At 54.5% G+C, this 131,663-nt stretch overlaps 13 protein-coding genes and 1 long non-coding RNA gene across 63 annotated transcripts in view; 5 read left to right on the top strand and 9 right to left on the bottom strand.

Moving 5' to 3' along the window:
* SLC9A5 (solute carrier family 9 member A5) overlaps positions 1–22,127 on the bottom strand; it is a 30,547-nt gene extending 8,420 nt beyond the window's left edge. For 2 of the 5 annotated variants that reach the window (XR_011537965.1, XR_011537966.1), the window contains exons 1-12: positions 10,301–10,607; positions 7,269–7,571; positions 5,589–5,752; positions 5,340–5,418; positions 4,857–5,034; positions 4,052–4,272; positions 3,627–3,829; positions 3,312–3,401; positions 3,144–3,214; positions 2,290–2,419; positions 1,715–1,803; positions 1,427–1,553 (exon numbers count right to left, since the gene is read on the bottom strand). Coding sequence is in view for 3 of the 5 variants with exons in the window: in XM_008509294.2 (XP_008507516.2) it covers positions 1,427–1,553; positions 1,715–1,803; positions 2,290–2,419; positions 3,144–3,214; positions 3,312–3,401; positions 3,627–3,829; positions 4,052–4,272; positions 4,857–5,034; positions 5,340–5,418; positions 5,589–5,752; positions 7,269–7,571; positions 10,301–10,493 (1,848 nt within the window). In the remaining 2 variants the exon portion in view is untranslated. Of the gene's footprint in view, positions 1–1,426; positions 1,554–1,714; positions 1,804–2,289; positions 2,420–3,143; positions 3,215–3,311; positions 3,402–3,626; positions 3,830–4,051; positions 4,273–4,856; positions 5,035–5,339; positions 5,419–5,588; positions 5,753–7,268; positions 7,572–10,300; positions 11,015–21,894 lie in introns of those variants that run through there. The other 3 variants (XM_070612113.1, XM_008509294.2, XM_070612114.1) reach the window with 3 other exon arrangements.
* Positions 11,979–28,177, top strand: FHOD1 (formin homology 2 domain containing 1). Of its 5 annotated transcripts, XM_070612104.1 has the most exons (25): positions 12,073–12,359; positions 15,244–15,346; positions 20,164–20,270; positions 20,646–20,710; positions 21,050–21,117; positions 21,190–21,295; positions 21,372–21,466; positions 21,734–21,845; positions 21,932–22,026; positions 22,130–22,273; positions 22,385–22,530; positions 22,609–22,827; positions 22,949–22,972; positions 23,354–23,407; positions 24,256–24,371; positions 24,459–25,063; positions 25,377–25,532; positions 25,762–25,944; positions 26,032–26,151; positions 26,229–26,390; positions 26,800–26,990; positions 27,085–27,277; positions 27,359–27,521; positions 27,593–27,793; positions 27,866–28,177. In XM_070612104.1, the coding sequence occupies exons 3-25, from the start codon at positions 20,242–20,244 to the stop codon at positions 27,946–27,948; spliced, it is 3,330 nt and encodes a 1,109-aa protein (XP_070468205.1). In that variant the 5' UTR covers positions 12,073–12,359; positions 15,244–15,346; positions 20,164–20,241; the 3' UTR covers positions 27,949–28,177. The 5 variants fall into 5 exon arrangements, 3 of the variants coding, with proteins under 3 accessions (XP_070468203.1, XP_070468204.1, XP_070468205.1); XR_011537961.1 differs by lacking the exon at positions 15,244–15,346 and having other exon boundaries at positions 11,979–12,359; positions 27,363–27,521; XM_070612102.1 differs by lacking the exon at positions 15,244–15,346 and having other exon boundaries at positions 11,979–12,359.
* Positions 28,178–28,291: 114 nt separating this feature from the next.
* On the bottom strand, positions 28,292–30,490 carry TMEM208 (transmembrane protein 208). Its single transcript, XM_070612179.1, has 6 exons — positions 30,355–30,490; positions 29,652–29,747; positions 29,141–29,200; positions 28,923–29,059; positions 28,674–28,758; positions 28,292–28,574 (listed from the first exon to the last, which is right to left on the bottom strand). The coding sequence occupies exons 1-6, from the start codon at positions 30,358–30,360 to the stop codon at positions 28,437–28,439; spliced, it is 522 nt and encodes a 173-aa protein (XP_070468280.1). The 5' UTR covers positions 30,361–30,490; the 3' UTR covers positions 28,292–28,436.
* An 18,537-nt stretch (positions 30,491–49,027) lies between these two features.
* ELMO3 (engulfment and cell motility 3) lies at positions 49,028–53,689 on the bottom strand. 3 transcript variants are annotated; one of them, XM_008509244.2, is made up of 20 exons: positions 53,362–53,689; positions 53,172–53,212; positions 53,008–53,080; positions 52,762–52,812; positions 52,364–52,533; positions 52,179–52,278; positions 51,924–52,075; positions 51,764–51,842; positions 51,588–51,638; positions 51,377–51,499; positions 51,150–51,281; positions 50,945–51,046; positions 50,734–50,842; positions 50,489–50,625; positions 50,226–50,389; positions 50,007–50,119; positions 49,816–49,920; positions 49,629–49,711; positions 49,456–49,542; positions 49,028–49,368 (listed from the first exon to the last, which is right to left on the bottom strand). In XM_008509244.2, the coding sequence occupies exons 1-20, from the start codon at positions 53,437–53,439 to the stop codon at positions 49,156–49,158; spliced, it is 2,163 nt and encodes a 720-aa protein (XP_008507466.1). In that variant the 5' UTR covers positions 53,440–53,689; the 3' UTR covers positions 49,028–49,155. The 3 variants fall into 3 exon arrangements, with proteins under 3 accessions (XP_008507466.1, XP_070468230.1, XP_008507467.1); XM_070612129.1 differs by having other exon boundaries at positions 53,503–53,647; XM_008509245.2 differs by lacking the exon at positions 49,816–49,920 and having other exon boundaries at positions 53,362–53,666.
* Positions 53,690–53,849: 160 nt separating this feature from the next.
* Positions 53,850–63,187, bottom strand: E2F4 (E2F transcription factor 4). Its single transcript, XM_008509233.2, has 11 exons — positions 62,936–63,187; positions 60,226–60,532; positions 59,681–59,790; positions 59,377–59,538; positions 59,011–59,054; positions 58,224–58,285; positions 57,713–58,010; positions 57,032–57,220; positions 55,140–55,187; positions 54,872–54,916; positions 53,850–54,772 (listed from the first exon to the last, which is right to left on the bottom strand). Exons 2-11 carry the CDS (start codon positions 60,457–60,459, stop codon positions 54,657–54,659), a joined length of 1,308 nt encoding a protein of 435 aa, XP_008507455.2. The 5' UTR covers positions 60,460–60,532; positions 62,936–63,187; the 3' UTR covers positions 53,850–54,656.
* On the top strand, positions 62,426–67,780 carry EXOC3L1 (exocyst complex component 3 like 1). 9 transcript variants are annotated; one of them, XM_070612118.1, is made up of 14 exons: positions 62,426–62,650; positions 62,941–63,000; positions 63,224–63,384; positions 63,466–63,685; positions 64,236–64,848; positions 64,928–65,045; positions 65,181–65,306; positions 65,406–65,506; positions 65,717–65,827; positions 66,573–66,702; positions 66,820–66,942; positions 67,026–67,181; positions 67,273–67,397; positions 67,495–67,780. In XM_070612118.1, the coding sequence occupies exons 2-14, from the start codon at positions 62,955–62,957 to the stop codon at positions 67,682–67,684; spliced, it is 2,220 nt and encodes a 739-aa protein (XP_070468219.1). In that variant the 5' UTR covers positions 62,426–62,650; positions 62,941–62,954; the 3' UTR covers positions 67,685–67,780. The 9 variants fall into 9 exon arrangements, with proteins under 9 accessions (XP_070468219.1, XP_070468223.1, XP_070468218.1 ...); XM_070612122.1 differs by having other exon boundaries at positions 62,432–62,650; positions 63,181–63,384; XM_070612117.1 differs by having other exon boundaries at positions 62,441–62,650; positions 63,209–63,384.
* On the bottom strand, positions 66,253–68,308 carry LOC139082206 (uncharacterized). Its single transcript, XR_011537979.1, has 3 exons — positions 67,850–68,308; positions 67,072–67,371; positions 66,253–66,961 (listed from the first exon to the last, which is right to left on the bottom strand). It is a non-coding gene; the product is annotated as an uncharacterized lncRNA (long non-coding RNA).
* On the top strand, positions 67,748–75,627 carry MATCAP1 (microtubule associated tyrosine carboxypeptidase 1). 19 transcript variants are annotated; one of them, XM_070612155.1, is made up of 8 exons: positions 67,848–68,259; positions 69,845–70,028; positions 70,691–71,316; positions 71,399–71,542; positions 71,816–71,948; positions 72,857–73,162; positions 73,263–73,360; positions 74,322–75,627. In XM_070612155.1, the coding sequence occupies exons 3-8, from the start codon at positions 70,747–70,749 to the stop codon at positions 74,484–74,486; spliced, it is 1,416 nt and encodes a 471-aa protein (XP_070468256.1). In that variant the 5' UTR covers positions 67,848–68,259; positions 69,845–70,028; positions 70,691–70,746; the 3' UTR covers positions 74,487–75,627. The 19 variants fall into 19 exon arrangements, 11 of the variants coding, with proteins under 11 accessions (XP_070468258.1, XP_070468256.1, XP_070468265.1 ...); XM_070612158.1 differs by having other exon boundaries at positions 68,082–68,259; positions 69,849–70,042; XM_070612152.1 differs by having other exon boundaries at positions 68,091–68,259; positions 69,845–70,042.
* Positions 75,628–76,004: 377 nt separating this feature from the next.
* On the bottom strand, positions 76,005–80,202 carry NOL3 (nucleolar protein 3). Its single transcript, XM_070612178.1, has 5 exons — positions 79,889–80,202; positions 79,397–79,558; positions 76,697–76,999; positions 76,253–76,558; positions 76,005–76,153 (listed from the first exon to the last, which is right to left on the bottom strand). The coding sequence occupies exons 3-5, from the start codon at positions 76,989–76,991 to the stop codon at positions 76,146–76,148; spliced, it is 609 nt and encodes a 202-aa protein (XP_070468279.1). The 5' UTR covers positions 76,992–76,999; positions 79,397–79,558; positions 79,889–80,202; the 3' UTR covers positions 76,005–76,145.
* HSF4 (heat shock transcription factor 4) lies at positions 80,144–85,289 on the bottom strand. 4 transcript variants are annotated; one of them, XM_008509203.2, is made up of 13 exons: positions 84,792–85,289; positions 84,086–84,194; positions 83,869–83,996; positions 83,645–83,769; positions 83,304–83,379; positions 83,094–83,158; positions 82,472–82,574; positions 82,086–82,227; positions 81,736–81,859; positions 81,135–81,240; positions 80,975–81,040; positions 80,748–80,817; positions 80,144–80,458 (listed from the first exon to the last, which is right to left on the bottom strand). In XM_008509203.2, the coding sequence occupies exons 1-13, from the start codon at positions 84,912–84,914 to the stop codon at positions 80,307–80,309; spliced, it is 1,389 nt and encodes a 462-aa protein (XP_008507425.2). In that variant the 5' UTR covers positions 84,915–85,289; the 3' UTR covers positions 80,144–80,306. The 4 variants fall into 4 exon arrangements, with proteins under 4 accessions (XP_008507425.2, XP_008507420.1, XP_070468248.1 ...); XM_008509198.2 differs by having other exon boundaries at positions 81,736–81,963; positions 82,086–82,213; XM_070612147.1 differs by having other exon boundaries at positions 84,669–85,031.
* Positions 85,290–85,523: 234 nt separating this feature from the next.
* Positions 85,524–89,699, bottom strand: FBXL8 (F-box and leucine rich repeat protein 8). Of its 2 annotated transcripts, none has more exons than XM_008509211.2 (3): positions 89,536–89,699; positions 87,745–87,943; positions 85,524–86,854 (listed from the first exon to the last, which is right to left on the bottom strand). In XM_008509211.2, exons 2-3 carry the CDS (start codon positions 87,894–87,896, stop codon positions 85,882–85,884), a joined length of 1,125 nt encoding a protein of 374 aa, XP_008507433.2. In that variant the 5' UTR covers positions 87,897–87,943; positions 89,536–89,699; the 3' UTR covers positions 85,524–85,881. The 2 variants fall into 2 exon arrangements, with proteins under 2 accessions (XP_008507433.2, XP_070468267.1); XM_070612166.1 differs by having other exon boundaries at positions 85,524–87,177; positions 89,536–89,632.
* On the top strand, positions 89,623–95,362 carry TRADD (TNFRSF1A associated via death domain). Of its 6 annotated transcripts, none has more exons than XM_070612172.1 (6): positions 89,623–89,755; positions 92,753–92,953; positions 93,269–93,294; positions 93,820–94,097; positions 94,180–94,378; positions 94,546–95,362. In XM_070612172.1, exons 4-6 carry the CDS (start codon positions 93,849–93,851, stop codon positions 94,854–94,856), a joined length of 759 nt encoding a protein of 252 aa, XP_070468273.1. In that variant the 5' UTR covers positions 89,623–89,755; positions 92,753–92,953; positions 93,269–93,294; positions 93,820–93,848; the 3' UTR covers positions 94,857–95,362. The 6 variants fall into 6 exon arrangements, with proteins under 6 accessions (XP_070468273.1, XP_070468271.1, XP_070468272.1 ...); XM_070612171.1 differs by having other exon boundaries at positions 89,625–89,755; positions 92,795–92,953; XM_070612173.1 differs by having other exon boundaries at positions 89,687–89,755; positions 92,788–92,953.
* Positions 95,363–97,337: 1,975 nt separating this feature from the next.
* On the top strand, positions 97,338–101,047 carry B3GNT9 (UDP-GlcNAc:betaGal beta-1,3-N-acetylglucosaminyltransferase 9). Of its 2 annotated transcripts, none has more exons than XM_008509181.2 (2): positions 97,338–97,975; positions 98,292–101,047. In XM_008509181.2, exon 2 carries the CDS (start codon positions 98,318–98,320, stop codon positions 99,524–99,526), a length of 1,209 nt encoding a protein of 402 aa, XP_008507403.1. In that variant the 5' UTR covers positions 97,338–97,975; positions 98,292–98,317; the 3' UTR covers positions 99,527–101,047. The 2 variants fall into 2 exon arrangements, with proteins under 2 accessions (XP_008507403.1, XP_070468266.1); XM_070612165.1 differs by having other exon boundaries at positions 97,559–97,979.
* PHAF1 (phagophore assembly factor 1) lies at positions 100,632–129,121 on the bottom strand. 4 transcript variants are annotated; one of them, XM_070612151.1, is made up of 17 exons: positions 128,408–129,121; positions 128,178–128,298; positions 121,610–121,692; positions 117,455–117,538; positions 113,656–113,699; positions 111,976–112,055; positions 111,590–111,684; positions 110,389–110,486; positions 110,185–110,297; positions 106,740–106,873; positions 106,282–106,365; positions 104,721–104,803; positions 104,237–104,280; positions 103,672–103,715; positions 103,462–103,520; positions 102,780–102,852; positions 100,632–102,118 (listed from the first exon to the last, which is right to left on the bottom strand). In XM_070612151.1, the coding sequence occupies exons 2-17, from the start codon at positions 128,239–128,241 to the stop codon at positions 102,032–102,034; spliced, it is 1,269 nt and encodes a 422-aa protein (XP_070468252.1). In that variant the 5' UTR covers positions 128,242–128,298; positions 128,408–129,121; the 3' UTR covers positions 100,632–102,031. The 4 variants fall into 4 exon arrangements, with proteins under 4 accessions (XP_070468252.1, XP_070468251.1, XP_070468250.1 ...); XM_070612150.1 differs by having other exon boundaries at positions 128,413–129,030; XM_070612149.1 differs by having other exon boundaries at positions 128,418–129,020.
* Between the last annotated feature and the right edge of the window lie 2,542 nt (positions 129,122–131,663).

Raw genomic sequence — 131,663 nt, 5'->3', positions numbered from 1 at the left:
GTGGACTTTATTTGGATCTTAATTTAAACAAACCATCTGGAAAAAGATATTTATGAACATTGGATATTTGATGTAGAAGGAATTATTGTTATTTGTTGTGATAATGGTAATATATATTTGTTTTTTAAGAGTTCTTACCACATAGAGATACATACTGAAATATTTAGAGATGATATGATATGATATCTGGAGTTTGCTTTAAAATTAAAGTGTGGATGGGTATAGTGGGGGTACAGAATATAACAAGATTAACCATGCATTGATAATTATTGGAGCTGGGTGATGGATAAATGAGAGTTATTTTATTCTCTAGTTTTGTGAATGAGTGAAAATTTTCCTTAAGAAAAAAGTAAACAAAACAAAATGAGAAACCCACAGGTTGGATGAGACAGGGTTTAACAGCCATTAACTGAGGGAGACATGGGGGTTTGCCTGATTGTAAGGACAATATGGGGCCTCAGGGTGGTGAGGACCAAAGCTGGAGGGATTCTGGGCTGTGGGAAGAGAATGGCAAGTTCTAGAACTACAAAGGTGAGAGAGCCCCTCTGCCCTGCCCTGGCCTACCACAACTAGAGTAGCACCTTCCATTCTAGGCCTCATTTCTTATGACCCAGAGAAGACACACCAGGGAGAGGAAATGCTGGCCTGAGGGCAGGGAGGCCTGTATGAAAGGGAGCTGTCTTGAAACCCTTGAAGACTTATTCTGCAGAGCTGCAGAGAGTCAAATCAGGACCGGTGGGAGCAAGTTAAAGGAAACCAATTCTGTCTCAACAGTATAAACAGCCTTGACTGTTAAAACTGCCAGGAATAGTAATTCCTGGCTTCCCGTTTCAGAAAGATTCAAAGTAATGGCTTGCTGCCCCCTTGTGGGGTTGCAACAGATTCCTTCCTGGATGGGCTGGGCCTCGCCAGCCCCAAAGCTTGGTGACCTGCATTGGACTAACTCACATTACCTAAAACAGATGTCTGCTTTCTCCACCCTAAGCTGGTCCACAGGCATCCTCAGAAGCACTCCTGCTTCTGTCTGTGACCCCATCAAGCCCTCTGGACTCTGTCTGCTCTTCTCCCCTTCACGGCCAATCGCCCAGTCTATGTGCTCCTCTCCCTTCCCACCACCCAGCTCTAAACCACAGTGCTTCACTCTGTCTTCCCAAGTGGCTCTCCTAGCCTCTCAACTAACCTCTCCAATTTGATCTGCACTCTGCTACCAGAAAAGACATCTTTAAACAGTGCTTGCAGCAGGCCAACCCTTTCTCAAAAAAAAAAAAGCTAAACGTTATTACTGACAAGATAAAGCCCACACTCTTTAACTAGGCATGTATTGCTTTCCACAAGCTGGTGCCAACTGCACCTTGAACTGTGATCATGGCCTCCCCAGACCACCCCACACTCCCCCTTGGAACTCCTATGTTCTGCTTGCTCTCACCCTGCGGCGTGGCTTGTAGAGGCCTCCACAGAGCAGATGGTGCATCACAGCATCCTCACGGTCCCGGCCACTGCGTACTGTGTCAATCACCTGCAGATCCAGACACGCTCCACTGCCACTCTCCCTCCTGCAGGATGCAAGAAACATGTATACTGGGGAGGGGCCAGGAGGCACAGGCCAGGGGAAGGGCAGAAGCAAAGGTGCTCACAAATCCTCCCCAGAAGGGATAGAAAGAGAGGGCCCAACAGAGAGGAGCTTCAGGAAGGGGAAGGGGGCTGAAGGACTTACAGCAGGTTAGTGACAGAGGTCTCTGCCATAGAATTGCGGCTGGGCATAGAGGGCAGAGTGAGCCCTGTAGAGGACAAGACGTGGCCCCCCTGCAGGAGCCAAGACAGAGGTCAGACAGCAATCAGATAGACGGCAGCCCGGATAGTCAGAGGGTAATAAAAAGATTAACAATAGTTAACACTTATTTTGCTCTTTTCATGTTCCGGGTACTATACCAGGCACTTTACATACTGAATCCACAAAACTGTGACATATGTATTCCTATTCCTGCTTTCTTACAGTTGAGGAAACCGAGGCTCAGAGAGGATAAGTGGCTTAACCAAGGTCACAAGCCTATACATGATAAGAATTAAACCACATCTGTTGACTCCAGAGTCCAGCTGTCTCCCCACCTTTCTGTCCTGCCTACCAGACTCTGAATGTCGGCCTCAGGCCAGGCTGGTTCCTGCAGCTGTCACTTCACAAGACCATGGAGTCTGCTGGGAATTCTCAAATCCCTGCTCAGGGCCTGCCTGCTTGTTGCCCCTTCATGCCCTGCTGGCCACCTGCCCACCCACCACTGGCTGCTGACCCACCTGGTCCACAAAGCTGATGGCATCCCGGATGTTGAGTCTGTAGTACACATCCCAGATCTGGTCCCGGATGCGGTAGGCTGACCGCCGCATCAGCAGCTGACTCAGGTACTTCTTGTCAAACTGCTCCCACCTACAGAGGATGCCAGGCCCGGCCCTGAGTGCCATCTCCAAGGCTCAGCTGGCTGGCCCTTCCTCAGACAGGGCAGGGGCACCACCAACACTAGCCTGGCTCTCTTGGTATAGGCCTCAGCCCGGGAGAACTTGAAGCTAGTCCCTGCCCTTATGGAATTTACAGTGTTATGAGAAAGCCTGACATTAACTGAAGTTATTAAAAATAACTGTAAAATTGCAACCATGACAAGAACTACAATGGATAATTATGGAGTATGATAGGGATTTGTCCTAGTCAGGGAGATGAGGGAAGTCCTCCCTAAAAACTTGATGCCAATGGCGAGATCTGAAGGATGAACAGAGGTTAAGTAGGTGAGAGGGAGGTGAGGGAGTGTTCTAGTAGAGAGAACAACAAAGGTCCCAGTGGCCCAGGCAGGAGGGAGCATGGTGGGTCCTGAGGTTCTAAACCAGGGTCCATGTAATTAACAGGGAGACAGTCAAAGACAGAGCAGAGCACAATGAGGCTGGAGTCTGGCAGGTACCAGATCATGCAGGGCTGGGCAGGCCTCACTGGGGAGCCTTGTCTTATCCTGAGAGTACTGGGATGCCACTGAAGGGCTTCAGGCAGAGGTCGCCCAGCCTGAGTCTGGCTGTGTCCCTTCTCAGAAGTGTGGTACATCCCCCATGCTGCCCTGGCTGGTGGGGCTGCTGCTGCTGAAGGAGCCTCGGGGCAGCTCCCTCACCTGTCCCTCCAGTAGTGATAGCCATGGTGCCCCACAACGTCCTCCACTGCAGCCAGAATGTGGTCAAAAGTCTAGAAGGGGGGTGGGTAGGGGGACTGGATCAGGACTCTGCTCAAAATAGGAGAAGGGAGAGAGGGACTGGTGGAGGGATGGGGTTCTGGTACCCACGTGCTCATGTAGCTCCTGGTTCAGGGTGGGTTTGTGATGCTCACTCCTCTTCACCTTCAGCCACTTGACCAGTGGCTTGATGGTCAGACCCTATGGACAGGCAGCAGGTGAGCCCTGCCCTATCCAGTTCCCTGCTGCCTTTATCTCTCCATAATTAGGCCTCAGCTTCTGTACCCCCACCTCACTACACTCAAGGTCTGGGAAGTCAGGCCCATGTGTCCCCCAAGAGGAAGAGGAGTCCCTGTCCCATAGGCTCCAAGCTTCTCCCAGGGCCTGCTGGACCCTCTCCCCACCCAGCCTTGTGAGCATTCCCACCTGCACAATGACTGTGAAGAAGACCACCACAATAGTGGTGGCCACAAAGTAGTCCTTGGCAGGGACCTTGGTCCTGTCCAGTAGGATGACGAGAGCGAAGGCCACAGCCCCCCGCAGACCCCCATAGGACATCACCACCTGGTCAATCTTGTCCAGAGGGACCAGCCGGAACTGATTCAGCACCCACGTCTGCAGGACTACGCCTACAGCAGGAGGGAGGCCAGAAGGAGCAGGGCGTTGGGAGTAGAGGGCACTGGGAGTGGATGGCACCAGATATCTGGGCTAAGGTCTGACAGGGTCTGGGATGGGTGAGCAACAACGGGAGGCTTAGGGATTGACAAGGTTGTGGACTCAGGTTGGGGGATGAGTTGACAGGGGGAGGAGGGCAGGAAAGAGAGTGGGAAAGCAGAGGGTGCCAGCGATACCGAGGGCTCGGAAGAACAGGATGAAGAAGAGGGTGCCCAGCACCAGCCCAGAATCCCAGGCCCACTTAGAAGAGTCCACGGCTGAGATGCCAAGCAGCATGAAGATGACAGTCTCAGCGCAGCTGGCTAGAGTCTTCATTGTGTATTTGACAGCTGTGCGTGACTTATGGGAGATGTTGGCCTCCACATACTTCTTACAGCCAAGGCCACACATAGTCACCCTGGGAGAGAAATGGAGAGACAGGGCAAGTGAGGAGGGGTGGCAGGAGGCACAGCCTCTGGCATTTAAGCATGCTGCAGGAGAGGATGTTGCCCATCACAGGATGTCAGACTCTTAGAGCTGAAGCCCAGGGAGGCATGGAGACTGTCCAAGGATAGGTAGTGGTGGTCCTGGGATAAAGGTCCAAATCTCCAGGCTTCCCACTCATTGCCTCTTGGAAGGGAAGGTGGGAGAAACATGCTCTGACTAGCATACTCTCTGAGGCACCTTTTGGAGTGCTGTGGCCACCACAGCCAGTGGCACCAGGCCTTGAAATCTACTTCCAGCTCAGCCCATACCCCAGAGAACACTTCAGGCAGAGGAAGATTGGGTTCTGGGGTACCCAGGACAGTTCTAGAGGCAGATCCTAGGACACTACCATGTTCCATGAGATTTAATGTCTCCCCATGGAGTTTGAGGCTCCCACTACCACAAGGGTTCAGGGAAACCTATGGATTCCTCAGGGTCCTGCTTCTGTCCATGCGAGGAGCAACCATCTCCAGTACCCCCTCCCAGCTGCCTGCCTGCAAGGGCCCCAGGACTCACGCAAGAATGGCAGAGAGCGAGGCCATTTCAGCAGTGAGGTAGGCTGCGTAGGCGAGGAGGAAGACCAGCAGTGGCTCGATGATGCGGACCCGCTTGGTGAAGCGTGTGGTCAGGGCCAGGAGGAAGGCAAAGACTAAGCCCACGGCTGCCCCGCCCAGACTGACCACAAACAGGGAGGCTGGGGGAGGAGTTGGTTGTCAGCATAACCCCTGGCCCGGACCATACCCAGGCTGACAAGACTGCTTCCTGGCAGGGAGTGGAGGATAATGCCCACCACACTCCCCGGGGGTCAGGATGCCAGAGCCAGGACCCCAGGAAAGCCCCTCCTTCTCAGGTTCTCAGGGCCCCATTTCTCCATAGAGGAAGAAAGGGAATGAGGCAACCCAAACAGCCTCCTCTGTCCTGATGCAGTGGTGGGGCAGGGACTCAGCAACCTAGGGAAGGGAGACCTCCAGTGCCAGCCAAGAGCGGGGAAATACTGACCGACTCCCTTCAGGTAGTCAGTGGCCTGTACTTTGGCAGAGCCCATCTCCACAAAGGAGTTGCAGACCTTGTACAGCACCTGAGGGAGAAGAGGAGAGTCAGGAGTGGGGGGGACGGCAGCAACGGGGACTGCTGGGTGAAAGCTGAGACCATATTTCTTCCCCAGGGGACCTGGGGAAGGGTCTGAGCCTGCTGGTCAGACCATGGCAGCCTGGGGTCAGGGAGTGGCAGGCAGCTGAGCACTCTCACCACGGTGACTGCATCATTGAGCAGGGACTCGCCAAAGACGATGATAAAGAGAGTCTCGTTGACATGCACCTCCTCAAAGACAGCCAACACAGCCACAGGGTCCACTGCTGAGATGAGGCTCCCAAACAGCAGGAAGTCCAGCAAGCCAGCCTGCACTCTAGTGGCTTTCAAGGGAGAGATGGGGACAGTAATTGGTGAGGCTCCTACAGCGTTCCCTGCGACAAGCCCAGACTCCACCCCAACTGTTAAAACAAGGATGCCCAGAGAGGACTTGGGATGGTGAAGAGAGAGTAGGCCTGAAGGTCAGGAGACTTGAGCCCAAGGCCTGGCTTTGCTGTTTTCCAGCTCTATGATGTTGGTGCTATCATTGTCACATGACTCCTCTTAAGCCATGCTTCCTCATCTGTCTATCTCACAAGATGGCTGCAAAAATCAACCCAGGAGATGGTTAAGAGAGTTCTATGTAACCTAGAAAGCTAAGGTGGCACTGACAATAAAAACTACAGCAACACTAGCAATAATCACCAGGAGGTGGAAACTGGCTGCTGACTGGCTTTATTAGGGAGAAGAACAAAAGAGAGCACTTTCTCCCACACTCCTGGTTCTCAGCTTAAGGGATATGACACTCACAATTCTCAGCAGGAGGGGGAAGGGCTATCCATCTATGAGGGCTGAATATAGTATGAAAAGCACCCACCACAGGTAGGACTTGAACATATCATAAAATCTGTGTGAGCCTCAGTTTCCTCGTGTATACACTGGGAGTAATAATAGTATCTACCACAAAAAAATTCTTTATTTAGCCAGTGCTCAATACAAGGTAAGTATCCAATAGATATTACCTATTATTAGGATTACTATTATTATTATGATCTGATGTCCTCCCTTGCCTTCCTGCCCCAAAGAGTTCACTAACCCATTAGGAAAACCAGGTTGGAGTCCCCAAACCTCCCCTTGCACCTTGGAAGAAGTATGGATTAGCAACATTCAGGGTTGAATGGATTTTGGAGGCAGGAAGTGAGGAAGAAGGGAGCAGGACAAGGCAGCCTGAAGGTAAAGAGCCTCAGTAAAATGGATCTCTCTTGCTAATCTTGCACCTGATATCAAACGAGTTTAAGGGCCTCTATTTCTCATTAAATAGGACAAATTACACCCCGACAGGGATGCTATGAAGAGTCAATGGGATAAGTAAAGAGAGAACACTTAGTGTAGTGTCTTGCATTCTGTGGATGTATAATATGTATTTATTAAAAATAATAACAAAAACAGAAAACCACTCTGATGTGCCCTGGGCAAAGCCAGGATAGCAGGCCCTCACAGGAATGGTGAGCTGTTCCTCAGGGAAGCAGGGCTGGCAAGTGGCAGTGTGGTAACAGAGGGCAGAAGGCAGCAGAGTAGTAATGCAGGCTTCCCAGTCACGGCAGCCCACACACAGCTGGGAGCCAGGCCCCTGCTCAGCTGTCATGCTGCAGAAGCCCAAACTCAACTGGCAGAGACATAAATGAAGGCTGAAAGCCCATCTGGAGCATTGCCTTGCACTCGAGGTGGGAGAGACCTAAAACAGAGCTCTCAGGGCATGGTTTTTGCCAATATGGGATCTCCAGAGCTGGAGGAGAAGGGAGTTGGGTGATGAGTCTGGCAAAGCCTCCCTCTGCCAGCCCAGATCTTAGGGTCACTCACCCACAAGTCCAGCCTGCTGCAGGCCCCAGAGGGCAGCGCCTGTTGTGAAGGCATTCCAGAGTGTGCCCACCACGGCATAGGTGAGGATGGCACCCAAGTTGTCAAAGAACAGCCGGCTAGGCATGAAATAGCCAGAGTCCAGCACAATAGGAGGCAGCAGGAAGAGGAAGAAGGTGCCTGGCTCTAGCTGGTACTCAGCTTTCTTGGCCACAGCCAAGACAATGCCCCCAAGCACGAGGCCCAGCAAAATCAGCAGGCAGCTCTCAGGGACCAGAGATGTCACCTTCCGAGACAAGTGAAACACTACAATGCAAGAAGACAGCAGGAAGTATCAGTTTATGGGGCGCGCGCACACACACACACACACACACACACACACAGTGGCCTACAACTTCCCAATCTTATCAGGTTATTCAAGGTCAGGACCCCTGACCCGCAGGACTGCAGCCAAAGTTGTTTCTTGGTGCCCGTCATGGTAACCTAGGCCTTTGCTTGCTTTTTCCATTTCCAGAAATGCCCCTCCTCTCTACCCTCATCCTCAGGGGGCCTCACCTTTCTCTGATCTCCCTTATCCATAGCCATTATTTGAACCTTAGCAAATGCTACTCAGCATATATGTATGCATAACATAGCTATAAAAATCAGGACCTCTGGAGTCAGGCTGCTTGGGTTCAAAGCCTAGCTCCTCTACTTACTAGTTATGTGACCTTGGAGGAAATTTCACCCCTCCAACTGTGAGTTTTCTCATCAGCAAAATGGGACTAAAAATAGTAATGATCTCATAGGATTGCTGTAAGGTTTAAATAAAACAACCTACTCAGAAGCTCTTAGCCCAGTACTTTATAGTAAGCACTCAATAAATGTAACCAATTATTATATTATTGTGTCCTGCCTCCCTAACCAGACCTATTGCAAACCATTCCTCCTAGGAGCACTGTAGACCTCCTAAACCATATGCTTTTCGTTCTATAGGATTACTAAGGATTCGACAGTTTAAAAAGCAATGGGTTTAGCAGTCAGAAGATCTCCAGTTCTTCTTCTGGCTCCATCACTTTCTAACTGTGTGATTTCAGGCAAATTATTTAATTTACCTGAACTTCAATTTCTTCTCCTGTAATATGGGGAAAATACCCATCACACAGGGTGAGGAGAAAATGATACAGTGTGAATGTGCCTAGCAGGATGTCAGACATTTGGTAGCTTCTCAAGAAATGCTAGTTAAATATGACTCTGGAGGAAAATAATAACAGATCTGTCCACAGGAAATGAGGAGGAGGTATGAAATGGGTTCCTAGCACTACTGCCACTCCTACCTTTGTCTCCTAAAGTAAACTCTTTTGGCTTTCCCTTGGGCCCTGAGACCATGAGTAAACACCTACCCCCATACAGTCCCTGGGGTGGGTAGTGGGAGAGGCTTCCATGTTAGTCTATGTAAGACCCAATGCCAAGACAGTGCCCTTTGGAAGTGGTACTTGAAGGCCCTAGGACAGTGCCTGGCACATAGTGGGACCTACGTAAATATTTGTTGAATAAAAGGGGGGAAAATCTCCTAGCAATGAAGCTAGGGGAAGGTATCCCTGAATGTTCCACCTATCTTTCCCCTCCTCTCTGAGGATTATTTTTTTGGCTGGTAAGAAGCAAGTTCTCTTCTCTTACCTCCAGAGGAGGTGTCATCCAAGCTAGGAAAAGCACTATGATTTATGGGGGAAACCACAGTCATTGAAGGAACCCTCATGCAATTCACAGACTTCTCAACAAACCCAATTCTTGGCTCCCAAATCTGAGGCTCCTCCTATCTTATGCTCATTGTTGCCAGCCCCTAAGGTAAGTTCAGTCATAGATCTCCCACACTTATCCCTACCTTTGGTCGCCCGTTCCACTCCTTCAGGGACTCTATTCCATCCTCATCTCCAGAGCATGCATCAACCCCAGCAGTGCAACCCCAACCCATCACAAAGCCTGTTCTCTGACAGAACTAGGCTCCCTGAAGGCATTTCAAGCCCCATTTTGCATTATTAATGGGCTGCCACAGCAGAGCAGAATGGATACTTCTTCTGTTCCTGCCCAGCTCCCGTCCCCCACAAGCAGTGTCCCTGGGGGAGGAGTGGGGCAAATTCTAGGCTGTGTGGTTCCTACATGAAGACTTTATTGGTGAGACTAGAGTACAGGCTGTGCCAGCATAGATGGGGAGTGAGTAGCAACGCTCAGCTATAATTAGTCACCCCCACAACAGAGCCTGCACAACAGAGAGAGGGAGGAGGGTCTCGGGTGGGAGGAGGGGCCACTGGCTGCTCAGAAGTAGGGAGGAAGGGGCAGAAGCAAGGCAAGCAGCTCTGTTCAAGGAAAGGAGTCTGAAGCACAACCTTCAATGTTGTGCATACGGAAGAAGGTCGGACTATGAAAGCATCTAGCACAGGCAGCACATAGTGAGGCTCCAACAAATGAAAGTTTCTTATTCCCTCAAGTGGGAAGGATGGAGACTTGAATTGGGGGGCGGAGGGTTCCACAGCTAGGCACAAGAGGGGGGCATCTTTAGGGGAGCACAGGGGGGCTAGAGGAAAAGTGGCAGTTTACTATCCTAGGAGAATGGACACTTGGACGTGGTCTCCAAGGAAGGCTGCTTTCTCAGGACCAGGATGCCTGAGTTTGCCGGAGAACACTAGCCCCTCAATGTCCCACATGTCCTCACTCCTGACAGAGGTTTCCAGGAGGCTGGGGATTGATGGAGTACAGGCCAGACCAAAGGGTTTACTGCAAGGGGAAGCGGGGATCAGAGAAGGCAAAAGTCTAGGTATAGGGCCGGAAAGAGCTGGGGCAGCCCTTTGAGAAGGCAAATGCCCAGAGCTCCCACGCGAGAATGGGAAGAGGGAGATCCACAAGAGGCGGCGCAGGAACTGTGTGAGAGCCCGGATTTGTGGAATTGCAACCTAAGTTAGGGCACTGTGCGAGAAGCCGGCCCAGATCTGGGGACTCGGGGCTGGGGGCGGGTCCGCTGCCGGCTGCCGGCCTGGCGCACGCACACACGCACTCACCGATTTTGGCCAGGCTGGCCACCAGGATCCACAGGGCTACCAGGTAGGGTGCCTCCACCTCGTGCCACTGCCAGCGGAAGAGCGTCAACCCTGGGGGAGGCTCGCCCGGCGACCCCGGCTCCTGGGTGGGCTCTTCGGTTGCTCCCGCCCCCGCCAGAGGCAGCCCCAGCAGCGGCAGTGCGGCGCGCAGCATCCTGCCGCCTGCCTAGCCGCCCTCCCGGCACCGCACAGCCGCCGGCCCCGCGTCGCCGCCGCCGCCGCCTACTGGTCGCCCCCGCGTCACAGGCACGTGGGGCCTGTTCCCCCCAATCCCGGCTCCGATACCCCCAAGCCGGGTCCGGACTCCGAGACCCTGCCCCAGGCGTCCGTACTCTGGACCCCTACTCCTCCCCTCTAAACCAGTCTCAGCACTGGAAATTCCCCAGTGCAGCCCTCCCTCAAGTCCCGCAACCTACTCCCTCGAGTCCGCTCCCCCAAACCTTCCCCAAACCTCCCCCGACCCGGATTCAGAGCTGTAAGCGGCCACAGCCCTCCAGGGGCACCCCCGCATCCCACTCGCCGGAGGCGGCAGCCCGCTGCGGGAGGGGCAGGGGTCTCCCGGGGAGCGGTGTCCAGGCGGGAGGGGCGCGTCTCCTCCAACGCAGGTGCCGCCCGGCGGCAAGCAGCAGACCCCTGATACTGAGGCCTCGGGCTCCGGCGCTGCCACGTGCAGACAGCAGGGGGCAGTGCGCCGCCGCCTTCCGCGCCGCCCTCCGGAGCCTAGGACCCCCTTCGGGCCCCCGCCCAGACCAGAGCTGCGCACGCGCACTGGGCGCTCCCAGAAAGCCGTGATGGTCTACGCAGTCCCCAATGTCCCCAGAAACTCCAAGGCCCAGACTGGGCGCAGCTCATTCCAGGCTGAGAAGGAGGCTTGTTCCTCTTTCTCTCCCAAACCGAGGGGCACCCAGCTTCTCTTTCCCTTACACTACGGGGAAGTCTTCTCACCTTTTCCATGAAATTTAAGGGAACTATCTTCTTTCCCTAAACTATGGAAAACCCAGCCTATCGATTCCCTTCAAACTAAGAGGGATCCACCCAACTTTTCCCCAAACTCTAAGGGGCATTCGGCTTGTCTTGCCCCAAACTGAGGAGGACCGTCTCCACTTTTCATTCAAGCTGACCCCATTTCTTCCCCAAGACTGAGGGAAACATGTTCTACTCCCCCTCAAACTGAGTCATCTCATCCTTTTCCCAGAACTGAGGGGCACCCGCCCCTCTTCTTCCCCCAGCTAAAAGGGAATGATTCCACCTCTCCCTTCAAACTGAGTGTAATCTATTTTCACTTCTAAATTGAAAGGAGCCCATCTCTCTGCTTTCCCCAAAAGAGGGAAACCCATCCACTTCATCCCTCGAACTGAAGGAATCAGGGCCGTCCAGCCACTAAACTGAGGGAGACCTGGCTGGCCACTATCTGAAGAAACTTCCACCCCACCTGCCGTAACAATCCCTCCAAGAGAGCGCAACCTCATTGCCCCCAAACCCAAAGACAGCCTCCCAGCCCTCTGCGCGCTCTCGTAAGCTGGGCGCGAGCTCGGGTTTTCCCGCCGGCCTACCCAGTGAAGTAACGGGATCACGATCGCGCCCTCCGAGTGGCTGGCGGCAGGCCCCGCCTCCGGCAGCGGTTGCCCGCCCTCCCCGCGCGTTCTGGGACTATCCTTGGCTCCACCCTCTTCCTCGGCCCCACCTCCTTCTGGCTCCGCCCCTCCTAGGCGGCGTCCGGTCCGGCCCGGCCCAGACTACAGAGTGAGTTAGTTGAGTAGACGCGGCGGTGGGGCCGGGACCCGCCCGGAGGCGCGCAGTGCAAGCCAGTGGCAGAGCCATGGCGGGAGGGGAAGACCGGGGGGACGGGGAACCGGAATCTGTGGTGACCGTGCGGGTGCAGTACCTGGAGGACACCGATCCCTTCTCATGTGCCAACTTGCCGGAGCCGCGCCGGGCCCCCACCTGCTGCCTCGACGCGGCGCTGCCCCTGGGTGCGCAGATACCCACGCTGCACCGCCTGCTGGGGGCGCCGCTCAAGGTGAGGGGGGCCGGAGAAAGGTTGGGGGCGATCGAAGGTTCAGGATCGGCGATTAAAGCCTCTGGGAGGTGCCCCTCGGGGAGAGGCTGGAGCGGGTGTGTTCCTGCGGGAACGTCTTCGGTTGAGGCCACAAGGTTCATGCTGCCTCGCTGGCGGGGGCTGCCTCTTAAGTTGAGGGGAAGCTGAAGAAGGGAGATGGGAGCTTCTGGTCTGCGCCACCCGGGCCGCCCCTCCAAGTGAGGCCCACCTAGGGAGATGCTCGGGGTCCACTCGCTGCCTGTCTTCTACGTAACTGCTCCCGAGAGGGTGACTGTAGATATTTGGGTGGTAGCGGACCCAGGAGGCGGAGTTGGGGAGGGGCCAGCTTCCACCTGCTTCAGGTGAGATGGGGGCGGGACCACGAGGAGGGGCAGACCCGGGGCGGGTCACTAGAGGTAGCAAAGGCTTCGAGCGGGGTCTGGAGGCTGGATTGGGTCCTGTGGGATAGAGTGTTGCCCTAGCAGGTGAGGGCCCGGCTTGGGAGTGCCGGTGGAGAAGAGACTTCACGGGGTGAGCGGAGTCCCCAGGAAGCGGCCCGGCCCGGGACACGCCGAGCGCGGGAGGCTGCGCTGGTGGAATAGCCCTTTGAGTCACCGCTCCCACCGTCCCGTACACTCGCAGACGCTGGCCCACGGCTGGAAGGGAGGGGGCGGGCCGGGCTAATTTTAAACCGCCGGCCTGCCCTAGTTTGCCTGCGCCCCGGAGCTGACTCGTGCACAGTGCCGGGGGAGGCCTTTTTCCAGATGGCCGGCCCTACCTCCCCTCCCGCTCGCGGCGCTCAGCCCCCCGCAGGCAGCCCTTTCCGGCACACTGAGTTTCCGGGCCAGGACTGTGGGAGAAGCGCTACCATCCCTGGGGGTTCCCCTCCAGTCCGTTCGCTCCGAGTGGCGAGGAAGAGAGAGAGTTTGTGGTGGTGCGCTCCCCTGCTCCTAGCCTTAGCTGGGCGCCGAGTTGCGTAAACTTGCCCCCCGGGCCCGGGGTCTCTCCTGGAATGTGCCCTGGGCGCCGGGCCCCCAGCCTGCATTCCTAGCTCTGCGGACCAGCCCCGCCTCCGAGCGCGGGCGGGAGAGGTGGTAAGACTATTATCCTCAGGAGTGGCGCGTGTCTCGGCAGAGCCCGGACTTCAAGGCCACGGCTTGAAGGTTGCAGCACACTGCCCACTCCAAACTTTTGATGCACCCTCCCCCACCACCCCGCCCTGTTCAAAGAGGCAAACTAAAGTGGGCCTGGAAGAAGTATGTCCGGCCCAAGACCACCTCCCATTCAGGATGGGCACTGGGGAGAAAGGGGTGCTGAACTGGGGCCAGGATACTGCCTCCAGGCTCCTGGAACTCCTGCTGCTGAAATAAGCCTGGAGCACTACAGAGAACACAGTATTCCTCCATCCTCCACTCTAAGACAGGACTTAGCCCTGACACCCCTCTCCCCAATTAGGGGTAGCTTTGGGAAGTCAGTTACAGGAAAGAGGCTCAGAAGCACCCCTTACTTCTCCCCTTCATTTAGGGACCCATCTCTCTCCCCACCAGGTGTTCTGCCCTCTGTTGTTTACTCCCTGAGGACACTACTGAGCTTGGATAGAGAATGTGTTAAGTCCCCCACAACTCGGTTCTTCCCGGTCTCCCCACTTTCAGGATATCCCACTTGGTGTACCTGAGGACTGCCATATCCCCCACAGGCAGGATATGGGGGCAGGCACACTGGGTTACCACGGTGCTTGGAGCCAGGACTCCCTGGGGCTGGCAGCTGTGCCAGGAATGGTCAGATGCACTGTGATGTGCTCGTCCCAAATATAAACTGTGACCACAGCCCCAGAATAGAACATTGGAGGAAGAAAGGCTGAGAATAGGGTAGGGGCAGGGACATCAGAGAGCTGAGGGAGGGGGAGCAGGGCCCCTCCTTGCAGGAAATGTCAACAGCTCGTTCCTCCCCTAGGCCTATAAGTGTGTGCCCCATGGGTACAGATATGACTCAGGCCTGCCTCAGTAGCCCTCTAGAGGGAAGAGGTGGCCCAGAAACCCAGCAGTCCCTGTCCCAGGCTGTAGAGCAGAAAGAAGAGGAAGGGGTTCTCTCCTCATTGCTTCTTCCTCTGTACAGTTGTCCAGCAGGGGAACAGGACACAGCCAAATGATGTCTCCCTTCCCACTCTGGGCACTGATCTCCATCATCCCTGCAGACCCTGCCTCCTCCTGGAATATACAGAGACCCAGCCTACCTTCTCTCTGGAGCTCCACCCCACACACCCCATTGGGCTGGGCCTAGCCTATAGAGTTCCCCAGGGGGCTTCCTTTTTAAAGGATTCAGAGCTTTCAGGTCTGAGTAGGCCTTGCTCATTTCCTCCCAGTCTAGGAGGAAGCTCCTGGCCACAGCCTCTGACTCATCTCCTGGCCCTTGGGTGGGGGAGGGTCCTGGCAGTGCCTCGGGCCATGCTTGGTGTCCCCAGGCGAAATCAGGAGTATCTCTCTTTCTCTGTGCAAGAGCCTCTCCCAGCCCAGGAAAGAACCTGGCCCACTGGCCTTACGTCTTATCTCTTTACCCAGAGCTGCCCAGTCCAGCCCTCCCTGCTACCCTTTGCCCTTCTGCGTGGTGCCTTAGGAGCTCCTCCCAGAAACCCTCAGGCCCTGCCACATCTGGGATAGCACTGACTTCTCCCTGGACTCTGGGCAGGGGGACCTGGGTGCTGCTCTGACCCTGATACACAGGCCAGAGGAATGCCCTACTCCTGGCAGCAAGATTAACCCTAGAAATTACCAGCAACTTTGATTCCCCAGCTGTGGCTAAAGATCAGAGTAGGACAGGGATGGCACTGTCCCTAAGTGTTTCCTGACCTTGCCCCTTCCTACTCCAGCCTCAGTTTCCCCCTCAGAAGCAGTTAAGGCAAGGGGGCTAAAGTGTGAACCTGAACTGCTGGGACAAGGACCAACTGGAGGGGTCCCAGAGGATGCTTAAGGGTAAGATGGGGTGCTCTAATGATGAACTGAGCCCTGATATGGAGGTTTCTTTGGGAAACTATAGAAGATGGGGATGTGGGCATGAGTCATGGCCTCTTCCCAGCTTTCCCTGGGGTCGGCATGTCCAATTTGCTGATCATTCTGGGCTAGAGAGCCTGGACCGCAGCCTGATGAGGGACCCCAGGACCTAGGTCCTGGCAGAAGTAGGCACTGTTACACCAGCATGTATGGTGTATATGTGTGTGTGTGTGTGTGTGTGTGTGTGTGTGTTTGTGTGTATTTATTTGTGCTCCCTTGCTGCAACTGGGAGGACCAGTTTGGGGTATTTGCAGAGTCCAGAGAACTGAGGGGTGATCTCCAGCCCTTGGCAAGCCTTCAGGCCCCAGACCTCGCTCCTCTTCCCCTCCACGGTTCCCTGGAGCACTTCCAAATTCCATCCACCCAACATCTAGGTCAGTTAGCCCTGGTTCCATTCCTAGAATGGGGCAAATTCACTGAATTTCTGAGCCATGTTTTCCTCATCTGTAAGATTATCGGGAGAATTCAACAAAATAGGCAACTCAGTGGCCTAGAGGAGGCATAACAAATGTGAGTTTCCCTGTTCAGGGCCCATCCATGTCATCTAATCCAGGAAGTCATGGTCTAGTTGGAGACCCAAGATAACAAGAAAGGAGGATCATCAGAGCACAGGGTCTTGTGTTTCTGGGAAAGGAGAAGAAAAAGGCAGTTAACAAATTATTTCCTAAAACAAGAGTCTTTCAGTGTAAAATTCTGCCGTCTTCTCCATCTTCCTTGGGCATGGCCCTGGCATATTCATTCTCACCTGATTACACTGTTATCAAAAGTATCCAGGAGTATACACCATGGACCCCTGAGCTTGGCCTCCATATAAAACCATATGTAACCAGTTGGTTCAGGCTTCCAGAAAAGCCTAAGCCCAGAGAATCAAGAGAAAAGTGGGCTGGAGGCTGAAGTGAGGGGCTGAGCCTGGGAAGAATGGGGGAGGGACTCCACCACAAGAGAGACAGCAGAGAAGTGCAGAAGACAAGAGCCAGGAGGGAATCAAGCATGTGGATCCATACTATATGCTGACCTGAAGCACTGTCAGCAGGGACCAGGGTTTGGGCTTACTCTGGCCTGGCCCAGCCCCAGGGTGTGAGAAACAAGGCCCAGAGGTTTGGCTCTCAGAATGGTGACCCCAGGAAGGGGCCAGGGGTGTGAGGGACAAGCATCACCCAGCTGGCAGGAAGTCTCCACTGTTTGCTGCATGCCTGACCCTAGCTCACCACGGCCCATCTCCAGCCAGGACAAACAGCTTGGGGTGGGGGTCATTGTCCTAGAAGCTTTGGTCTGGCTGTTATCTCTGGACCTCCTCCCCAGAAATGAGGCCCTGGCAGGATTAGACAGGTGAAGTGGCTAGGGAGGCCATGGATACCACCACAGAGGGAAAGGGATTAAACCTGGTCATCCGAGGAGGGTGGGGGTGGTGGAGCACTTAGTCTGCAGGACTCTGCCCCAAATGGATGCAGGCTTCCCAGGTATCCTGGAAGGAGAGGGCATTCTCTGCTCACTTGGGATTAGAGCATGCAAGTATGCTTGCAGGAAGGGAAGAGAGTGTGCTGGGCCTGAGCCTTCTGAGTATGCTTCTTGGGCCTGTGCATGGTCAGTGAGCATATGTATACCTTACCATATACCTGGCTGTGTGAGCAATTACCAGGTGTAATCTGATCACCTCTCCAGTGTTTACCTTTACAGTACTCCACCCCTCCCCTTTCTTAGCACCCATGGCAGGTGTGCTTCTACATTTATGTGTGGCCTTTTTCTGAGTCAAGCCTGCCTGCCCCCTTTGCCCCCTCATTGGGCTGGAAGGCAGGGAAGGCAGAGGCAGCGTCTCAGCACCTGAAACCAGCCTGGTTCGTGAATGTCTGAATGAATGAGCTAGTCTATATGTGTGTGATTTGGGGGATCCCTGAGGGGGTTTGTGGCTCTGGGGCAGATATGGTTCTGTAGGGTCCCAGAATCCTCCAGTCCAAGGTGGAAGGAAATCAGCTGTGCCTGGTTGGGGGAGGGGGGGGTAGGCTGCTGAGTCACCTTGTGGGAAGAGCGGTCAGGAGGAATGTGGGGTTGCCCTCAGTTGAGCTGACCCTGGATGAAGTACCCCAGCCCTGGGGCCTTGCTGCCCCATCTCAAGCCTGTTCCCAGTAGACCCTGGAGAAGATGATTCTGCTCCCAGGGAGGGAAGAGAGGCCAGGCCCGCCCATGGCCTGGGGAGGGCAAGCAGCCAGGCAGGAAGTGGGACAGAGAACAGGCTGGAGTGTTTGTCCTATGTCCCATGTCCCAGGCGGGGGTGGGGTGGGGTGGGGGGGCATCACCCGAGGGCCTCACAGGCCAAACTGCCAGGAAGGAGCTGGGTCAGGCTCTCAGGAATGAGCAGAGGCGCTAAGCAGAGGCAGGGGTAGGGGCTGCTGCTGGACTCCCTTCCCCCCAGGGGACCAAGGGCAGCTGGAAGCCCTTGGGCTGAGTCCAGAGCAGGGCAGGGCTGACGAAACAGGAGGACAAATGTTGGGGTTGACTTTCCCAGTAAGATGAAGACCAGAGACACCCTGCCTCTCCAGAGGTGGGCTCTCCCTGGGCCATGACACCTCAAAGGTGGGGGGCCACTCAAGTCAAAGGGACTTTGCCAAGTCCTGCACACTGGTGCTGTGCTATGGGGGAGGTGTCTGTGAGAGGCACAGTGCTGCCTCAGACTCTCCAGAGTCACCTCACCAGGCCTCTCTACAGGCACTTCTCAAGGGGCCAAGTGTCATGCCAGGTGGTGGTAGAGGGGAGCCAGCTCAGGGGGAGGGAGACATGGGAAGCAGACACATGGATGGAACGTGTGCCTTCTTGTTGCAAGGCAGGTTTCGGGGACTCACTGTAGACTGACTGAGTCAGACTCTAAAATTTGGTCTTCAATAGACCCCTTGGAGACCTCTGAGGTCCAGCTAGGACCATGGTAACTGTGACCCACTTGGGGGCAAGGCAAAGACCCTGAGGCCTGGAGTGACTGAGAGCCTATGGATTAGTCCCAACTCCTCACTGTCTTATTCAGGGAGACACACACACACACACAGCCCCCTCTCAGCTGGGTTTGCACCTGTCAGCATTCTTAACACTTTCTCCCTGGGCTTGAATGTTTTGTGGCTGCAGCTTATCACCCCGAAGGGTTGTGAACTTCCTCGAAGGTAGGAACTTCCTCCTATCTTCTCTCCATTCCCCTCCCTCATTCATGTTTGTTAGCTCAACAAACATTCAGTGAGCACTTACTGTGTGCCACGTGCTGTGCTAGGCTCTGCAGATATAGCATGGGGCAGGACAGACATGGTGCCTGAACCCAGAGAACACGTGGCTAGTGAGGAAGGGGATGTGTGTCTAGGATATAATAATGCTGTGTGGAAGGCCTCAGAGGGGGTATACACACAGGGTGGAGTGGGTTATATAGCATTGGCTAGAGAAGTTCAGGTATCTGGTATTTTCACCGTAAGTATTTTTGCCGCAAACATTTTTTCCCCGTAACTAATTGGCCGTAAGGCAATTTTACTGTAGAAGATGAAATAACAAAAAATAAAATAAGAGGAACATAAAAAAGGACATAATGAAACATGTAGTACATACCTGGACTACATTTAAATGTTCCATCATATGCCTAGTCCTTATATTTCACCAAATCATCTAAGCCAGATTCTGTGCCAATTACCAAAATTCTGTCCCCATCACATTCTCCGCTATCAAATAGCAAAAAATGGGGGCCGCGTCCGTGACCGAGTGGTTAAGTTTGTGCGCTCCACTTCAGTGGCCCAGGGTTTTGCCAGTTCGAATCCTGGGCACAGACATGGCCCCACTCATCAAGCCATGCTGAGGCGGCATCCCACATGCCACAAGTAGAAGGACCCACGACTACAAATACACAACTATGTACCGGGGGCTTTGGAGAGAAAAAGGAAAAATAAAATCTTTAAAAAAATAACAAAAAATTTTCACCGTTTTCAAGAAACTTATCAGGAATCATATAACCATTTCTTTTGTGGGAGGCGGGGACAGAAGGAGGAGCCTGATTCTTCTTTTGCCTCCAACTTCTAATATTGAGTAATAAATTTGGTAACAACAGCATTAGGGAACAAGCTGTTGTATCTAAATTAGCTAAAGAATTGATAATTAATGCTCTTGAAGGCTGTTGTGAATGACTAGCCACCTCTTTTATATTTGCCATAGCTTGGTAACTTTTGCTTTTGATGGGTGGGAGGGGATGACTGCTTACCAAAGGATTTGCACACTGATGTGTTATCATTTTCTAGTATAGTATGCAATCTGGCTTTCCACTCTCTTATTTCACACTTTCAGTAAGTTTTGTTACCCTATTTTCTAGTCAAAACCAAACTGTCAACCAGTTATTTTATCTTATATGGCAAAATTGCCTTACGTCCAGTTAGTTATGTGGCAAATGTGTTTGCAGCAAAAATGCAAAGATGTCTACGGCAAAGATGCTTAGGGTAAAAGTACCTAGAACCCTAATCTGAAACCTAAAGAATGGGCGGGTGTTAGCCAGGAGAAGACATAGCACATACAAAGGGGCAGAAAGCCTGGCATCTGCGATATATGGGCTTTGCATATAGTAGGCACATGACATCCGACTGCTGAAGGAATGCATGGCTGCAGTGCAGACCCTTGTAGTGTGCCTCTGGGCCAGCGCGCTGAGTGGGAGGTAGGAGCTCACAGGTCTCCATACATATCCCTGCCACCTCTTTCCCAGCCCTGACAGCTGTTCCCTTTGCCCTCAGCTAGAGGACTGTGCCCTGCAAGTGTCTCCCTCTGGATACTACCTGGACCCTGAGCTGTCCCTGGAAGAGCAGCGGGAGATGCTGGAGGGCTTCTATGAAGAGATCAGGTCAGAGCTGATGGGGCCAGGAAGGCAAGGCTGGCCCCCATCATTTCCCCCACCAGGGGCTGGTTCAAGTGTCAGCAGCCAAGACACCTGATCTCTAGCCTGGGCTATGGGTCACCTCCCAGGAACTGTGCCAGGGGAATGGCACAGTGTTACCTGCTGCCCCAGATAGGAGTAAGGGGCTCTTCCACATACCTGAGATACCTGTGGTTGTACAAACCCGCCTGTCTGGCTAACCCTTGGGCCCTTGGAGGAGCAGTTGAGGAGGAAGGAGCTGGGCCAGAGTTGCCATGTGGAGAGGTCTTTGGCTGCCTTGGCCTAGGGGGAGGGACCCTGAGGGATGGGCTGGGAGCTGCTGACTGGACTGCTTGATTCTAGCAAAGGGCGGAAGCCTACGCTGATCCTGCGGACCCAGCTCTCCGTGAGGGTTAATGCCATCTTGGGTAAGTGTGTGAGGGCATCAGTGTCCAGCAACACCCCCCCCACACACACACAGCCCAGCTGGCTCAGTTTCTTTCAGGCCTGTGCTGGACAGTGGACAAGGCAGATCAGAGACAAGATTTGTGGCCCCTCCCCATTCCTATCCTGACCTCTCCTTCCAGGGCCAGGGTTAATGCCACAGCTAGACTGTGGTGGGGGCTGCCCAGAATCAGGGAAATGGAGGAGGGGATGAGGGCTTCAAGAGTACTAGAATATTCTTTGGCAGGGGGTTGTGGTTGTGTCCCAGTAGAAGAGGGTGTCTGTGTCCTCTTGAGGTTTCCATGCCCACCTACCCCTTGCAGAAAAGTTGTATGGCTCCAGTGGCCCTGAGCTCCGCCGCTCCCTCTTCTCACTAAAGCAGATCTTCCAGGTGAGGCCCAGAGGTGGGCTGGGTGTGGGTATCCAGCTGGAGCCCCCCTAAACTCCTACATGGTGTCCCCAGGAGGACAAGGACCTGGTGCCTGAATTCGTGCATTCGGAGGGGCTGAGTTGCCTGATCCGTGTGGGTGCTGCTGCCGACCACAACTACCAGAGCTACATCCTCCGAGGTTAGCCCCACTCCTCCCCGATGGCCCCTGCCCTCGTCAACCCCTTACTGACCTCTTCTTGTTTATGTGTCCCCAGCACTAGGCCAGCTGATGCTTTTTGTGGATGGGATGCTAGGGGTGGTAGCCCACAGTGAGACCGTGCAGTGGCTGTACACACTGTGTGCCAGCCTGGTAAGTGGCCCTCCATGAAGCCATACATCCTTTCCCACTGCCTCTCACTGGGCCTCAGTTTCCTCTTCTGCAAAGTGGGCTGGAATGGAGTGAGTCTGAGGCCCCTCTAAGCCTAGAAGGCACTTCAACACCTGGGCCTGGAGCCAGAGTCTTTCTGCTTAGACTCTCCTGTCTGGGTCCAGCCCCAGAAGCCCTTCCCCCTCCCCACCAGGAGCTGGCACAAGTCTGGCCCAAGCCCCACTCATATGTGTTGACCCCTCCCCCCAGTCCCGCTTGGTAGTGAAGACAGCCCTGAAGCTGCTCCTGGTATTTGTGGAATACTCTGAGAACAACGCACCGCTGTTCATCTGTGCAGTCAACTCTGTGGCCAGCGCTACCGGTCAGAGACTGTCCCTCCTTCCCCCACCACTCAGAGCCCTCTCTCCTACCTGTCCCCCTATGACTGCTCCCTTTTCTGTGTGGCAGGTGCTCTTCCATGGGCCAATCTTGTGTCTATCCTGGAGGAGAAGAATGGTGCTGACCCCGAGTTGCTGGTGTACACAGTCACACTCATCAACAAGGTGTGTGTCGGGGGGAGAACCAAGCGCCAATTCTGGGCCTCTAGGGCTCTTGACTTCTGGTCCCCATCAGCCTTAACCTTGCCCTCCCCTCTCCACCTTCCAGACACTGGCAGCGCTCCCAGATCAGGACTCCTTCTATGACGTGACGGATGCACTGGAGCAGCAGGGCATGGAGGCACTGGTCCAGCGCCTCTTGGGCACTGCGGGCACTGATGTCGACCTGCGTGCCCAGCTTGTGCTCTACGAGGTGGGCTGGGCTGCCAGGACTCGACTGGGGGATAGAGAGGGCGCAGTTCCCCAGCATTCCATCCCACCTACGTGGGCCTCAGCCACTCACATCTGGGCGCACTTCTGCTAGAGCGCCCTGCGGTTGGAGGATGGAGACATCGAGGAAGCCGCCCCAGGTGGGCGGCGGGAGCGCCGAAAGCCGTCTTCAGAGGAGGGCAAGAGGAGCCGCCGATCTCTAGAAGGCGGGGGCTGCCCTGTGCGCGCCCCTGAGCCTGGGTAAGAACGCGCCTCGGCAGATGGGGAGGGGTGGATTGGCCGGCCCGTAGCCTATCTCCTGACAGGCCCCGACTCCAGCCCCTCAGGCCTCGCCTCGCCGACAGGCCCCGCCTCCAGCCCCACAAGCCCCGCCTCGCCGCTAGCCCCCACCTCCTCCTCCACCGGCCCTGCTCCACCGACAGGCCCCACCTCCAGCCCGGTGGGCCCTGCCTCTGGCCTCCGTACCTCGGTGAGCCTCTTTCCTACCATCTCCGTGGCGCCCTCCTCCGACAGCTCCTGCGAGAGGAGCATCTACAAGTAAGTAGAGAGACAGAGGCCGTCCTCGGAGTCCTCCCTCCAACTGTCCCTCTGCTTTGCGCCCCTCCACAGGCCCTCCGCCTCCTCTGCCCAAACGCGTGCTTTCTCTCTTTCTTTCCAGACTTCACCAAACTGCTCCTGTTTGGTAAGTGACTGCTGAGGGGTGGGGTTCAGCTCTGACTGGACCTCCTCCTCCTGCGGTTTCTCTTTATCTCTTTCTGGCATTCCCCCATCTTTGCCACTTGTCGTCTGTCTCCCTACCCCCATCTGTCTTTGTGTTTCTCTGTTACTGACTCTCTTGTTCTGCTCTGTCCTTGTCTCATACAGCACCCTTCCTGCTTCATGTGTCTCTCCCCTCCACTTCCAGTTTCCTCATGTCATGCCTCCCCCACCCCCCTTCTCTTCCCACTGTGGTGAGAAGGAACCTCTGGTATCACTGCCCTGCTCTGTGTGGGTGTGAACAACTGGGCTTTGGGGCGGAGCAGGCACCACAATTACCATTTCTTCCTCTCATCCCCCCACCCAGGGCCCCTGAGAGCCCACCTGTCCCCCAGTCCCCTACTGGGCAGGCCAGGCTGGAGTAAGTACAGAAGCCAGCCTGCCAGGCCTGCCATGTGCTCAGGGCTTCAGCATTGCTTCCCCCAGCAGGGGTTCCACGTGCCTGATGCAGCCAGAGCTGGGGAACCCTCAGGCCCCTTCTCTCCCAGACTTGTGCCTCCTCAGTTACCCAAGTACTGAGTTCACTGGGGTATTAGTAGTCCTTGTGCTCCAATAGTGACACTTTAACAGCTTCAACCAGAGATGAGGACATGGACTCCCAACCATTCTCCATGTCCTCAGCCCAGGAATAGGGCAAGGAGGGGATCTAGGGTGCTGTGTGGTGTGGAGGTAGAGGAGCAACCTAGGGCTAAGGGAAGGCCAGGGAGTGAGGGCCAACAGAGGCTGGAGGGGCCACAAAAGAGACAGTGGATCACATTCATGACTTCAGCATAAACTGAGTGCCTGTTGTTTACCAGGCCCTTTCTGGCCATAGGCCATAGCTCTCAGAAGCTGCCAGACGTGCTAAGGGATGGAGAGCCTGGTGTGCCCATTGGGACAGCTATCCCCTTCCCCTGCTTTAAGGGCCTTTTTCTAGAATAAGCATAGTGAGCAAGAACAGCAGCAAAGTTGCAAGTTAGGTATTAAGTAGAACTTCTCCCTGTGTGTTGACCTGGGAGTGCTGGGTTGGAAGTGACCCTCCCCAGCTGTGGAGGACTGAACAGGAGCTGCCTTGGGGAGCAGGTCCTGGGTTGCTGAGCGCATGGACTGTTCCCTGTGTGTCTGTGTGTGCCTGCAATTAGGGGCAGTGCCCAGGGGCCCAGCAAGGCATGTGCACCACCCTGGGCTGGGGTATGTCAGACATCCTTACTGACAGGTGCCTCCCCCCAGAGCCCGGTTCCTGGAGAATGTGGCAGCGGCGGAAACAGAGAAGCAGGCTGCGCTGGCCCAGGGCCGGGCAGAGACGCTGGCTGGGGCCATGCCTGATGAGGTGGATAGGCACCCAGGTGAGTAGGTGGGTGGGCAGAATCCACACGTGTTGCCCTGTTGCCCCACAGAGGGCATGATGCTGACAGCTGCTTCCTTTCTTCTAGATACCCGGAAACTATGGGACTCCCCAGAACCAGCCCCTGCACCCAGAACACCCCAGAGCCCTACCCCCCGAGTCCTACTCCGGGCCCAGCAGAGTCTTGAGCCCGAGCCCGAGGAGACACTGGCCTCACCAAGCCCCAAGGTTGAGCCCATCCGGGAATTCCCTATCCGTATACCCAAGCTCTGCATTGGGGACCTGGACTTCTCAGATCTGGGGGAGGATGAAGACCAGGACATGCTGAACACAGAGTCTGTGGAGGCTGGGAAAGGGGTCCTGCCCCCACCACCCCCAGTGCCTCTGCTCTCTGGAGGCCCCCCGCCTCCTCCACCCCCACCTCCCCTACTCATCAAAAGCCCATTCCCACCACCTCCACCCCTGGCTGCCCCTCCTCCTCCTTCAGTACCTGATGGCCTAGCCCTCCCCACAAAGAGGAAGACAGTAAAACTTTTCTGGCGGGAGCTAAAGCTGGCTGGGGGCCATGGAGGCTCTCAGAGCCACTTTGGTCCTTGTCCCACCCTGTGGGCCTCACTGGAGCCTGTCTCAGTGGACACAGCCCGGCTGGAACACCTGTTCGAGTCCCGTGCCAAGGACGTGCTGCCTTCCAAGGTAAACACACCCTCATCTAGAGAAGGGAGGGAATCAGCTCAAGGGTCTGAACTCCTGGGGCTGCCACTCGTTTCCCACACAGGGAAACCGAAGCAAAGAAAGGAATAGGGGCTTGTCTGAGGTCTCTCAACAAGGGATCAGCAGAGCCCTAACTAGAATCTAAGCTCATCCCAAGGTCTTACACATCCCTGATCCCCAGTTGTGAGGTGACCCCACCATTTGGCCATTTGGGGGGGCTTGGACTGTCCTCTTAAATTATTGCCCCAGCTAATACCTTTCCCAATCTTGCATTGCCCTTCCCCCAACCTCAAAGAAAGCTGGTGAGGGCCGCCGGACAATGACCACAGTGCTGGATCCCAAGCGCAGCAACGCCATCAACATTGGCCTAACCACACTGCCACCTGTGCACGTCATCAAGGCGGCCCTGCTCAATTTTGATGAGTTTGCTGTCAGCAAGGAAGGCATCGAGGTGGGGATACCCAGCTAGGGGTGTGAGAGGGAGGTGGGAGCTCCAGCACTCTCCTTTGGTCAGTGGGCATTTCCTGTCCCTCCAGTAGTGGGCATGGGCTTGGCATTTTTTCAGAACAGTCCCCAGACTCTGAGGATCCCCAAGATGACCTAGGGAGGAGTCAAAATCAATGCCTGAGGCCTCAGGCCAGCACTGAGGGACCTTTGTGGGGTGGTGGTTGTATCCTTAGAAGCTACTGACCATGATGCCCACGGATGAGGAGCGGCAGAAGATCGAGGAGGCCCATCTGGCCAATCCTGACATACCCCTGGGCCCAGCCGAGAATTTCCTGATGATTCTTGCCTCCATTGGGGCCCTGGCTGCTCGGCTACAACTCTGGGCCTTCAAGCTGGACTATGACAGCATGGAGCGGGTACCTGGGTCATGGAGTGGGACAGGCAGTGGGGGCAGGTGAGAATGATGACAATGTAGTCTGAGAGTGCCTGGTCTCCCATACCAGGAAATTGCAGAACCACTATTTGATCTGAAAGTGGGTATGGAACAGCTGGTGCAAAATGCCACCTTCCGCTGCATCCTGGCCACCCTGCTGGCTGTGGGCAACTTCCTCAATGGCTCCCAGGTGAGTGACAGCACATGAGAGCTGGGGGCCAGGGCTCTTGAGGTAGCCAGGCCTAGGCTCAGACAGGGTCCTTTCAGAGCAGCGGCTTTGAACTGAGCTACCTGGAGAAGGTGTCAGAGGTGAAGGACACAGTGCGCCGGCAGTCACTGCTGCACCATCTCTGCTCCTTGGTGCTCCAGACCCGGCCTGATTCCTCCGACCTCTACTCAGAAATCCCTGCCCTGACCCGTTGTGCCAAGGTTAGCACCAGACCTGACTAAGACTGGCCACGGTACGAGGGAGGTGGCTTGCTGGGGCTGGCTTCTTCCCCTTCTCCCTATTTGGGCGGCTGTGCAGGGCTTCCTTGGCTACAGGTCTTTGTGTGGGCTGTGTCCTCTGCCAGAAACACTCCTTTGTCTATTGGCCTGGCTATACCTACTCAGTCTTTGTCTCAATTTACCTACCACTTGCCCCAAGAAACCTCTGTTCCCCATTGCATCAAATGGATTTGTCTGTCTCTTGCGTTAGACTGTGAGCTTTTGGAGGATAGGGGCCAAATCTTGGCTATCTGTGTCTCTAGGGCCCAGGCTGACCAGCCTGGCACAGAGGCAGCCTTAGGCAGTGTCTTTCTACAGGGGGGGATAGCATGTGTACCCAATGCTTTACCAGGTTGACTTTGAGCAGCTGACTGAGAACCTGGGGCAGCTAGAGCGCCGGAGCCGGGCAGCTGAGGAGAGTCTGCGGAGCTTGGCCAAGCACGAGCTGGCCCCAGCCCTGCGTGCCCGCCTCACCCACTTCCTGGCCCAGTGTGCCCGCCGTGTTGCCATGCTGCGGGTAGTGCACCGCCGTGTCTGCAACAGGTGGGGACATGGGCCAGAGAGAGGCAGGAACACCACCACCATCCCTCAAACCCCAAGCAGGACTCACCATCCCTCCCCACTCCAACTTGCCTAGGTTCCGTGCCTTCCTGCTGTACCTGGGGTACACTGCACAGGCAGCTCGCGAAGTGCGCATCATGCAGTTCTGCCATACGCTGCGGGAGTTCGCACTGGAGTATCGGACTTGCCGGGAACGGGTGCTGCAGCAGCAGCAGAAGCGGGCCACATACCGTGAGCGCAACAAGACCCGGGGACGCATGATCACCGAGGTCAGTGCCCCTTCCAGGTCTTGACTGCTACCCCCATGGTTTCCTCCCCCTACTTCCAGCTCACCATTTTCTCCTCCCCAGACAGAGAAGTTTTCTGGTGTGGCTGGGGAAGCCCCCAGCAACCCATCTGTCCCAGTGGCTGTGGGCAGCGGGCCAGGCCGGGGTGATGCTGACAGTCATGCCAGCATGAAGATTCTGCTCACCAGCAAGCCTGAGGACACCACACATGGTCGCCGCAGCAGAGGTGGGATCTGTGGCCACTGGGGGCAATGGGCTCTTAGGCCACCTCTGACTTCCCTATCTGGCCTCCCTCAGGCATGGTCCAGAACAGCTCCCCAGTCGTGCCCACAGCAGTGGGGCCCTCCACTGTACCCCCAGAAGAATCCCCAGGCTCCAGTTTACCCAGTGACACTTCAGATGAGATCATGGACCTGCTAGTGCAGTCAGTGACCAAGAGCAGTCCTCGCGCCTTAGCTGCTCGAGAACGCAAGCGTTCCCGTGGCAACCGCAAGTCTTGTGAGTACTCCTCACCCGCCTGCTGCTGCCTTAACCCCATCAACCCCCTCCAACCTTGCTCTCTCCTTGCAGTGAGGCGGACATTGAAGAGCGGGCTCGGAGAGGACCTGGTGCAGGCACTGGGACTGAGCAAGGGTTCTGACCTGGAGGTGTGAAGGCGCTGCCTCCAGGACATCTATCTGGGCCCCGGTCTGCAGTGCAAGAGACTGTAGAGTGAGGAGGGACCAGAGCAGAAGTGTGGGCCTCTTCTCAACTCCAGGGCCACTCTGTGCCCAGGGGTCAGTGCCTGGAGCAGTATTAGCTGTGTGTGCTTGTGTGTGTGTGTATGCATGTATGAGCTCCCTGAATGCATGGAGCATAATAAAATTTTCCTAGCTAATCCAAGAGCTGTTTTCTTCTTTCAAGGTACCCACTATGCTGAGTCTATAGCATGAGGGAAATACCCAAGAACTAGCTCTTCCTGCCTCGTACCTCATCATCACCCACACAGCCATTAGCCACATTCTAAGCCATTTATTCAACAATTCTATACCCCAGACTGCTTTTGGCCCCTGGACTAGGCCCTCATTGCTCCTGGCATGGAGGCCATGCAGCCTGACAGAGCCACCCAGGGCCCAGCCACCAGTGGCCACAATGTTAGTGGCTATAACCGCTTCATCTGCCGCCGCTCCTGTCGGCGCTGCCGTTTATCATTGTGCTCTGGTGCTGGGGTGCCACTGTCTGCCGTGAACCACGGGCCCAGCACATTCACCCACAGGAGGTAAAGGGCCCGGCCTGGAGCCTAGGAAAGAAAGGGTAATTTGAAGCTAGGTGCGGGAAGTTAAAGAAGAGAAGGGTTAGATGCCCCAGCCCCTTTTTGGGAGCCCCACAACCCACGCACCAGAAGCCAGAAGGACCAGACATAGAGGGAGAAGCAGCTGAGCACCTGCACGATGGCTGTCAGTAGGATGACATCCTTAAGGTGCCTGTGGATAGAAGGGAAGCTGCAAGGGGCGAAGAGTAGATGGGCCCCAGTTCAGCTCTCATCCACTCTCTTCAAGTTGCAGGCAGCTGTGGGTCTTGGGCTATTTGGGCCCTAGCACCCCAGCCCTGGGGCCGCTCACCTGAGCTGGCAGCGGGGGACACTCACTCTGCCATGCCCTGCTCCATGTTGAGATCCATTCCACCATCCATCAGGGCCCCATCCTCAGAGAAGGCCGCCCGTGCCATCGAGCTCATAGAATGGTAGCTGGCCCCATATACTGCCAGACTAAAGCCCAGGGCCATCTGCAAAATAAGAATGGGGGTATTAAAGGCCAGCCACTGATCCCATGTGCTCGTCCACTTCCCAGGACGGGGGACACTTACCCAGGCCCAAAATGAGGCAGATGAGTAGAAGAAGACCAAGGTCACAAGACAGTAAATGGCCTGCAAGAAGACAAAGGATCAGGCTGGGATCAAAAGCTATCCCTAAACCATGAGCCTCCCTTGACTCTGACCAAGAGTTAGGCCAGGCTAACTGGGGACAGCTTGTTTCTTATACGGTTAGGGGAAGAAAGGGTCTGTTCTCCAAGTCCTGAGTACCCAGACTCCCCTCTGACACACCAGCCCGGGAAAGAAGCCCTGGTGTATTTGGGAAGGGAAACGCTTTCAAGCCTACCTGGGACTCACACCCTCATTTCTTTTTTGTTTTTATTTTCTTTAGTTTTTACTACTCAGCACTTTCTCTCTGTGCCAGGATCCTTTCTCATTTCTTCTTAATTGGAGTTTTCTTCTGGAGTCTTGGTTGTCACATACACCCTCCCCACCACCACCATCAAACAGAGCTGAGGACCGTGGGACCTTGGGTGGGCATAGAAGTAAGGAGACAGGCACTTACATTGGCCCCTAATATGATCCGCAAATAGAACTTCAGGGTCTCTCTGTTCTCTTCAAATATCTGCTTCTTTCCTCTCGTGCCCACTTTGCCCTTGGGCTGCAAAGGGATGGTGAGATGCTGTCAGAGCCCCGCTCAGCCAGGGTCCTACTCATCCTCCCCACCAGTCTGGTTAGCTACCGAGTTCCATCTGCACCTCTGCCAGGTGCCCAAACCTAGCACAATCCTTGGGAAGTCCACCCCTCCTCCAGTACATTCTGCTTATGGCCGACACTATCTTTCCAGCACCCCTAACTCATGATCGCCTCTTGTTCGCCCTGGAACAATCCAACACCAGGCTGATATCTCCTAGCTCCCCTGGTAAGGTCAGGCTTTGGGGGGACTCCTGAGTGGCGATGAATGACGCCCGTCTCCGGCCTCTGCTGGAGTAGCCCAAATCTAGGCTGACGCCCTCCCACCTCAGGTCTCTCAGATCTCTGGCCAGCTTTGTTACTGTCTAGTACTGACGCCCACCCCGCTCTGGCACCAGTTCTGGTACGGTCCTGCGCCGCTCCACTCCCCTCCGCCTCGCTCTAGCAGGGTCTGGCCACTGGATAGCGCTCCCCTCCGGCTGACCCGCTTCCCTTGATGTCCTTCCTCTGTTTTCAGTCTCCCGGCACCGAGAGCGCTTTGCCGATGAGGACCCCGCCCTACCCGCCCTCCTTACCGCCATGGTGCAACACAAATACCCAGCCGGGAAAAAAAGATAGAGCGACCGAAACCGCAGTCAGCGGGTACCACATCGACAGCCCCCAGGCACTTCCGGTGCAAACCCAAAACGTCACACATGGGACGGAAGTGGGAGGTCCACTTCCTTCCCCAAGCCCCGCCCTTAGGAGTTGGTGGGACTACACTTCCCAGAAAGCTTTGCGCGGGGGCGGAGGCGGCAGGGATGCGATGGCGGAGTCGCTGCCCCTGGAGGTGAGAGGATGCAGCCCCTCAGGCCTACCTCAGGACAGGCCCCGCCCTCGGGGTCCCGGGCTGTGGGGAGGGATTGTTAGACAGTTCGCCCGTCCCCGCCACTCTGGCGGAAACGATTCGCCCGGGAGATCCCAAGACCTGCAAGTTATGGGTAACGGCCCCGCCTTTGGGCCACTTCGTCCCCTTAGCTTGAGGGACCATCCTCTCCTTCCCCATCGGCCCCCGGAGATGATTGCTCTGTCACCTCAGAGAGGACAGGCCCTCTGCCTAACTCCTTCTCTTGAGATGGCCGCCCCTCCCCCTCATTTCTGGAAGATGTCCGTTCCATCCCATGGTCCCCGAAGGGTAATCCGTCTTATCCCCATTGGTCCCTTAGGATGGTCGCTCCATCCCCAGGAGATGGCTGCCCCCTTCCCCTGGCGGTGGGAGACAGAATGCCCTCTCCCCAGCAACTCCGTGCCTGGTCTTTGAGTTCGTTCACGGAGTACAGGCCTGCTCCCTACTTCTTCGTCCCCTGAAATGGCCACCCCTACCTGCTTCATCCCATGGGATGTTTGCTCTTTCTTCTTAACCTGGAGCAAGACCACTCTGCTGTCACTGGTGAGAGAGAAATAACAGGTTTTGTCCCCAGTGGCCTCTTAGGATGGCCTCTCTCTCTCTTTCGCCCTCAGAATTGGCAGCCCCCTCCTGCTGCGAACGGGAGATAGGCCACTCTTTCCCCATAGACCCTGAAATGGTGCAAGAATAGGACTGCTCCCACCCTATTGAGCCTCCTGTAATGACATCTTTTTTCCCCTTGACCTCAGAGAGGATATTCTTTCCATCCCCATAGACCGCAGGGATGACAGTCATATCTCTAGTAGCCCCTTGGGATGGGGTTCATGGGATGGCCTGAGAAGGGCCACCCCCCTTCTCAGCTCAAAGAATCGTGCTCCCTCCCATCAGTGAGGACAGGTTTATTACCCTCCCTTTGCTCCTTGGGTTGGCTGCTCTGTCCCAGAAGACAGGATGAGCACTATCTTAACTTGGCTCAAACAGGGTTTCCTGTTTCCCCCTGGGGATGGGAGCTTGGTCAGTCCCAGTCTTCATCAGCGTTCTCTCCTTGGCCCAGAAGGCTGTTCTCCCTAGTCATTCTCCTCTCAATAATGATCTGCTTTAACTCCCCACCCCTTCCCTGAACAAACCTTTGGTGAAAATAGAGGTAGAGAACCATCTATCCTTAATTCAATCCAGTAAGTATTGGCTGAGCACCTTGTGTGTGCTAGGGATCAGAGAAGGGAAGAAGTCAGAATGGGCTGATGAGGTCAAGCTTAAGGGTGATATTCCAGGGAAGAGGCCCACATAGGCAAAAGGAAATAGACATACTGTGTTTGTAGGACAGTGGGAAGATTGGATTGGGGAATTTCTGGGATCAGGAGTCCAGTCAGGCATGGAGGCTAGCAGTGCTGACCCAAGAATGGAGATTTTGTCCTGAGGATAATGGGGAACCTTGTAGGTTTTCATCAGGGGTGTGCTAAGACTGAAAGCTGTTTGTTTAGGGAAATTAACTTTGTGACAGTAGTGCAGAATGACTGGCAAGGATGAGCCTGGAGGCAGGGAGGTCAGGTGGGAGATTGTGGAAGGAATCCAGGTCTGGGGTGATGAAGATCTTCGCTACTAAGGTGGTAAAGTTTCAAAGGTAGAAATACTAGTAACAACAATGCAGCAACCACTTATGGAATGTCGATTAGGTGTTAATCCCATCATAGCTATTAAATATATATATGTACACATAAATAATATATATGTATATATAATTGAATCCCTATAAGACTATGATGTAGATTTTTAATATCTGCATTTTACAGATATGGAAACTGAGGCTCAGAGAGGTCTAGTACCTTGCTTGAGGTCACACAGTTAGGAAGTAGTGGAGCTGGAATTTGAAAGTTTCTAAATTAAGCTGGCCTAAAGCCTATGCTTTACACCTGTATCTGAGAGCAAGCGACAAGAGCAGGAAGAGTGCAAAGTATTATGATCTTCAGGTGGTATACACTGTTAGCATGGAAGCTCCGGTGCTGGAAAGTTAGGAGGAGGAGCTGCTTTGGACTGAGGACAGAATGTGAATTTTGGTTGAGATTAAGGTGATAGTAAAACATTTGGATGAAGGATCCTGTGGACAGTTGGCAATACTGGACTAGCACTTGGATGATAGGACAATGTGAGGATATTGAATTGTTGGTTATTCCTGTAGAGGTAAGTGTTGAAGCCATGCAAATGAATTTATTACCCTAGGAAGTAAACAGATCAAAAGACCCAGGTCAGAGCCCTGGGAGCCAGAGAAGAATCCAGAAACAGCAGTTGGAGTGCTGAGTGGAGCCCTAGAAAATAGAGTGTAACAGGAGTCAAGGAGGGAAGATTCCAGAAAAAAAGAATAGTTAATATAGGGGCCTGCCCCATGGCCAAGTGTTACATTCCTGTGCTCTGCTTCAAAGCCTGGGGTTCGCAGGTTCAGATCCTGGGCGTGGACCTATACACTGCTCGTCAAGCAATGCTGTGGTGGTATCCCACATAGAGGAACTAGAATGACCTACAATTAGGATATACAACTATGTCCTGGGGCTTTAGGGAGAAAAAAAAAAAGAGGAAGATTGGCAACAGAGGTTAGTTAGCTCAGTGCCAATCTTCCTCACCAAAAAGCATTAAAAAAAAAAGAATAGTTAATATAGGATCACTCCTGGCCTCATAGGCAACAACCTTTCCAGACCCCTATAGGGCCTCCAATCTCACCACTCCAGCCTCACAAAACTTAGGTAGAGTGAGGGCCTGAGCCTCCCAGGCTGGATCTTGCTGAGCCAGCTGAGAAGGCGAGTTGGCAGTGGAGAAGATAGGAAAAGAGTGGGATCCCAGAGCCCGAACTGTGAGGGCAGGAGGAAGGGATGTGGCTTCCTGAAGATCACGGGAGGAGCACCTGACTTGCTGTGTTCTAGAACCTATGCAAGACACTATACTATGTTATTTAATTCTCACAATAACACATTTAAATCTCACTACAATTGCCATTTTACGGATAAGGAAAACAAAGCTCAGAGAGGTCAGTTAATAGAGTAAGGATTTGAACTAAGTTTATCTGGTCCCAGTGCCCAGCGTCTTTTTGCCAAGCAGCAGGAAGTTTGATTTTTTTTTTTAAAGATTTTATTTTTCCTTTTTCCCCAAAAGCCCCCCGGTACATAGTTGTGTATTTTTATTTGTGGGTCCTTCTAGTTCTGGCATGTGGGATGCTGCCTCAGCATGGCCTGATGAGCAGTGCCATGTCTACGCCCAGGATTCGAACCGGCAAAACCCTGGGCTGCTGAAGCAGAGCGCGCAAACTTAACCACTCGGCCAGGGGGCCGGCCCCAGAAGTTTGATTTTTATCACTCAGTACAAACCTGGATCCAGATAGGGCTCAGGAAGGGTTTGTTCACAGTAAAGATACCTGGAGGCTGGAGAGAGGAAGTGAAAACTCTGTAAAACTTAGGACCTAAGATGAACTAGAAGCCAGGGCTCTAGTCCCCTTGGACTACTGTAACATCAGCTGGAGTAGTTTCCAAAGGCCTCGCAACTCTTTTTTTTTTTGAGGAAGATTATCCCTGAGCTAACGTCTGCTGCCAATCCTCCTCTTTTTGCTGAGGAAGACTGGCCCTAAGCTAACATCCATTCCCATCTTCCTCTACTTTATATGTGGGATGCCTACCACAGCATGGCTTGCCAAACCGTGACATGTCCACACCCGGGATCTGAACTGGCGAACCCCAGGCCGCTGAAGTGGAACATGGGCACTTAACTGCTGCACGACCGGGCCGGCCCCATGGGCCTCCCAACTCTTAACAGCCCCCAGTGCCCTGTCTTTTTCCCTCAGATACTCACATATATTCTGAGCTTCCTGCCTCTGTCAGATTAGAAAAGAGGCCTCCCTCATGGGTCGGGCTTGGTACTGTGCAGCCCAGAATGCCCTTCAGGAGGTAAGGTGCCCCTCCTCAGCTGGCCCATTTTCAGTTGTCTCTCACTTCATCCTGCTCATGGCTCTGCTTCTACATCATCCATCTGTTCGTGCATGCATACATATTCATACAGTGCTGGGACTATACAGATGACTAAGACATGGTCCCCTCCCCCGAGGAGCTCATAGTCCAGTGAAGGGGAAAGACAAGTATGTGAGTGATCATGATATTGTGTGCTCAGTGCTGCAACAGTGGAATGAGGTGCAACTGGAACATGAAGAAGGACATCCAGAGGAGACGGGCAGCATCAGGGAAGGCTTCCTGAAGGAATAGGATAAGGATGAAGGTTGGTCTTCCAGGGCTGGTAACAGCACAGATGAAGGCACCAAGGTGTGAAATAGTTCTGGAAACCACCACAGAAGTTCCATATGACTGGAACTTAGATGCGTGTGGGAGAAGTGCTGGAAGATGAGGCTAGAAAGGGGTCAGACTGCAAGCTGGCAGGTGTGCCAGGCAATGTTAGTGGGGCTTCCTCTTGATTTCCCTCATGGAGCCTGTAAAAGAATGTTAAGTCAGGGGAGTGACACAGTGTGATTTGTGTCTTAGAACTGCAGTGCAGAGTGGACTGGAGAGGGCAAGTCAGAGTGTAGGGAGACAGCCCGGCTAGGAGGTGAATGCAGACGTCTGTGCTAGTTTGCAAAGCAAGCAATGATAACTCTTTGTTTAATTTTGATTTCTTTGTTATACTGGGGTTGAACAGTTTTTCTCATTAGCTGACCGTTTATATTTGCCTCTTTTGTTTATTCATGTTCTTTATCCATTTAACTACTGGGGTCTTAGTGTTTTTCTTACCCATTTGTATGAACTTTTTCTACATTAAAGAGATTAATCCTTTATGTATTTATTGAATATATTCCTAGTATGTTTGCCTTTTAATTTGACTTATAAATATGTGTTTATCTATGAGATATGGAAGTTAAATGTCTATGTTGTTGATTCTGAACATGCTTTTCTTATTTCCTCCATTGTTTTTTAAACTTAGAGATCTCTTGTCTTTTCAGAGATTTGATAAATATACACAGATTTTTCTTCCTTTTTTTTTTAAATGGACTGTATTTTCTAGAGCACTTTTAGGTTCACAGAAAAAGTCTTCTATTTTCTGGTTTGAATCTTTGTTTTAATTTTTTTTATTGGTGAAATTTATTTTATGCTATGAGGTAAGAAGCTAAACTGATTAGTTTTCAAATAGCCCAAATACCATTTTCACAGACTCTTCCCTTCCCCGCTGGGTCAGAATCCTCTGCTGCAGCACATTAAATGTGTGTGTATATAAGTAGGGTCTATTGTCAAGTTATCTATCCAGTGTCATTGAGCTTGGTGTCTAAAGGAATTTGGTTTGGATTTGCTGAAAATTTGAAGTGTGAGACATCGAGATGGTGAGGTCTAGTTGGTAATGGGATTTCTGAGTGAGGAATTCAAGAGAAAGGTCTGGGTAATAAATACAGATTTGGTGTCATTAAAGAATGAGTAGAAGTTGAAGCCATGGATAAGTAACTTCCCCCCACGAGAGCATGAAGAGCCATAGGAACAGCAGGCCACAGGAATGCCCCAGGGGAGGACACCAGTCCAAGGGCATGGAAAGGAGGAGGTGCCGACAGAGGAGGCTGAGGAGATCCCAGAGAGAGGAGGGCCGGAAGTCAAAGGTGGAGAGCATTTCAAATGTTGAGTGGGTGACTAACAGTGTCAAATCCCACAAAGAGTCCAGAAAATAAAGAAAAGATAGAGTCCATGACATTTGACGTCCAGGGAGGTCACCAATGGCTTCAGCAACATTTGGCATCTGGGGAGAAAAGCCAGGTGGGTTGAGGACTGAATGAGAGAAGAAAGGAAATGTAGAGAGTGACCTCACTCGCAAGAAATTTCCCCACGAAAGGAAGGAAATAAATGGGACTGTAATGAGAGGTTGGGGTGGGCTCAACAAAAGGATTATAACTGGGAGAAATCTCAAATATGTTTATATGCTGAAGGGAGTCACTAGAGGAGGGGTGAATGTAGGGAGGAGAGAGGTCAGGAATGGTGATGCCACCTGAGGTGGTGGCAGAGACAGGCTTCAGCGTACAAGGCTTGGTCTTGGACAGGATGGAGAGGACGTCACCTCTCCTCCTCAGGAGGTGGGGGGTGGCAATGTGGAGCCATTTGCTGAGGAAGTTCCTCAGAGGCTCGTAGCCTCTTTGCTACATGAATTTGGAGGCCAAGTTGTCTTAGGGGCAACTTGAAAAAGAGGTAAAGGCCGGGGCCTCAGCAGAGAGGTTTGGAATATGCACAGGACAGAAGGAAGACAAAATTACCAGAGACACGTGGAGAGGCCTTACTCACTCAGATTTTGGTGCTGCCTGTCTGTGCCTACGCTGTGCTGGGACCTGGGGCTGCAGGGCTGGGGAAGACACAGCACTCGGGAGCTGGCAGTGAGAGGGAGACAGCATGAGCCAAAAGGAGGCGATCTTGAGAGTCTTGTGAGGCCCACTGAGGATGCAGAGAAAAGATTCAGAAAAGAAGACTTCACGGAGAAGAGGATGCTTGGGCTGAGTCTTGAGGAAGGAACAAATATTTGCTAAATAGACAAATGGGAGCAGGTAAGGGGTGAGACAACTCCCCCTGCCCCAACAGAAAAAGCAGCTGAGCAGAGGCATGGCAGCGTGAGACAATGGTCAGAAGTTGGCATTCCCAGAGCTGGGGGTGGGGAGGAAGGAGGAAAGGGCATGGCAAACTGGGGCTGGTGGGCAGGGGTCTGACAGAGAAGGGCTTGGAAGCTCAGCCTGCATCCTGTGGAGTGGAGAACAACCAAAGGGTCTGAAGAACACTGTCAATTTGCCTTTTGTGAGGATCACCCTGGTGACAATACCAAGGATAGACTGGAGGCCAGGACCCTGATAAGGAGGGAGCTGCTGTAATGTATTTCTGACAGAATATGGGACGTAAACTAAGGCAGAAACAGTGAGGTAACAGCAGAGGGACAGACTACAGTAGATCAAAGGGATCAATGGAAGGGACTCTGGTCATTGTGGATGTGGGGAGTGCGGGAGGACTCTAGGATGACTCCCAGATTTCCAACTTGTGTGAATTGGTAGAGGGCATTGAGAATTTAAGAGAAGGGGCAGAGTTGGGGGATACGACAGTGAATTCAGATTTGGGCATGTTGCATCTGTGTGTCTGAGAAAGATCCATCAGGTAACTAGCTCCCAGGGTCTGCCATTCTGGAAAAAGATGTGAACCACAAATAAAGTAGTTCATAACCGCAAATGGGATGAAGTGCAGTCTGCCAGGTTGCACATGGAGGGCATGGAGGGGAACAAAGAGTGTGTGTGTGTGTGTGTGTGGAGTGGAACAAATCATGGAGAACCCACTCGTCTCTGCACTGAGTCTCTCTCTTCTTTGGTGACCCCAAAAGAGGTGGGTGGGGGCAGGCTAGAAGGTAAGAGGGGAGCCAGGACAGCAGAGTCGCAGGACCCCTGGTGGGAGAAAGCATTGGGCAGACTGGCCATCCACAGCAGGCGGCATGACAGGGAGGACACTTGTGGGAGGTCTGCAGAGAAGCCCCCAGATGTTAATGACCTTGCTGGAGGGGAGCTGTGTCCGGGAATGAGTGATTCTTTGGGGGCAGTGGTGGAGGGGAAATGGGTGAGGCAAGGGGTAAATAGGTGGCCACAGTGGGTGTGGGTGTACCATGTGCTTCCAAGAAGCGTGACTGTAGCAGGAAAGGGAGGAAGAGGAGAGGGGAGAAGAGGGGGTGCAGGAGCAAGGGAGGCTTTTTGTTGCTTTAGACTGTGAGGTGCTTGTGGACTCTGAGGAAGGAGCAATGGGAACGCCAAGACTTCAGGGTTCCCAGGGGAGAAGGTAGGGGACAAGCTTAGTAGGCCAGAAGGGAGTTGCCTGGAACCAAAGAGCAGGTGAGGGAAGGAGGTTAGGACAGGCCCTGCCAGGAGTCGACTGGTGGATGTGGACAGGGCAAAGGGAGGGCCTTCCCACCCCATGGCTTTGGTTTCTTTTCTTTTTTTAATTTAATTAATTTATTTATTTATTTATTTTGAGGAATATTAGCCCTGAGCTAACTGCTGCCAATCCTCCTCTTTTTGCTGAGGAAGACTGGCCCTGAGCTAACATCCGTGCCCATCTTCCTCTCCTTTATTCTTGGGATGCCTACCACAGCATGGCGTGCCAAGCTGTGCCGTGTCCGCACCCAGGATCTGAACTGGCAAACCCCAGGCCGCTGAAGCGAAACGTGCACATTTAACCCCTGCGCCACCGGGCTCACCCCTTAACGTTATTTTTGAGGAAGATTAGCCCTGAGCTAACATCTGCTGCCAATCCTTCTCTTTTTGCTGAGGAAGACTGGCCCTGAGCTAACATCTGTGCCCATCTTCCTCTAGTTTATATGTGAGACGCCTGCCACAGCATGGCTTGACAAGAGGTGCCATGTCCACACCAGGGATCCGAACTGGCGAACCCCGGGACGCCAAGCAGAATGTGCGAACTTACCCGCCGCACCACCAGACTGGCCCCTGCTTTGGTTTCTTGTTGAAACAGAACAGGTCATCTCTGAGAAGGCTGGAGGGAGCGGAGGATACTGTAGTAGTGTCAGGGCTTGGGGAGAAATCTTGGGGAGGATCAGAAGAGAGCCCAGAGGTGGGGAGGAGGTGGGAGTGGGGGAAGCCAGTGCTGATGGCATGGGCAAGAGGGGAGACCATGGCTTCTTCAGGCAGAATTCTGTATCCCCAGCATGCACCCAGAGGAGGCATCATCCCTGACCAGGCAGAGGGCAAGACAAATGGGCACAGCAGCATGAAGGGGCCAAGGCCACCAGGACCCTGAGGAGAGTAATCAGGGGAGAGGCCTCTTGGAGTCTGGCAAAGAAAGAGAGGGCAGAAGAAGCAAAGTGGGCAGTCAGGCCCTGGGGTAGAGGTGAGATTGGAATAGAAATAAGGGAGTGAGGAGAAGGAGGCCAGGGTCAGAGTTTGGGACTGTGGAGTCCACCATTTTAGAGCTGGAGCTGCTCCAGCTAACCGTGAGCTCCAGATAGAACGTTGACAAAGACTGGTTTTTTGTGCCTCTGCAAAACTCAGCCTTCCCCCACCTTTCTGGGCTGTGAGCCCTGGGAGACCATGACACAGGTTCCTGGGCATCTAGGGCCCTGCTGACATCCTACCACCACCCCAACCCAGGGAGCAATGTGCAGAACCCTATTGTCAGGAAGCATCTCCCAGGGCCCAGGTGTGGGTAGCTTGCTAAGGAGGTAGTGCCCCCAGCTAGTAGGTGCAGTGGAAGATTCTGGCTCACCAAGGCCAAGCTGAGGCCTATCCCTCATCAGGCCAGGCTAGGATGCGTGACTTGGTGACTTTTTTCCCCCATGACCTGCCCCCGTTTAATCCCAATTTTTCTCAAATAAGGTAGACAAAGGCAGCACCCCATTCACACACCCAGGCCTCGTCCATTATGGGGGGAGCCTTGGCTGCCGGCTGCTGTGTTGGTCACTGTGAAGAACAAAGGATGGCTCAGATGCTGGCTTCTTCTGCCTGAGGTGTTTATAAAGGCCCGGAGGCCCGCCTGTGGCACAGCGGTTAAGTTCGCATGTTCTGCTTCGGCGGTGCAGGGTTTGCCAGTTCAGGTCCCAGGGGCAGACCTACGCACCGCTTATCAAGCCATGCTGTGGCACGTGTCCCACATATAAGTAGAGGAAGATGGGCACACAGGTTAGTTCAGGGCCAGTCTTCCTCAGCAAAAAGAGGATGATTGGTGGCAGATGTTAGCTCAGGGCTAATCTTCCTCAAAAGAAAAAGAAAAGGTCCAGAGGAGCCTCTGGAAACGACCCCTGAAGTCTAACTCCTCTCTAGAGACCAAAGGCCCGGGTTGCCAGGGCATACATTTTCTCAGACGTCTCCTGGAGAGCAAGCGTGTTAGCTTTGGATTCCTGTACCAGCAGACAGGAGGGCCATTGCTCTGTCAGATGGCCTTCCAAGTCTGCACACAGGCCTACAGTCTCAGTTTGGGGCTTCACTAGGTACAAGGACACCCTGGCCTCTCACAGTCAAGGGACATGTGTCACTTTTAGCAGGTTTAGGGCATTTCCCAAATGATTTTGTATTTATTCTTCAGATGCCAGCGCTGGGAAAGGAGGAGACTGGGGGCTGGTTAGGCCCTGTGTATGGGGTGGCTGGCGCAGCAACGGGTACCCTTGAAGCATCCGGAAGCATCTTCCTGGGGCCTGGGAAGGAGAACTTTACTACACTGGGGCCAAAGATCAGAACCCAGGAGCCTGCTTCTGCCTGCTGCTCTGCCCCCTACGGGTGATAAATATCCCTTAAAGGCTGTTCCTGGGCTTCTGCCCTTTGAGTCCAGGGTAGACCACCTGGGTGAAAGCTTAGAGGCTGCCCCCTCCCCACCGAGAAAAATCATGGGGAGCAGGGAGGCAGTCTCAAATCTCAACACACACACACACCAATAGCTGGAAGTCCTTTAGGCTGGCCCCTGCCCCTTTATCTGATGGCTTTTGCTGCCACCAGCCAGCCCTGGACTTGGACCCTGGGCTGACTGTGAGTGCCCTCCCTGGGCTGTTTGTCTACCTTGTTCATAGAGAGGCACTGGGAGAGAGGAGAACATTCCTGGCTGCTGAGGCTCTGGAAGGAAGGGAAAGAAAGGAGACGAAAGGCTGCTTGAGCTAGGGCCCTCGGGGGTGGCATGTGACTGGTGGGGGCCGGTGCTGCCTTGGCAACCAGCACCGCTCTGCACTCCCCCAGTCATAGTTTACCTCTTCATCATCACATGGCCTCATCTGTCATGCAGGGCTTTAAACAGCTGGAGGCCTGCTTTACCTTTCCTCCCTGATCTTTTCATCACCCTCCCCATCCTCAGACACCAGGATCTTCCCCAGCTCTCCTTAAATCTGAGAGAGGGACCCAGGCCGTTGGGAGTCCCCACTACCCCCCTGTTTCCCAGTGTCCACGAGGGAAGCTGTGGGGAGTACTCCTCTCATCCACATTCTGTTCCGGGAATGGGGTCTGGAAAGGGAGCCTGGTTTGACCTCTGATTCCTGTGGAAGTGGCCAGCAGCTGGTCCCCATCTCTTAGCACATGTTCCTTCCCAGGATGACAGCCAAGGTGGCTGCTTCTCTCTGTGGCAGAAGCATGAGTTCCATGTGTCTCCCTGGGATAAGTATCTTGCAGGAGTGCGTATTATGTGTCATTTCTACCTTCCTGATTCCGTTTTGATGATGTTCTGTGGGGTACAAGCAGGGAACACCAGCTTTTTCTTGCAGTTACTGACAGGACAGGTTATCAGAGAGCTTGCTTTCCTGCATCAGGATCATGTTGATACATTAAAACAAGAGCCTTCTTTGAGTACCACTTACCTGCAAGCTGGGTATCCGTCAGGAATAGAGAAACGGGGCTAGGATTTTAGAAGCCAAGTCCCTTCCCCCTCCTCCCCCAGATCTATTCCACACAGACCTGTACCAACTTCCCTTTGGCTCCCTCTGGCACAAAATCAGGGGAGGTTCTATGAAAACTGGGGTTCCCCAAACTCCTACACAAGCCAGCTTATTCTCACAATGACTTAGCCTTGAGCTCACCTCCAAGCCCCGCCTCACTGCAACCATGTGCTCCCCTATTCCTGTACAGCAGGGCCAGCTCACCTTCTCGGCGCCTCTGAGACCCATTCTCTTAGCTCCCACCCACAGAAATGGGAGGCTTCTCCTTCCTTACCTAGATGGGTAGATGGACTCTCCAGAGATGAGCTGCCGGGATCACAAGCACATCTTGAACTCTGGAGCCTGCAGGGCCCACATGTGTTAGGGCGTACACACATGCACGCACACACACACGTGCATGCAGGCATTTTCATTTACACACACAACCCAATTTTGTAAACATTCATGTGGCTGAGACGACACAGGCCACCAGGGGATCTAGGCCTCACTGCCTGCCCCAAACCACTGGCACCTGGGCCACAGAGGGTTGTGGTAAGGGACACCTGCCTAGCTTCTTCCTGCCTTCAGCTATTCTGAGGGCTATTTATATGCTCTCGAGAAAGTGGGGGAGGCTGGTTGTTTAGCTGATGCCAAGCTCTGAGTCCCTGGAGTCGGAGCTGAGTCCTTGGGTCTCAGAGCCACCTTCTGAAAGTCCCAAAGGTTGGAGTCCAGCATACTTTGTCCTCCTGCCACCAGGGTCTTTGCTGGGTCTCCTCCAGGCTACCTCCCAGCCCTCCTGTGCCCAGCATGTCAACTCCCCACTCTGTCCCCCCGCTGTAGGCACCAGTCCCATCCATCACTAACCTACCCCTCATAGTCATCCCATTTGAGCCCCAGTGTGACTTGTCCTCCCAGCTCCCACTTCCCACCAGTACCCCCTCAACCACACACGACCCTACACACCACAGTGGGTCTCCATTGTGAAAGGGCCCTTCCCTGACATGCCAGTGACTTGCCTTCAGACTGGGATGGCTTGCCAGCTTCATACCAGGTGCTGCAGGCTGTTGCCTACACCTGGGCCCACGCCTGCAGAGCTTTGTGCCTCAGTGAGGGCAGCCCCCTGGAGGCATTCTTCATGACCCTGATACCTGGCTGCCTGTCCCTGCGTATCCTCAACCTGAGTGGCCTCTTCACATCAGGCATGCTGCTGGCTCAGCCCGAGATGGCACAGGAGGTCCAGCAGACGTGGTGCTGCCTCTGTGAGCTCAACCTGGCTGGCCTGTGGGACCAGGCCGACCTCAGCTTCAGTTGGCTCAGCAGCTGTGCCCCCAGCCTGGAGCGCCTCTCCTTGGCCTACTACTTGGCGTCACCTACGAGCTGGGCCCAGCCTGGGGCTCTGTCTGCCCCCAGGACTCCTCCCCCTCCCAACTCCTTCCGCTACCTGCTGTGATCCGTGAAGGAGTACTCACACTGGCTTTCCACTGGAGGCCCTGCAGCCCCTGGGCCAGGTGGCCGGGCTGCAGATGCAGGAGCTGAGCCTGCGCAGCTGCTGGGACTTCTCCACAGAGGCCGTGGCCCTTTGCCACCAGCAACCAGGCCTTACCTCCCTGGACTTTAGCAGCTGCTCAGAACTGGCTGATGGGGCACTCTTGGCTGGGAGCTTCGGCCTGCGGCACCTGCAGCAAGGGAGCCCAAGGAAGCTGCAGTGGCTGACGGATGCGGGATGCACAGCCCTGGGGGGCTTGTGGGAGCCACAGAGCCTCGACATGGTGAGCAGGCGGGAGGGAGCCGCAGAGCCTGGACATGGTGAGCAGGTGGGAATTGGCCCAGGCCCTGTGCTCGGGGTGCGGAGCTCCACCCCTCAGCCTGGCCTACTGCTCCTCACTCAAGGTGAGCCTACCATCCCCTTCCTTCCTCACCAGGGCTGGGGGCTGGGGGAACTGGGCGTGTGGCACCAGGGAGGAACTGCCTGGTGTGTGTGTCCAGGGAATAGTAGTTAGAACTCAACTTGGGACACAGTCTGGAAGGGGAAAGGAGCCTAGACAGACAGTGCTGCTGTCTCACTGGGGGCCCAAGTACTGGGAGGTCCAGGTCCAAGAGACCAGCGTAGCCCAGCCCATGAGGTGGCACACGCCTCACATGCCAAGTGCTCAGTGACCACTGCAGTCTGGGGAGGGGCCCTGAGGGCAGGTGTTCTGGTGAACAGGGTGACAGAACCAAGCCCTACAGGAAAGGGGCACTGAGGCTACACAGAAGAAGGTGCTTAGGCAGGGCCTGTGGGACATAATGGGATGTGGGAGCAGCAGGGTCATTTCTTGGCTGAAGCCAGTTCCTTCAAGAGGGATCAGCCTGTCCGTCTGGACGGGGTCCCTGTCTTGGCAATGTCAGTCTCTCCCTCTGTAGTGGATTATTCCCTGAACCTATCAGTATGACCAGGGCATTCCCAACCTGAAAAGACCATCTCTCAACCTCTTCCCCACAAGCACCTCTCTTCCCCTGCCCCTCCATCTTCCCTTTACCACTGTGTGTCTCTTAGCTATTCTCTCTGGAGCATTCTTGTGTCTCCGCATCTTTCTACAAATGAGCTTTCTCTGCTCTGCCCTTAGTTCCTGCTCCCCTCACCCCAACTGTTCCTGGCAGCCCTATGCCCATGGCGACCGCACAGTTCTGCTTCAGATTCTAGAGGGAGCATATCTGATTGGCTCAGCTAGTGTCAGATGTCCACTGCTGTTCCAATAAGCTGTGATCAGGGGGTTGCATCAGCCCATCCCTTCAGGAGAGGCTGGGAGCATAGGCAGGGCATACACCTTAGAAATTTCCACCTGCATCCTTCCAGCCCCAGCCTATCTAGGCCTTTGTCTTCCAGCAAACTCCTGGTGTCCCAGCCCCATGGCCCACCCTCTGCATGCTGACCTTTCACCAGCACAGGGACCATGCTGCTTCCCTCCATGGACCCTCTGGTAGCTCCCTATTGCTTGTGGGGCTAGAACCTTAGGCAGAACCTTCCTAGTGACCTCTGCTAATCCTGGTGACCCGAGCACAAGCCACCTCTCCACTACTCTCTCTCTTCTCCACTTCCCTCCTAGGATGCCTCAGTGCTCTCCCTGATCCCAGCAGTGGGCCCAAGCCTCAGGGTGCTAGACTTATCCTCCTGTGTTGTCCTCACCAATCAGACCCTGCAGGCCATCCGTGCCTACCTCCCCTACCTCTCAGTCCTGCGCCTGGCCTGGTGCAAGGAGCTCTGTGACTAAGGGCTTTGGGGGCTGGAGGAACCAAGTGAGTAGCCTGGGGTCCCAAGTGACAGACCCTCAAGGTCATAGAGGGTGGGGTGGTCCCTGGGCTCAGTTGCCCTGCCCTTTCAAGTCTCTCTCTAGGAGCGTTTGAGGGCCAAACTCAGGAGAAACCTAAGTAAGGGCTTCTTCCTGAGTCATACTGAGAGCTGGTGCATCAGGCCTTGGGCCCCAAGGACCCTTCTCCCCAACCACAGGGCCCCTTCATGCTGCAGGCCCTGCAGGAGTTGGACCTCATAGTCTGCAGCAAGCTGACTGATGCCACTTTGGCCAAGGTGTGGGGCGAGGGGTGTGGATAGCCTGAGGGGCTGGGTCTGGAGCCAGGGGCCCCGGGCTGACCCACTTTTTGGTTGGAAAAAGTTCCTTTCTTATTGGCTTCTGCTCCCTATGGCCATTCCTCTGGCTAGGGGTGGGGGAACCTGGAAGGGCTCCAGACCCTGGGCTCCAATGCCATACTATACTTCCCACCCCCCACCCATCCTTGCAGGGGCTCTACTTCCCCCAGCTGAGGCAACTGTCACTGAGCTTGTTGCCAGCACTCACAGACAAGGGGTTGGTGGCTGTGGCAGGGGCCACCCCAGCCTGGAGTGCTTGGTGCTGAGTCACTGCAGCCTCGTCAGTGACAAGGGCTGGGCCCAGGCAGCCAGCTTCTGGCTGAGGCTGCAGCACCTCAGCCTCTCCAGCTGCACATAGCTCGTGGAGCAGTGCGTGTGTCGGATGATGCCACAGTGCAGGGTCAGGCTAGGGCCTCATGCCAGGTTAGGCACTTATTCAGTGGCCTCCCTGCAGAACACTGGATACCATTAGGCAGGCATTGCAAGCAGCTCCAGATGTTAGATGTGACCGTGTGTCCTGGTATCAGCATGGCTGCCATCAGGTGCTTCCAAACCCAAGTGCCCCAGGTGACCTGCTCCAATCCTGCTTCTTGGGAGGGAGTGATCTAATCCTAACCCTCTGAGGCCAGGTCAGTAACCAGCCCTAGGGCGCAGTCTCCATCTCCAGAGTCCCCAGCCCTGGCCTCTTGACCTGGAGTTTGACTCAGTGCCTCCTGCTGCCCTCTGCTACATACCCCAGAGCCCCTTCCCCAAGCTATAAACCCCTTTTCTAGGATGGGGGTGGGGGTGGGGGCAGGAACTAATCCAGGGCAGTCCAGGGGGCTTTCTGCCCCAGTCTGCTCCACAGCCCAGCAGGAGCTTCTTTCTAGCTACAGGTTGCTGCCACAGGCCCCTGGAAATGCCAGGTCCTGCTCTCCTGGCCAGGCCTGGGTGAGGAGGCCAGGCCCACAGGTGGGCTTGGTATGGTGCTGGTGGGGAGCAGACCTTGTGCCTCTTGCCCTGCCCACTTCTCACACCTAAGGCCCATGCCTCACCTTACAGGAGCTCTACGAGCCCTGTGCCAGCAGTGAGCTTTAGCAGCTAAGCCACAGTCTTGTAAACCCAAGCCAAATTAAAAATTCCAGCTTTTACCTCCTTGCCTGAAGTTCTCAGACTAAAGGACCCCTCCCCTCCCCACCTTAGCTGAAGCAGCCCAGCCCAGAGACACTGTGGAGGAAACACCAGAGGGAAACACTTCTTCCTCACACCTGGTCCAAAGCCACACAGACACTCCAGCAGGTCCCAGCTTCTTCCCTACATGGTGGGAGGCCTCTCCCCAGCACGAGCTCAAGGGCATGTCCTGCAGCAAAGGCACATCTGTGTGCACTTGTCCCAGCCAGACCCCAGGAGCATGCTGATTAAGGATCCCTGAGTCAATGAGGCTGTCTTCAGGAAAAAAGGACAACAAAAAAAGAAGATAGCATCTCTGGGTAGGAAGGGTCATTAGAGGTCACTCGTCCAACCTAAACAGTGCAGGTGACTTCTCAACAGCAGCTCTGAGAAACACTCTGTTCATCTGGCTCTCCATATATCCATCTCTCTGTTCTTCAGTTCTAGGAGTAGCTAGAGGGGCTGCCTGAGTGCCCACAGTCACTGTGCTTTATGTGGGGATTCAGAGGTGACAGAGCCCTTCCAGCCCCCAGGCCAGATGGGGAGGCAAATTAACTAACAGGCAGAGACAGTCCAGTGTGCAGGGTGTACACAAATAGAGAAACAAGCACCTGGGACCAGGAGCCCAGCAGAGCAATGAACTTAGCCTGGGAGGTCAAGGACCAAGGCCATGAAAAATGAGCAGAAGAGAGGAAAGAGGGCAGTCAGACAGAAGGGACTGGGGAGATGCACATGGGCAGGCCAGAGCTGGCGCTGAAGGGGGAGGGGGAGGGTCCAGGCCCTGACAGGGTGTAGAGAGTATGCCAGCTTAGACCAAGCACTGAGAACCCTGCAAGCCACAGACACTCTGTTGGAAAGGCTAAAACCACAACTTGTCTGCAACCTACCTCAACTCTGCTCAATCATGGTACCATGACCATTATCCCATGGACAAGAGAGAGACATTGAAGAATACAGGATGGGGGTGGTGTGTGTGTGAGTGTGTAATCAGAGCAGCTTCACATTTGAGAAAGTAGTTGGGGTAGCTAGTATTGAGAAGATTGGAGGGGCAAGAGAGGAGGCAGGAAGTCAAGAGGTTCTTGTCAAGATGATGATGGCCTGGGCAAGAGACTGGAGGCATTGAGAAGAAAGAATTGACAGTATCAGGAGACTTAACTGCATCTGGCATCCCCACTCCCCATTTTCACCTTGAACTCAATAGCACACTATTCCAAGTATGGTAGGAAGTCTCTGAATGCAGGAAGTCGGCATGTTGGGCCCTAGATGCCCAAGTCAGAAGCATAGCTGGGGAGAGGGGATGCAAGTGTTCCCCAGCACATTCTCCAAAGGAGGTGCCATTTCATCACTTTTCAAGGTAATATGTTGATGGTTAACACTGTTAAAAAAGATATTTGAGGAGGCATTGGGAAGGAGAGGGAGTGAAAGGCATGGAGAAGGAGGTCAGAGGGTAGTGGCAGCCTTTAGCCTACCCTGTGGGTCCTGTGGGCTGGTGTGCTCCTCTTTGCCTCAGAGACTTGGGGTCCTGGACCAGAACCTCTGAGCCTCTGAGCCTGACCTCCAGCAGGGCCCAACACTCCTAGTGGCTTCTGCCCCCAGGGGCTCTGGCCTGTGTGTGGCCCCCACCCCACCCTTGCTCCTGCATTGGTTTTTAATCAGAATGCAGGGCTTCTGGCACTGAATTCCCTCTAGTTAGAATCAGCCCACATCCACCCACCAGCCTAGGGACATCTTTTGGAATTGTGAGTTTGCCCTTCAGCACAAAGCAGGCCCAACTGCATATCTCTCCCTTCAAGCCTCTCACCAGAGGGCCTCTAAATCCCACAGAGATCACAGGGCAGGGCCAAGCAGGGTTGAGGACTGAGCTCAGACTGTCAGGAACTTTCTGGAAAATGACTCCCAGATTAGGCCCCTGTTAATGCTGCCCAGGAAGGCGTCCACTTTGAGCAGTGCCTCCTGCCCTGCTAGTTCTCCCTCAACTGACTGGCAGCCCCCAGTCCTCAAGCCATCCCTCTCTGCAGGCCCAGCACTGAGGGAGGCTGAGGATTCATCTTGGGAAGGGCAACGGGGCCAGCCTACCACCACCTCCTTCAGAATACCAGCCCCTCAATTGTAGCTGCCCAGGTTTGTAGGCCCAAACTGTGGCTCTGGCCTGATGCCCCATCTCATTTGCCAGCTAAATTTGAAGGCAGGCTTGGCCCACAAGATTCAGAACTGACTCAACACATGCCAAAGAGCCAAGCAGACTTTATTTCTGCTGAAGCCTCTGCTGATCAGGATGTCTGAGCTTCTCCACCCTCCACCCTCTGTGGCCACTGGAGTGACAGCAGCTGTGGTCCTTGGCCAACCTCACTGTCAAGGTTCAGCGATGCTGCAGTCATAGCAGAAGTTGAAGTTGGTGGGGGGTGGGGGGATGGGGGGTGGCTTCTCAGGGATGGGCACGTTCTCCAGCTCCAACAACCGCAGCTTGGTCTCCATGGTCAGCAGCTGCTCCAGGTCCTGCCGTGTCTGCTCACTGCCCATGGGACTGCCCAGCAGGGCACTCAGCCCATCTGTCCACAGGTGGAACTGGAGACAGGGCCAGCTCCATGAGGACCTGCCCGTCTCTTCCCCTGCCCAGTTGCCCAAATTGGCTCAGCCTGCCTAGACACTCACCTCCCGTTTGGAGGGGGCAATGAAGTTGAGGTACGCCTCCTCCTCCTCGCGGTCATAGCTGACTGAGAAAGCTAACTCATAGAGGTCCTGGGGAAGCAAGGGAGCCAGGAGCACTGAGCAGGCAGCAGGGCAGGGGCAGGCAGGAAGGAGCCCCTAGCCCCCACCACACTCACCTTGTTCTGCTTCCCGGAGCCCTTCTCCCGGACGTGGGGGCAGTCCTTGCCTGTCAGTAGTGCCCTGATGTCGGCCACAGGGACTGCAGGAAGAAGGTTGGGCTAACCACTGGAGCCTGAGGAGGTCCAGGGGCATGGGGCGGTCTGGGGAGAGCAGGTGTCTGACCCCTGCCCCTGCCCTCCTTACGCTGCTCAGGCAGGCTCTCAGGGGGAGGTGGGCTGGCACCCTCCTCCACATCCCCATACTGCAGCACCTTATGGTTGGGGGATAGGCAGCAAAACCACAGCTTGTCTGTGGGCAGGAAGAAGGAAGGAGTGATGAGAGGGGCTCTGACCCCAACCCAACCACACTCTGCCCTCCTCTGCCCACTCAATGACCCTGGCGCCTCCGGCTGCTGATCTTGCGGAAGAGTGTCCCCTCGCACAGGCGGAGCAAACGCTGCTGGCGGATTAGGCCCATGAGCTCTGGCTTCAGCTTCTCCCGTAGTTCCCTGGGTGGGGGGAGGGGACTTGCTGACCAGGACTGACCTGGGGCAAGGCCCATGAGGCAGCAGGGGAGGTGAGGGCTAGGACTTGGACCCATCCCCACCAACTCACAGTATGGGAGGGGCCAGTGTGCCCTCCTGATGCAGCCGCTCAGTCTGCCGCAGCCGCAGCACCTCCCCGTAGGTGAGCGCGTTCACCTTGGTTCGGAAGAGCTCCAGAGAGCTGGGCTTCAGGGCCAGCGTGCGGGCCAGCTGCTCCCGCACCACTTGCATGACCTGGGGCCACCCCAAGCTTAGCTCAGGGCCTGAGCTCTGGGCCCCTACCCAGAACAGCCCCTTGCCCTGCCTCAGGTCTCCCTGTTCCCACCCCCCTACCTTGTCAAAGTCCTCCTGTGTGGCCCGCATCTCCTTCCAGGTCTTATTCAGCAGCTGAATGCTCACACAGAAGAGCTCATGGAAGCTCTGGTCTTGGCCGAAGAACATGGGCGAAAAGTCCTGGGCTGTTTCGGAGCCTGGAGCGGGGGGGCAGGAGGGGCTCAGGGAGAAAGTGTGTGCAGCCCCTGGCCCTCTCTGCCCTTCCGTCCCCTGTTCCCAGACACATTGTTCCCAGTCCCACTCACAGGGCTCCCCGACTCGGAGCAGCTCACACAGCAGGACGGTCAGCTGGATGCTGCTCCGGGCAAAGGGGCACTCGTGCTTGTCCTCTCGGCTGCTATTCTCCAACACAAACTGGGGTAGTGGGAGCAGAGAATGGCGGGAGTCATGACTAAGCCCATGGGGACCCTGCGTGGACAGGCATTCTGCTGTATCTCACTCTGCCCCATCACTGACCCTGCTGTAGGCGCTGGGTGCATGTCTGGAGAAGTAGAGCATGTTGTCCAGGGCCAGCAGGCCGGGGGGTACACGCTCTAGGTCCTGCCCAGGGTTGCTGTTCTGGGGGAAGGGGGACAGGCAGTTCAGGAAGGCTCCCAGCCCTCTGGAACAACAGCAGCCCCAGCTTGAGGCAGGGGTGGGGAGCTGGGTAGGGGTCACTCACGGAGAAGCCCAGTTTGCGGAATTCGCGGGCACAGAGGGATCGGCGACGGTCAGCACTCAGCCCAGTGCCCAGGGACTCCCCCTCCGGCTCAAAGGCAGCCTGGCGCAGGGCCTGCAGCTGCTCCCGCTGCTCCTGGGGGTCATTATTTGGGTGGGGACGGGTCAAAATTGTAGACTGAAGGCCAAGCTCCAGCTGCCCCCAGCCTTGTGCCCCCCCAAGGCACCCACCTGGCTATAGGGGTCTAGTGGCATCCGCATACGTGGCTCCAGCAGCCCCAGTGTAAGAGACTGCAGTACGTACAAGTGATGAGCCATCTCGTCGCCCAGGGGTGCTGCACTATGGATGATGTTCTGGAGGACAGCCAATCCATCGGTGTGAGTGTAGGCTCACTGGGAGACGGGGGGTGGGGAAGGGTCGGCCTGGCTCCATCCTTCCTACCTTGTAGATGAACTGGCGAAGGTTTCTCTGCCACAGCTGGTCAAGCATGTCCTGAGGTGGGTGGGAAGTGGACTTAGATGATTTAGCCCCACCATGAGCACCTACCCTGTAGGCCCAGGATGGAGCATAGTGCCCACTAGCTGCTGTCCCCATCCAGCCACTAGATGGACACTCACCTTACGTTCAGCAGGGCTGGCCCCCTGCAGCAAGGCTGTCAGCAGTGCCATGGCCTTGGTTTGCAGCTGCTGGTTCATCCTGGGGCAAGAAGAGGGCTCAGCCAGTCATCTAGGGTCTGCCTCTGCTCCCCTCATCTGTACCCCATCCTCAGACACTTACACCTGTAGGTGCACCAGCAGCCTACTCAGTGGCACCTCGCTCTTGACCAACTGGCCCAGGGCAGGGCTGCTCAAGGTCACACTCTCCAGCAGCCTGAGGGCCAGGGGCTGCACAGATGCATCCATCAAGTTCATGTTCACATAGCTCACCACCTGTAGGAGGAGTAGGGGTTGTCACTGCCTCACCACCATGGAAGGCCAGACCCTGACACCACCCCACTTCCTGCACCTGCTGCCCCTAGAAAAGCCTACCCACCTTCCTAACAAAGGGGATGCTGAGCGTCTCCCAGGACACCACACCGTGCTCCATGAGCTCCAAGAAGGTCCTCAGTGTGAGAGCCAGCACCTCCCCTAGGCTGGGGGGACATCTGGGGCTGAGCAGGGCCAGACCGGGACCCCCAGCCCCACCATGTCCATCACCCACCACAGCCCGGTGCTCACTCATCCCCATCCTCAATGATGGTGCCTAGTCTCTGAAGCCCATCACGGCTGATGACTTCCTGAGCAAAGGTCATGTCTGGGGCCAGCAGGACGAGGTGTTGCAGGGCTTCTCGGCGCACTTCACGACTCCCGCTCTGCAGCCTACCCAACAGCAACTCAGCCTCAAGGTCCTGGCAGCGGACGGAGGCAGGAGCAGAGGTGAGGAGGCCGGATAGAGGTAGGGAGTGGGAACTAGGTGTGGGGACTTGAGTGTCCACTAGGTGGAGTACTGCGGGCATTTGGCTGGGGCCTCCAGACCTAGGGCATAGGCGCAGCCGGGCACAAAGAAGGCACAGCAGAGGGGCAGGGAATGAGGGTGGGGCCCGGGGGGGTGGGTCGGGGGGACGGGAAGGCATTACTGGGGCAGTGCTGAGGCACAGGATGCTGCCATTCTTGATCTCTGCGCGGTTCTGGAGAAGACAGCAGAAAAGGGAGAGAAGTCAAGAAGAAGTCTGAGGATTGGTTAATTGGGGTTGTCAATCAGGATCTGGGAGTCAGTAAAAGATTACATTCCAGTCAGTGGGATGATGAGTCTGAGAAATCAGGGCCAGGTTAGAAGGGGTCAGAGAGAGGACTGTGGGGGCTGAGTGGGAGATGGGACTCACGTTCTCAGTGATATATCTCCTGTGGCCATCAGCAAACTGCAGGGCATAGCGCTCAGAGTGAGCCAGGCTCCACCTGGGGACGGTGGAGGCTCAGTAGGCATGTAGGAGGCGCCACCTCCCTCCTGCCCTTCCCCCACCCCCTAGCCTGGCAGGCCGGCACTCACGCGTCGCACACCTCCTTCAACACAGCGGCCAGGGGCTTTGCCTGCAAGTGGAGAGATCGCTCATGGGGCCAGGAATGGGGAGGAGTTGAGAAGGATCCCGGGGGAAGGGGTGGGATGGGCTCTTCCGAGGGGAAGGGGGCGACGCAGAGGTGGGCGGTGGGGTGGATGGAGGCCAGACAGGCCGGGTGACCTGGTCCAGCTGGATGAGCTGCGGGATGGCGTCACGCATCTGGACGGCGATCTTCACCACGTTCCGCGGAGGAGCCATGGTCCAGCCAGGACAGGGGCCCCTGTACTTTCCAGGCTGTGCAACCTCCCGCCAAGGGCGCACCTGACCCGGGCCCCTTGGGAGAGGAGGGCGTCCCTCTGTCCGCAGCCTGGCCCCCGTGGCCCAAACTCACGGCCCAGGCTTCCACTCCCGGCCAGGCGCCGCGGCCTTCCCAAGGGAGCCGAAGCTAGTTCCGGGTTGGAGTCCCGGGGCTAGTAGGATAGGACAGCTCCTGCCCTGCCCCGCCCCCAAGAGGCGGCCCCGCCCTACCCCAAGGTGCGGCAGGTTGGGGCGGGGAGGACAGGCTGCCTGCGCCAACACACCTCCCGTTCCAGCAAGGTGACCCACCCAGTCCCACCACCAATCCAGCACAGTCCCAGAGAGGGGCCCCGAAAGAACCAGATCAGAGAGAGCCTTAGGCATGGTCTTTATTCACTTGGACACTGTACAAATATTACAATTTTCTTTTGCTGTAAAAAGTATAAAAATAATCTTTATATAGGAATCCATTTGTTACTGCAAATCTTTCTAAATCTCTGCAAATAGGTCTAAATGAGGGTAAATGAATAAACAAGAGGGGGTGCTATGGGATAGTGGGAGGTTGGGCCAATCCTCAGGGACTCACCCGCCCAGATTCCTAGCTAGAGACCTCTGTTCCTTCCTGTTAGCACCCCCACCACCACCTACAGGTTCTCAGGGCTGAGGGCCCTGCAGAAGGGGGACACATGAGAGGTCCAGGAGGAGCTGTAGAGTCAGGGGGTCGAGAGAAGTGAAGGAAGCTAGGGGTGGTGCTGGGAAGCGTCCAGTGCCACCCCAGCTTCCCTCCTGAGAGGGGGAGGGGCTGGCAGGAACAGGGCAGTGGGGCTGGACAAGCTGCCCGATGAGGTGATGGTGGGTCCTCGGTTCTGTGCCACTGGGTGGCAGCTGAGCCAGGGCTCTGGGAGGGCACGAAGTGGAGGAAGACCCCAGAAAAGGAGAGGCAAACACTTTGGCTCCACAGCGGAGGGGGCTGAGCCCTTTTCCCCTGCTCTCCCAGCACAATACAGGTGCTGGTGCAGGAGTGGGAGTTGTGGCCAGAACTGTGCAGTGAGGGAAGGCTGGGGAAGCCATGAGTCTGTGGTTCTCAAGCTGTGTAGGGGTGGGGTGGGGGGAGGTCCCCAGGCAGCCCCTAGGTCAGACAGTCTGTGTCTTAGCCACACAGGGCATGTTCCTGTCAGTCAGAGGTTGAGAACAGGCACATCAAAGAGGTCACAGACACCTTCACTCTCATCCAGGTTGTAGATGTAATCGTGGTCTCCAGGGGGTGGAGAAAGGCGGAGGAGGGGGGCAAACACTGCAGAGAGCACCAGGCTGAGGCCGCTGGCCAAGGCCCAACCCAGCAGCCACCCAACCCCCTGCCCACACCCATCCCCCACCTTCCTGGGCCACCTACCTTCTGAGGACATCAGCTCCTCCAGCAGCTCCGAGCTCATGCACTCTGGGGAAGGGAGGAAAGCTCAGTTACCTTCTGGCTCCTGCCTCTCTACCCACCAAAGCCCATGAAGGCGATGCCCACCCACCCACCCACCCACCCATCAGAAACTTTACTCTTTGCCTAGGTACCAAGCACAACAACAGGTCCTCAGAAGGGCAAGAAAACAGCCGTGAGACCCAATGGGCTATGCCCCTTACCCTAGCCCCAGGGAGGAACATAGCCCTACCTCGTGTGGGATCGAAGATTTCTGACAGCTCTTTGGGGAGTTCCAGAACTAAAAAGCAAGAAAGCCATGCTCAAGGGCACAGAGATCCAGCCTGGTCCCACTCTAGCCCCTGCTTTCCTCAGATCCTATACCACCCACCCTGGGGCTCCACACAGCTGAGATGTAGGCCCTGACCCAGGCCAAGCTGGCACTGTCTGTCAGTCTCCCCTGCTAGATCCGAATTCCTCAGTGCTCAGCCCAGGGTACCAAAAGCCCTTTGCAGGTGACTGATACAGCCCTTCTAACTCAGAAGGGCAGCAGACCCCTCCTAGCAGGCATACCCTGTCTGATGGAGGATGCCCTGTCCATCCCCACACTTGCTGAGCACCTGCTCAGTGCCAGGCTCAGAGACCACACAACAGGCTGGGTCACCTGGCAGAGGAGGCGGCAGACACTTCAATAGGGACTATGCTACAGGGTGACAACTCTGCTACAAAGGTCTGACCGGGAGGACGCACTTGGGAAACAGAGGAAAGAGAAGCTGGAGAGGATTTCTGAGGCTGGATCACAAAGAACTTCATATGCCAGGTGTAGGGGCTCTGGTTTTATCCAGGCGGCTTAAGGAACTGTTAAAAGTACTTTTGTAAACAGAGAAATGCCACAGTCTGGCTGCGTTTCAGACAGATCCTCATCAGCTGGGATAAAGACGAGGAGGCTGAAGAATTTAAGATAGAGGTGGCTAGCAGTGATCTTGAGTGTTGAGGCTACGTGAGGCCAGTGATGGGAGATATCTGAGACAGAACTCATTTACCTGATGTGGGGTGGGGAGCAGAAAGAGAACGGAGAAGGAAATGGAACTGGAGTGACACCCAGGTGTCAGGCCTGGGTGACTAGGGCCAATGGAAGGGTATGCAGAGAAGTGGAAAGGCAAGTTTCAGTTGAGGACACGTGGAAATGAAGTGCCCATGATATATGCAGGGGAAGGCATGTGGACACAGATGCATGGAGTTCAGGCAAAAGACGTAAGCAAGACGAAGTTGGGGATTCATCTACCCAGAACTTGGGCCCCCACAGATGTAGAATGGGACAGCGATCTGGGAAGCGCCAATGATTAAGGGAGTGCCAGGGAGAGATCAGGAGAAGACAGTGAGAGAGAAGAGCCAGGAGCTGGCATCATTACTGCCAAAGGAGAAAAAAAGCATCAACATGGAGCAAGACAGCACAGAACAAATCAGCTTAGAAATCTGCTGGAGGTGGCAATCAGGGTTGGGCAACTTATCAAGAGCAGCACTGGTGGGGGGTGCAGGGGTCCTGACTGCTGCAACCTGAAGGGTGACTAGGAGACCAAGATATGGAATGGAGGAGAGGTGACTTTTCCAAGGAGTCCAGACAGAGAGAAGGTGAGAGAGGGGAACACAGAAGACGAAGTGTCATTGAGTGAGGACAGACTTAGCAGTGCTTGTGGGCTGAAGAGAACACGTCCTGGAAGAAGCAAACACGCAAGCTGCAGGATAGAGAGACACCAGGCAGATGACATCGCCTCTCCTGGGAAGGCACTGCCCCACCTTTAGAGCCTGAGGGCCATACCACAGCCTCTTCCCTAAGAGAATGCTTATGCCTTCTTGAGACCTGAGTCCAAAGGGTGGCAGGCAGAGCTTGAGAGAGGGCCAATGAATTCTGTCAGCCCCGGAAGGGGGGCAAAGGGACACCAGCACTAAGCTGGACCCCAGGCTCCTCACCCTGGCTGGCACAGCTCTGGCATCAAGGTAGGGGTTGATGGCAGGGGGCTGGCCCTCAGGCTGACCAGCTCTGGCTGAGGAGACAGGAGAGCTTGGTTCCAGGCCCAATTCTGTTTCTGACCTAGGACTGGTTGAGGCTGAGTTCTCCCTGCTCCCAAGGGAACAAGTACTCACCACCTGTGGGGTCCGCCTTGATGGGCTCAAAGGAGGTAGAAGGGTTGGGTCCAGATGAGCTGCTACTGCTGCTGCTGCTGTCCAGCAGGGCAGAGGACTGCAGTGGCCGGGTGTCCAGTGATGTCGGGCCCAGCGGGAGTGAGCTGAGCTCACCACTGTCCTTGCTATCGGTTCCGGGGCCACCACTCACTGCAACCACATCCCCCGAACCCAGTCACATGGGGGCAGGAAGTGGGATATTGAACCTGGCCATGCTAGAATCCACAGCCAGGATGACTACAATCCTAGTTCCTGGGCCCAAGGAGAGTTAGGCACTGTCAGTCACCTCCGAAAAAGTAACCTAGAAATGAGTCACTGAAAGAGACGAGCATGAGGTCTGCAGGAGAGGGACTCACGGACCACATGGCTGCCATGACCACACTTCAAGAGGAGCTGCTAGGGCAAGTGAGACATAGGTGGATCTGGGGAAAAACTGCCACCACTAGTGCCCTTTCACACAATCAGAGCTTCCCTGTTAAAAGGGCTCATTTGATGCCATACCAAAGGGAAGTTAGGTGGGAGCCAGGAAAAGGACAATCCCCACAGTCTTTTTCAACTCTGAGTGTGGCATTCCAGAACACAGAAGTATTGTCTCTTGGGCCCCAGAGATCACCCTATGACCAGCTGCCCGTCGTGCCTCACCTGTGATCTCAGCTGCTGGACCGACCACCCCCTGGGCTTCGGTGCTGCCGGGGACAGGGGTGGGGGTGGTCACTTGGGGACTGCTTGGGCGTGAGGCGTCCTGGGGCTGGGCCAGGGCAGGCTTGGGCAGAGGTGGAGGGGTAGAGACGGCTGGTGGGCTCTGGAGCAGATCTTCAGGTGGTGGCACAGGCACTGCCACGGGTGGTGAGCTCCATGCCTCCTTGTTCACCAGCAGCACCTCAATGGGGCCACTCATACTCTTCAGGTGAATCTGGTACTTTTTCTGCCCATTGAGGCCCTGGAGGTGGGGGAAAGGTAGAAGTGGAAGCAGGCTTGGCTCCTGCCTGACCCTGGGCCAGGGCCACAGTATCCTCTCCCACCCCAGGCTGCCCGTTCTCCTAGATAACCCCAAACCCCAGGCCTCCCCCTACCTGCCCCACCCGGGACTTATCGGGTTCCACAGCCAGCACCCGCCCTCAATCAACCCCGCCTGCCTGGGCTGAGCACCCACCTCTGGGATGGGCACCTCCAGGCTGGTGCCCGACGGGGCCCGGATGGCCAGCAGGGTGTCTCCTAGAATGACAAGGAGGATGGGTCAGGGCCCATGGGCTCAATCTGAGCCGGGAATAGGGGGTCTGTCCCTTGGAATAAGGATCATGGTCTCTGAGGGGCTGGACAGTAGACCTTACCCAGCCTCCACAGTGGCTGGGACAGAGAACTAAACCTTTTCTCTTCCCAAGAGCCCAGAGGTCAGGAACCAGGAAATCTGGGTTCAAACATGTGAAGCGAAAGATTGCTGGCCTTGGGCATCTCACTTCTCAATTGACGGGGCTGCTCCCTAGGTGTAGCTGTTCTGGCCAAGGCCAACATCCCTTCCCCAGGACCAGTCTGGGAAACGCAAGATGGAGAAGGAACAGTTTCTGTATCCACAATGCAACTAAACTAACTGCAGGTTGGAAGTGGGCACCCTTGCTCCCTGCATACAAGCATGCACAGGTGTGCACACACACTCTCCCCCTTAAGCCTCTGTCATGCCTGAGAAGCCAAACCCAAGGGACAGTACAGACAGGGGCTGACCCAACGACCCAGCCCAGGATTCTTGCACCCTCTCAGTATGGTTGGCCTCCACAGGGTCCCAGCGACCCTCAAACCCAGGACTTACCCTGCCCAGTTCCTCTCTAGGCAGGCCCCAGGAACCCTCTTAAGAGACAGAACTCTCCTTGGGCACTGAGCCCACTGCTCAGGGCTGTGGCTCAGCCCAGTCCCACCCGATCACCCCCTACCCAGGCTCTGCTCACCAGCAAAGCATCTGCAGATGTCCTCATGAGTCACGTAGGCCAAGGTGTGGGGGTTAAGGAGAACGGCTGATGCCCTGCCTATGGTGACAGATGGCAGCCCACAGAGAAGATCCAGCTTTTTAGCAGAGGTCTGATAGACAAGCCCTCAGAGAAAGTCCTGGGCCCTGGGGTCTACATGGGGAGGGATCACAGACCAAGACTGATAGGGGAGGGGCTCTTAGGAGGGAGCCCCAGGCTGGGACCTGGCCAGCAGCAGCAGGAGCATCCTCCCAAGAGGGATAGGGCCTAGGGTACCAAAGAGCAAACCTAGCTGGACTTGAGGGCCCCTCACCCACTCCCTGGGAGCAGGGACTGCCAGGAGGATATCAGCTGTTCTGCACGTCCTCTGTGACGTTCCGGATGCTCTGTTGCACCCACACCTTGTGCTGGTCCAGTTCTTGCTCCCGCTGCTGCAGCTCCTCGATCTCTGCCTTGAGCTCAATCAGCTTGTCCGCAATCTCCCGGGTATTGCAGCCAGGCCCTACGCCTCTGAGCCCAGGGAGTAGGGCTGAGAGGGGCTGCCAGGAACGCTGGGGTCCCATGGCCCCTGCTCTCTTCTGCACCCTCCACCCCACACCCCTGACACTTCTGGGTAGGATATCCCATTGCTCTCCCAGATTCCCCCACTCACTTCCACTGGATGCTATTCTTGGACTTTTTCTCAATCAGCCCGATACCTTCCAGCACGTTGGTAATGTCGTAAATCCGCCGCTTCTGGCGCACAGCTAGGGTGTCAGCTGCCTGGCAGACAGAACAGAGCGGAAGATGCTCAGCCTCACTCTCAGGTGTATTCCCAGCTACCTGGAGACTTGTTCTGGAGTGGTCTGGAAAGGGGGTGGCCTGGGCCCCAACCCTCCTCCCAGGCACTACAGCAACTCAGGACCGTGGGGCAGGAAGAGGCCTGGCACAGCCTGAACTGATGTTCTGATGCTCTTCTCCCCACACCAGCTGGGGAGGGCCACGAGGACGAGCACCTGCAGCCCCGAGCCTGGCACATAGCTGACGCCCAATAGCCTCGGCCGAATGAATGAAACAGCTGCCGGCCTCCCTCCTGTGAGAAAGCACACAGATGGCGGCCTGCTCTCTGGGGCTAGGCTGGGCCGCCCCAGGGGGTTCCCTCTATCGGCCCAGGCCTGGTCCACCATCCCCCCCGTTGCCCCTTAGCCCAGGCCGCACCAGCTTGAGGTCAAGCACGCCGTCCTTGGCCTCCTGCAGAAGCGACACGAACTTGGTGGTGAGAAGTCCCAAGCTCTTCTCGTGCCGGCTTGGGGTGCCTGGGGGCGGCGGGGCCTGTGGCCCGGCCTCCGCCATCGCGCCCGCCCGCCGCCTCCCCGCAGCCAGGCCAGGCCAGGCCGGCTCCGCCGCCACTTCCGCTTCCGTTCCTGGCCTCCCGGCCGCCGGCGCCAGCATCGCCGATTCCGCTTCCGCCCCGCGCCCTCCCAGGGAACGTGGCACAATTCCTCTCTGCCGGCAGGGCCGAAAACTTCGGGGACCATCAGCAAATGTCCAACAGCCGAAGAGGACGAAAACAACTCATGAGCCCAGGAGACAGGATATGGTGCAGAGGGATGTGGAGAAGTCGGTGGGCAGCCCCGGCAGTAGAGAAAGGGGATCCACCGAAAACTTCCTGGCTGGCCAACCTGCCCCAACTCCACTAACTCTGCCCCATTCCCCATCTCGGGAGAGGAGACCGTGCTGCCTGATGAACGCAATGTATTTCCCCAAACCCGCTCGTAGAGGCTGCCCCTCCGTCTTGGGGCACCGTATTCCTGTCCCTGGCTTCCTGCCAAACAGCAAGCACTAACTACATCTAGCTTGTCCACTTTTCTCCATCCCCACCCTCCTTCCTGCTCCCAGCCTCATCTTTCTCTCATCTCCATAACTCAGTGCTCAGAAGCCATGGAATTATAACCACTTTTCAGCCAATGCAAACATGTTTACTTATGTGTAAATATATGTAAAGCACTTAGAACAGTTTCTGGTGTGGAAAGATTACGTATTTGCTAGTATCATTTGTTATTTTTTTTTACGGTTTCATTTGTAACATCTTTGCTCTTTTTTTTTTTTTTTTTTTTTTTTTAAAGATTGACGCCGGGCCTGGCCCCGTGGCCGAGTGGTTAAGTTCGCGCACTCCGCTGCAGGCAGCCCAGTGTTTCGTTGGTTCGAATCCTGGGCGCGGACATGGCACTGCTCATCAAACCACGCTGAGGCAGCGTCCCACATGTCACAGCTAGAAGGACTCACAACGAAGAATATACAACTATGTACTGGGGGGCTTTGGGGAGAAAAAGGAAAAAAATAAAGTCTTAAAAAAAAAAAAAAAGATTGGCGCCTGAGCTAACAACTGTTGTCAATCTTCTTTTTTCTTCTTCTTCTTCTCCCAAAAGATCCCCAGTACATAGTTGTGTATTCTAGTTGTAGATCCTTCTGGTTGTGCTATGTGGGACCCTGCCTAAGCATGGCCTGATGAGCAGTGCCATGTCCGCGCCCAGGATCTGAGCCTGCAAAACTTCAGGTCATCGAAGTAGAGCGTGGGAACTCAATCACTTGGCCACAGAGCCGGGCCCTCATTTTGTTATTTTTAATATTGTAATCATTACCGTTTATTTTAGGTCAGGTTCTCTGGGAAACAGAGTGTGAGACAGGAATCTGCCTGCAGGAAGTTTATTGAGGATCCACACTTGCAAGGGAGTAAGACAAGCAGAATGGGGCAAAGAGGGGAATTAAACTGTGATGCAGTTATAATGGAGGCCTCAGCCTACCCTGCTAGGACCTGTGACACTGGGGTGGCCCTTCCAAGGCATTCCACGTCCAGGCAAGGGTACCCAGCCTTTGTGCCCTAACATTGACCAAGAGACTCAGCTATGAGACCTCAGCAGCCTATACTCCTGGCAGCTAGGGGAATGAGTTCCTTTGTCCTGAAGAGTGGATTTGAGTGTGCACCAGACTCCACTGCATTATTACTACTATTTAGTCCCTTCCATGGGCCCCCTTAACTCTTGAGATAAAAACAGCTTTCATAGCTCTTCCACCCATCTCCTGCCATCCCCCACCGCACACCTTCTTCACAACCGCCTGTGGTCTCTCCTCTGCAGAGGCATACACCCTCCTCTCAGAGGCCCTTCAACAGTTTTCATTTTGTGATATTGTTGTCTGCATCCATATTTGCACACCCCACTCTCCACTCCAGGCTGGGGCCATAGAGTGTATGTCTGTGTCCTGAGCACTAAGAGGTCCTAGGTGGGCTGGTCAAGACTTGAGAATCACAGGGTGTACACTCCCCTCCCCCCAAGGAAGTGGCGCCCAGCCCTCCCCACCCCATCCCACAGTGCAAATGTTCTTTCCTGTTGGGAATAAAGCGCCAAAGACTCAGCTTCCTTCCTTTCTGCATGTGGCCTTGGGGAGGGAGGGGCCTTGGAGAGAGGAGAGGGCTCCTGGGCAGGGAGGTGGGACAGAGGCTTCCTTGGGGAGAAGAATTCTGCTGCCACCCAGGCCTCGTGAGCCAGTGGAGGGAGTGTCCAACTCTGCTATGAGGTCTGGGGGAGCTGGCCATCCTCAAGGCCAAGGCTATTTGCGGAGGAGAGAAAACTAGTCAAGCCTGGTGAGTTCCACGCCAAGCTGTCCTCTGTAACTCAGAGCAGGAACAGGGTCCAGCAGAGGCCTGTGCCTACCCTGCCTCATTTGGCATCTGCTGGGGCAAAACTGAAAAACCCAGCAGGCAAGGGCTTCTCAGGTGCCTCCCCAATACACCCACCTCCGTCTCATTTCCTGAGGGGGCTGGGTAAGGACTTCCCTCCTCATTCTCAGAGGGGCCCAGACAGAGGCTGCAGCTCAAATGAGCATCTACTCTGCCCACTCTAACCCAGACCCTCATCCCCATTCCTACCTCAGCTCCAGGGCCTGCCATGGACTCAGCAGCCAAGGACGAAATGCAGCCGGCACTTCTCCCTGGTATGAGCCCTCTGGGTGGACTGTGGGAGGGATGGTGGCAAGAAAGATGGGAATGGTGTGGTTGGGTCCTCCCTGCCAGGTCTGGCTGGAGCTCTGTAGGGTAGTGAGTGGGAGCAGACTGCCCTGGGGGACAGGCCGAGGAGTAGGAAGGGGAGCAGGTTCGGCGGCCACTTCCTGCAGGCCCTGCCCAACTGACGTGGCTGCCCAGGCTCTTCCTGCCCAGGGCCTGAGTGGCCGGAGCAGGAGAGGGCGGAACGGCTGGCCCGAGGTGCAGCACTCAAGTGGGCCTCAGGCATCTTCTACCGGCCGGAGCAGCTGGCCAGGCTGAGCCAATATCGCAGCCGTGAGGTGCAGCGTACCTGCTCCCTGGAAGCACGCATCAAGGTGGGCATCAGGCAGGGAGCAAGAGTGCTGGGAGTGGGCTGCAGGACTGACCAGGACTCACTGGCTGCCTCTCTCTCACAGTCGGTGGTGCAGTCATACCTGGAGGGCGTGAAGACTGGTATGTGGCAGCTGGCTCGAGCCCTTGAGGCTGTGCACGGGGCCCGTGAGGCCCTGGGCCAGGCCCGCGGGTTGCTCCGGGGCATGGCAGAGGCTGCGCAGACCCTAGAGCCCCTGAGGGAGCGGGTTGCCCAGCACAAGCAACTTCAGGCTCTGTCTCAGCTGCTGCCCCGGCTGCGGGCAGGTGAGTGTGCAGGGGCACTGGGTCTCAGCCCTCCAACAATTAGTCAACAAATGCCCATCACATCAAGGGGCAGGGGCATTAGCGTGAGATTGCATGGAGGGACACGCCAGGAACCTCCCAGACAGCCACTCAGGCTTCAAATGACCAATGAAGTAGCGTGCAAGACAGCTCATTCTGGGGTTCCCAAGATGGGATGTCTGAGTCAGGACTGACACCCAGTCAAGTGGCTCTGCCCACCGTCATTGTCAATATGTTGAAATATGCCTAACAGGGTGGGTGAATACCCACTAGCATGGCCCCCCAGTTCCTCCCTGTCTTCCCTCCAGGATCCCTGGCTTCATCATGTTCCATCAGCTCAAGGGTTTATACTTAGCCCACTAGCTCTCTAGGACATTCCCTAGGTCCTTTCAGGTGGGCCAATGCTCCACTGTACTGGTTATTAAATATTTTACACATCACCCCAGCCCCAGGGCCTCAGCATCTGCTGCTGCACCCATTACACAGGTGGGAAGGCTGAGACCCAAGGCTGTCTCCTCTCCTCCCTCCTTAGTGCCAGCTGCAGTGGCCCACACACAGACCCTGATCGGCGCCCAGCAGCTCTTGGAGGCATATGTGAGCCTTCGGGAGCTGGAGCAGCTGCGAGAGGAGACTTGGGAAGCTTTGGGGGGCCTGGAGTTGCCAATCTTTGAGAGGCTGGGCCCTCTAGCTGAGGCATTGGGCCAGGCTGTGGAGGCAGCTGCAGGGGCTGCAGGGAAGCTGGCACGGGAGGACCCAGCCCTGCTAGTGGCTGCTGTTCGTGTGGCAGAGGTCGATGCTGGGTGCACAACCTCCCTGGAACAGGCTCCCCGGGACTGGCGGCAGCGCTGTCTACGGGCACTACAGGAGGGCCTGGAGCAGATCCACTTTGGGACTCCTCTGCTGCCTGGGCCAGGGGCCCTAGAAGGGTGGCTGGAGGCTCTGCGGGTGGCTCTACCAGCCGAGTTGGCCGCAGCTGAGGCACTAATAGCACCCTGCTGCCCACCACACTACAAGGTGGTCCAGCTGTGGGCCCACACCCTGCACAGTGGCCTGCGCCACTGCCTGCAGCAACTCCTGGAAGAGCCTGAGCTTGGAGCTGCTGACGCCTTCACCTTGCTGCATTGGGCACTGCATGTGTACCTGGGGTCAGTCCCCTTGGGGCAATGGGAAGTGGGTGGATGAGAGGCTGGGGGCTCAGTGTGACAGTGGGCTACTCATCTCTAGGCCAGAAATGATGGGGAGCCTGGAGTTGGGGCCTGAGGCTGACGTGTCTCAGCTGGAGCCCCTGCTGACCCTGGAGAACATAGAGCATCTTGAGACAACATTTGTGGCCAAAGTCCAGGTGAGTATTTGGGGCCCAGATCCAGAGAAGCTCCACCTCCAGCTGTGGGCCTGTATCTATCGAGTCACATGTCTACCTGTCTCTAGCAGTATCAGTGCCCCGTTATATCCTGCTGCCCCTCACTCTTTCCCCCAGGCAAGTGTGGCCCAGTGGCTGCAGAAGGCACTGGATGGGGAGGTAGCTGAGTGGAGCCGAGAGCAAGAGCCTGACACAGATACATCTGGCTTCTACCACTCACCAATGCCGGCCATTGTGCTGCAGGTGGATGGGAAGTGGTGAGGCAGATGGGCAGCCCCCACAGGGAAAAGGGAGGAGGGCAGGCCTAAGACTCTGCCGATGGCTGCCCATCCCTGCCTGTAGATCCTGGAAGAGAACATTCGTGTGGCGAGCCGGGTCAGTGAATCACTGCAGCAGCGGGTGCACGGCATGGCATTGTCAGAACTGGGCGCATTCCTGAGGAGGTCTGCCACGGGACTGACCCACATCCAACCCCTGGCCCTGCTCCCGGGGAGGCCCAAAGGGGCTCTGAGTGAATAAGGCACACCAGTGGGAAAGGGCTCCTCCAAAACAGGGCCTTGGGTATCTTGGAGGTGGGGCTGGAGTGCCAGAGACTGGGGTTGTGGGAGCACCAGGATGGCAGCAGGTACAGGAGCCACCTCTGCCCTTTGCAGCTTCAGCGACGCTCTGATCCGATTCTCCCGAGACCACCTCAGGGGGGAAGCAATGGCCCCTCACTACGTGCCCTATCTACTGGCTTCCCTCAACCACCAATCAGCACTCAGGTACCAGGAGGCCCCCACAGAACCCTACCTTCACTAACCCCTGACTGAACATCTATTAGGTATGGATCCAGCCCACACTAGGCCATTAGGAATATTGGACTCATGTAGCCCTGGGGGTCCAATCCTAGTTCTACCAATTACTAGCTGTGTGACCTTAGGCGAGTTACCTAATCTCTCTGAATCTCACTTTTTTCATCAGTATTATATGGGTAGTAAGGGGACATTCTGAGAATCACGTGATAACAGGTGTGAAGTACTCACCACAGTGCCTGGCACAGACTGTCAATTATTCATTCATTCAAGGATACTTACCAAGGCCCTACCTGTGCCAGATAATGTCTAGGGTTACAGTTGTGAACAACGAAAAAAAATTCCCTTCCTCTTGACTTCCTCTTATGTTCTTTGGAATGGGGCTGAGAGGACAAAAAAGTTAATGATAATTTTTACTCCCTCTTGCCTGGGATTAACTCTCTCCCCTTACCGAAACAGAAACCAAAAGACGTGACTTGCTCAAGGTCACACTGCGAATTAGAGGCAGGTCCGGCTGGGCTGTGTCCCTTCTAGCTTGCTGAGCCCCACTCCCAACCTCAGTCCACGACCCAGGCCTTCAGAAGCGCGGGGAGCCTCCCTTCTTGCCCCCTCCCGCCACACACTTCTGCCACTAGGTGGCGCCGGATTGGCTAGACGACGGAGGGCCATGTGGGCCTTGGCCTTGGTCCTGAAGCTGTACTTTTGGTCGGTCCAGCTCCTCCGTGTCCGTCCTGCAGCCCGACGGGGTGGCTTCAGGGGCTATGGCTCCAGTGGAGGCAGCGCTGGACGAGTTGCAGAGGAGGATCTGCCGCCTCGTGTTGGAGGCTCTCCTGGTGGAGCTCCAGGTGAGGCTTCAGGTGCGGATGGGGGCGGGAGGAGGAGATACAGTGTATGGGGGTCTCTGAGGGGAATGCCGGGTCTGGATCGTCCCTCCAGCCCCGTTTCTGTTCCCCCTCCCTCAGCCCCTGTTCGAGGCTCTGCCCTCGCGCCAGTGGCTGTCGAGCTCGGAGGTTCTGGACGATGCGTGCGAGCGGACGGCGCGCTTCTGCCAGGACTTCTGGCGCGTGCGGAATCCCGCGGTCCAGGTGCGTTTGGGGGCAAAGGCTGGGGAGGGGGAAAGCGCCCATGAAAAAGGCGTCCTGGACGTATTTGATCGCACTCCCCGCAGCTGCTACTGGCCGAGGCGGAGCGTACCGTAGTGCTGCAGTACTTACGCGCGCTGATGCAGGGTCGCCTAGTGTGCCGCGGTGCCGACGAGCGGACCCAGGCGGCCGAGCGCCTGCGGCACGATGCCGCCCAGCTTCGGGAGCTTTTCCTTGGTTTGGTGAGAGCTCGTTGGGCGACCAGATGGGTGGAAGTCTCAGTGGTTGGGTGGGGGCCGAAGGCCGGCGCGAGACCTACCCCGATGTGCTCAGGGCCTGGAGGAAAGTGTTCAGTGCGCGCCGGTGCTGCTCGCCCTGCGGGAGCTGCTAAACCTCCGCGACCCCACGCTGCTTGGCCTCGAGGTGGCGGGCCTGCGGCAACAATTTCCCGACGTGAGGTGCGAGGATTGGGTGCGAGGGAGGAATGGGGCAGGAAGGGAGGAGGGACTCTGGAGGGGCAGGGCGGGGCTGATGCGCCTCCACGGTGCCCCCTAGCGAGGATCACGTCTCTGCCCTCTTGGACCTGCGGGGAGACGTGTCCCGAGAGCAGCGCCTGGCCGCACTGAGCTCCCTGCAGGCTGGCCCACAGCCCTCGCCCGCCGTGGGACGCCGAGCACTCTTCAGCCTCGTGCCAGCACCTACGCCCGCGCCGTCTTCCTGCCTCCCCTCGGGGCCCTGTGCCTGACGCCCGGCTGTCCGCAGAATAAAGTCTTGGCTCCTTTAAGCCTGAACTGTGCGTGTTGAGGAAGGAGAGATGAAATAAAAGTGCCCGTTAAGTGTAGGGGGTCTACGCGCAGTGACGCGCCTAAGGTATGCCGGCTCCAATCCTGGAGCGCGGGCTGCTCCCCACCTATTCCGGCATCACCCTTGTATGCGGGCTGCGTTCCCAAGTAGCCGGGCTTCCGCCGCCTTACGCGCCGGGGCAGTGAGCTTCTGTCTCCTCGGCCCTGACTCCAACTACCGAGGAGCCCCGAAGCCCCGGAAGCCTACTGACCCTCATGGAGGAGGCGGGCTTAAGATGACGCCCAGCCCAGGGGCGTGACCTGGTGGCGCACACCGCCTCCTCTGCTCTGCCTGGCCCCACCGCAGCTGTGTTCTCGGGCGCGCGCCACCGCGGAGATTGACGCGAATCCGCGCTCCTCCGTGCGAGCGTGCGCGCGCCCGAGTGCGTGCGTCACCAGCGTCCGCTCCCCCGGGCTGGGCGGCCGGCGACCGGTGTTGAGGAGCGGGAACGGCGGTGGCAAGAAGAGGAGCGAACAGGTTGGGGCGCGGCCCGCGGATGGAACCCCCCCACACCCCCGATAGGCCGGGAAGGCGCGCGACGCGACCCCTCCTTATCTACCAGAGAACCCCCCTCCATTGTCCTCTGGCCCCGCCCCCCATTGGGCACGCCCTTTGCCCCCTGGCCCGCCACTTATTGGCTGCAGGTCACGCCCGTCCTCGAGCTCCCCGTCCCTACTGGCTCCTCTTCCACGTTATCCTCTCCGGGAGTTTCTTATTGGCGCAGGCCACGCCCTCTCATTTTTCACCAGACTCCGCCTTCAGTTTGGGCTCCTCCCCCAACCATCTTTCATTCATTCTGCATCTGGCGCTGGGTTCTTGGGACATGAGGGTGAATCAGACTTGTCCTTGCCCTCAGGGAGTTCAGGGAATGTTAGGGGAACACGGACCTAGGCTTTGACAGTGACAGCCTAGGGCGGTAAAGAAGCCGCCTAGGCACTTGGAACCTCTGAGACACCCGGAAGGCTTCCTGGAGGAGGTGAGGCCTAAACCGAGCCCTAAAGAATGGTTAGGTGTTTGCTCCAGGGAGACATTGGGAGGACATTCTTGGCAGAAAGACCTGAGACGTGAAAGAGACAGGCATATTCTAGTAATTGCAAAGAGGTAGGTCTAAAGAAAGAAAGAAGGGGAGATGAAGGGCAGGGTCCAGGTAGAGGCCTGGAGACCAGTGAGGAGTCCAGAAAAAGTGCACCGTTAGTTGAGGGGAGTGAAGCCTGAGGCCTGAAATCTTTTCAAGCAAGCTCATCACTAGGTAGAGTGGAGGGGGTGGGGATCAGATCTACATGGAAAAAAGGGAAGGGAAGGAATAATTCCAGTTCTGAGATGGAGGAGTGCTCCTGGGTTCATTCATGTTATTAAGCAACTGCTCTGGGTCAGGTACTGTTCTGAGTTCTGGGGACACAGCTGTGTACACTAAAAAGAGGAAAACAACTAACAATTAACTATACTGTACTTCAGATGGTGATAACTGCTACAGAGCAATAACGTGGGGCAGGGGAGGTTTACTAGTTTATAGAGTGTGTTAAGGAGGATTCTCTAATAACATACTTGTGCAGAAATCTGAGGACAGTGAGACAGCCACTCCTGAAGTTCTGTGGGGAAAACATTCCAGACAGGGGACATGTGCAGTTTGAGATGCTTGCTATACATTCAATTAAAGATGTTCAATTGAGAACCTGCAACACTGGTCTGAAGTTATGGAAGAAGTCTGGGCTGATGATTTTAAAACCACGAGAGTGGATGAGATCAGCGAGGGAGTGAGCATAAATGGAGAAGTTTCCATAGAAGTGTTCATGTCTTGGGGCATGTTTCTAGGATGAAGTGATTAACTGTGTCAAGTGCTGCTGATCAATATGAAGATCACTGGTGATCTTGGTGAGATCAGTTTCAATGGAGAGTGGGGGACAAAAGCCTAATTGAAGGGAAATTTGAGAGAGAACAGGAAAGAAGGAACTGGAGGGTGCAGATGACTCAAGGTGTGCTGCAATGAGGAGCAGCTGGAGGGAGATGCAATGGAGCTGGAGGAGTGTGGGGTCAAGTGATGGTTTTGTTTTGTTTTTTTAAGACAGAGAAGTAACAGCATGTGCTTATGCTGATGGAAAGAATCCAGTAGAGAGGAAGAGACTGATGATGTGGGAGATGTAGGAGAGAGGAGAAATGCTGGAATTGTGTCCCTGAGCAGGCAAGGGAGTTAGGAGCTGGAGCCTTCGATCAGTCTCTGGGGAGAGGCTTCACTGGACTGAGCCCAGGTACAGAGTCAAGGGTGAGTGTCCCTTCACTAGCCTTAGATGACCATGAGGAAGATGCCTCTGATAGGGGACAGACCACGCTTGGATTTGCTGAAGTTTCCCTCTACTTCCCAAAAGCGGATTCTAATTTGGATTTGAACAGATGGCCCAGAGAGGAGAGAGCATTCCAGGTGGAGGGACTAGCATAAGCAAGGGGCACATAGGCTTTCAAACTGACTGAGGCCAAATGGGCTGGGGGAGGTAGGTGGAGCCGGGCCGGGGGAAGGGTTGAGACTGAGAAAAGGCCATAGGTAGAAGGCAGGTAGAAGGTAGTGAGGCCCCCTTACCCATCATCCTGGTAGCTGAGGCCCAACCACACTGTACCAGCTCCCAGTCTGGGTGGGCTCTGAGCATAGGGATTAGAATCATGAGTAGGGGCTCAGGCCTTGCTCTCAGGAGCTCACAGGCTAAGGGGATTCCAGTAACCACCATCTAGTCCAGTTTGCTTGGGTGAGCCTGCTGGAGGGAATGAACACTGGGGTGGGGGTAGGGGGTGGCCACCCAGACCCCTGGAGGCAGGCTCTGGGCCCAGCAAGGACCCAGCAAGGGCATGTGGAGCACAGGGCCTGGTGGTCCTCAGGCCACACCCACTCATGCCTCCCCATGCCCTTCTGTGTCCCCAGAAGTCGACATTGTGGGGAGTTGGAGTGACCCGTCTGGATGTGACCCCCAGGACAGAATGGTGCTGGACTCAGGGGCTCAGGTGTATGAGCAGGCACCCCCCAGCCCACCAGCCAGTCCCGCATCCTTGGGACATAGGCTGAAGCCCTCAGACCAAGATGGGAGACTGCTGTACCCCTGGCCTCGGTCCCTGGCCTTGCCCCTGGCTCTATCAGTCCCCTCAGCCCTGCGGCCCCGGCCTGAGCTGCAGCCCTTCTCAGAGCTGCACTTGGGCCACCGTGGCCACATGCGTCGCAGTGAGAGCACCTACACCGTAAATAGTACTGGCCGGCGGGGGGGCAGCACCCAGGGTCGGGCCCCACCTAGACGGGGACAGGACCCAGGTAGGGGCACCCTGCGGTCTGCAGCCTCTCTGCCTCACATTGCTAAGACTCGAAAAGATGCAGGCCGTGGTGCCAGCAGGAGCCCCTGCATGTTGGTGGCCCTGCGGCCAACCAACATGGACCGTGAGCGGGACAAGTTCTTCCAGTCCCATTACACCTACAACCCACAGTTCGAGTACCAGGAGCCCATGCCCACGGCTGTGCTGGAGAAGTACTGTGAGGCTTCTGGACAGTTCATCCATCAGGTCAGTCCAGCCTGCCCACCTCACCTCGGCCCCATGTACCCAAGAGGCCTGGCCTGACCAGCCACTGTGGTCCTGTGTGCAGGCCGTTGGCATCATCGAGGCTGTCCTGGAGAAGTTTGGTACCTATGAACACTTTGAGGCTGCGACTGGGGGCCAGCTGCTGACCAAGTGCCAGATCTGGTCCATTGTGCGCAAATACATGCAGAAGGAGGGCTGCGTCGGGGAGGTGAGCTTGCCCTGCCTGTGAGGCCCCTTTTCAAGCCCCATATCAGGCTGCTGAGTGGGTGGTGCCAGGCCCAGCTCCACACCTGCCCCGCTAGTGACCCCAGGCAAGTCCCTGTCCATGCCCCAGTGAGGTGGGAGCTGGCTCTGAGCAGAGATGGTGAAGGGTGGGTGTCCTGGCCAAGTGTCTGGCCTGGCTGCCCTGTGGCATCAGTGGGTCTACCTGCACACTGGCCCTAGGGCTGGTGACCATGGCTCAGGGTGATGCCGTCTGCAGGTTGTGGTGCAGCTGAGTGAGGACCTGCTGTCCCAGGCAGTGATGATGGTGGAGAACAGTCGACCAACATTGGCCATCAACCTGACCGGAGCCCGCCAGTATTGGCTGGAGGGCATGCTACGGCATGAGATAGGTCAGGGTGTGGGTAGACGGGTGGGCGGGTAAGGATGAGAAGGGGCTGGGATGGGGGGAGGGCAGTGAGGGTCCCAGTAACCCTACGCCCTCTCTTTCTCCCCCTTCCCTCTGGAGGCTGGGCCCTTTCCCTTCTGAGCAGCTACCTCCTCCCTCTGGCTCACAGAGGTAGGCCAGAACACGCCTGCCCACTATCTGGGCTCACCCTCATCTCTTGCTCCTTTGGGGTATCTTTTCCTCCCTCTGCTTCCTCTCTGACTTCCCTTGACAGTAGGGACAAGGCTGCTGAGGCCTGGACAGGCTAGAGGAAGAACGTAGAGGGTCTCACTAGCCCAGCTAACATGCAGGCCCTCCAGCGTGCCTGGAAGGCCAGATCCTATGAATGGAATTGGCTGAGGACACACAGAGCCGGGTTTAGGAGGGATAGGCCCGGGTGGAAAAGAGAGCATGGGACACTAATTCCTGTCTGTCTCTCATCAAGAATCCTGTTGCTCTGGGCAAAAGGGAGTTTTTGCTGGGGACATCAGCATGACTGTCAAAATGACATAGGCATGCAGGATGTGGGGACGGGGTGGTGTGTGAGTTCCTGCTCCTCTTCGGGGGGCTGGGGGCACTGTGAGTTTGGGAGAGTTGTGTATGTGTGTGTAGCCCTGGACGGGTGTGGATTCTCCGTGTGAGCCTCTGGGTCCTTGGGTGTGAGTTCACCTGAGGAGGGTCTTCATGCTGCCTGGGGTTGGGTGAGTATGCGTTTTTCTGGGAAGGGGAGTGGATGCGGGGAAAGAACTTGTGTGAGAGCTTGAGTTTAGGGCCATGAGGATACGTGAGGTCCAGCTGGGTGGAGCAGGGCAGGGGCAGGCTGGTGGGTCCCCTGGATGCTCCGCCCAGCGCCGCCTCCCCCCCGCCCCCCAGGCACCCACTACCTGCGGGGCGTGAACAACGCGCGGCAGCCCTGGCACAGCGCCGAGGGCCGCCTGCAGTACGGGCTGCGGCCGGCGAACCCCACCGAGGAGGGCCTGGCCAGCCTGCACAGCGTGCTGTTCCGGAAGCAGCCCTTCCTCTGGCGCGCTGCGCTGCTCTACTACACCATCCACCGAGCCGCGCGCATGTCCTTCCGCCAGCTCTTCCAGGACCTGGCGCGCTACGTGCAGGACGCCGACGTGCGCTGGGAGTACTGCGTGCGCGCCAAGCGCGGCCAGACCGATACCTCGCTGCCAGGTGGGCACCCGCGCCGGGGGAGTGCCCTGATGTGGGGCAGGGGGTGAGGGTGGGGCTTCGGGCTAGGGGCTCACAGCCTTCTGGTCTCCCATGCCCACAGGCTGCTTCAGCAAGGACCAGGTGTACCTGGACGGCATCGTGCGCATTCTGCGGCACCGCCAGACCATTGATTTCCCACTGCTGACCTCGCTGGGCAAGGTGAGGGGGCACGGACCTTCGGAGGTCCCAGCCAGCTCTCCCCCTCACCGCAGTATTCTTTGAATCTCTGATTGGTGCTGTACTGAAGACTGGGTGCCAAGCCTCTCTGGTTGGGGGCGTGGGTGGAGGTGAGTCTGGAGGCCAAAATTAGGTGCTTGACCCAGCCCGCAGTATGTGTGTAGATACTACATCTCAAGGGAGGTGAGCGTTCCAGGCCAAGGGAGCAGTCAGAAAGGCCTGGGGAAGCATCCTGGAGAAATGGTTAAGGACCCAGGCCCTGGCACTGGTTATCTGTGCCAGGCCGGGGAAGATGAACTTCATCCAAAGCAATGAGGAATCAGAGGAGCTCTAAGCAGAGGAGAGGCCTAGGGAAGGGAGTGCAGAGGGAAGAGGGGGAAGCGTTTCCTCCAATCACTCCCGCAGAATGGATGGTGGTCTGGGCTAACCCAGCAGTGGCCATGCAGTTGGAGAGGGAGGGAGACAAACTGGAAAGCTCTTCAGAGAGTGGAATCCCGTTAACTCAGTGGCCACCTGGAGTGGGAGGGTGACGTATTCCAGGCCCCCTCCCTGGAATCTGACCTAGGGGACTGTGAGGAGGGTGCTGGCATAAGCTGGCTCCCAGGAGTCCATTGTTGGATATGGGGAGTCTGAGGTGCCTGAGGGATATCCAAGGGAAGGTGTTCAGAAGGCACTTGGATACCTAGGTTTGGAGGTGAGGGGAGAAGCTGAGCTGGAGACAGGAACTGGGTTTTAGCACATAGATGATAAAAGAAGGTGTTGAGAGAAGGAGCAGACACCGCAGGACTGAGCCTCTGGGTACATAAGATTGAGAGTGAATCAGGAGGGGAGAGGGAGGAGTTCCGGGAGCAAAGAGCAACCAGCCATTGGTAGAAAGCTGAGACCAGCTGCCTGAAAGCCAGGGCACTCAGCCTACCCCTGAGGCCCAGCTTCCTCTCTGCAGGTGTCCTATGAGGATGTTGACCACCTGCGGCCCCATGGGGTGCTGGACAATACCCGGGTGCCCCACTTCATGCAGGACTTGGCACGCTATCAGCAGCAGCTGGAACACATCATGGCCACCAACCGGCTGGATGAGGCGGAGCTGGGCCGCCTTCTGCCTGACTGATGCAGAGGCCCTGGACAGAGGGTTCCAGATCAGCCCCCAGAACATGAAGCTGGCTGCTCTGTGCTTCCCTGGCCTGGGTGTTTCTTGGGGAACTGGGAGGGCAGGAACAGCTCAGGAGGGAGGAATGGCAACATCAGAGGGTTTGTGTCCCTCGCTAGCCTCTTTGGGGCCTGGGGACCAGCAGCAGCATATCAGGCAAACTGAGTCTGTCCTCCTGCCTCCAGGTCTCTGTTGAGCAGAGGGGAAGCCTGAGGGCAGGGGGGAAGCTGAGCATGCGTGGGGATGGCGGGTGGTTTGGGAGTAGAAACTTGTTCTTGCATGGGATGGCTTTGAGTGTCTGCGTACTCCAGTCTCTCCCTTCCCTCACCTGGTCCCTTGGTGCTCCTTCAGCTTTCATGCTGTCTACCTCTCACTGGGTCCTGGTGGGGATCTCCTTTCTCCTGGGTTGATTGCCTGAGCCTGAGGTCCTGGCTTTCACACAGACTCAAGGGGCAAGGGTTCTGGTAGTAGAGACCCAGCTGGGCTGGGGTTTACTTTCCAGCCTTTTGCTTCTCCCGCTGGTTGTATATTTATTCCCTATTTATGTGCTCTACTTCCTGGGGCTGGGAGGCAGCAGCTCCTGAAGGGTCGATGGAGAGAACAGGGCTCCTCTGGAAGGGACCAATTGTTCCTACCCCCACTCTCATTTCTCACACACACGCAGTCCTTCAGGCTTTGTGAGTCAAGCCTAAGAGCTCACCTGGCCCTGCACCCACCCACCCCCTCCACTGGCCTCTGTTATTCTTGTCCTTGCCCACACTCTCATAGCTGGTCTCTGGCAGAGGTTGGCATAGCCTGGCGGTAGCCACAATCCAGTGGAGTCTGAGGGACAGGCCTCCCTGAGCCCCCACGGACCAGGAGAGGTGCAGAGATGGTTGCTTCCAGTTTCACCTCAGACTCAGCTGTGTCAGGTTGACCCAGGCCCTCTCCCACCCTTGGCCTTAGTTTTCCCATCTGTAAAACTCGGAAACGCAGCTGGAAAGTCCTCATTCATTTAGTCAATGATTATGTATAGAGCGCCATCCGTGTGCCTGTTATGGGTTAGAACCCTCACTGAACTCCCAGTCCTGAGAAGTTGGACAATTAAAACAGTAACAATGAAGTGTGTGGTCTCTGTCTACCCAAGATCCTTTCCTCTTCCTCTCTTCTAATCTCACTTCCCAAGGCTGTGAGCTCCAGCCCTCCCCAAGTGGAGAGAAGTCCCCCCTCCCTGGCTCTCTGTGCCAGGTCCAGGGGCTTCCATGGAGTAGAGCTGGTGACGACACATGCCCCCAAATGGTTCATGAGGGGGAAAGGGCTGTGGAGTAGGGCCCAGGGGTCAGGCCTTTGTCCCACTGGGGCCTAGGTCTGGGGTCTCCAGGGGTGCAGCTTGCGTTATTGAGGATGGAATGGGACTGAGAACTGGGTGGCGGGGCACAGGTCACTAGGACTCAGAGGGATCCACACCCTGGTTCCTGGGCAAAGAGCCAGAATCGCAGAGAGAGCCCAGGCGGAGCCTCTGGAATTTATTCACTTCCAGTGGTACTGGGCCAGATGGAACCTTGGCGCCGGACCCCGCCAGAGCAGTATCCCGAGTCCCATCCAGCTTGAGCAGGGAGCGGCCTGTCAGCGTTCTGGTCTTCAGGAATCTGGAGAAGGGGGGAGTGGTCAATCAGGTGGGGCCCCGCCCTCTGCCTCCCAGGCCACGCCTCCCCCCAACCTGGCGCTGGGCTTGCGCAGCCTCACACCTTCAGACTCGTCCCCCTCCTCGAAGTCCGGCTCTGGCTCCAGTTCGGGCTCGGGCTCAGGCTCGGGCTCTGGTTCCGGATCCATTTGGAGTTCCAACTCTGGCTCAGCTACTTCAGAGGGCTCAGCTTCCAGCTCTGGCTCGGGCTCCTCGAGAACGCCGCATTGCACTGCCTCGGAGCCCTCAGGACCCCCAGTTTCGTCGCGTTCTGAAGCTCTGGGCAGTCCGGGACATAAGGTTCCCGAGCCGGCTGCCTCAGGCGTCCAGTGGCCTGGGCAAGGAGGGTCATAGCTGCGCTCCCGGTAGCCTGGGGAGGAGGTGGGAGCGTCTCAGGCTCAATTTACCTCTCCGCGGTTTACTCTGCACACGCCCATCTCTGTGCCCCACCCGCCACGCCACGCCATGCCCCCTGCTCTGACCTAAGCCACGCCCCACGCGCGCTCACCAGTGCCCACGTGCTGCCAGTCCCAGGTGGGGTCCGGCGCGCGCGTGGTACGCTGGGCGCAGAGCAGCAGCTCCTGGCAGGCTGCCTCGCCCTTGCTCTGCACGACGAGCAGCAGGCGGCGCACCCTGCGCTCGGCATCAGGCAGCGCGTCCAACGCCTCGTACTCGGGCCCGGTGAGCACGCCCCGCGCCAGCAGCGCATCCAGCAGCAGCCCCGAGTCGGCCTGGAGCGTCTCTACCAGGCGTTTCCGCTCTCGGTCGATCGTCTCTGACGGCCTCTCCTGCGCGTTGCCCATGGTGGAGGCTGCATGGAAGGAGAGAGAAGTAGTGGGGGCCGTGGCTCCCTCACCCTTGACTTTTCTCCCAGAGCCCCAGTGAACACCGCCAGGTCTAACGACCCCCGGCTGCCGCAGCACAGGACTAATTGTCCTCCTCCTCCTCTGGCCGCTTCTGTCCTGTCTCCTCTTCAGGCTTCTTCGGTCCCTAAACGTCAGCTGTGGCTCTCTACTCTCTCCCAGGACCCTTATCTACTCTCTGACCGCTCTCCCCAGCCAGAACCTCCCTCCTGAGCCCTAGCTGCCTGCAGCTCCTGCAATCTGTTCAGACCCAGTTTATCCAAACTAGCTTCTCTTTCCCCACCAGCTTGCAGTCACGTCCTTTCCAGCCTATCTGCTGAATATTTCTCTTTCATCCTCACCACTTTCATCCTCACCTCTGGCCTAGACCCCGCAGAGCGCAGAATCCCCTCTGCACCCAGAGCACAAAGTGCGAGCCTCCCCCGCTCCTCTCAGCCACTGGAGGAGGTCCAGACACCTCATCCTGACTCTGAGGTTCATCTTTCCAGGAGAGGCCCTGCCCCTGCATCCCCTCACCAATGCCACGACCATGTTGCAACCCCAACATGGTCTCATGGCCCTTCCTGGTCCTCTAATACCTGAGCAGGGGTACCTGAATCCTCAACCAAGATCTCTGACCAACATCTCCTGACATCACCTGAGACCCAACTGTCTCCCTGCTGCCCTGGGAATGACTCACAGCCACCTCTTGCTTCATCTGGAAGAACCCAGAGCCCAACTCATAAAAGCTACCAACAAATGCTTGCCGAACTTTTACTGTTTCCCTCCACGGATCCAACCATTTTACAACACTGTCTCTAGCAAATAGCAGGTGTTAGGCAGAAGCTAATCTGCTTTATCCATTTATTGGCAACCAAGGACAATGGTCCATCCCCTCTTGGGTGGCCTGACCCAGGCAGCAAAGGCCCCTGGCATTAAGGGGCAAAGAGGTCAGGCCCTGGACCACTCCCTCTCTCAGCCCATTTCCCCGGGCCTTGGCTTTGTCCACATAGCACCCTCTTGGGTCTCATCCTCCTTTTGGGGTCCCTCCTCTACCTCCTTACCCTAGCTCTAGGTCTGGGAGAGCAGATTTGGTTCTAGCCGCCATCCTGCCTCCCAGGTCTCTCTATGCCTCCCTGGTTATTTCACCCCCCTAGCCATATTGAAGTGTCAACACCTCTCCCAGGCCACTGAGCAGAGACCAGGACTGACCCCTGTCCCTCCTTCTCCCTTCATGTCCCATCTGTGACAAATGCTGCTCCTCCTCCTCTCAGTGAGTCTGTACAGCATCCCCCTCTCAACCCCACCATCGTCACCTCATCTCCTATGACAGTCTCTCTGAGTACCTCTCACTCCCTTCCTACCACTCCCACAGCATAATGACTTTGACAACTCTCTAAGGTAAGATTTATTGTCCCTATTTTACAGATGAGGAGACAGGCTCAGGAAGAAGACCAAGTGGCAGAACTGGAATCTGATTTGCTCCAGTCTAAACTACAACTAGGTCTCCTACCAAGCAGAATGTCAGCCCTAACCACCTGTCTCCCACCACCCACTGCCCATCAGAAAGAATCCAGACTATCTGGCCTGGACACTATAGCCACCTCCCACCCCCCTGACTGCGAGGCTTTCCCACACTTTCCTCCACCACTCAGGGCTGGGAGAACCCGCCAAGCCCCTGGCACTTCTAAACCTTTGCAGATGCTATTCCCTAAGCCTAGAATACCCTTTCCCTCTCTCCATGCTGTGGACCCATCCACCAAGACTCAAATGTCCCCTTGTCCACCCCAGTGCCTGGATGTCCCAAGGGCATCTCGTGTGTCCGTCAGTGAATAGTATATACCCTCACCACCGCGCTGACATCACTGCACTGTGTACACATGGACCCTCTGCCCTCTTTAGCTGAGGCTTCCAAACACTGCCCCACCAATCACACAGGTGCAGAAAGCGAGAGGGGACAGAACCTACTCTGTACGGTGCAGAGAGGGAGGGGGCAGATCAGACTGGCCCCTCCTTCTCCCGGGTTATTTTCATGTTAGCCGCCTCCTCCCATTACGCCAACTCCTGCCCTTTGTCTGTTTGTGGGTGCAGAGACCCCAGCTGGTCTGGTTCATCCCTCTGAGATTCTAAATGCTCAGAAGTGAATACTTATGTCGCGGCCAGTCCTTCCCCGGTCACAGGCCAGATCCTTCCCAGAGCATCGGGCCGCTCCAAGTACGAGGCGCAGGGGGTGGGTCTCAGCCCCCTCCTCACCAGGGTTAGGGGGACCTGCGGGAACTTTTGCGCATGCGCGACTGCATGGCTCCGCTTATCTCCCCTCCATCCAGTCCCAGACCTAGTCTTGCGGAGGGGCGGGGCTCACAGACCTCCTTCGACCTCGGCTGGTAGTGGTGGGGCTCGGATTCCGCCCAATCTCAGTATCTCTTCCCTCCTCCAGCCGGCTGGGGTGGGGCTCTCGGTCCGGTGCGCTCCGGGCGGCCCCACTCACGGGTCGAGCCTCGGCGGGGCAGATGACAAGGCAGAAAGGGCTGGGCAGGGTAGGGTAGGGGCAGCAGCTGCGGCGGGGGCGGGGCGGCCAGGGCTGCCGGGAAGCGGGAGGGAGTGGGGGAGGGGGCGTTCTTCTCCGACAGGGGGAGGCGGGCGCAGAGGCCATGCACCGCCTAGCCTGGTACGTGAGTCCGCTTTCCCTCCCCACCCCGGGCGCTCGGGATGAGTCAGGGAGGAGGTAGTTCGGCCCGCGGCCCCAAGTACCCAGCGCCCACTCTGGGCCTGGGAGTTCCCAGGCGCTTTACCCCTATCCTCTCGTCGACCCTTCTCTGCCTGTCACAGATAAGACTCAGAGAAGGGGACCAGCTTACCCAGGATCACAGAGCGGATGCATTGCGGAGCTGGGTGTGACCCAAAAGCCCCCGCTTCCCGGAGTTCGCAGCGGCCACGCTCTAGCCCTGGATCCGGGCCTAAGCAGGAGAACCAGAGGCGGGCTCCCCCAGCACCTCTGCTCTCCAAGGGCTCCTCCATTAAAGCCTTGGGATCTGGACGCTTCTACGAATGCAAAGTCGCCCCCCACCCATGACTTCTGTGCTCCCTGGTCGGTAGAGAAAAGAGACCAGAAACACAGAAAAAAATGCGGTTTATGTGCGGGGCTCGGGAATGGAGAGGGACCGCTGAGTACAAGGGGCTTCACTCAGCCTCCGCCAGGGGGCGCCAGGAAGCCGAGAAGGACGTGTTGCCGCTGGCCAGCCCCTTCGGCAGGCTGGCTTCAGAGTGGAGCCAGATTCACGGGGAGGGATTGGCCCCTGGGCCCAGGTAGGAAGCTCGGCTCTCAGGGGTGCTGTAAACAGTTAAAGCTCCAGGCAGGCCCAGGGCTGGGCCTCCCAAAGCCGCTTGGACGTCCAGCAGGAGTGGTGCCCCCAGTGTGGAGTCCTTCCCTAGGAGGAGTAGGGTGGTGCTCAGCGGGGAGAAAAGGTTCCCCCTCCTTTTTTGGGGAAGGAGAGCCGCACCCGCCTTGCCCTCTGGTCAGTTAGGATGAAACATCCATTCTCAACTTCTCCACTCTCACCCAATGGTGAGGGGATGGGTGGGCTTAAGTAGCTCTCTGAAGGGCAGCCTGAACTCAGGGGATTTTCCTCCAAAACACAAACTGCCCAGCCCACCCAATCAAGGTAGCTCAGGCCAATGAGCCCTCGCCCCCCTGTCTTGAGTCACCACAATCTTTACCTGGGCCTGGAGAATTTAACCCCTTGACTGCCAGCTCTGTCTCACCCTTCTCTGGAACCAAGGGCTGCATCTGCAAGGGAGAACCCCAGGAAGCAGCTGGGGAGGAGAGCTGGGGAGTGGGGAGGAGAGCTGGGGTTTGGGCTGAGAGAACAGCCATGGACCAAGGGGCTTTGCTCAGCAACCCCTAAATGCAGTTTATCTTCTTGCCCTCCCCACCCCCATCTTACCAGCGACAGCTCCATGTCCAAGTCCATCAGGGTCCATTCCCGCCCTTGGAGGCTGGGGCCCAGCACCTGGGGGGATCTCTGCATCAATGGTGCCCTCCCCAGGCTGCACAGCTCGACCCCACCGAGCCCCATGCCCCTGCCTTGCTGAAGGTGTACTCACATCCAGGGGCCCTGCAGGCTCCACACTTTCAGGGGGAGCCCGAAGCAGCATTGGAGGCAGCAGACTCTCTGGGCTCCGGGCCCCCCTCTCCAGGCCCAGAGGCCCCCTGTGCACAGAGAATTGCTGTTGCCCTGCAGTACCCACCCTCCATTAGGTTCCCAGGGAAGCTGGTTATATCAGGATCTAAATCTGACCACATCTGGAAAATGCTAGCAGAGGACCCCACACACATAGAGGGGCACGTGGAGAGTGCCTCTGGTTTGGGTTGTGGCACTGGGATCTTGGGATGTGTCTCCTCCCTATGCAATTGTGCTTACCGGTGGTTCTTAAACTATTGTGTACTTTACAATCTTTACAACAGCCCTAATGAACTCAATTAAAATGCAGATTCCTGAGCCCTACCACAGAGATGTTTCCATTTTCCAAGGGTCTCTGATGCTGTACTCCTTAGAGCAACTCTGAGAGATCAGGTCAGATCAACCTCCCCCTCCACCACCAAGGGGCAGACAAGGCTGGGAAGTTTCCAGGGGGCTAGTTAGTGCTGGTCTATCTGCAAAAGTGGTACACAGGGCTCACAGTCAAGAAAGGGCTCTCTGCTCACCTGTCAGGTACCTCCCTGGGACCCCTTGGTTCAGGCTGTTGGACATTCCTGGGCCCCTCAGGGCTGAAGTTCCCTTTCCCCTCCAGGATGGCCTGCACCACAGCCACAGGCAGTGGTGGGGGGGCTGTCACGCAGAAGTCACACTCGTTTGGGGCCAGGGCCAGCCCGGCCTCGCCTTCCCCCCCTGGGCTGGCCGGCTCTTCTTTGAGCAGTGCCAGGCCCTTCTCCCTGTACCAGAGAAAAGCTTCAACCAGACCCTGGCACTGACCTCTCCCCCTACCCCCACAGCCATCTGGGCTGCCAGGTCCTTCCCCACAGGCTCTCCAGAGGGCAGCCCCTGTCCCTCTTACCTCCTGCCACCACTGGAGGGAGAAAGCCTGGTCCCTTCAGGGGATGGAGAGTCTTCTGGGATGTCAGAGATGATGGGGCCCCTGGCCCTGTGAGGGCTGCTGAGGCCCAAGGTGGTCTCTGGGAGGGGCTGTAAGTAGAAGACTAGGCCCAGCCCTTCACCCCTAGCCACAGAGTGAGCCGGAATCCAACCAGTACCCCCGGGGACCAGGTCCCAGGGGGAGGGTTTGAGGAGGGATCCCCAGCTCACTCTGTGCTGGGGAGCCTGGGTCTGGTTCAGGGGAAGGCTGGCCTCCATCTTATCTTCTTTTTGGGGAATGGGGAAAAGGAATAGGCTCTCCATCAGCCCACCTGTACCCTAGGGAAGGGAGGAGAAGCAAAAACCTACCGACTGGATAAAGTAGGGGTCCTGCAGGAGGGCACCAGGTAGGGGGCAGGCGTTGAATTTGGCTGGTGTTGGGCATGAGCTCCCCTCATCCAGCATCAGAGACCTGTATAGGGTGGCCGGGGCACAGGCAGGGGGCTGGGGAGGTTCATCTCCCATGCCCCTCAGCCTGCACCACCTCCCTCCCACAGGCCCCAGCAGCCAAGTCAGCAGAGCTGAGGCCTGTTGCCAGGGCATCAGTCACATGCTGGAGGCAGAAGGGGCTCCCCCCAGAGATGGGGGCCCTTTGAGGGTAGAGAGGGGAGGGAGGGAGCATAGTTTGAGCCCCAGACCCTCTGCTGTTGGGGTGCTTTTGGATGAGGGGGGAGAGGGGGAAATTTGAGGATAAAGTCCTGGAACTGAGGAATCTCAGTATGGGGGTTTTGGTGGTGGAGCTGGGGGTAAGGAGGAAAGTCCTGGAAGGGGGCTGTTGGGGAGATGGCCATGGGGTGAGGAAAACTGTAGTGCACAGGAGAAAAGTGAGGATTCATGGTGAGGGGGTTTCTGGAGGGGTCCCTGCATGGGGCCTCTGGCAGGGAGGGTCCTGGAAGGAGTGGGGCATGAGCTCCCTGGCTTTCTCACTCACAGCTTTCTCTTAGCTCCTGCGCTGCTGGACCCCGCCTGAAGTGGCCCAAAGAGGCACTGGATCAGCTGAAGAGGAAGCAAAGGGTTAATCCATACTTTGGATCTTGCCCCGCCCCCGCCCCAAAGGCACATCCAGGTGGGATTGAGGACTGGGAGGAGTGAGAGTGTCCAGGGGGTGGGAGAGAGAAGTGGGGTAGGGGGAGAGGAACACCTTGCCAATGACCCGGTGTTGCTGACCATGGCTCTGCCGCAGCGTCATCACCTCCCTCCAGAGGATCTCGTTCTGCCTAGGGGAAGGTGTGGGAGGGTGCTGAGGCATCTGAGAGTTTGCCCAGTCACCACTCCCTACAGAATGGCAGGCCTGAACCCAAGACCACGCGGAAGATCATCCATCCAGAGAGAACAGAGTTCCACAGCTCGGCCCAATGGTCTTGTTGGAGGTGCCAAGGCACCAGAGAGGAAGGAGCTGCCCAAAACCGCCTGGTGGCCAGTGTCCTCTCGCCCAGATCCCCCTTGTCCCTCCCCACCCTCCTCCTCCCCCTCCCCCCGCACTGCCTGAGCTCCCGCAGCCGCGCCTCGGTGCTCTCCTGCACTCCCCGCAAAGCCTGCACCTCGCCCAGCAGCCGGCCCAGGTCCTCGGGGCGCCAGCGGCCGTCGTCGCCGCGCAGCGCAGGCACCTGAAGGTGGGAGGCACCGTTGGGTCGGAGTCGAATAGAAATGGCCAGCCGTCCCACCACCTCCACCGGGGTTTACTGGTTCCTGCAGGCCTCTCCCACCTTGCGCCGCACGCGTTCCAGTAGTTGCTCGCGGCCGCGCACGAAGCTCGGATGCTGGAACTCGACGTGGTCGCGCTCCGGCCTGAGCAGGCCGCCCTGCTCGATGCTCACCACTTTCCGAAAACCATCTAGGGAGTGGGGCGTAGGGGCATAAGCGGCCCCATCCCGGCTCACCAAATCACCCACACCAGCTTCCCCCCCAGCGCTAAGGACTTACACATGTTGAGTTGCCGCACGAAGCTCGCCATGTTGCTGTGCTTGAAGTATTGGGGCAGCACCTCCTTTGCGAAGCGGCTCTGGTCGCTTACGAGGAAACTGGTCCCGCTCTGCCGAGAATGCCGCCCGCCCGCCCATCCACCGTGCGGGCGGAGACCAGACGACACTGTGAGCGATGCCCGCCCACGGCCAGGCCCGCGCTCTGGCGTGCGCACTCACCCTGGGGAGCGGGCCTGTAGCTCACGAGGACATGGGACGAGGCCAGGACAGAACCAGATCTGAGGCCTAGCCTGGATCGACTACAGTGAATTCCTACCCCAGCCCGACCCAGACTGGCAGAGGCCAGACCTGGGTTCCAGCCCCGGACGGGTCCCAGACCCGCGATGTGACTCTGAGCTAGAACCAGACCCAGTTCTTCCCTTCTCCTGGCCTCTGTTTTCCGATCTGTCTGATGAGGTGGGGTGGGAACTAAGTGACCTCGAAGATCCCTCGGACTCTAGGTCTCCAGAAGGCTCCTACCCTTTCCTGGGCCCAGAGGAAGTCGCCTCCCCTCCATCTCGCACATCCCCTCCAAGGTAAACTACCTCGGACGGCTGAATCCAGGGACCCACAGCCCCGTCCCAGGCGGGGGTTGGGTGGGCATGGATGTTCACTGATGTAGAGGGATCCCGGGGACCACTGAGGGAGTCAGGGGCCCCAGCCCTCACCGGGCTCCAGCGGATCAGGTGGTCGGTGCCCGGGTCTCCCACCAGCGCCCACAGCTTGCCGAGGAAGGCAGGCACGGGGCTGGGGCCCGGCTCCGTGGGCAGCGCGGCTGGCGCTTCCTGCATGGCGCAGTCTCGGCCCCGCTAAGCGCTCGGCCCGGCCGCCGCGGGCTTGTCAAAGCCGCTGAAAGTGCTGCGTTTGCCGCCCGTCCCGCCCTACTCCGCCTCCGGGCGCCGGGTCAGGTGGGGGCCACGTGCGAACCGGCGGGGCGGGGCTCAGACCGCGGCCGCAGCACCAGCAGACCGAAAGGGCAGGCTGGGATCGGATGTATGTGGAAGGGTGCGGTGGGGACGGAGATCTGAGTTCGAGTTCTACCTTCCTCGGGCCTGCTGTTTCTTCCTTTGTTTTTAGGGAGAAATGGCCCGTGGCCGGCCTGGTGTGGACTGGGAAAGTCATAGAGGGCGATGGCCGCGGGCACAGTGAAGCCCCGGGTAGAGTGGGCAGATAGGAGCCGCGGAGGCGGGGAAAGCTGGCACCCTCCCGCGGAACCCTGGGGGCGTTGTCATTCCAAGGATGCGGAAGGTTCCGCCCCTGACGCCCGCAGCCGCAACAGTACTGTACAACGTACCTTGTGGTTTCTATCTCTCCCACCCCGGTCCTGACATCTCCTCGGGCCTCTGCCGGTTCCCTGCCCTTCCCTTAGAGCCGATCCCGCCTTTCAGAGGACGCAGAGATACCGCAGGATTTGTTTATTTCACACTCACCCCTGAGGCCTGGCCAGAGCCTGTGCCCTCCCTCCCCCCAAGCTGGGGCCGCGGAGCGAGCCCAACGTTCGCAGAGGAGTGGTGTTCGATGAGGGTGATCCCAGTACAGCGGGGACAGCGGGCGTCTGTAGATGTTGAGAGTGCCAGTGGACTCAGGGAGCCCCGGGCTGGTCCCAACATCGTCTCACAAGCCCCCGAAAGGCACAAGAGACAACAGAGTACTGAAAGAGCGGGCGAGCAGTTGGCGCGCGCCTAGGCAAACCTACCCAGCATCTCAGAGGCCACATGTCTGCTGGAGTGTTGGGTAGCAGGGGGAGCGCTTGCCCTATCACGCCACAAACGTGGGCCGCCAGGGATGTGGCTCCCGCGTTAGTTTGAGTGTGTAGCTGCGCAGGCGCGGGCAGTGCGCGCGGAAGGCGTGCAGCACTGAGGGTCGCACCACGCAGAAGCAGTGCACTTCGCGCAGGCCCACGCAGCGTGCCGCCAGCAACTCCAGTGCGGCGTCCAGCTCCGCCGAGGGGGCTGCGCGGATCTCCAGCGCGCGCAAGGTTGCGGCGTAGTGGCGCGCTGCGAAGCGCACCGGCCCTACAGTGTCCCCAGAGAGGCAGAGGCGAAGTGCAGCCACGGGCACCGCAGGCTGCAGGACGCGCGTCACACTCTCGGCAGGCAGCGCGGGCTCCAGCTCCAGCTCCACCGCCAGCTCAGGGTGGCGGCGGCGCAACGCTGCCCAGGCTTCGTCGGGCAGAGGCGGCGCGCGTGCGTCCTCGGGGCACGCGCACCGCACGGCCAGGAGCGCAAAAGGCGCGCGATCCGGCGCCGCCAGCGCCTCGAGAGCGGTGCGCGAAAGGCTGGCCAGGTGCAGGCCGAGGGCGCGCAGGTGCGGGCAGGCCTCTAGTAGCTCCAGCACAGAGTCCGGCCCCACGCTGCCCACCAGTGTACCGTTGTCCAGGAAAAGGCTGCGGAGCTCGGGGCAGCCGCGTGCCGCCTGCAGCACCAGCGCGTCATCCAGTGTGAAGGGCAATCGCCGCAGGTCGAGGTGGCGCAGCGCGCGGGCGGCCCGGCAGATGGCATGCACGGCCTCCAGGACATCGCGGCCCGCGTCGAAGAGCGGCTTCTCCCCGCGGCACTCCAGGCGTAGGCCTCGAAGTCCAGGGGTACGGCTCGCCAGTGCGGTAAGCAACTGCGTGGCCGCCCGGCGGCTCGGCTCCCTCGAGGGCTCAAACTCCAGACGTAGGTTGTGAATGTGGTCCAGGCAGGCGGACAGATATGGTGGCAGCACGCCTTCTCGCTCACTGTCGCAACTTGGGGTTAAAGCGGTGGAAAAAAGGCTGGCCGTGTCCGCGCGACCGGGAGAGAAGTCTCTAGCCATCCCTCAGTCTGCGTTCCAGCTACCATCCCCACTTCCTGCCCCTACCCGCACACCTCCCTGTCCCCGCCAGGCATGCCTGGTTGTCTCACGGTAGCCGCTAATGCTAGGAGGGAACTCCTACCCTATCCCTTTAGAAGACTTCAGATGGGGGCTGGCCCGGTGGCGCAGCGGTTAAGTGCGCACGTTCACCGGTTCGGATCCCAGGTGCGGACATGGCACCGCTTGGCACACCATGCTGTGGTAGGCACCCCACATCTAAAGTAGAGGAAGATGGGAACGGATGTTAGCTCAGGGCCAGTCTTCCTCAGTGAAAAGAGGAGGATTGGCAGCAGTTAGCTCAGGGCTAATCTTCCTCAAAAAAAAAAAAAAAAAAAAAAAAAGACTTCAGATGCTCAGATGCGTTTGCCGCAAGTTGAAACTGTGGCAGAGAGCGCCAATATTTTAGGAACTGCGCTTCCCCAGCGGTCTCTAAGGAGACAGGTCGTGGTTTCTGGACTGCCAGATTCCCATTCTGCCTCTACCACTCCTTAGCTGAGTGACCTGCAGGAAGCGATTAATCTCTCTGCCTCAATTTCCTATCTGTGCAATGGAGATAATAATACTACCTATCTACTATATACGGTTTTCATGAGGATTAAATAAATTAATATGTGTAAGGCACCTAGAACAATGGTTAGTACATAGTAAGCGGTCAATAAATGTTAGTAATGATTATGTTCTTTAATTGGGGGAGAGTCACTGAGTCCCCCAACCCTCGACTCCACGGAGAGAGGGAGAAGGCGGGAGGGCGGCAGGAGGCGAGATGAGGTGAAGCCGGCTCACCTGATGTTCGTGTCGTGCCACACAGCGCTGCAGGTGGCAGCAGCAGCCCAGGATCTGCAGACCCTGGCGGCAGCAGCACGGTCCCGCAGGGGCAGGTGGCGGAAGATGAGCGCCAGCACCTCCTCCGGCAGTTGCTCTCCAGGCTCGGCCATGGCCCAGCGCAGGGTGGTGGCTCCCCTCTGGAGACAGAGGGCCGGCCCTGGGCACAAGAAGGGCAAAGTGAGGAGGGGAACACCGGAGCCTATATGTAGAAATGTTTATGGCCCAGGAGCTGCGACGTAATTTGCAGACCCTAGTGCAAAATGAAAATGCGGGGCTCTTTGTTCAAAGCATTATTAAGAATTTCAAGACAGCGACAGCAGAGCATTTAATCAAGGTATTAAACTAAGCATGGGGCCCTGTGCGACTGCACAGGTCTCAGACTCGCGAAGTCGGCCCTGGATGCCAAAGGCTTCCTGATTGCCCTTTAAGCTATGTTCTCACTAGTTGAACAAATCTACACTTTATGCTATATTAGAAGCAACGCAACCAGGACCTATGCAAGAAGTTGATAAACTCGAATACCCAGATTTTGGATGATGCTGTGGGATCTTTCTGCCGGTTACTAAAATCTTCCCTGGAGAATTGGAGAGTGGCTGCACAGGCCGTGACTCTGGACAACCCCGTTCTCCCTCCCGCCCCCACCCCCCACCCCCCAAGCTCAGAGAGCGGAGCTCGCCTCCCCCTGCCACTTAGAGTTGCCTGGACGGCCCAGACGAGTCTCCATGGGGTCACGGAACTGTTTCCCTTCCAACTTCGACCCTGAGTACTAGGGAAGTACTGGGCCCACGACTCGCCCTGATGGCCATTGAAATAAGGGCATCAGAATCACCCAGACACTTGTTCACAATACAGATTCCACAGCCCCACCTACTAAATTAGGCTCTCCGGGAAGAGTAAGGCCCAGAAAGCTGAATTTCAAGAAGCGCCTGTGACTCCACTGGTCCCGGGTTGAGGAACCCGGTCCTAGCCCCGCCAGTCACTGGAGAGTTAATAGGGCGGGAGTATTAGGGAAGACTTTTAATTGGCAGGGACTACAAGCCAATCAGGAAGCGGAGTTGCGGGTGGGGCACAGCAGAACCCGCCCACAGAAGGGAGGCTCCCTCCCTTCCTCCACCTCGCGGGGGAGATGTCCCGGGTGAAGGCCGGGCGGGGCCGAGAAAAGCTTGGGGCTCTGGAGCCTGCTGGGCCCTGGGCTCAAGTTCCGATCCTGACCCCTGAGCAGCCCAGGCTCTCACTGGGCGGTTTAGGCTCAGCTGGAATTCCGCAGACCCACCCCGGAGCGCGGCCTTTGGGGGGAGGAGGGGCGTTGTTGGAAAGTGTGCGTCCTCTTTGAAGCTGCCAATTTTATTTTAAGGTGCTTGAAGGTTTTCGTACACAACATTTCACATCACTGGCCAGTTTTCTATTTTCCCATATTTTCCAGGCTAACAGTCCCTGCTGGAATTTGCTTCTCGTGTATCCAGGGGCTTCAGATACCCTCGGTCAGGCTTGAATCTGGGACCCTCCAGCACTCCATTCTGAGTGTCACGGAGTAGCAGAGATCAGAGATCATCGAACTCGACCCCTTGGAAGGCACCAGAAAATTCTCGTCCCCAGGGGGCGCCCCCTTCTTGATCTGTCCGTTCTCCGCCGGAGGAAACGGGGCAGCTCTTACCCGAGGCCCTCCGGCCTCGTGAAAGCTGAAAGTCCCCTAAGTCCTTGCCGCGGGCAGTTCTTCCTGACATCTAACCTCGGGCGCCAGTGTCTTACCTGCTCAGCGGACCGGGTGGGCTTTGCCCAGAGTCTGAGAACTGGCGGCGGAGGACAGTGGGCGGGAAGGAACCGCAGGGAGCCCCGGGGGCGGGACGCCAGGGCGGACGGGGCCGCTCTGGCTGGGGCGCCACCCCTGCGCTCCGCGCACACCCGGAAGCAGCGCGAGACCAGTGGAGCCGGGCGGGCGTGGGCATCCGAGCCGGGCCAAAGAGGCCAGGTTAGTGCAGAAGGCGGGTGGGCTTCCCGGTGCCGGCGGGAGCAGAGGCGGATCCTGCTTCAGGAGCGTGGGCGCGGCGTGGTTGTCACCCGCGGCTGCCCAGGCCAGGTGGTGGCGGCGGCCTATTGGGCTGTCTCCATGGAGGCGGGTGAGAGGGTACAGACCTTGGCTCCCGCAGGTTCCTTGTCCCAGCTAGGGGCTTTCGAGGGGCGGTAGGGCTCTGAGGGTGACAGGGCGGGGTGGGGCTTGTTCTGAATGGATCTGTGAGAAGAGACACCATGCCCGACTCAGCCAGTGGCATGTGCGAAACCCCAGCATGAGGGCCGGCTACTGGGAGGCTAGGGAGCCCCCTCGAGAGCTCGGCAGCGGCGCAGCTGAGAAGGGGCGCGCCTGGCTGGATACAGGGAGTCGCAGGCTTCCAGTCCTTGAGGGGCCACGCCCCCAGGCCGTCCCCGCCCTCCCGACCGGCCGGAGGTGGGGCTGTCCTGGGACTGTTAGGCTGTCAACTGGCCGCTGCGGCGGGCTGGACCCAGGTGGTAGGGGCATATTTTCTTGAGTCGGTACCCACGTGTCCCTCACAGTCTCAGACCAGCTAAGTCTTCCCAGGACCCAGCTCAGCCCCGCCCTCAGAGAGGCGGACTCGGAGTGGGTAGGGCGCGGGGCTTCCCGGGGAGGGGCTTCTGTGGAAGGACACGTAGGAAGGAGTCCCCAAAGGGACATTGGGAGCCAAAGTCCCCGGCCTCTTCTCAACCCTGTTATCTGACCCTCTGGTCCTCCAGTCTGACAGATCTGTTTGACTTCTCCCATTTGTCCAGTCCTAGCGAGTGCGATGGAGCATCCCCCCTCCTTCAGGTTTCCAGGGCCTCCCTGCAGGCCTGATGGGCAGACTCTGGCCCCGTCCCGCCCCCACTTCCACCCCTTGGGGCTGGACCACAATCATCCAGTCAGCACCCTCAAGTCAGGGGGCTAAGAAGACATGAAAGAGGAAAGGTTTTGGGGGCAGATTCCCACACCCTCCTACTCCCCCGGGCTACTCCCCCAGGGCTCCCCACTTGTCTCCCTACTGCTCTTGGTCCCACTTGTCACCTACAGTCTCACTCCGTTTTTGTTTTGTTTTGCTTTTTAAGAAAAACACTTTTTTTTGCCTTTTTAATACAAAGGAAATGTGTCTATTTTACATAAAGTAGAATATTTACTAAATACAATGAAAATAAAAATCCCCCCAAAACCCCCCCGAAGTAAATAATGCTAGCTTCTTGTTAATTTCCAGACTATCATTTTGGGTAAATCACAAGTATTAATATGTGATCTACCAAAGGTTGGGGCCGGGAGGCGTGCTCAAAAAGCTTGTCTCCTGTACTTAGACCAGGGGTAGGACCATCACCAGATATCATTTCTCTTGCCAGGTCTGGGTGATGCTGGAGGACCCCTGCCCAGTTACTGTCCCAGCTTTGACTCCCCAGTTAGGGTCTGGGGGCAGATCTGAAATGCACCCGGTGCTTTGAGCTCAGGATCCCTACTCCCTCCCCAACAATGTCCAAGGCTGTGCTCCTGGCACCCCTCCCCTGAGGTTCCCTGTCCCTCAGGTAAATGGATGCCAGCTGGGGCCACCACATCTGTTCTGCCCAGAGGAATGATGTCCAGGGTGCTCACAGCTGGGGCTGAGCACCCCTCCTAGCACACTATATGGAAATGCCAAAGACCAGAGAATAAAGAAATATGACTGATGGGGCAGGAGGTGGGGTCTTATGCCCATGTTTCTAGGAAAAGGGTGGGATATTGCCTCAGGTGAAGTGGGGAGGAAGCGGCAGGGCAGTTCGCCACCTGCTGCCTAATGGCGCAGTAACTGGGAGGCCAGTTGAGCTGAGGGTCAGTGCAGTGGTTCCCTGGCTGGGAGTTTTGCCCCCTGGTCTAGGCCTAGGGCTTTGTCAGAAGACAGGTGGAGGAGATACTAGCACCAAGAGGTGCTAGTCTGGACGGCACCTGTCTGGACAGGGGAGGAATTTGTAATAGAACAATTTGAGTTGCATAAGAGCCCAGCTCCAAGGAATTTAGAATAAAATAGGAATGATTTCGCTCACATAACTGAAAAGCCCAAGGTGTGGCTGGAGCCAGGACACAGTGTGGTTAGAAGTACACTTCTTCCTCTCCTGGCTCTGTATCCTTCTGTGTCCATTTCGGTCTCAGCCATGCTCTCCCCAAGCAGTGGCAAAGGAGACCTACCTTTCCTTTCAGCTCAGCCCCAAGGGAAGGAAAGAGCCCCAGTGCCTCTTTCCTATTGGTCCAGCCCAAAGTTTCAGGTTGATTAAGATTGGTTCAACTTGAATCCTATGCCCAACCTCTCCTCTGAACTGTTCCTTTCAGAAAAGTAAATGGGATAGGCAGATTAGCTAGGCCTGTTTCACATGCCCACACCTGGAGGTGGGGAGTGGGGTTAGCCCCCGCAACAGGCACATGGATTGAGAAGAGGGAACAGGGGAGGCCCCAAAGGTCAGTCAGGATTGGGAAAGGGAACCTGGGAAGGTGTAAACTACAGGTGTCTTTTGAAGTGAAGCCAGGAGGTATAGCAGGAATGCAGGAGAGAAACACTTAAGGGTGGGCTGTGGTCCCACAGGGATCCTGGGGGCTCAAGTTCAAGCTGAGGGCATACCAGGACATGCGTCCGGTTAGCTGTGGGGCATGGGCACCATCCAGGATGAAGATGTCTCTTGTCACCCTAGCTTGAGGAGAGGGCAGAGAACGTCTCTGTCTCCACTGCAGGACAGCACTTCTCCTCTCCCACCACTGTGACCCTGGGCTCTTTCACTGAGAAGGCAGTGGGGGGACATTCCTCACTGCGAATCTGGGCTGAGCTGGGCTGTGCACAGCCAGAAGCACAAGGGGCTGCCTGTGGGATGATGAACTTCCCCTCACAAGTGTGCCAGCTGGGTGGGGACAGCTGAGTGTCAGCTGAGGAGAGGACAGCTGGGCCATGTGGGACTGGACTGTTGTCTCCAGGGCTGGGTTGGGAGTGATCTGGATGCCTATGTGAGTCTCCAGGAGGCAAGATGGCGACTGGGCCAAATGGGCTCGAGGAGTGGGTGGGCAGCGCATACCTGTTTGTGGAGTCCTCGCTGGATAAGGTGGTCCTGTCGGATGCCTACGCTCACCCCCAGCAGAAGGTGGCGGTGTACAGGGCTCTGCGGACCGCGTTGGCAGGTGCGTGGGTGGGCGGGCACTGGGAGAGGAAGGGGTGGCCTGGGGCCTTTTGTGGGCGGGGTCAGGGGCTGAGACCCCACCTCTTCAACTCCGTGGGCCAGAGCCCTCGGGAAAAGATTTGATGGCGAGGGGAGGAGGAGGCCTGGTTTCTTGTGTAGGCTCTGTCTTCTCTGTTTACACGTGTCCCCGTATCTGTGTCCGATGTACCTACTTGTGCACTAACGTCTCCCTGCTCAGTGTCCCCCACTCCCCTGACCAGCTGGCTCACTGCTTTCTATTAATCTCGCATCTCTCTCTTTTCCTCTCTCACTGCAGCACTCCTTGCTCAAGACCCCTCCCCGGTACCTACCTTTCGGGTCCCCCTTTCCCATCTCAGGGCAGAGGCCACAAGAGGCTGAAGCCGGTCGGGGAATCCGCCCCGGGCCCGACCCCAGAGCGGCGAGAGCCCCTCTCCTTCCGGGTCAGCGGGAGCCGCACTTGGTGGAGGCTGAAGACCTAAGACCTCTCGCCCCTCCCCTGCTCTGCCGGCTGCCTACGCAGGCGGCTTGGCTGCCCAGGGCACCTCCCCTCTCTGTGGGGCAGTCTTTCCCCGCGTCCCTTTTGCCCACACTAATTTGGGGCTTCAGAGATGGGGCTAGGGTGGGACCCACTCCTTCTTAGGGTGCTTCCTGTGATAGGTCCTGGCTTTCATTCTGAGTTGTTGCTGTTTGCATCCCAATTTTGTTTCCCAGCGGGGAGCCCTGGGGTAATCCCGCGCTCCGAGGTCTGGGGATGGGGAGAGGGGTCTGACTTCACCGCCTCCTCCGGGCGCTTGGAGAACGGCCCCGCATGGGGACCGCCTGGCGCCTGACTGCCCGCCTCCGCAGAGAGCAGCGGGAGCCCGGACGTGCTGCAGATGCTCAAGATCCACCGTAGCGATCCGCAGCTGATAGTGCAACTGCGTTTCTGCGGGCGCCAAGCCTGCGGCCGCTTCCTCCGCGCCTACCGCGAGGGGGCGCTGCGCGCCGCGCTGCAGGGGTGCCTGGAGGCGGCGCTCACCCTGCAGTCCTTGTCGTTGGAACTGGAGCTGCGCGCTGGCGCAGAGCGGCTGGACACTTTGCTGACCGACGAGGAGCGCTGTTTGAATTGCATCTTCGCCCAGAAGGTGCGGCCGGGCTGGGGCCAAGGTAGGGTGGGGCGGGAATGCGCGGCTGAGACCCCCACCGACGCCGCACTCCCCTCCCTAGCCCGACCGGCTCCGGGACGAGGAACTCGTTGAGTTGGAGAATGTGCTCCGGAATCTGACGTGTGGCTCAGGGGTCCAGGGTGGCGACGTGGAGGTCGCTCCAGCCCCCTCGCGGCCCCTGGCACCCTCTCCGTCGCAGGAGAAGCCGCCGCCGCCGCCGCCATCTGGCCAGACTTTTCTGTTCCAGGGTCAGCCTGTAGGTGAGGCGCTTGCGGAGAGGAAGGGGCAGGGTCATAGGGAAGATGAAGTTTGGGGAGGAGCGAGGTCTGGGCCGGGTAGTCGCGGGGCGGGAATGGAAGGGCACCGGCTCTGGGCGCCCCCCCCCCCCCGCCCCCCGAGCTCACTCCGTTTCCCACTCCCCCCGCAGTGAACCGGCCGCTGAGCCTGCAGGACCAGCAGACGTTCGCGCGCTCAGTGGGCCTCAAATGGCGCAAGGTGGGGCGCTCCCTGCAGCGAAGCTGCCGCGCGCTGCGGGACCCGGTGCTCGACTCCCTGGCCTATGAGTACGAGCGCGAGGGTCTGTACGAGCAGGCCTTCCAGCTGCTGAGGCGCTTCGTGCAGGCCGAGGGCCGCCGCGCCACGCTGCAGCGCTTGGTGGAGGCGCTCGAGGAGAACGAGCTCACCAGCCTGGCAGAGGACTTGCTGGGCCTGGCGAATCCCGATGGCGGCCTGGCCTAGGCTGGGTACCAGAGAAAGGGCGGTCGGCCAGTTGCCTAGCCAGGGTTTGGAGCATCTGGATGATCCCAGATCCCTTCTGCTGCTACTGCTGACCTCCTGTCCATCCACGGGACTCTGAGACCACACTTAGAACCCTACTTAGCTGAGATGCTGGAGCTGCTGGGCAGAGTCGACTGCCTTCTCCAGGAGTCAGACAAGCATCCACCTTGCCTGCTGGGGTGCCACTGAGGATTCAGCTCCAGATGTTACAATAGAGACAGCGTGCAGGGTGACTGGCTGTAGAGGACTGCCTCCCCCTCCCTCACCCCAGAAGAGGGGCTTCAGCCAGCCCTTACCTCCTGACTCATTGAACAATTACTCATTAGGTACCTGCTGTGTCCTAGGCGTCATCCTGGGTGCTGCAAATACTGTGGTGAACAAGATACAGGAACCTACCTACCTGCCCCCAGTTCACACTCAGTGTGGGACTCCAAATACTAAGCAACAGTAATAAAATATTACCTGTTGTTTTTTTCTTTTTTCTTTTGGCGAAGAAGATTGGCCCTGAGCTAACATCTGTTGCCAATCTTCCTCTATTTTGTATGTGGGATACTACCATAGCATGGCTTGATGAGCAGTGTGCAGGTCCCTGCCTGGTATCCGAATGCAGGAACCCTCGGCCACCAAAGGTGAACACACAAATTTAACCATTACACCACCAGGCCAGCCCCAATTACCCATTTTGATGTTAAAAATAGAAGGAGTTGTAGGAGCACTGAGCAGGGGCCTAACCCAGCTTAGGGGTTAGGCTTCCTGGGAGAGAGATGAGTGTGAATAGCGGGGAGGGTGGGAGGTTGAGAGGAGCACAGCATTCTGGGCATAGCCAGCCTCAGGTAAGATCTTGAGGCAGGTGAGCAGGAGGGATGTTGGAAGAACAAAGTTTAGAGTGGCTGGATCTAGGGGTGGCTGGGTTTGCAGAGAGATGGGTTGGTGAGTGGGAGAGGCAGATAGCACGGGGTCTGGGAAGCCATTTTACAGAGTTTGGATTTTGTCCTGAGGCCAGTGAGAAGCCTTTAAAAGATTTTGGAAGTTAAGGCTGGGAGGCTGGTCAGGAGGCTGAGAGAGAAAGGACAGTGGCCCAGGCTGGGGTAGTGGCAGCAGAGATGGCGGGAAGGGATGAACACTGAAAGCTATTTAGGACAAAGGATAACAGGCCTGGTGACACTGGATGAGGAATGAAGCGAGAGAGGACCCCAGAGTTTCTGCCTTTGCCAGGTGGATGGAGGCTGGGGCTGCCCGCTGAGATGGGGGTCCTGGGGGACGTGAAGTGCTTGCTCTGTTCAGGACAAGTTGGGCACGTTCCTGTAGGACACCCAGGGAGAGAGTCCGAGCGTGGACTGGATCTGTAGTTTTAAGTTCAGAAGAGGGTCCAGGCTAAAGATTTACCAACAGACAGGTGGGAGTGGGTGGGGTGGCCTGGGGGGGTCGGTCTTGAAGGATACCAACCAGAAAAAGAGCAGCCCAAAGAGGAAGGAGGAAAACCAGGAGATTTGGAAGCCAGGGAATACTCATCTGCTCTGATGGAGGCTGCAGATTGTCGAGGCTGAGGAGTGTCCATTGGAGTCAGGGAAAAGGTTACTAGGTAGGGGCTGTTCCTGGGACATGGTGGGGACAGTCTGAAGCCAGACCACGGGAGGGATGGGAGGTGAGGCAGTGGAGAAAGCCAGAGTAGACAACTCCTGAGAAGTCTGAGAATAGAAGCGTGAGGCTCAGGATGGAGGGTTTGCTTTTAAGGGAGAACATTGGTGGGAAGAAGTTGTCAGAAGGAGCAGAAAAAGCCCCTGGAAAAAGGATGGCGCTGGGTAGCAGTGCTGGTTCCTGTAGCCTGTCCCTAGAAACTCTGGGTGGGGTGGGTGGGTTGTCTACTCCAGGCCCCACTGTGTGGTCTGGGACCCAGAGGCTCTGAGTTCCAGGAAGAGAGAGCTAGGCAGGGACTGGGCCCTCAATTCCAGACCATCTCCCTGCCCACCTGGGTCCCCGATCGAACCCTTTGCTCACTGGCCTATTTCAGGAGTCCCCCAAGCTGAACCAGTCCCTGCACGCCCAGTCTTGCTTGCAGTGGCCCAAGCTTGGTTATTTCTACTTGCAGGAGGCTATGCTGGCCTGGGGCACTAGGGACCAGGACACTCAGAACTGCCTCTGGGGAGACAGACTGAAGCGCTCACCTAGGAAGTTAAAGCAGACAGGGTTGAGCCCCTGTCCTGTGTCCCAGTGGATGGACGGTGAGAGGGGCAGGGCAGAACAGAGGAAAGAGTCCTGGACTGAATTCCAGAAGACTTGGGGCAGAGTTCTTATCTTCTGCCGGTATGATCCAGGGCAAGTCACTCAACTCCCTGAGAGGCAGTGTCCCCACCTGGGCATGAGCAATGAGAGCTGCTGCCAGGTTCGTGAGGATTGAATGAGCTGTCTCTGTCCCTGTGTGTTTGCTGCCGCGGGGGGGCGGGGGGCGCGGTGGGAACGACGATGACGACGACGACATGGCAGAACCAGGAGTAAGGAGGCAGCCATGTGTCCCAGGGGCGGTTTATGGGCCCTGCCTGGAGAACTAGGGTTCCTGGTGAGCCGAGGAGAGGCTCCTCCAAGGAGGGGCTGGGATGGTGGCCAGGTCGATGCCTAAGACGCTCAGCCCCAGAGATTTGGGACCCGCCTGCCGCAGGGCTCCTGCCAGCCCAGGCCCTTCCCAACTCCGGAGAGACAGGGGTGTGGAGACTAACCAGAGAAGCTAATGCTTCTTCCCGCCCCCCAGGAAGGCGAATTTGGGGAGTCTGGGCCTGCACCGAGACCAGAACCACCTCTTCGGGCCTTCCCAGAGAGAGTTGTCCGTGAACCCTCTCAGAGTTTAGTCCTCAGCGCTCCTGGCCGCGCCGGGGCGGAGCTGAGCTCCAGATGTCCGGGCGGGCACAGCTGGAGGGTCACGTGGCAGCGGCCCCGGCCCCCCTTCCTGCCAACGCTGCATTTGGCCCAGGCCGGGTCCATGGCCGCCCTTGGGACCCTGCGCTGAGCCCCGGAAGCCCCGGCGTCCGGGGCCGCGCCGCTCCCAAGGGCCGATCGTGAGAGTCGGAATCCCAAGGAGCGACGTGGTGGGTAGGGAGGGGTAGAAGGGATTCAGTGAGCATCAGCGCGGGGAAGGCGGGCGGGGCTGGGGCCCAGGCTCCGCGTCTCCCTGCCCCGGCCTTGGGACACCGTCTTGGGCCGGAGCTGAGCGGGTGGGAGCTGGCAACTAGGAGGAACTTGCACCTCTTTCGGGGTGCCCATCCCGGTGGGGAGGTCAGAGCCCAGAGCAGGAGAACACCGAGGGGGATGAACGGCCGGTAGCTGGAGGCCCCGAGAGTGTGGCCTCCCTCTCCCTCCTCTTGGGGAGGGCGGGGCCGAGCCCCTGACTGAGTCTCTCCGCAGGGGGCGCGGGCGCCGGCCACGCGGACATGAGGCGGAGGCTGCGCCTGCGCGGGGACGCGTCGCTCACGCTGCTCCTCGGCGCCGCCCTCGGCCTACTGCTCTACGCGCAGCGAGATGGCGCGGCCCCGACGACGAGCCCTCCTAGAGCGCAAGGGAGGGCAGCACCGGGGCCCGCGTCAGGGCCCACGCTGGGGCTCCGCGTATTTCAGGCACCGGATGCGGGCGCAGCCCCGCCAGCCTACGAAGGGGACACACCGGAGCCGCCCACGCCCACGGGACCCTTTGACTTTGGGCGCTACCTGCGCGCGAAGGACCAGCGGCGCTTTCCCCTGCTCATTAACCAGCCGTACAAGTGCCGAGGAGATGGAGGACCTGACCTGCTTGTCGCCGTCAAGTCAGTGGCGGCGGACTTCGAGCGGCGCCAAGCCGTGCGCCAGACATGGGGTGCTGAGGGTCGTGTGCAAGGGAAGCTCGTGCGCCGTGTGTTCTTGCTGGGCGTGCCCAGGGGCGGGGGCACAGACGGAGCAGACGCGGAGGGGGAGGGCGCGCGAACGCACTGGCGCGCCCTGCTGCGCGCTGAGAGCCGCGCATACACGGACATCCTGCTCTGGGCCTTCGACGACACTTTCTTCAACCTAACGCTCAAGGAGATCCACTTTCTGGCCTGGGCCTCGACCTACTGCCCCGACGTGCGTTTCGTTTTTAAGGGCGACGCCGACGTGTTCGTGCACATGGGAAACCTGCTGGAGTTCCTGGCGCCGCGGGATCCGACGCAGGATATGCTTGCAGGTGATGTGATCGTGCAAGCGCGGCCAATCCGCGTGCGGGCCAGCAAGTACTACATCCCGGAGGCGGTGTACGGCCTGCCAGCCTACCCGGCCTACGCAGGCGGCGGTGGTTTCGTACTTTCAGGGGCCACGCTGCACCGACTCGCTGGTGCCTGCACCGAGGTTGAGCTCTTCCCCATCGACGACGTCTTCCTGGGCATGTGTCTACAGCGCCTGCGGCTCACGCCGGAGCCTCACCCTGCTTTCCGCACCTTTGGCATCCCCCGGCCTTCAGCCGCGCCGCACCTGCGCACCTTCGACCCCTGCTTTTACCGCGAGCTGGTTGTAGTGCACGGGCTTTCCGCGGCTGACATCTGGCTTATGTGGCGTCTGCTGTATGGGCCGCAGGGGCCAGCCTGTGCGCGTCCACGGCCTGTCGCTGCTGGTCCCTTCCAGTGGGGCCCCTAGCCCCACCCATCACAGCCCCAAGCTCCCCTCATTCAGACCCAGGATGTAGTAGTGGAACTTTGAAGGTGAGGTTTCCCAGGCGGATTATTGGCGGTGTATGTGGTTCTTCCCCAGAAAGGGGCAGAAGAGTTCAGGATTCAGGGGCCAGCCCCATGGCCGAGTGGTTAAATTCGTGCTCTCTGCTTAGGTGGCTCAGGGTTTCGCAGGTTCGGATCCTGGGCACGGACATGGCACCGCTCATCAAGCCATGCTGAGGCGGTGTCTCACATGCCACAACCAGAAGGACCCACAACTAAAAATTGCAACTATCTACCCTGGGGCTTTGGGGAGAAAAAGGAAAAATAAAATCTTAAAAAAAAAAAGAGTTCAGGATTCAGACTCATTGCCAGGTGTCTGTCTCCACAGGGTCCACAGAGAATGAAGATTGAGCTTGGCTCCTGCTGTCCCCTTACTGGGAACCAGTCTAATGGCGGCCCTTTGAGATAGGCAGGGCTAAGGCGGTGGAGCACCAGGCTCTTTGTCAAGCATATGGACGTTTGGTCCCCCTAGTACCAAGGGGGGGCGGGGGAGGGGGAGTGGAATGGCAGAGGTTCACGGAACCTGACCATACTCCTTGGTTTGGAACCCCTATGGTGAAGCAGAGAAATGCAGCTCTTTCTCAAGGCTGGAACCCACAGGGATGTGTGGGGGCCTGGCCTCAGTCCTCATGGAACTGGCAGACATTCTGCCACAACTCAATCTGAAAGCAAGCATTTTGCTTCCCACCTACCCCTCCAAATTGAATTCTCAGCCTTGTCCAGGTCTTTAGATCTTTTTCTGAGGTCTTCTTTCCTGGAGCCAATCCCCCATGGGCCCTGGTCTGGCTGGAATACCAGGGATGGAGGCATCCAGAGACGACTTGAGTGCATGATCCTACCTAAAGTCTCTCTCCACCTCCAATTACCCACTACAAGAACCTACACCCACAAAGCTATGTCAATCTCTATTAGAGGCTGTGCTGCCCCCTTCAGAGGAGCCAAGGAACCTCTTCTAAGATGACTCCACTATAAATTTCCCCATATTCTTCAACTCCCCCTTCTCAAAAAAATCAACACCCCCACACTTATTTTAGTACAAACATCCCAGCAACAGCACATGGTGAGCCGTTGCTAAGGGCACAGGTCTTTATTGGAGGAGGGGTGAGGGCAGGGCATGAGGAAGGTTCTCTCATTCCAGGAAATGGGAATAGTACCTAGCTGCTCCAACAGTGGGATGTACGGGGGTCTCTGGCCAGGCCAAAAGGGAAGACACCAGTCAGTCACAAAGTCATGGGAGTGCCACACAGGCCCAGGAACCACATAGAAACCTGGGGCAGGTCCCCTGCACATTCATTGTTAAACTATACAGGATGAGGCTGTACATGAGTTAATTACAAAAGAATCATATTTACAAAAATCTGTACACACATTTGAAAAACTCACAAAATTGTCATCTATGTATCACAAGTTGCTAGACCAAAATATTAAAAATGGGATAAAATTATACATTTCTCTTCTCAATTCTTTTCAAAAGGATTAATATTTTTAAAGCACATACGCTACTTTCCTTAGCAGGACCCATGAAAAGACTGAGCAGCCCAGCCCTCCCAGAGCCCCCAGAGGCCTTGAACCATGAATGGGGCATGACCAGGGGACACTGCCCAGGGTTGGGGCAGGGGAGCCAGCCCACAGTGCAGAACAGAATGCTGAAACACAACAAAAGGAGGAAGATGTCTTTGGCTAAAACTTTGGCATTAAATAAAAGAGGCAAACAGAATGGAAACAATGCAGCCCTGCTAGCCAGGTTGGGGCAGAGCGGGGCACAGGAGACCTTGAAGGCTGGCTCCAAGAGGGTTGGGAACCAGGCCTGGGCACAAACCTGGATGGTAGAAAGCTGTACTTCAACCAGTTAGGTGTGCCTACTTGGCCTGGCAGGGAGCACGTGCAAGAAAGGAACAGGGAGGGGCAGGTGGGCCATCTTGGCCACAGCCAGCTCATCAAGTAACTAAAGTGGATGTAGTGCAAAAGTCACAACCAAGTACTACGGACATGCTACCTGCTTGCCTTAAGGGTCACGTGGCAACGCTGGGACAAAGGCAAGACCTTGTCCTCGTCCTGGGTGCCTGTGTCTTCAGCAACAGAAAGAGTCCTAAGTTTTCCCAATGTGTGTGAGACAGGGGAGACAGAACTCTGCCTCCTTACGTGTTAGTTGAGAGCTCCTGGGTCCAGGTATCAAGGCTCAGAGTTTGTGCTTCTCTTTGCAGTCTGTGTCCCCTGTTGGCACCAGCAGGCTGAGGACGGACAGAGGAATATCTGGGCCTCTCACCCCATGGCAGAGCACCCAGCCTGAGCCCCACCTCAGAACACCACAACAGCTGTTCAACACTGGCAAAGTGTCCAGGAAAACCCACAGGGTGGCACATGGAGGCCCGCTGAGCAGGATGTGATGCACAGTTCCATAGGCAGAGGGGCATGGGTGGTGATGTCCCTAGGGGAGCTCTGCTGTTCTCAGGTGGGCACCAGGCTTGGGGGGGCCATACAGGGTCACTGAGGCAATGTGGTTATTCTGCATGACCTAGTATGAGAAAACGACAGTGAGTCAAGGGGATGGAGTAGAAGGGATGTAGGCAGAGCAGGCAATCAGATCCACAAAAACCACCAGTAGGATCTGTACTGGGGTTGTGACTGCAGAGAAGGGACTTGAGGCAGTTCCTGTGCATGGGGTTGGAGGTTGTGTGTGCAACACACTTGCACACAGGGCTGGGCTGATCCGTCAACATCCCCCAACTCACACTAGGGGTCGTCTCTGCCCCAGCGCCTGCCTGTTCCTCATGGGATACAGAAACTTCCCCAACCATTTGTCCAATCCTTCTGAACTGCTAGGGGCCTGCTGAAGGTATGGCATCCATGAGGGAAAATAGGGGCAAGCCCATTCTTCTCCCAAGCTGATGGGGCCTCTATAGCCACTGATCCATAGCACATTCATTCACATGGCATTCAAAGGCCCCCAATACCCCCAGGCTGAGCCTGACTTGCCCTGTGATTCTCTTTCCTATTGTACTCATGTTTTCAGATATAACCCTCACTGTTAAATGTGGGTGGGCCAGGTTCTCAGCAGACAAGGTTGCTGGGGAAGGATTAACTCGTCCAGCAGGGCCATTAGGCCCATCCCATTCTCTTTCAATCACTTGCCTGTCCCTGTTATGACCACTAGCCCTGCAACCCCCAGGGCTTACCTCAAAGATCATCCGCTGAAGACCAAAGCAGAATGTGGAGCCAAATGGGTTGGTGTTGTTTGGGGAGGAAGACCTGAGGCCGGGGAAGCCAGAATTAGATGGGCAGACAGGCCAAGGCCAGGCAGGGCATCTAGTCCCTTTGGGGATGGGGGCTATTGGCCAGTGGTCTCTCATAGCTGTGAGTGTCTGTTTCCTGCACAGGCCTTTAAGATCCCAGGGGTAGTGACAGGCTTCCCTCAAGCTTTGAATACTACACAGTACAACAGGGCACAGAAAATTATGCAATTGGACTGGGGTGGTGAAAACTCAGGAGGGAGAGGGAGCCTCAGGCAGCACAGCAACTAGGTATTGGGCTGCAGACTATAGCAGGTAGTGGCTTTGATAGGGGGAAAAAAGCGCCCAGGACAGCCAGTCAAAACTGCCTCCCTATCTGAATAACTAGGGGTGAAAGGGCCCCCGAACCTGGAGGTAGGTGGGGGAGAGGGGAGCTATCTCCAGGGGTACAACCTGCCAGGTAAACATGCAGAACAGCTGGCCCAGTCCTAATGCACAGAGGAGGGACAGGAAGTATGTTTGTGGCAACACCAGAAACTTCTGTCATTTCTAAGCCATACTTGCTGCTAGGCCTTCTGGGCTGTGAGGAGCAGAATGGGGTGGTCAGAGACAGCAACCTCTCACTCACCTGTGCAGGACAACAGGCTTCTCCACAGGGTGGCCCAGGAGCTCCTGGATGTTGTCCCACTACAAGAGGGATGGGGGCAGCAAGGGGTTAGCAAGGACCTGAGCACGCCTGTGACTAATGGCTGGCCCAGAGGACACGGGCCCCAGACTGCTGGCAGGTTCACGCCCACCTAACTTTTGGGCTGCATCGGGGGGGAAAGTAGGAGCTCACCTTGCTGTAGGTTGTGCATGTTTCTGTCTGACCATCTGCATTTTCTGAAAAGAGAACACGGGGTGGTTGGCAGCTGGTCCAGCCCACCTGTGACCCAGCCCTAGGCAGAATTCAGACTTGGCCACCCTTTGCACTGGGGTTGGAATATGGAGGGAGGATAGATGGGCTGTTTTAGAGTTCCTGAATGAAAGAGAGTGGAGGGTTAAAGGGAGGTCAGTCAGGTGTGAGCTACACTATGCAGCAATGACAACAGTCACAAGGCTGTGCTGGGAGCACCAGGATGATCATCTGTAGATAGGAAACTCCAGCCCTCCAAAGACCAGCAATCTCATGGTCACAGGAAAAGACTTTGAGGGCCTCCAGGAGACTACAGACCAAGACCAATGCAGCCCCCAGAACAAAGAGCCCAATCCAGAGGAGCTGAGGCTATGGGCAGAAGCAGGTGGGCAAAGGCTCCATAAACCCAACCATTACTATCCTCTGCTTGGATCACTGTATCTTCTCATCATGAGAGACTGACTGACTCCAAAACCCTTTCCGTACCCTGAGGATATTCACTACTTACCTTTCTTTATGGCTAGTGGGATCTTGAACTCACAGCGGTGGTAACTAGAGAGAGAAGGCAGATGGGTAAAGCCTGGGTCCCCCAGGAGGTCTCACCACTCCCACATCTCAACTCCGTACCCCAGGAAAAACAGAATCAAGCACACCTGCCCAAAGCATTCAATGGGGGAGACCAGATTTAGGCAGTGGAGTCAAACAGAAAAGGACATGGCTCTGGAGTCTGAAGACTCTATTACCCTGGATAACACACCAAGCTTTCTGAACCTATTTCCCTATTTGTAAAATGGATACAAATGGAGAGATATAAGGTATTGGACACTATATCAGAAACAGAGCAAACACTCAGGAAATGATCACTTCCCATGAAATAGCAAGAATTTAGGTGGAGACAAATTAGTGAACATCCTAAGCCAGAAGCTCTCTCTTTTCTGGCGATTTTCAGCCCGAAGCTCACGTCTCAGAGGGGCAGGTACATGTATACTCACATGTTAAAATTATAATGCCCAGGGTAATTGGTGTGTAGGACAAACTTCTTCACTTTGTGTGTATTCGCATCAAAGAGGATGTCCTGGGATAGAAAACAAGGATGTCCACGTAGTTTAAAAGTTACTGAGGCAGCGCAGGGGCCTTTCCAAGGGCCGGTCCAATTAGGAGACAGCCACTCTGCAGTGAGGATGCCCGCAGACAGCAGTTTTCTTCCAAACAACAGTAAAGGAGACAGCTGAGGCCAAGAAGCCTTAACTGGACATTTTCAGTGAGGGATGACGACCTAACCATCCATAGCACCCCCCCATTGCAAACCTTGTACCACCAGGCCTGCCAGGCACAGGGGGCTAGAGCTCTCGCTGCTTGAGAGCTCAAACACATCAGTGAGATGTTTCCTGACAACAAGCCCCTGATAAAAAATCTGAGCACAGATTTTGGCTTGAAAGCTACCAAGAAGATTCAAGGGCCACTTGACTCTCAAGGGTCTCAAGACACCTGGCTATTCTGAATGCCATGACCTGCCTGACCCATCTGGCTTCCATTAGGCACTCTCCGTGGGAGTCAGCAATCCCTGGAACTGAAGTCCCAGCCTCTTGCCAGGACTCAGACCTGGATTTGATGCTGCCTGTTGAACACTTCCTCCTCTCCCCGACTCCCTTTCCAGCTTCACACCCTGCCAGCTCTTCAGACCTGTGACCCCAAGGTTACCCCCGACTCTGCCCTCCCACCAATAGCTACACTAAATCCTATTAGGGCCGGTCCATTCCCTCCACCTTACCTCCCATAAATCATCACTGGCCCTCAACTCCAAAGAGGCCCAGCTTACAAAAGTGCCATTCCCTCCTGCCACCATCCTACCCTCAAGAGTTTATGATCCCGTTGCCATTCCCCCACTACTTCTGGCTCCTTTTTGGTCTTTTCCACATAGGCAGACCCAGTCTCTCCTTTCTCTCTCTCTGGAATCTACCCTTTCTTTGCTGCCTCAGGACCTCACGCCCTAGAAAGCTCAAAGGTTAGAAGACCCAAGTCCAGGCCAATCCTGTCCTCTGAGATGTATCCTTCTGGTGCATAATCATTTACATAATCATTTCTCACACCTGCATCTCATCTATCACCCAGACTCTCAGCACTGATGGTGGCCATCAGCTCCATTCAGCACTCTAGGCCCAGAGCACAGGGCTGCAGCAATGCCCCTGGGTGATCCCTAAAAATACATAAGCATAGTTCCACTGTCTTTGAGTCTTTTTAGTCTCCCTATTCTGTGACTCCAGAATACGGTCCTATTCTGAACCTGAATGATTCCCACAGCCTCACCTACAGAGCATGTTTCCCTTAGAAAAGAAGTCAAGACATACCAGGGAACCCAATGTTTCTCTGCAATCTTGGTGGCAGGAAAGTCTACTTTGGGGCACTAATGTAAGACAACACTAGGCAAAGCCAGCTGGGGCTAGGGTCCCCACTGCCAGGCATGGTTACAGCTGCTGTGTACACATAGGTGTGCCCAGGTACACTGCCCACCTCCACAGAAAGGGAACGCTTCTCTGAGGAATCACAACTTACCACTCCGAGAGTGAAGTAGTTAAAAAAGTAGTCATTGCACTTAGATGGAACTTGCTTATGAGGGGAAGGAGAATGAATTTTCATCTGTTAGGAAAAAAAGATAAATTAAAATCCAACCCCTTAATATAATTCTTACTAAATGAAAGTCTGAAAAAGTGTTTCTTGCATAACATTAAGCTGTTGGATAAGCAAGGGTGTGAGAGTCCCAGCTGCTAGTGCCCAACAACCCAGCCACCTTTGGCTGACTATAGACTGGGCCCTAATCTCCAAGGAAAGGCAGGACAATCTGACCAACAGGGGTCAGAAAAGAGCTTTCAATTTACTTCTCCATCAGCTTTAATAGAACAGGTTCTATGGGAAAATAGCAAACAGTTTATATTTACTCATTACTAAGTTAATGTTGATTAAAAAAAAAATTAAGAGACTATCTATTCACTTTACAAACATATTTCCCCTACCTTGTCCTCTGACTTATAGAAGACCTTGTGTGGAGAGCCAAGCATGCTAAGAACATCCTGGCAGGAATCACCAAAATACACTGAACGTTCAAATACTCGCATCTTGGCATCTGCTAAGAGGCCGGGCCCACAACCTGCAGAGAACAAGGGAGAGGTGCTTGCGTTCCCAGTCAGAGCCTGAGACCCTGCAGCCCAGGGCCCTGGGGGCCCCAGAGAGGCCACTGGCTTTACGCAAGCAGAAATGCCAGGTCACCAGGGCTTGAGATGCTAAGAGAGATCACTATCTACTCAAAATAATGCCAAAGACTCAATCCCACAAAAATGATATGGAGCTCTGGAGACTGATTCACTCACTCAGCAAATATTTACTTATTGACTACCATGGGCTACAACACTTTGCTACATGTTGAGCCAATAATGGTGAGAAAACAGGTGCAGTCTCTGCCCACATTGGAGCTTATGGCATGAAGATCCCAATCAGATTATCACACAACTGTGGTACACTAAACAGCAGCATAGGTGCTATGGAAGTATATAATGGGGTGCTACTCTTGCCACTTTCCAGGTCGTGATAAGATACAAGGATTTACGTTAAGAGGTGCTTCTCAATGGTAACCCCCAACTAGAAACCGGACCTAAAGATCACTCTATAGAAGAGCCAAGAATAAAGCACCCATTAACTCACTCTCTAATTCTACAAACACCTGACAGACCTACCAACACTCAAAAGAGACAAACCAGGAAAGTGGGAGACTAAAAAGAACCTGAACTGCCAAGTTTCTTCTTTGTGAAGAATCCTTAAGCCCTGATTTTGTCTAAGACATTTCAGAAATGGTTCCAGTTAAACATATACACAGACACCAAGTGGTTATGGAACAGCAAGACACACCAACGGTAAAACTTCTCCCATTCTGCAGATGAGAAGACAAAGTGTTTTGCCCAAAATAAAAAAAGAAGCCAAGAATCCAAGGAGGATTGCAATTCCTGGTACCATGATATCCACCAACATCACCTTACTCTGCACAGGGCTTTACAGTTAATAAAGCTCATTCATGTATAACAACCCATCTGTCACATACAGAAGATTTCAGGGATCCAAAATCTGAGATAACTAGGTACTGAGTTCTCCAGCTAACCCCAGAGTCTTCAGTCACAGCACATACACACTGACTGCCAAATAAAGGCTGTGTTTAAATTTACTAGCTCCTGGGAAAAGCATAGTCCACATTAAGCTCTGTCTATAAATCCTGCAACTTAGGCAAGCTTGGGTGACCTACAGAACCCACCAAAAGTCCTGTCAAGCTGGACTGTATGCCCGAAGTCTCCAGGTACCAGATATCTGTGACTGTCCAGATGGAACTACAGGGAAGGCACTCTTCACAGGTGAGTCTTCTCTCTCGTCTCACTCTACCAGAAGCATACCCACGTAAAATTACCCTTAGTTTTAACAGACTATTTTAGTTTCTGATTCCCTGGAGTGAGTCTTCCTTTAAGTTATTATGGGGACCAAGAGAGGTAAACTGACTTTCTGTGTTAAAAGCATCACTGTAGCCATACTCTATAAAGAAACAGATGTGAGAAATGAGTCAGCTGAGACAAGCTACCCTCCTGCTTGCCAAGGGGAACTCTTGATGAGTACTGGATTGGATAGTAACTCAGCGAGGCCCTGACTTAACAGTTTTCCCCGCTGACCCTGTAAGCAGTGAGATGTGACTGCTAGGAGTGGGCTGTACAGGGTGGCAGTCAGAATTGGCTGAGACTTCCACCCCCAACAGGCTTCTCCTGCTGTCACCTGGGGTAACTGTGCCATCCTTGACTGCCCCACTGTTTCAAGTGATCCTCCTGAGCAGACAGACCCTAAATCACTTGATCTTGCTGCCACATCTCAATTCTCTCAAAAACTGCAGTTCAAGTGCAACACTCCTTTAAGTAGCTGGTGTCCTGCCTTGGTCAGAAAAACCACATTTTAAGAAATTTCTAACCTGGAGGTTGTGAACTATCTAATTGTTCAGGGGAGTGAATTCACAGTTTATATACCAGATTTTTTTTTCCCTCCTCCCCAAAACCCCAGTACATAGTTGTACGTTCTAGTTATTCTATGTGAGCCAATGCCACAGCATGGCTACTGACAGATGAGTGGTGAGGCTCTGCGCCCAGGAACCAAACCTGGGCCGCTGAAGTGGAGCATGCTGAACTTTAACCACTAGGCCATCAGGGCTGGCTCTATATACCAGATCCTTAACAGTTAAGAACCAACACCCTAGAGACTGATGTAAAACCCCAATTTATGAATAAATGCTGGCTAGACTGTGTGCTCCACTAAGGCATAGCCTGTTGGCTTGTGGGCTCTTTTTTTTTTGAGGAAGATTAGCCCTGAGCTAACATCTGCTGCCAGTCCTCCTCTTTTTGCTGAGGAAGACTGGCCCTGAGCTAACATCCGTGCCCATCTTCCTCTACTTTATATGTGGGACGCCTGCCACAGCATGCCTTGCCAAGCGGTGCCATGTCCGCACCCAGGATCCAAACTGGTGAACCCCAGGCCCCTGAAGTGGAACATCCACACTTAACCACTGTGCCACCAGGCCGGCCCCTCCTGGGCTGTCTTTATGGAGGCAAACTCCACACTGGAGATCCCTGTACTGTTAAACATGATCCAAGGTCCAAAGTAGCTGAGATTGGCCAGGCAAAAGAAAATCACAAAATGAGGCAAAGATCCTGGAGAGACCAGCTACTGAAGGCATCAACTCTTTGTTCATAGTCAGCAAAACTGTCAGCGGGGTGTGGGCAAACCACAATTCAGCAGGTCCCTCCTGCCAGCCTACTCTGAGAACTAGGCATAAAGGGTGGAAAAAGGGAGAACAGACAATGCCACGGCCCACAAGATACATCTTCAGGAAATAGCCTGGGAACCACTGCAAAGCTAAATAAGCACATAGAAGGCTTATGTACACACTGAGGGAAGCAATGCTACTGTCGGTTATTAAGATTTGCTAATGATAGACCCAGTCCTGATGGTTTAATGGTTAAAGTTCAGTGTGTTCCACCCTGGTGGCTAGGGTTCCATTCCTGGGTGTGGAACCAAACCACTTGTCTGTCAGTAGCCATGCAGTGGCAGCGGCTCACATACAACAACTAGAAGAATTTACAACTATATACAACTATGTACTGGGGCTTTGGGGAGGGGAAAGGGAAGCAAAAGAAGGAAAATTGGCAATGGATATTAGCTTAGGGCAAATCTTCCCCTGCAACAAAAACCAACCAAACAAACAAAAACATTTGCTAATGATAAAACTATGTCTTGTGCCTTCACAAATTTAAATAAAAGCCTTAGCAATAAACATCTGCCTCATGTGTCTTCTAACAACTATCTCTAAACACGTGAGATTTTAGACTGTTTCAACATAGATGTAACGGGGAATCCACCACCCCATAGCCAGTAACTTACCTGCAGCAAGTAGGCGAAGTCGTAAACCTGAGGGTCCAGTTCCATCTCGAAGAACATCTACACTCTCAGCATACACATTGCCCAGGAAACAGCTCAGGGGCATCCCGGGAGCCCTGGGGGCAGGCACAAAATAAACAGAGGCTTTGCTCTCCCTCCCAGGGAGCCCATGGCCTTAGCATGAAGCTCATGCTCCTACATACATACTTGGTATCCTGTAGACTGTTTCCACTGTAGATGTACATTCGTTTCACAGTCGCTCCATGGGGTATCTGGAGAGAAGCTAGACCATGGGCAAAATTGGGCTGCAAACACAGGACAAAAGTTTTACTAAGAGCACACTGCAGGCCATGTGACTCAGGCTCTGGCATTCCCCAGTACTTGTGGTCTTCAAGAACTGGCCAGGGGGCCGGCCCTGTGGCTGAGTGGTTAAGTTCGCACGCTCTGCTCTGGCGGCCCAGGGTTTCACCAGTTCGAATCCTGGGCATGGACATGGCACTGCTCATCAAGCCATGCTGAGGCGGCATCCCACATGCCAGAACTACAAGGACCCACAACTAGAAAAATAGATAACTATGTACCAGGGGACTCTGGGACAAAAAAGAGAAAAAAGAACTGGCCAGGGGGTTAGCTCTGTGATCAAGTGGTTAAAGTTCCACGCACTCCGCCTTGGTGCCCCAGATCTACTCCATACATCAGCCATGTTGTGAGCATCCCATATACAAAGTGCAGGAAGACTGGCACAGACGTTAGCTCAGGGCTAATCTCCTTAACACAAAAATTTAAAAAAGGAGGAAGATTGGCAATGGATGTTAGCTCAGTGTGAATGTTCCTCACAAAAAAAAAAAAAAAAAAGAATTGGCCATATCAATGCACACAGTCAACCTGGCTCTGGGTTAATAAATTCACCCCAACCATACAAGTTCATCTTTAGTTTTACTTAGCTTTTATTTCCTTCGTCAGGGAGAAAATGCAGGAATGCTTCCCTTAATAAGATGTAAACCTTACAAAAAGCTATCCAACTCATAACCCAGAGGAGACTGTTGCCTAAGGATGAATGAAACATTTTCCTAAAAGCAATAACTGAAAATCCAAGATGAACTCTCTCAAATTCTAGGCCACTGAGAAAAACCAGTGATCCGGAGTTTTAAAGCAAGGCACAACTGGATCTCTGAAAAGTGACCTTGATCTCACTCTGCAATGGGAAGTGCCCTCTTCCCAGGAGTGCCAGCTTGGGCTTTGTTCTTCCTGTCAACCCCACCCTCTCCACCCTCCTTGGCCCCTGAAGATCTCAGAGACAAGGAAACCAAAGAAAGAGTACCTATTCAGCCTCCCCAAAAGGCACTATCTGCTGACCCACATCACATGGGCACTGGGCAACAAATACCAGGGGAAGGGAAGGGCTGACCTCGTACTTGGGAGCCTCAGTCCACGAGTCTAACTGAAAAGAGAAAGACAGTCCTCTGAAGTTGAGGTGGAAGAGCTGCTCAGCGGAGTTATACACTGTGGGAGTAGGAAGAAGAAGATGACTTGGTTGAATGGTATCAGAAGTTGCAAACACAAACCAGCCTGGCAGGGAGTAATGACTGGCAACACATTCCTTGTGTCTCATCTGTGACCTGATCTACTAGGCTGAAAACAAGGGGGAGGAGCTTTCCTTCACACCCAAGTATCAACCTCCAAATCCTATAGGAACCTGGCTTCAGGGGTTTGGGGTTGGGATGGCACCACTTGCCAGGTTTATCACAATGGGCTGCCAGAGATGACCAGACAAATCAGATGGACTTGGCTTACCTCCAGGATGGGTTGCACCGAAAGACTGGTCAATCTGCTCAATGGTGGGAGCTATGGCCTGAGAGTTAAAATGTACTCCACTGAAAAACAAAGATAGTTTTTAACACCAGGCTTCACAGGTTCACAGATCACTGGAGATGGTGGCTAGAAGAGTTATTCTTAAAACATAGGCAGGTGAGTCTATAATTATATCAAAATAATTAAACAACTTTTAAATAAGAGACAATTAATGAGGTCAAAACAAGTCAATTCTCCTGAGGCTGATATACAGAATTGATCTTCTAGGGCCTCCCAAGACATTTGTGGCCACCAGGCATAGTTCAGGAGGAAATAAATCCGGTCTCAGTCCCATGGCATTTGGACTTGGCTAAGAGTGGCCATAGGAACAGTGTTAATATGTTTTCCCAGGATGCCTACTAGTAGTTTGGCTTGAAAAGGAACTTTCTTAAAAAGGGATAAACATCTTAAAAGAAGAGTGTAGTCAAGCAATGCAGCTTGTTTTCTTAACAAGAAGAGTCAGTTCTCATGGACTGGGTGAATGGGTAGGTGGGTGTGGGAGGGATGGATCCCCTACAAAGAAAAAAAAACCTGGGGAGTGGGCTTGGGAGTAAAGAGGGGCATAGGACTTCAGCTGATGATCATGAAGATAAGGCATTTATGACTTTAAGGAGAATGCTTAAAGGTTAAGAATAATTTTTTTAAAAATTACTGTCATTTATGGGACACCTCTTTTTTAACCAGGAACTGTTGATGTGCTTTACCAGCATTCTCTCATGTAATCTTCCTAACCCAGCAGCTACATTATTGGTTTCTTTTCTTTGATGAGAAAACAAGCTCAAAGAGGTTAAGTGACTTGCCCAAGGTCACAGAGGTAATAAAATTATGAAGCCATAACTAAAACCCAGGGAAGCCTGACTCTAGAAGCCAGGCTCTTACCCACCACTGACTCATAAGAGGGTAAAAAGAAGCCAGAACTTGAGGTACAAAGGCCCAACAAGACTAAAAGACAATTAGAATCTGCAGAGGCCAGCGCTATTACACATTAGCTTTAACCACTCCTCTATCAGCAAATGTTGTTTGAGCCTGCCCCAGGAACTCGGGCCTTCTATGCTCTTGCAAAGGGAAGGGAAGCCTCTTAAGGAAGCTTACTGAATGGAGTATTCTAGATGATAGCAAAATGCCTTGCCATAATGGGGGGCTCAAATATTTGTGCATCATGCAGGCCATTCCCATTCTCATTCTAAAAAGCAGATTTTGCCCCCCAAATAGTGGTCCCTTTGGCATTCTCTTTAGCACAGGCTTGGAGTCAGACCTATCTGGTTTGTCCCACTTCTGTTACTCACGAAAAATAAAGAAGTGCCAAAAGAGGTTGTACAGGGGAGGGCAGCTGTGACCTAGGAGACAGTTACATCAACTCTGAGCTGAGGTCCTGCTTTCCAGTGAGGATTAAATAAGCTGACATATATGTGAAGTGTTTTACACATAGCATGTTCTTAGTGAGGTTTCCTTCTCTTCCCCAGAAAGCTGAGTGGGCTTAGGGGCTGCCTGAGGAAATCATGGTACCAAGCTGCAATCCTGGACCTGCTGCGGATGGGAATCCTCTACTAATACTATGAAGGTAGTAGATAAAGCCCATTTGTACAAAGCCTGTGACATATACCAGCAGGGGAGAAAACTTACCAATATTTTAACTTTACTTTAGTCAAGTCATATACTTCAATCACCTAAAAAAAAAAAAATCAAATGTTTAAGAGTTGTTAATGCTCTGTAGTTGAAAAAGATTACCTAAAAAGACATTTATAGAATAGCGAAGAAAAAACAACTACCACTAGCCAAAATTCTCCTCCTGAAGCACTACACATTACGTTTTGTTCTCATTTTTTAATTTGGCGGAAAAACCCATACCACACACAGCATAACCTCTCCTTCTTCCTCTTCCAGTGGATTATTCAACAGATGTCCATGGATGTTCTGGGTCCAGGTTCTTATATCTACTCTACTGCTGGGTCATACAGAAGACAGCACATACCACCCTTCTGGACAGTGAAATCCTCCACAGAAGCAAATTCACACAGCTTGTTAAGGCTGTAACCTTGAATACTGAGCCCCTTTCCTTCTATTTCATACTTGACTGCATTATAAAAACCCAAATAAAGTCACTTTCAAAAATAGCTTCAAACTACTGTGGTTTACAAAACAAAAAGATGGAGGGGGAGGTCTATCTTGCTAGAAAACAAGTCATATTACATTAGCTTAGGACAAGTGTGACAATAATCAGATATATCCCTAATGATGGGCATCTGGTTAAACCTGGAGAACCCTGGGACCCTTGTGAAGTTCAACGGGTTCAGCCTCGGATGAAATGCCAAGAACTCAGGGCAGAGACAAAGAAAAAGGCATTGAACACTCAGCCACTAGTGGTGCCAATTAATGAGCACCATAAAGTCCTCTATGCCAATGGTGTCAGGGGGTTGGCAGCCAGCAGCATGGCTGGCTAGGGCGTGGAGCACCATCTACCATCCCTCAGCTGGGAGGTCTGGCCCTCAATGTAGAGGCACAAGTAGAACTGGTTCAATGTCTGTTTGCCTTGACAATCTGCGCCTCATCCCAGAAAGGGGCTCTGGGGCACTGGGTACAGGAGCATCCGGCATTGTCACAGAAACTGAGACATAATAGGCAGTTCATTCTTGGCCAGACCTTGTCCCTAACTCTGTTTAGAGATCATAACACTAAACTACAAGGTGGGCACCTCTTAACTATAATGCAGCTATTCTGACCCTATCTGCTACTAAGAATTGCTCCCTCTGCTGGGCCGTCATAGCACTTCAATCAACCCCTTCTTAGACTACTTGCGTAGGCTGTTCACTAGTCCCACTAAATTAAGCCCCTTAAGGTCTGGCTTATTAGTTTGCACAGGGGAGGTATTCAACACACGTCAGGCGAGTCTGCCTGGTATGAAGCTAGCTAAGGGCAATATGAAGCTTGAAAGAATGAAAAGAGATGCCAAGAGAGGTCATACAAGGAAAGGCAGGGAACTAGCTGTGATTCATAAGATAACTAGTGTCCCCTTCAGAAAGCCTGGGCATGGCAGTATATCATGGCAAACAGGTAGGCCATTTTCACTCAGGCCAGGGCCCCACACTGGCAGAGGGCCTCAATCTTCAGCCAGAAGCCCTGCTTGTATAGCACTGGCAGGCACTCTGCCTCCCTGATTGCTACCTCTACGGCTCGCCAATGATCCCCCAAGGGCTTCCCACCACTCACCCTGTGGAGGTGGGCCTCCAGGATCTCCCTCCTGTGTCACTGTCACCCACCTGCCAAAAGCCCAGACCAACACTTAAAGATGCTTCAACCCTGCCTGCCCAATGGGAGAAGAGTGGACCAGAGTTAATCAAGTGCCGTAGGGTGGCACTTGTGGCAAGGGACCCAGAGTACTGACCATCTTAGCGTCCTTCATATCACCAGGAGAATGAACAACAAGATTTTGGCCCATGGACTACAGAGACAAGCAGCTGGGGAAGTCTAAAGTCCATGATTTCCACCCTCTGGGCTGGAAAAGGCCTTGATTTTCCCAGAGAGGAGGAGACACGGCAGCAGTCAAGATAGGAAAGGAAAAGACAAGGTGACTGTAAAGGTTGTGACTTGTGAAGCCTCATGCCACAGGGGTCTCGCATCAGCAGGGAGTGACGGGAGAGGAAACTGCAGGAGACATCATCAGGCAGAGGTGGATTCTGAAGCCCTTGGATGGAGGGCCAGGCAGACGGGTCAAGTCAGACCTGGTGCCAACCAAGGATACCTGAAGGATCGCTCTCTCAGTTTCCAGAGGCTCAGTCAGGGCCCCAGCCCCTCCTTCCTCATAGGGACCCCGCAGAACGCCGAAGCGAAGGTTCTATTTTACCTCCTTTCCCATTCAAATGTACTTCCCGTTCCTCGCATTTCTGCATAGTGTGCTCACACTATTTTTTTCAGCTTTTATCATATTTATTTCCCACATCAATCAACAGAATCTAAGCCATTTCTATTCCCAGTGGCCAGTAACCACACACTGGTAATATAGAGTTAAAAGCCTGGTATCAGGCAAACCACTTATCTTTTATCCCTCCGTCGTCTCGTTGGTAAACAGTACCGCTGACAGGCTTGTTAGGATTAAACTGGGAAATGCATGGGAAGCACTCGGCCGTGCACCTAACATGCACCAAGTGTTCACTAAATATGTGATACTGTCCTCACTATGCTGTGATTTTATGATGGGCTGCCTAGCCATCCCCTTTTATTGTCCATTTAGGTTACTTCCAGCTTTTCATTTCTAGGAAAAGCCCTGCTATAAATGTCTGGCAACATTACCCTCCCCATAATCTTTTTGGGTTATGTTTCCTAAAGGGGATTTACCACGTCAAAGACAAATGACTCTTTGTAAAGGTGTTTCCAGATTAATTTTCCCCAAATTTGTGATGAAGCAACACTAAAGAACATTCTTTACCCTTTCCCAGTGTGGAACTTCTGGTCACTGAAGACAGGATGACTGGGTCCACAATGAGAGGCAAGGGAGTTGCGAACAATGTCCACATCAAACTTTGCTTTTGAAAAACCATCATAAATGAGGAATTCTCATTCCATGCACATATTCTTTTTCCATGTTCTGTCTTGTCTCCTCAGCAGCTCACTTGTGATGATATGACGAGAACTAGAAAGTACCCAAGTCTTTTGGAAAGGCAACTCCATAACCTAACTGGGACAACAACTCTGGCATGCCACTGCCCAGGGCCACATTCAGCCTTGTGACTCTGAGGCATGAGTCTTGTGTCACATGACTAACCTGTGAAGCCCAGGCATTTGTAAATAGTGTATTAAAAACATCCTGGACTGAAACAGGTGTTAGTAAATTGCACTTGAACACCAGTTAAGACAACCTTACATACCAGCAAGTTGTTTGTTTATATCTCCTCAAAGGGGTTAAAGAATCAACTCATTTTGGTGGTGTTAAGCCCCAAGCCCCAGCATTTTAGGAAGAACAACTCCATTTTTCATCTTCCAAGTCATACTGTTTGTCATAAGAATGAAGTAAAACAATAAGATACATAAACCTCATTAAAGTCTTTTGATCCTATTCTGTAGGTCAGCCCCATTTTTAGTAACTTTTTAAAGACTCAGAATAATCTATGCCAAATACTTAGTCCCTCACTTGTTTTCCTACTCAACATAAAAGCCCCCTCCCTATACCATGTTCCCCAAATCTTCAACACTTTTCCCCCTTCACCTCTGGAGCCTGGGACTGGAGTCCTTCCTACCCTCTTTCCTACCCCCTCATGCCACCCTCAGCTTCCTTCTTTTTCGGGGAGTAGGCCTAGCTTCAGCCCCCTGTATCACAGTGGTCTCTGAACCACCATAAGTATATTCCCACTTATAAGTTTTGGAAACATCTCACAACAGCACATATTAATCAGCCTGACATGAAACTTTAGTTGTCATTTAGAATTACCTTAAGTCTCTGATTGAAAGCATCAAACAGTAGTTTGATCCCGTCCTGAGTCAGGTTAAGGATGAGGTCATGGCTTAGAGGAGACTACAAAAAAATACATAAATAAAATAAAACATTCTGAACAACTAATTTACTCACAAGCACCTACTGAAAACCTTACACTATAAATGCAATGCACAGGAAATATGTAAGTGCAGACAGCCCCTCTCTCCCCACTACTAACAAGGTTTAGAAGTCAGAAACAAACTGTTACATGAATGCAGTGTCCTGTATTTTGGGCCCACAGCTGCTGATTCACAATATTGGCTGAAAAGAGCTTCTCTTTTCCAGGCTTTGAGTAATAATACCTGGTGAAAGGGCCGAAATTATGGGAGTATACAGGTAATTTTCTTTTGAAGGTCCAGGGTCTACATCTGTAGCATAGGTTTACTGCTGTCAATCCAGCAGAGCAGCTGATGAGGAATACAGGCGATGTGAAAAGGCCTTGCCAGGATCCAAACTCAGCAGGTAATGTTCAGGGCATGTCAGCTGAACCCATGTCCATTCACTCCCAGGCTGTTTATACCATCCACAGGGAACACATTTTATTCTTTGACTGTTTTAGGCCATCTTCCAAGACAAAGAAGTACCTTGTGATCTGATTATGTATGAGATGACACTCGTACTTCTTCCTTCCCTCCCCTCTACCATCCCGTATCACATGTACTTCTTTCTGAAAAGCCTAAGTCTAAGACCTAAGGAGTCATATTTCTAAATTTGCCCCTTCTGAGTCCTGGGGGGAGGGCAGTAGCAGCACAGAGCAGCAGACAGAGCTGGCCTTGAGACCTGGTGAGCTGGTGACCTTTTAAGTGACTCTCAAAACTTCTCTGAGCTCTAGTTTCTTCATGGGAATACTATCACCCCTTCCTTCCAGGGTTGTTGTGAGGACAGAGACAGTAGGTCAAAGAAAACCCTGAGCACAGCACTCGGCATACAATGCCTTCTTTCCTCGTGTCTGTCCCATGTGTCTGCTTCTGCTCCAATGCCATCAATTCAAGGACTCAAGGTCTGAAGACTCTCCATAGCCCTGAACCAGGCTGCCGAGAGTACAAGAAAATCACCACCATCCCAAATTCTGCCCCTTCTTGAAACTGGAACGGAGCTCTCAAAAGGGTTTAGGAAAGTTTCTTTATAGATCTTCTCAAGGTAAACACAGTGAATGACATAGGTATGGCTGCCAGAGATACAGATGTGAGCTGGAAAGCCAAGTGCCACTGCTAGTGTGGGCCTCACTGGAAAAATTATCTCCAAAGAGCTTTCTGGGATTAGCTCCGACTGTCTACTCCCCTCCACTTAATTGATCTTCACAAGGTAGCAGGCCCAGGCAGCACCATCATCCCTAGCAAACACTAGAAAAAAGAATGATGTAATTTTCCAGTACGTCTGCAGGAATGTCTAAAACCACTAGGTCTCAAGCAAGATAATGGAATAATGAACCCTCAACTTAGGTCACTTATTCTCAACCCAGAACATACAGTCCCACTTCTGAGAGGGCTATTCCATGGCTGTAAACAGGATAAAGCAACATTTTAGCATTTTTCAAGATGTTTGCTTGGAGGAGGAACACAGGAGGATCTGAATTTTCTTCACACTCTCCCAAGAGCTGACCATTTTTTTCCTGGCATTGTTACAATTCAGGACACAACTAAGAAATCTTCAAAAGCAAGCAAACCATCCCCACAATCAATGTTTTATTAGTGCTTTATATCTCCAGAACCAAAATACACATGTACTATGCGATGTTTAAGCAGACCCTTCCAGCTACCCAGCACTATGCAGTCCTCCATATGAAATAGTTCAGTAAAGCTACCTGCTGCTAGTCATTAACATCTTTTCCCTCTAAGAAAGATGAGGCCTACTTAACATGCACATTTAATTTCCAAGGTGTGATTTGCTAGAGACAAGAAGATCCTTTAACAGGGCAAAACTACTCTCTGCACTTGATGGGAAGCAAGGAGACAAATGGGAAAGGAGGAAAAGAGGGCAGAAGAAGGACCCACATTTAAGATGTATCATATCAGACCTCTGAGAGACCATCTCTTCTTGAACCTCATCAAATATTATTCTATTATAAGGAAACTATATCCATTCCACAGAAGGAGAACCAGACTGGTTATTAACTTGCCACAAGTTGCACGACTAGCAAATAGGAAGAGCAAGGATCTGAGCCAAGGTCTGGATGCAAAAGCCCATGTTTTCCAACTGATTCCAGTTGCTTAGAAGATATCAGAGGAAATTAACTTAATGCTAATACTACTATTTGTACTCAAAGACTGGAATGACAGACAACAAAGGTAGTGACAGAAGAAATAAACTTCATTTTAAAAAATTGGTTAAGAAAGTTTAAAGCCTATTTTCAAATGTATCTAATCTCAGGGTGCCCAAATCTGATTTCACTGAATGTACAGGTGGCTGTAAGCTCGAGAAACAAGCCCATTATCCCTGTTTTGATGGCTGCTACTTGTCAGGAGTAATTCCCTCATGGTCTAACACTGAAAGTCAGATTACGTTAGGGATGATCTGAGTGCAACAGAGGAAAAGCCACCATCCTTCACTTTCTAAATGAGAAGCCAGTCTGTCACTGTAGCTCAAGGAACTCCTGCCCACTCCTGTAAGTCCCTTGTTCTGTGGTAGGCACCACAAGAATATCCGAGCTCTTGCTTGGAGATTAAGCATTCCCTGTCTCAGAAGGATCCCTCACACAGGGCCTCACTAGGCTGGCAGAGGGGTAGAGTACTGCAGAATGTAATGTCCAGGTATAGGTAACAGGCTCAACTCTGACACTAAGCCAAACTAGGAAGCCTCACAGAAATCTCACCCACCTCTAATCCACAGCATTCTTCATGTCAAAAATAAGCTGTCATTTGCTTTAGGATCTGAAATTAATTGGAACAAATGGAACTAAAATAATCAAACCAGTACTTAAAGTGTCTCAGAAAAGCCACTGAGGATATCCTGTAGCCTGTGTAGGCTCAAAACTATTTCCTGGGGCTGGCCCGGTGGTGCAGTGGTTAAGTGCGCATGTTCCGCTTTGGTGGCCCGGGGTTCACCAGTTCGGATCCTGGGTGCAGACATGGCACTGCTTGGCAAGCCAGGCTGTGGTATGCGTCCCACATATAAAGTAGAGGAAGATGGGCACGGATGTTAGTTCAGGGCCAGTCTTCCTCAGCAGAAAGAGGAGGACTGGCAGTAGTTAGCTCAGGGCTAATCTTCCTCAAAAAAAAAAAAACCCAACTATTTCCTGAGGTTTGTGACACAAAGGACATCACAAAGGTTGCTTCATATGGCAGCACATAGTCTGTGTCATAGAAGAACCACAGGTTTCAGAAAACTCAGTAGAAGGGAGATTGCATTTTTAGAGAGATAAGAAGAATCTTATTTCTAAAGGCCTTTAAAAAATAGTCTCTAACTTTACCTATAAAACCAAATACAAAAAATCCTGATGTTCAAAAAGTCCTCTGATGCTAACCTAAAATATACTCTTTCTGGAGACTGCAAAGGTCTTTTTAAGTACATGCAACATTATAGTACAGGGGTTAATTCCTGGCACAACTGATGAACATTTAATAGAGACCACCATAAATAAGACAAAAAAAGAGTAAAATATGTCCATTAATTTGGAGCCAATATCTTGCAAATTCCACGTATCAGATCATTTTCACTAAAAGGGTGAGCTATACCTGCTTCTTTTCAAGTCTGGGATGCTCTGCTGGCTAGAAATCTGCAACAATCCTGAACACAAACCAAAGCAATCAAGAAAGCAGAAAAGACTATTTTAAACACAAAAGTGGAAGGCAAGCACCCTGGAAGACCAACTGTCCCTGAGGTGACCTCCCACTGAAAAGTCTCTGTCTAAGGGCCAGCAGGTTAAGTCAAACACAATCAAAAAACAAGTTCAGTTATTACTGTTCTTCCAAACCTGGCAGCACTAGATTATCAAGACCAAGTTTCAGAATCAAAGAAAATGTACTTGGTAACTGACTAGCGCTGGAGATTCTCCCATTCAAACACTGACCCAGCAATCCCTGCCAGTCAGCATCTCCCAAAGCACCAACCTCTGGAGGTGACTGATTGATTAGGGATGCTATTTCAGTAAACAAATCAGCTACCACTCACCTGTTCACTGTAGAGAACCTGGACATTTTTGATGATGCGACAGTGCTTCTGAAGAATGGCTACTGCCTGAGCCAAAGGCATTCCTGAAATAAAGCAAAGATGCTGGTGTGCTTACTTGGGCTATCCATTTACTGACATCTATCATCGTACCAGGCATTAGTCCCTGAAGTAAAGCGTGGGGTGGGAATGGGGGCCACAAAGCTCTACAGACATATGAGTAAATAAAAGTTCAATAAGCAATAAGAACTAGAATAAAGTTAGCAACAAGCACTAAGGGAATAACTGGATTATATAACAGGAGAGAGTGAATATACAAAACTGCTTCCCAGAAATGGGGACTTCTGTGCTGATCTGAAGCAGGCAAAGGGCTGGGAGAAGGGAAAGTCAGCATAAATCAAAGAACAGAGTGAGAAAAGCACTGACTGCATGACTCTGGAGACCCAGGTTCTGGTTCTCACTCTGCCAGGTTCTGGTTCTCACTCTGCCATGGATTACGTATAACCTAGGGCAGGTCCTCCTGCTCTTCCTTTTTGGCATCTGCTCCTTGCCTCTCATATGAGAGCCTCCAGGAGCACATGACTTGTAAGGCCTCGTTTACATAGTTAAAAATCACATGTTTACCAGAATCAACTTATTTTACTAAAGATTTCGTTGGATCCTTACGTATCAACCCATAAACATCCTCTAAATCTCAACACTTGATTTTTGAACTCATGGCCCATTATAAACAAATTTATATATGCCTCCAGTTTAAGAAATCCAAATCCCAATGACATCTCAAAGATTCCAGGGACTCACAGGGAACACCAAAAACTATGTTTTTGGAGCCCATTACATTTCAAACAAGAAGAAACTTAGAGAGGGACAATTCAAAACAAAGTCCCAGACAAGCCAAAAATAAAGACTCAGCTTCATGAATGCAAGGACAGGGTATGTATGCTATTCACCACTCTCTGGATCCCCAGCACCCAGTACAGGGCTGACCACATAGTGGCTGTTGAATAAATATTTATTCACTGGGACTGAAGGATTATGGGGTTGGTAATAAGGAAAGGGAGGAAGAGGGATTACCATATGACCTCTGGGCAGCACAGTGGCTCACATTCAAGATCAGTTTACCTCTGACTCAAGGAGAGATGTGCAGAAAAGAGTGTACACACAACAATTAGAAAGTTAAAAACATGTGGTCCATCTACATTTAAACAATGATCCAACCATGCCTTCACTTGATCCATCTACGTTTGAAGAAAGGAAGGAAACCAGACCTTAAATAAGGTACTTTTCAGTCTTCTATAGTATACAGCCTGGCACACAGTAGAGGCTTCATAAGTGTTTGTTGAGTATATGAACAAGTTGGATGCATCACTCAGCTCTGCCATTCCTGAAATGGAAGAGCATCTATGTTCTCTCCCCCAGAGGGAAGGGGCAAACATCCATGTGTGGAAGACAGACAAGCTCGGTTAGGTGTTCAGAAAAAGGCCACGTGGCTTCTCTGACCCCTGTGACACAAACTAGTTTCTTTTTTTTTTTTTAAAGATTTTATTTTTTCCTTTTTCTCCCCAAAGCCCTCTGGTACATGGTTGTAAATTCTCAGTTGTGGGTCCTTCTAGTTGTGGCATGTGGGACGCTGCCTCAACGTGGCTTGATGAGCGGTGCCGTGTCTGTGCCTAGGATTTGAACTGATGAAACACTGGGCCGCTGCAGCGGAGCGTGCAAATTTAACCGCTTGGCCACAGGGCCGGCCCCCACAAATCAGCTTCTTGAGGGAAGGTTCTCTTCCATGTAGCCACAGATTCCTGGCCTTGGAATCTTCAGGTCCTGAGTCATCCAGGGAGAAACCCACATGGAGGACAAAAAGCAGCCACGATGACCAGTCATCATGTAGCTGCTGGTAAAGGAAGGGAACCAACCACATTTATGGCAAAAAAACTGGAGCATTGTCCCAGCTCTAACAAGAGTTACCTAACCCCAAAGCGAGTGTGGAGTATATGGTCAGCCTGATAAACTGCACAAATCCTATGACTCACAGATCTCATCATTTGCCTGCTTATAACCCTCTAATGGCTTCCCATTACAGGGGGATAAAACCCAAACAACATGCCATCCCCTAAAGGTCCCGAATATTCTCGACCTAGTCCACCTCCACCTTTCTTTTCACTGCTCACCACACCTCCCTTTGTTCCTAGCACATGTGAAGCTCTTTCCCGCCTTAGGCCTTTGCATCAGCTCTTGACTCTACTGGAATGTTCTTCCCATAGCTGGTGCCTTCTCATTCTTCAGGTGGTGCTCACACCTCACTTCCCTGATCACCTTATCTAATAAAGCCTCCCATTCAACTTATTTATCTGTTGGAGTCTCCTTGATGCCTCCTTGAGGACAGAGATGTTGTCTCACTCACTGCTGTATCCCCAGCACTCAATCACCATGCCTGGCACAATAGTAGGTGGTCCTATATATCTGCTGAGCTCTGAATGAGTGAAACAAAGCAATTAGGTAGAACACGTAGGTCCTCTACCATAGAACCTAGTGACCACCCTCCCACTCAGAGAACTCTCATCCTGTCTCTCAACACTACTCTCTTCTGCTGTTCCTCTAACTTTTCCAGGTCTCTATGATGGGCAATATTTCCTTCTGCCCATCCCTCATTCATTCATTCAACCAACCACCTAGTTGCTGACTCACACTTCAATCTGTTTTCTATATATATCTAAAGGCAAATAAAAAGTTGACAGATTAAAAGTGACTTTTTCACCTTCTCTTTAATCTAGTTTCTCATCAGTATTCTGAACTTCAATGTGTCTAACATCTATCCAGTCACTCAAGCCAGAAATCTCTAGATTCCTCCTCCTTCCCCATTTCTCCAAATCTAGCCTCCAAACTTTCCTCCTAAGCCCATGCCCACAACACACATTACTAATAGATATCCTCTTTTCTATTGAACCTGGAGACTCCCTGACAGTATCCCAGGCAGTTACTACCAAAGAGATTTGGGAATCTGGGGAACCTCTTTTCTTCTTCCACCAGTACATCATGTTCTAATTATAATACCAAATTGTTTATAGTTCCCTACACATACCATCTATCTTTCCCATTGTTTTCTTTTTAACTTGACTGGAAGACTTATGTCTATGGAGACAGTGTAGATGAGAAATCTGACAGTAGACTTTTGATAAGGACTTCCTGGTGCTCACTGGCTCCAGGAATGGTACAGGCTCCTGTAAGTTGAAAGGAAGCCCTCCCTGAACCCCCAAGTCAGGGCAAGTCCCTTCCCCCATGCCATAGCACCCTATACAACCTCTACCTCATTATAATAAAATGAACTATTTCTTTCTTTTTTTTGGAGGAAAATTAGCCCTGAGCTAACATCTGCTGCCAGTCCTCCTCTTTTTGCTGAGGAAGAGTGGCCCTGAGCGCACATCCGTGCCCATCTTCCTCTACTTTATATGTGGGATGCCTACCACAGCATGGCTTGCCAAGAGGTGCCATGTCTGCACCTGGGATCTGAATGGGCGAACCCCCAGGCCGCCGAAGCAGAACGTATGCTCTTAACCACTGCGCCATCAGGCCGGCCCCAGAAATGAATTATTTCTATAACCCTTCCCTTCCACTAGACTAAGCTCTTCAGGGCATAAGACTATTTCTTAGTCAATTTTCAATGTTTGTAAGCAGAGTCCTCAGAAGTACACGCTGCCTTCAACAAAGTGAGCCTTCAGTCTCTCTGGAACAAGGTAATCTCAGAGAAGGCTATTCTCCAGTGACTCTTTAAATCTACCCTCTTTGGATATTTTCAAAAATAAACTCAAGAGAGGAGCCGGCCCAGTGGCATAGCGGTTAAGTTCGTGTGCTCTGCCTCAGCGGCCTGGGGTTCGCTGGTTGGGATCCCAGGCACGGACACATGCACCCTTATCAAGCCAGGCTGTGGCAGGTGTCCCAGATATAAAGTAGAGGAATATGGGCATGGATGTTAGCTCAGGGCCAGTCTTCCTCAGCAAAAAGAGGAGGATTGGAGGCAGATGTTAGCTCAGGGCTAATCTTCCTCAAAAATTAAAAATAAACTCAGAGACATGCCTCCACACCAATACAATCTACAAGTCTCATTGGAAACATTTCAAATTTACACTGCCTTTACTCCACCACTGGTCAAGCCATCCCACTGATTCTCAGAGATTCCTCTCAGCCTAGGTTTTCCTGTCCCTCTATTGTTGGCATTTCTCTAATCTTCAATATTACACAAAGGGCAGGAAGGCAGCCAAAAGCTGGATGCAGCTCGCCACTATGATGCCACGCAGATGATGGAAAGGACTAGATAGATCTGCATTTGCACAGATTCCAAAAAGAAACCTGGAGACAAAGCTGAGCCCATTCCCAGAAGGGGAGAAGAGTAGTAGGAAGCAGGAAATCTGTTTAGCTACTTTTCATCACCTCTACCTTCTGAGCCTGTTCCTCATCTGGCAAGTGGAGACTACCTTACAGGATTGTGGTGACTTTAGTTAAGCACCGCCTGTTTTTCTAGCCTAGGAATGCAATTCTAAAGCACAGATCCACTTCTTAGACCTATCCCTACCTATCAGCCCGAAGTGCAGTTTAGATGTGTTTCAGGGCTGGGGATAAGATTGAGAGAGAGGGAAAAATAACTTTTTTTTTTTTTAAGCTTGGGGAAGTTAAATGACCACCATCTCTCAGGCAGACACGACTTAAACAACATGGATTTTTTTTTTTTTTTAAGATTTTATTTTTCCTTTTTCTCCCCAAAGCCCCCTGTATATTCTTAGTTATGGGTCCTTCTAGTTGTGGTGTGTGAGATGCCTCCTCAGCATGGCCTGATGAGCGGTGCCATGTCCACACCCAGGATTCGAACCAGCGGAAGCCTGGGCTGCAGAAGCGGAGCACACGAACTTAACCACTTGGCCACGGGGCCAGCCCCAAAAACCATGGATTTTTAAGACCCACAAAGAAATCATCAAGGCTCAGGACCCCTCTAGGAGCTTTCCCTCAAAGCTCAATTCTGGGCCCAACGTAAAGAAATGCTCTTTTCATTGTTTTTGGTTGCTATTTAGACAGTTTGAAACAACCACGCAAACCCTTGGTTCCTACAAACTGGCAAAGTTAAGAGCGAGGGTTAAGGTATCCAAATAATAGTTGACAGAAGCAGCCTTGCTCTGCCACCCAGTTTTTTAGTGACATCCTCATCACTACTTTTGGCCAAGAGACTCTGTACCACAGAGATCGACAACCTAGTCACAACATCAAGCACAGTTTGAAGCTATGGTTGTGGTTCTCACTGTGCCCTGTGAAGTCCTGGTAAGAGCAGAAGCTGTGGTTAGGGGTTCTTTCCTAACTACAAGCCAAACAGCATCAGCAAGATGAATGAGTCTGGAGGCAAAGATAGCACTAGCCTCCCAATCAAGCCTTGGTTCTTCACAAGAGGCTGGAGTGTTTCATACCACCTAAAACTTTGGGAAGAACTCTGCAGGAGTGGTGTAAGTTATGAGAGAAGCTGGCAAAGACCTCTCAATAAAACTGGCTCCTATAACCCAGACGAGGCTTGTAACTCACGCAGACACGGAGCACCAGCAGGGCCCTACCAACAGTCTGTTCTGCAGTTTCTCACCTACCCTGTCCCCACAGACATGAGTCTTCCAGGTTCAAGGATAAGCTAGAGCCCAATGGAGCAGCTGACTCTATCCAGGAGCCCAAATTAGTAAGACAAAAGTTCAGGTCTGCACAAACAAACAGCACTAACACCTGCTTCCAACCCCCTTTTCCTAGTGCTGGCACATCAAAGTAAACACACACTGGGGTTACTGAATGCAAATACTTGTGCACATAAAAGTAGTGACGTTGGGGATAGGGAAAACTGAGCCAAAAACCAAAAAAAAGGACTAAACTGCGTTTTCCACAAACTAAATGCTACTTTCCCTGAACTCCTATTTCATTCAACCCTTAACTCTCTCAGCCAAAGTCTGGGTTTAGGATTACGCCACACATCGACCATATTAAAAAGGAGAAGGAAACAAGTCAGGAGTTCCTTTAACACACACAAACTCTCTTCAACTCCCCGGACCAGATCCCCAACACCTGATCATGGGATCGGAGCCTGGATTTCCCCTTCCGAAGAGGCAACACGGCCCAGAAAAGCAAAGGGAGACAGACCACAGTGGCGTTCACGGGTGTCAGCCACTCTTCGCTATTTAGTCTGTAAAAGGGGAAGAGGAATAACAATAGCACCGACCCTCAGACCCACGGAGGCACATTTGAGATAATTACGCGCGAGACAGCAGGGCCCGGCCCTGAGTAAGTGTTTGGGGCGGGTAGGCCATTGTTATTATTATTATTACCGTACACTGCCCCGGAAGGGGCCCTGCTGAGGCCCGAGGCGAGGCGTCAGGGCCCAGCCGAGCGACACACCGGAGGGTCGGGCTGGTCGGAGGGAGGATCCAGTGCCTGGATCCCGAGGAGCTGCGGAGCCGCGGGCGCAGGGGACGAAGGGGCAGAGACCAGAGGTGGGAAGGGCCCCGAGGGATGAAAGGCCCAGCGATAGGGTCCTGAGGGAGGACCCCACACTCACCCAGCGTGAATTCCCATTGCTCGTTCCCCAGAGAGCGCTCGGGCACCACCTCCAGATCCAGCATTGGTTCGGCTCGCCGGGCCAGGGCGGCCTCCCTGCAGCAGCGCAGACAGGGCCGGAGCTGAGGAGACAAAGCGGCAGCTGAACCGCCGCCCCCGCCAGCCCGCGGCGGCCCGGCTCTCCACCTCCTCCGGGGTCGCCGGGGCCACCAACCCAACACCACACCTCACCTCACCTCACCGGCAAGAGCCGCGACGGCAGGAGCAGCAGCGGCAGCGGGAGCGTCTGCAGCAAAACTGGCGTGCCCGGCCGTAAAGTGTGGCGAGGGCGGGGCGGAGGCGGGGTTTCAATCGCAGGGGAGGAGCCTAAGGCGGAGTCGCGCACGCGCCAATTCCGGGTCATGTGGCTGTGACAGTTCCGACGAAGGCTGAGGGAGGCCTGACGGTCCCATCGCGAAGGGCAGGCGCTCTTGGAATGAGGAGCCCTATATTCTATGAACCCCCACATCTGCACACCACACCGCACACGTTTCACACGTCTACACAAGGATGTGTACTCCGCGCAACACACACATGTGACATGACTATACAACACCCGTCTGCCCTCCGCACGTACGTCCCGCTCACATCCACTGGGTGCAGAAAGCCAGTTCCACGAGCAGATGCGGAGTCCAGGAGCCCCCTGGCCCGCGGGCGCCCTCCTACTCCGTGTTGGGGCCGAGGCTGACGCCGGTGGCGCTGCCTCTGGTTGTCCAGGAACGACTCGTTCCCCACCCTGCTGCCCCTGGCGCTCGGGTCCAACTCAAAGCGAGTGAGGAGTGTGCTCGCGCGCGCGTGTAGGGGCGGGGGAGGGCGCGGTTGCAGAGTAGAGTAGGTAGAAGGGGGAGGAGCCGGGCCTCCCGGCTGACCACATCCAGATGTGCGCAGCCCCCGGAAGCCGCGGGCAGCAGCTCAGACTCCAGCCAAATCCAGCTTTGCCGCCAGCGCTGAGTGGTCTTGACCAAACCTCTGGTGCCCTTTGTGCCTCAGTTTCCTCACGAAGTCGGAGGAGGGGGCTTCTGTAGCCTGCTCAGCCGGAGCTTTTTGTTGTTGCCCTGAGGCACTCTAAAATTAAAAGGCAACCAGGGCTCTCCTGAAGCCAAGCCTTCAAGGAAACCGTCTCTGGATTCCCAAAACCACGCTGAGACGTAAGATTATACCTCGCTACACAGGCGGGAAAAACGAGGCCCAGAGAAATTAAAGGCCTTGTGGTCCCAGGCGGTAGAAGCCAAGTTCTTTCCATTACATTGCCCCTCGAGGAAGGTTTTTAGCAGGGGAGAGAGTGGCATGCTAAATTCTCAATCTGGCTTGGTAGGAGTGTAACTTGGGAGGGTCAATCAAAACTTGAAGTCACTGCTACTGACATTAAAACAAACATGGAGAAGGATGTCCATTGCAGTATCATACGCCAAAACAATAGAACTGAAACACTGAGATGTCCATCAGTAGGGAAGTAGCTAACTAAATTCTGATAAATATAATAGGATACGCTTAAAAAATGAAGTATATCCCTATATGCTGATAGGGAAGGAGCTCAAAGAGAAAAAAGCCAAGTGCAAATTGAATAGTATGACCCTTTTTTCTGTAAAAACAGAAATAAAAGAAACATTGGCCATACCAAAAAGGGAGAACATTTCTGGAAAGATAAAAAATTAATAATATCTAACTTGGGGAGAGGGGTAGGCATCAGGAGGACATTTACCTCTTATCATACATGGCAAGTATTAAAGATGTGGGGGTCACCCCATGGCATAGTGGTTAAGTTTGCACGCTGTGCTTGGCTGGCCACGGGTTGGGAGGTTCGGTCCTGGCACAGACCCAACACTGCTTGGCATGCCACGCTGTGGTGGCGTCCCATGTAAAATAGAGGAAGATTGGCTCTGAGCTACCATGTGTTGCCAGTCTTCCTCACACACACACACGCACACACACAAAGTATTAAAGACGTGTTTAGGGGAGGTTAGTTGGGTAGTTGGCCTACGTAGGGTGGATGGAGATCTGGAAAAAAAACATCTAAAGTTGGGGAGGAGTAATCTTAGTCAATTTAAAATGTCTGAATTGCACTCAAATCCAGCCAGACTAGGAATGGTTCTTCTATTTAAGAAAACACTTAGGGGCTGGCATGGTTGCACAGAGGTTAAGTTCACACCTTCCGCTTTGGTGGCCTTGGGTTCACTAGTTTGGATCCTGGGTGCGGACATGGCACCGCTTGGCAAGCCATGCTGTGGTAGGCGTCCCACATGTAAAATAGAGAAAGATGGGCACAGATGTTAGCTCAGGGCCAGTCTTCCTCAGCCAAAAGAGGAGGATTGGCAGCAGATGTTAGCTCAGAGCTAATCTTCCTCAAAAAAAAAAAAAAAAAAACCCACACTTGGTAGGATTTATTTCTGGTGGACAAAGAGGGGTGGGGCAGGCAGGGTAGGGGAGAGGGTGACTGGTACACAGAGTAGAAGGAGGAGCTGCTTCAGGGAAGTGGGCCAACTTGGGAGGATGTCAGCAACTGCCATTCCCCAAAAGTGAGGGTGGGGGTGTTCAGAAATACTGATCTGGCTGCTGGTGGACTGCTAAGAGTGTATGCAGGGAGCACAGGTAGTCATCCTGGCAGTCCAAGCCAGACAGGCAGGAACAGCCTCAGGTCAGAGTATAGTGGTTAAGCACATGGACAGGGAAATCTGAATCCCAGTTCTGCCATTTAATAGTTTTGTGCCTTGAGTAAATTACTTAAGTTCTCTATGCCTTAGTTTCCTCATCTGTAAAATGGTCATATCTCAAGTTTTATTAGAACTGCACTTATAAGAGTTTCTGACTTCCAGGTAAATGCTTTGTAAAAAATCGAATAGTGACAGAGAATTGATGGAATCCATTGGCAGGATCTAGATTGGATGTAAGGAAGAAAAGAAGTCAAGAATAAAATAAGGAAGACAAGGAAGAAAATGACTCAAGAAGAAAAACACACGTTTCCAGCCTCGGTAGCTGTATGGATGGTGGTGTCACTCAAGTCAGGAAAGTGGTTGGGGGAACTGACATTGGAGGCTGGAAGGACACCAATCCTTCTGTTAAAACTGTCATACATGATAACTTAGAAGGCAGGAAATGTACCAAGTTTGAAGCCCTAGGTGTAGAGCTTGGAAATCAGAATCTTAGTACCATGGTTACTATTGGTTATATTTGTGAAGGTACCAACAACAAAAAAAGCCAGTTTGAAGGCAGAAATAAAAGGTAACTGCATCCACCAAGTCAGGGATGGGGTCAAGGGTCATGGAAACAATGGATTGGGGAGGCCCTCCCAATCAGCCTTACAAAGAACACTCCCCTCTCAGGGTAGAGAGCCCTCAAATTGTCCCCAACAATTCATAATTGTTATAGACCAGTGACTTTATTCTTCCCTTCTGAATGGAAGTGTTTCCTATAGTTTTCCTGCCCCTATTCCACCACTGTACACTGGCTG

The sequence above is a fragment of the Equus przewalskii genome, chromosome 3, assembly GCF_037783145.1.
Source record: "Equus przewalskii isolate Varuska chromosome 3, EquPr2, whole genome shotgun sequence".
NCBI classification, from domain to species: domain Eukaryota; kingdom Metazoa; phylum Chordata; class Mammalia; order Perissodactyla; family Equidae; genus Equus; species Equus przewalskii.
This window is presented reverse-complemented; position numbering and strand designations above follow the sequence as displayed.

Bases quoted from the DNA above. Each gene is read 5' to 3' on its own strand.
- FHOD1 (XM_070612102.1), top strand. From the start codon at position 12,159: ATGGCGGGAGGGGAAGACCGGGGGGACGGGGAACCGGAATCTGTGGTG. The intron at 26,152-26,228 runs GTGAGTGACAGC...GGGTCCTTTCAG, and splicing joins ACTTCCTCAATGGCTCCCAG to AGCAGCGGCTTTGAACTGAG. The intron at 27,794-27,865 runs GTGAGTACTCCT...CTCTCCTTGCAG, and splicing joins CCGTGGCAACCGCAAGTCTT to TGAGGCGGACATTGAAGAGC.
- TMEM208 (XM_070612179.1), bottom strand. The intron at 29,060-29,140 runs GTAAGTGTCCCC...CTTATTTTGCAG, and splicing joins CTGCCTCATTTTGGGCCTGG to ATGGCCCTGGGCTTTAGTCT. The intron at 28,575-28,673 runs GTGCGTGGGTTG...TTTCTTTCCTAG, and splicing joins TCTGGTCCTTCTGGCTTCTG to GCTCCAGGCCGGGCCCTTTA.
- FBXL8 (XM_008509211.2), bottom strand. From the start codon at position 87,896: ATGGCCGAGCCTGGAGAGCAACTGCCGGAGGAGGTGCTGGCGCTCATC. The intron at 86,855-87,744 runs GTGAGCCGGCTT...TTTAACCCCAAG, and splicing joins TGGCACGACACGAACATCAG to TTGCGACAGTGAGCGAGAAG.
- E2F4 (XM_008509233.2), bottom strand. From the start codon at position 60,459: ATGCTGGCGCCGGCGGCCGGGAGGCCAGGAACGGAAGCGGAAGTGGCG. The intron at 59,539-59,680 runs GTGAGTGGGGGA...CCCTGGGCTCAG, and splicing joins AAGAATAGCATCCAGTGGAA to AGGCGTAGGGCCTGGCTGCA. The intron at 54,773-54,871 runs GTAGGTGGCCCA...TGCTCTCTGCAG, and splicing joins GGAGCTGATGTCCTCAGAAG to TGTTTGCCCCCCTCCTCCGC.
- ELMO3 (XM_008509244.2), bottom strand. From the start codon at position 53,439: ATGGCTCCTCCGCGGAACGTGGTGAAGATCGCCGTCCAGATGCGTGAC. The intron at 53,081-53,171 runs GTGAGTGCCGGC...CACCGTCCCCAG, and splicing joins TTGAAGGAGGTGTGCGACGC to GTGGAGCCTGGCTCACTCTG. The intron at 49,712-49,815 runs GTAAGGAGGGCA...TTCTTCCTGCAG, and splicing joins TGAGAGCCTGCCTGAGCAGC to TCCCTGTGGCCGACATCAGG.
- PHAF1 (XM_070612149.1), bottom strand. From the start codon at position 128,684: ATGTGGGGGTTCATAGAATATAGGGCTCCTCATTCCAAGAGCGCCTGC. The intron at 110,298-110,388 runs GTATGTATGTAG...GCCTGCCCCCAG, and splicing joins AACAGTCTACAGGATACCAA to GGCTCCCGGGATGCCCCTGA. The intron at 102,119-102,779 runs GTAAGCCCTGGG...TTCTCATACTAG, and splicing joins TTCAGCGGATGATCTTTGAG to GTCATGCAGAATAACCACAT.
- TRADD (XM_070612170.1), top strand. From the start codon at position 92,803: ATGGCGACTGGGCCAAATGGGCTCGAGGAGTGGGTGGGCAGCGCATAC. The intron at 92,954-93,819 runs GTGCGTGGGTGG...CCGCCTCCGCAG, and splicing joins TCTGCGGACCGCGTTGGCAG to AGAGCAGCGGGAGCCCGGAC. The intron at 94,098-94,179 runs GTGCGGCCGGGC...TCCCCTCCCTAG, and splicing joins ATTGCATCTTCGCCCAGAAG to CCCGACCGGCTCCGGGACGA.
- MATCAP1 (XM_070612157.1), top strand. From the start codon at position 70,747: ATGGTGCTGGACTCAGGGGCTCAGGTGTATGAGCAGGCACCCCCCAGC. The intron at 73,163-73,262 runs GTGGGCACCCGC...CCATGCCCACAG, and splicing joins GACCGATACCTCGCTGCCAG to GCTGCTTCAGCAAGGACCAG. The intron at 73,361-74,321 runs GTGAGGGGGCAC...TCCTCTCTGCAG, and splicing joins TGCTGACCTCGCTGGGCAAG to GTGTCCTATGAGGATGTTGA.
- HSF4 (XM_008509193.2), bottom strand. From the start codon at position 84,914: ATGCAGGAAGCGCCAGCCGCGCTGCCCACGGAGCCGGGCCCCAGCCCC. The intron at 83,159-83,303 runs GTGTTCCTCTCC...CTTCCTCTTCAG, and splicing joins AACACCGGGTCATTGGCAAG to CTGATCCAGTGCCTCTTTGG. The intron at 82,575-83,093 runs GTGAGTGAGAAA...CACCCTATACAG, and splicing joins GCAGGAGCTAAGAGAAAGCT to GTCTCTGATGCTGGATGAGG.
- EXOC3L1 (XM_070612115.1), top strand. From the start codon at position 62,955: ATGGACTCAGCAGCCAAGGACGAAATGCAGCCGGCACTTCTCCCTG. The intron at 65,046-65,180 runs GTGAGTATTTGG...TCTTTCCCCCAG, and splicing joins CATTTGTGGCCAAAGTCCAG to GCAAGTGTGGCCCAGTGGCT. The intron at 65,507-65,716 runs GTCTGCCACGGG...TGCCCTTTGCAG, and splicing joins CTGGGCGCATTCCTGAGGAG to CTTCAGCGACGCTCTGATCC.
- NOL3 (XM_070612178.1), bottom strand. From the start codon at position 76,991: ATGGGCAACGCGCAGGAGAGGCCGTCAGAGACGATCGACCGAGAGCGG. The intron at 76,559-76,696 runs GTGAGCGCGCGT...CCTCCTCCCCAG, and splicing joins CTGGCAGCACGTGGGCACTG to GCTACCGGGAGCGCAGCTAT.
- B3GNT9 (XM_008509181.2), top strand. From the start codon at position 98,318: ATGAGGCGGAGGCTGCGCCTGCGCGGGGACGCGTCGCTCACGCTGCTC.